Source organism: Atractosteus spatula, chromosome 2 (genome assembly GCF_055471065.1).
Source record: "Atractosteus spatula isolate fAtrSpa1 chromosome 2, fAtrSpa1.hap1, whole genome shotgun sequence".
In the NCBI taxonomy this organism is placed as follows: domain Eukaryota; kingdom Metazoa; phylum Chordata; class Actinopteri; order Semionotiformes; family Lepisosteidae; genus Atractosteus; species Atractosteus spatula.
Genome location: NC_142707.1, coordinates 44,774,761 through 44,918,939, shown reverse-complemented (window position 1 = coordinate 44,918,939; position 144,179 = coordinate 44,774,761). Strand labels below are relative to the sequence as shown.

At 38.2% G+C, this 144,179-nt stretch overlaps 3 protein-coding genes across 7 annotated transcripts; 1 reads left to right on the top strand and 2 right to left on the bottom strand.

Moving 5' to 3' along the window:
• Positions 1-25,230: 25,230 nt before the first annotated feature.
• Positions 25,231-34,933, bottom strand: qrsl1 (glutaminyl-tRNA amidotransferase subunit QRSL1). Its single transcript, XM_088928149.1, has 11 exons — positions 34,798-34,933; positions 33,630-33,789; positions 32,940-33,038; positions 31,475-31,571; positions 30,938-31,114; positions 30,474-30,649; positions 29,743-29,855; positions 28,341-28,533; positions 27,539-27,656; positions 26,698-26,903; positions 25,231-25,597 (listed from the first exon to the last, which is right to left on the bottom strand). The coding sequence occupies exons 1-11, from the start codon at positions 34,819-34,821 to the stop codon at positions 25,398-25,400; spliced, it is 1,563 nt and encodes a 520-aa protein (XP_088784275.1). The 5' UTR covers positions 34,822-34,933; the 3' UTR covers positions 25,231-25,397.
• A 4,859-nt stretch (positions 34,934-39,792) lies between these two features.
• rtn4ip1 (reticulon 4 interacting protein 1) lies at positions 39,793-58,993 on the top strand. 2 transcript variants are annotated; one of them, XR_016093778.1, is made up of 9 exons: positions 39,793-40,610; positions 41,414-41,565; positions 44,371-44,439; positions 45,388-45,512; positions 46,199-46,247; positions 46,833-46,969; positions 49,229-49,439; positions 55,524-55,616; positions 58,112-58,993. XR_016093778.1 is itself a non-coding variant. In XM_088928161.1 (9 exons), the coding sequence occupies exons 1-9, from the start codon at positions 40,307-40,309 to the stop codon at positions 58,229-58,231; spliced, it is 1,233 nt and encodes a 410-aa protein (XP_088784287.1). In that variant the 5' UTR covers positions 39,793-40,306; the 3' UTR covers positions 58,232-58,993. The 2 variants fall into 2 exon arrangements, 1 of the variants encoding a protein (XP_088784287.1); XM_088928161.1 differs by having other exon boundaries at positions 49,229-49,412.
• A 584-nt stretch (positions 58,994-59,577) lies between these two features.
• On the bottom strand, positions 59,578-110,258 carry crybg1a (crystallin beta-gamma domain containing 1a). 4 transcript variants are annotated; one of them, XR_016093777.1, is made up of 21 exons: positions 110,131-110,254; positions 96,799-98,474; positions 88,436-92,525; positions 86,856-86,900; positions 84,600-84,718; positions 82,005-82,179; positions 81,498-81,637; positions 79,059-79,185; positions 78,220-78,255; positions 77,590-77,744; positions 77,223-77,349; positions 76,410-76,551; positions 72,703-72,829; positions 72,151-72,183; positions 70,889-71,001; positions 69,588-69,720; positions 67,699-67,838; positions 66,646-66,769; positions 65,643-65,801; positions 63,920-64,082; positions 59,578-60,825 (listed from the first exon to the last, which is right to left on the bottom strand). XR_016093777.1 is itself a non-coding variant. In XM_088928139.1 (21 exons), the coding sequence occupies exons 1-21, from the start codon at positions 110,173-110,175 to the stop codon at positions 60,737-60,739; spliced, it is 7,962 nt and encodes a 2,653-aa protein (XP_088784265.1). In that variant the 5' UTR covers positions 110,176-110,258; the 3' UTR covers positions 59,578-60,736. The 4 variants fall into 4 exon arrangements, 3 of the variants coding, with proteins under 3 accessions (XP_088784265.1, XP_088784254.1, XP_088784260.1); XM_088928139.1 differs by having other exon boundaries at positions 76,406-76,551; positions 110,131-110,258; XM_088928128.1 differs by lacking the exon at positions 110,131-110,254 and adding an exon at positions 98,663-98,745 and having other exon boundaries at positions 76,406-76,551.
• Positions 110,259-144,179: the final 33,921 nt, after the last annotated feature.

Below are 144,179 nucleotides of genomic sequence, written 5' to 3'. Positions count from 1 at the left end.
GGCCAGCTTTTTCGCTTCCAGAATGAGAAGCCCTTCTTATATTTGAAAGGGAGTAAATGGGGGACAGTACAATATTACAGATTAGACCAATACCTCATGATGATAGGATTGGTGGGTATTTAGGCACAGCAGACAGTAACAGAAGTTCTAACGATTAAAAGAACTGGCTGCCTGACTCTGACTAATGCCTGACGTTATGAGTGGATGCCCTCAAAGTAGAATGGATTGAAGAAAGATTCCTATCCTTATCATCTTTCAGACATACTGTACAGTAGGTGTTCTTACATATCCAAGTATGAAGTGCAGTTGTATAACAATACTAAATTAAAGTCTAATTTACTTTAGTGATTATTTTTAGATGCATTAATTTACTTTTATATGAAGGGTAAGATATACTGTGGCTTTCATTAGGTTCTATGTATGACTTCTGTATATCTTATGCAGAAAAGTAAATTATTTTCTTTAACTCTATATTATTAAACATTTTCTTGCAAAAGAAGGTGCTCAATTTCAGGTATTTTTTATGCATAGATTTATACTTGTGCAAATCCTATGGGAGTATTGGTAACCAAATCGCCCTCTGACTACTGGTGCTCTGTTAAGCAGAAGGAAACTTAGAGAATCAAAGAATCAGAACTCTAAAAGATTAATGTTCGAGACAGACTTTCATCTCCTGTTTTATAATTGGATTTGCTAGATTTATAATACAACTAAGAAAGCTATACTTGAGCAATGTGTTTGATCCACTTCTTTTCTGTCAAGTCTAGGTCTGGAAGGAGTATAGTTTCCCATTCATATTAATTCCCTGAGGACACTATTCCTTTTCTTGGAGATGAAAAATGAGGTAATTAATCTTTTTAGATTCTGCTTTACAAAGTAATACATTACTCACATCAACATTCACAAAGTGTGCACTAAAACAATGTAGAAACCACTCATAACCTATCCTAAATAGTATTCTCCAGTTTTAACCAATTAACCATTTTGAATTTGACATTGAGAGGTTGTGATAAGCTTGCAAAAAAACATTGACCTCAAATTCCATTTTGAAATGTTCCTTATCTTCTATGTGTGGTACGAAAAGCATATTTGCCAGTTTTTAGGTGCAAAGACGACTTGAAAATGCAAGAAAAGGCCTCCCTGGTGTGCCACTTATGAACACCGTTCAACGAGGCCAGTAAAATGGAGAGAACGAGCTCTGGAAATGTTGGAACATTACATCACTGAGGCAATACATCACTCAGTAAATACAAGCAAGGCTACCAGTGTAGAAAACACACATCTGTCCGTGGTCTAGTCACCCCATAAATTAAACCCAAAACAGGATCATTAGAGTCAAGGGACCTTCTGCAAAATTCCTTACAGAGAAGAACATATTTAAATTCTATTACAATTGGAAGGACCACTATAATCCTAATGGTAAAATTAGAAACTCAATTACACATGGTGGTACAACATGTCTAGGAACTGAAACCAATGAAAGTTCAAATGAATCCTATTAATCTTCAGATAGTTCAATTCTATAACTGATTTCGAAGATGGAGCATGAGTCCACAAGACTAGGGTCCTATTACTTTTGGTGTGTTACCATAAACACCAAAGTATTCTTCAGGGGCATTTTCAAGCTCAGTATTTTCAATTTAACATTTGGGTTATGCCCTCTCAGATTTTACTACAATAATTCACAATGGTATTACATATGGAGTTAAAAAATAGTCTTTCATTTAAAAAAAAGAACACCTGTATTCAAATGTAATTCAGCTTTCACCGCTTCTTTCTTCTGCTAACAGTGACCAGGTCATTTTAGTTATTTTCAAATTCTTTCTGTCTCACTCAGACCACCAGGCCAAGATTTAGAGCCAAGACGATGACTCTCTCACACAGTCAACTCTTATTACCTCACAGTGTGCTAACACTAGTCATTGCTTATACCTGAATGGTTATAAACATATATGTGAAAGGTGTGGAATGTGTTTTCAAAATTACAGGCAGACAAAAAACATTCAAATTTGAGTCTTAACATTTATTGTCACGAGATAATAATAATACTTTTTTATGAGAGAAATTTCAAGAAATGTCAAAGCACTTCAAGGTAGCACAAGCAATAGAATACATAATAGAATCAAAAAGAAAAGAAAGTGATAGCAAGTTGAAAACAAGACTACACTTTAAAAGCTTAACTAAAAAAGATGGGTCTTTAAGTGAAGTTCTGAAAAATTTTACAGTTGCAAAGTCCTTCTTTAAAAGATTTAGTGATAAATACAAAAAAACGTTGTATGGAGTTTTGTCTTTTGAAGAACAAGAAGGCCAAGACCAGCAGTTCTACTGTAAAGAGCTGGACTGTACTCATACAGTATAATAAGTATGTTACGACCCCAAGTGTCTAGGGGTAAAGGGGTGTAACATTTAGGATAATTCTTTTGGAAGCAGGTGGGTTTTGGTGAGGAACTAGGAAGCGTGATAACAAGGGTAAGGAACTAGAGTGGTGCCAAAGAAAAGAAAATAACAAGCAAAATGGATCTGGCTAGGAAAGTGAGGGAAAGCTAACCTGACGACAAAAGAAAACCTGAAACACACGGTCTTCAGCGATGATTGACAGGATCAAAGTCTGCAGAGCTTTAACAAAGTAAGCAAGATCAAGTTTTTCTAAATTCATGTTCACTGATCCCTTGACTCTTGGTGCATTACAGATGCTTCTCTGTTTTGGTTTTATTTGTTTCCGAAATCTTGCAATAAAAGAATTTCTAATATTACTTTGTCAATATCAGTCCTTTTACAGATGGGTGCTATAGTTTTCCAGTCAATGGCTGTTGGAAACCAGTGTTGACTGATGGACGAGTTTTGTTACAAATCCATAACATTTTATACACTTTGTACAGTACCATTGGCCCCACAGATTTACATATCTGAAGAGTTAACAGTTTAAAGGGTAACACTTCTCTTTTTTCTATGCTGCTAAATATTAACTAGTACTGTTGAATACTGTTGAATATCAAACTTTCCTCAGCCTGTTTCTTCTTTGGCAAACACTTGAGAGATTTCATAAATCTAAATTAATTTTTCTGACACTACATCCTTTAGTGTTTTGTTGTAATATTAAAAATATTATTTTAGCCTGAATTGCAAATTCATTTATTTCTATCTCTTTCTTAGCCTTTCTAATAATCATTTGTACCGGTGCTTAAAATTTATTGTGCAGTACTCAGTTTCTTTATCCTTATCTTTTTCTTTATGCTGTTTCTAAAGTGATTTTGCTTCTTGTGTTTTTAATTGCTTTATTAAACCATTTGGGCACTCCTTTTTTGACTTTGACAGAATGTGACAGTATGGCAAGTTCAGACAAAATGACAGCCCATACCTGACATACATACAATCCCCAGAAAGCTGTGGGAGTTGACCTGCCCTCTTGGTCTCCTGACCAATTCATCAAAGTCAACCAGTGAAGTGGTATTTTAAAAGCGAGCTGCTTCCAGCCCGGGTGTGAAAGCTCTGGAATTTGATTACCACCCACATATTCCTGTTTTTCTCCACTTATCAGGTCACCCAAAGCTGAACATTCACCCCTGGCCCACACCTTTTTCTTTTCCATTCATCAGCTCTCAAACCAAAAACACATTACCTTGCCTACCACCAGCAGATTGAGAATTCTTAAATGATGAACTTCATCAAAATCCAAGTGTATATAGTATATTCTCTGTATAGTACAGATGCAGCCATCCAAAGTTAGCGGTACAAACCCGTACAGCACGCAACTACGCACGAGCCATCGCGCTGTACCGCGGTACGTGATTAGCTGGCCAAAATGACCGACAGGGGCACTCATGGTGCATTGGTCAGTAGTGAAAAGATTTAATCATTTAATCTTTTTACTGTGCACATTTTATTCCGTTTAGTATTGAATATTTATATGGAATTTTACAACTAAAGGGAAATTTTAGTAGCTGAGCATAAAAAGAATAGGAGCATAACGCATCTGAAGGTCAAAAACGATATTGATTTAGGAACATAAAAATATTATGTAAACTGTATATTGCTGGTATTGGTAGTTTAAAGAAAAAATACACACCAGTATTCCAATTCTCCCTAAACATTTTAAGCATCAAAGTCTTAAATGTGGTTATTTCGGAAACATTTTTATGTGCTCCTTCTGACCATATTACTGTACATTTATATACTTTGTGAAAATTGATCATTTTAACCTTTAATGCGAATACGCTTGTTATCGGAGTAAGCAAAAGCATACTTTTAGAATTTGATTAATAGGGAATATAATATGGAATTGCGTTATCTAAAGAGCATGTGTAGCGGAGCTAGTTCGGATACGGTGATGTCAGCGCCCTCACTGCACGTAGCGGGGACCTCAGCTGCCTGGGCTGAGGGAGGTCTCCTTTAGCTCACGCGGCTGGTTCACTGTTGCGTTACGCCTGAGACCTGGGTTCGCGCCCCAGTTGCTGAGGGATGGAATGGGTGGCAGAGGGCACGAGCCCGTGTGAAACTGCGACAATCATACATGCTTGTCAGCACGGCGACATCACCACCTTTCCCTCTGAATATCTACTAAATAGGCAGAGAAAACATTTGTCTGTCTGTCCGTGGGGGGAAGGTACGCCTATTCTACTCTGAGAATGTAATGGGGAGGAAATGTGCCCGTGGTCTTTTCACTGAAACTTGTGTTAACAGAAACTACTGTATGCTCAATAGTTGTTAAACCATTTTTTATTTATTTAGAGCTAGAGCACCACAATTCACACTCAACCACATCACAGATCACAGATCAGTCCCAGTGTGTGAGATATTGCTGTTTGATCTGTGCTTGATCTTTGATCTGAGCTTTAATAGAGAGCTAATCTGTATTAATATAACTATCGAGTGGTATTAAATGCAACTTTTTTGTATAGATGACACTTTTCTAAAATTTATTTAAAAATAAAAACAATTACAATTGGCATGCCTGTAGCTTTTTCACGAAACCTCCTAGAGTTACGAAAACACTTGCTATGTGTACAAAGTACATTGTGACTGTTTTCACAGCCTTCACTATGTTGTTTTTAAGCCATTTTTTTTTACCACACTCTAATATTCTTCTGTCCATATCTTTGGAAGGGGAACGCATAGTACAGAATCTTATCTTTCTAGTTCAGAGGTTTGCGTGCATAATTTAATTTTGAAAGCCACTGAGACATCTGGTACTACTGTTGTATTTATGAAAAAAACACAAAAAGCATACTAACAAATGTGCCATCCTATTCCTTAGTTAATACATTTTATTTTTTATAAATAGTTAACATTGTTAGCAAAATATTTTGAATGATATTGTAACGCCCTCGCCTGGTGGTGAGAAAGAAGCGCCCCTAGGCGCTCGTAGTACCGCTGGGCATGCTGGGAGTGGTAGCCGGGGAGAGTCTGAGGGTCAGCACGATGACCAGCGGCTGACCCTACCTGCGTAAATAATGTCCTAGTAATTCTAGTGCCCTGTGTAGTCCTGTAAAAGTGTAGTGTGTTGTTAGGTAATTACCACCCTAAATAAGTGTACGTGTTCCGTCAGTCTCCTCATGTGTGTGTAGATCGTGTGGTTAAAAACGAATAAAGCTAATGCTTGTTTGTTAATTGCGTCTCCACTCGTCCTTGTTCTGGAAAGAACCTGCAAACGCTACATTGGTGTCAGAAGCGGGCAGAATGGACAACTCGTGGCAGACAGTACCCGATTCTATTAAGCGCCGGCTGACGCTGGAAGAAACAGAACCCATCGGCAGCGCACATAGGGAGCCTGAGCAACTCCTGGGTGCGATAGGTGGCCACAGCCCTTACCAGGGCTATTCAATAGTGGTCCCGCCGGTAGAATTGGGGCGACCGGCCGCTACTCCTGGTCAGCGAGCACCCCAGCTAGAGGATACTCTCCCTGCCGGAGCCGATCAGCGATTCCCACACCCATCGGCGCGGGTGAGACCAGGTCGCTACAATGGGGAAGCGCCGTGGGAAATCTACGAGGCCGAGGATACCCAACTTTCCCCCGGGAGGCGCAGCAGGAGATGGCTCTCCAGGCTTTTCTCAAGGCCCTCTCACCCGAGGAGCTGCGGCGCCACGTGCAGCTGGCCGCGCCAACATCGCTGGAGCAGGCCTTGGCCCTTGCTACACGGGCTGAGGCCGTGTTCGGGGTGGCTGGAAGCGCCAGCAGACGCAGTGCGCCCTGCCGGCTGACTGAGACGGCGACGGAGGGATCCAGCGAGGGGGAAGAGGAGCCAGCCCGGGCAGCGACCCCCGCGGAACAGCCCCGCACGCTGATTTGCAACCGCTGCGGGAAGAGGGGACACCGAGCCCGGTTCTGCCGGGCGCCCGAACCTCGCCATTCTCGATCGGCGTCGGGAAACAGGAACGGGGCGGCTCAGCGTGGGGAAGGCCGCCCCTCGAACACCTCAACCCCCGCTCCGGAGAGTGCTGTTAAGACCGGCGCCCCTCACGTCACCGTGGGGCGAGTCGGCTGTAGCCGGGGCCTGTACCTCCACTGCAAAATCGAGGACCAACCCTGCCTGGCCCTACTCGACACCGGTTCATCGGTAACCCTACTCCAGCCGGGCGTCCTCCCCGACACCGAGGGCACCAACCCCCCAGGATGGGAGGCCTCCAGCCTGCGGCTAAGGACCGTGACGGGACAGCTCGCTGCAGTCCGGGGGAAACAGGTGCTTGCCTTCCGTCTAGGTGCAGCGACGGTGCGCCACCCCTGCTACCTCGCACCCATCCAGGAGGACTGCATTCTGGGGCTGGACGTACTGCAGTGAGTGGGGGCCAGTTTGGACTTGAGCCGGCAGGAGTTGGTGTGGCAGGGGGAGCGACTTCACCTGGTGGAGGGCAGGCCCGGCGAAGGCCGAGGGACGTGGGCTTGCTGGAGCCGGGAGAAAAAGAGGCAGTGGCGGCGGGGGCGGCGGCGGCAGTCGCCGGGGCAGACCAGGCCTGTGAGCCGGGGAGCGAGTGTGCCAGATCCTGCTCCCGAGTCAGCCGGGGGGCCAGATAAGGCGGCGGCGGCAGGGGCCGAGCATTGCGTGGAAGCGAGGCGCGCCGTTGAGGATCTCTACCAGCGGAGCTGCGAGGGCCTCGATCAGGACCAGCGGCAGCGGCTCCAGGAGCTACTCGCCCAGAACGAGGATCTCTTTGCGGCGAGAGATGAGGACTGCACCCGCACTGCCCTGGTCCAACACGAGATCAACACCGGCGACGCTCGGCCCATCCGCATCCCACCGGGACGCATGATTCACGCCAAGCGGACCGCCGCCGAGGAAAAGATCCGGGAGATGGCCGCAGCGGGGGTGATTGAGCCCTCCGCGAGCCCGTGGTCGGCGCCAGCTGTACTGGTCAAAAAAAAAGACGGCTCGTGGAGGTTCTGCGTCGACTACCGCAAGCTGAACGAGGTCACCCGGAAAGATTCCTACCCCCTGCCGAGGATAGATGACGCCCTAGACTACATCACCGGGTCGACCTGGTTCAGCTCCCTGGACCTCCGCTGCGGCTACTGGCAGGTACCGCTTGCTCCCGATGCTCGCCCAAAGACGGCCTTTTCTATCGGCCAGGGCCTCTGGCAGTTTACTGTCATGCCTTTTGGCCTGTGCAATGCCCCGGCGACGTTCGAGAGGCTGATGGAGAGGGTGCTGGCATCTGTCCCGCGGAACCAGTGTGTGCTGTACCTGGACGATCTGCTGGTTCATGCCCGGGGCTTCGACCAGGCCTTGACAAACCTCCAGGCGGTGCTGGCCTGCATCCGCCGTGCTGGCCTGAGGCTCAACCCCCACAAGTGCGAGCTCCTGCGGCGGGAGGTGACCTTCCTGGGACATGTTGTTGGACCGCGAGGGGTGGCTACGGACCCAGGTAAGGTCGCCGCAGTGAGGGGCTGGCCGACTCCACGCACCGTCGCGGAGCTGCGCAGCTTTCTGGGGTTGGCCTCGTACTACCGGAGGTTCGTCCGGGACTTTGCCAGCATCGCTGCCCCGCTGCACCGCCTCACCGACAAGGGCCGCCGTTTTGACTGGGACTCGGGCTGTGAGACTGCCTTCGGCCGGTTGCGTGAAGCTCTGGTGGGGGCCCCCGTGCTGGCCTACCCCGACCCGCGGTTGCCGTATGTTCTCGATACCGACGCGAGTGACTCGGGGGTGGGCGCGGTGTTGGCACAGGAGGGGCCGGATGGGGAGCGCGTAGTGGCATACTATAGTCGGGCTTTGACTAGGCCTGAGCGGAACTACTGCGTGACCCGTCGCGAGCTGCTGGCGGTGATGGCGGCGGTCCACCACTTCAGGCCGTACCTGTTCGGGACCCGGTTCCGGCTGAGGACCGACCATGCGTCCCTCACCTGGCTGCTCCACTTTAAGGAGCCGGAGGGGCAGATGGCGCGATGGATAGAGATTCTGCAGGAGTACGACTTCACTGTCGTGCACCGTGCGGGGTCTCGCCATCTCAATGCTGATGCTCTCTTGCGGCGCCCCTGCGAGGCCGCGGACTGCCACCACTGCGCCCGGCGGGAGCAGCGTGAGGAGGCTGTCCGCCCCGTGGCGGGGGTGAGCACCGCGGCCACGGCCCGGGAGGGGCCGCTGGGGGTGAGCCTGCCAGACCTGGCGCAGCGTCAGGCAGCTGATCCTGATGTGGGGCCGGTGCTCCGCTGGAGGGCAGCAGGAGTGTGGCCTACGCGAGAGGAGCTCGCCCCGCACCCAAAGTCTGTCAAGGCCCTCTGCGCCCTGTGGGAGGCCTTGGAGGTAAAGGACGGGGTGCTGCGCCGGGGGTGGCGGGTACCCTCCAGTGGCGAGGTACGGTGGCAGCTGGTGGTGCCTCGGTTGCTCCGCAGGGCGGTGCTCCGAGCGGTGCACGGCCAGCCGGGCGTGGGGCACTTCGGCGGTAAAAAAACCCTGCAGCGTCTCCGAGGCCATTTTTATTGGGGTCTTTGCCACCGGGACGTGGAGCGGTACTGCCGAACGTGTGCGGTGTGCGTGGCGCAGAAGGGTCCCCCCGAGCGCTCCCGGGCCCCCCTCCAACAACACCAGGTGGGGGCTCCTATGGAGCGGGTGGGGGTGGACGTTTTGGGCCCGTTTCCGCGCACCGAGGCCGGGAACCGCTACGTCTTGGTGGCCATGGATTATTTTACGAAGTGGCCGGAGGCCTACGTCCTCCCGGACCAGAGTGCCCCCACGGTGGCCGATGCACTGCTGGAGGGGATGTTTGCCAGGCTGGGGGTGCCGGAGGAGTTACACAGTGACCAGGGGCGTAACTTCGAGTCCCAGGTCTTCGCCAGAGTGTGCCAGCGCCTGGGGATCACTAAGACGCGGACCACACCACTGCATCCCCAGAGCGACAGGTTGGTGGAGCGGTTTAATCGGACGCTCGCCACCCAGCTGGCCACCCTGGTGTCCCGGCACCAACGGGACTGGGACCGCCACCTCCCCCTTGCGCTCTGGGCGTACAGGACCGCGGTCCAGGAATCCACCGGGTGCACCCCGGCCTCGCTCATGCTGGGCCGGGAAATGCGAACACCGGTGGACCTGGTCTTCGGCCCGCCGCCCGGAGACGGGTCGGCACCGCCGGCTGGACCGGACTACGAGTGGGACCTGCGGCAGCGGATGCAGCGGGTGCACAGCTTTGCACGGACCCACCTGACACAGGCGGGGGTCCGGCAGAAGCGGTACTACAACCTGCGCTGCAGGGGGCCTGCCTTCCAGCCCGGGGACTCGGTTTGGGTGTACAACCCGCGCCGCCGCAAAGGCCTCAGCCCTAAGCTGGCGCCGTCGTGGGAGGGGCCCGCTGAGGTACTCGGGGTGGTGGGCGAGGTCTGCTACCGTGTCCGGTTGCGAACACTGGGGAGAGTGGTGGTCCTGCACCGAGACCGCCTGGCCCCCTACCGGGCCCGGGAGGAGGAGCCGTGTGGGGAGGCTCTAGAGGAGCAGCCGGGGCTGGAGCCGGCCGATAGTGGGGCGTCCGTGGGTCGCCAGCCGTCACCGCGGCGCAGCGGCCGCTCACGCAGGGTTCCGCAGCAGTTGGCCGAATACGAGTACAGCCTGAGGGGGGTGTTCGACGTCGGCGAGACGCCAGACGCTTCAGGTGGGGGCAGTGTAACGCCCTCGCCTGGTGGTGAGGAGGAAGCGCCCCTAGGCGCTCGTAGTACCGCTGGGCATGCTGGGAGTGGTAGCCGGGGAGAGTCTGAGGGTCAGCACGATGACCAGCGGCTGACCCTACCTGTGTAAATAATGTCCTAGTAATTCTAGTGCCCTGTGTAGTCCTGTAAAAGTGTAGTGTGTTGTTAGGTAATTACCACCCTAAATAAGTGTACGTGTTCCGTCAGTCTCCTCATGTGTGTGTAGATCCTGTGTTTGGTTTTGTGTGGTTGAAAACGAATAAAGCTAATGCTTGTTTGTTAATTGTGTCTCCACTCGTCCTTGTTCTGGAAAGAACCTGCAAACGCTACAATATTTTTCCCTATTTTTTCTTTAGTTGTGTATTTAACTTAGTTTCTGATAGTCAGATTTAATGTATATTTGAACAATGAAAATATATTTTTACAAGATGTGGGGAAAAGTGTGACAATTTAATATAATTGATTACTAATAGTTTATGCTAACACTTAACTTTCTTAATTAGATGTATTTAAAACAATGAACTAAGTGTAACATAGCATTCAGAAAGACAATCGAGAATAGTTTTGAGGTGTATGTATAGATGAAACTTTTCTAAAATCTATAACAAAATTAAAGACGATTAAAATCTGTAATTTTTCCACCTGTAATGTAATTAGAAAGTACAATAAGTTCCTGCTTTGTCTAACTATGGTATCAAAAAGTAGTCTAAGTGGTGAGAAACCTGTGCTTAATGATAATCAAGGGACTTAGAAGTCAAAGAAAATGATTTACGTTATTTAATTTTAAACAGTTATGAATGCAGACGCAATTGGTGCTTTACGGCCATTGTGCAATACTGAGCTCCGCGCTTCCTCCCTCTCTCGGTGCTGCCTCCCCCTCTGACGCACGCAGTGGGCAGCATGCTGTTATCAGAGCTGTTTTTCTGATTGAGGAAAAAAGACCTGCTGATCTGTTCTACATACCAGGAAGACAACAAAAGATGATTTTTTTCTATCCGAAACGTGTGTTGTTTTTATGAAATTCGTGTATTTTAAACGTTTAATTAAGAAGTGAAAACTTTACAGCGTACACAGATTCCAAGCTGATCACGAGGAAGAAAAATCACCCGTTTGTCCTGCATAAAAAGTGGTTATTAACTATCGAAACCTGTTTTTATAGCTTTTAAAGTCGTGCAATGTCTAAGCAGGAACACATCATTATATCTCGTTTTTGATTTATTTTTTAAGAATTAAAAAAATCGTTTGCCCAGCCTAATTTTAAAGACCTCTACTTTTTACTTTGCTGAAAGCAAGAAAATTCCTATTCTTTACTCAGCAGCTTATTAAAAACAGCACCTATGGTGTTCAAACCAGTTTTTATTTACAAAGAAGAATGACACACCTTCGAATCGTTGTTCACGTTGTGAATCTGTTTTTCTAAGAAAATATTTGTCAATCTGTCTCTGAGGGGAAGGTGGACTGTCTTTCATTGTCTTTCCCTCACACCTGAAGAAGGCTCCACGGCCGAAACGTTGTGTTCTCTTTCTTCTTTTTTTCAGCATGGAATAAACCTATTACTTGTGTCTTTCATTGGAAGACTTGCCCTGTTCTACTTTGAAAATTAAAAAGCTGAGAAAATACCTGTGAAACTGGTTTGTTTACAAAGTAGACACAGAGTGAGAGAGGGACCGCTGTGTACATACAGTACGAACATGCTGTGATATTTTAGAAATCTAAAAAATGTCAATATAATGCCAATAATAGTTGCTATTTTAGTTTTTTAAAGAAATGTTTATTTGTTAAAAGAACACTGATGGTAACAGCTGGATTTGAACACCTGCCCTCAGCTTTATAAGTCAGTCACTTGAGCCATCACACCACAGAAACAGTCACATATCAAGCACTGAAACAGCAATACACATATCAGTGAAAAGTCTTATACTACTGTTTGTGCAATAGTACATGAATATAATTACATCATTATTAATTTATTTAGATACGCGATTCCATATTATAATCCCTATTAATCAAATTCTAAAAGTATGCTTTTGTTTACTCCAATAACGAGTGTATTCGCAGAAAAGGTTAAAACGATCAATTTTCACAAAGTATATAAACGTACAGTAATATGGTCAGAAGGAGCACATAAAAACATTTCCGAAATAACCACATGTAAGACTTTGATGCTTAAAATGTTTAGGGAGAAATGGAATACTGGTGTGTAGTTTTTCTTTAAACTACCAAGACCAGCCATATACAGTACAGTTTACATAATATGTTTATGTTCCTAAATTAATATAGTTTATGAGCATGTGAAAGGCATGGTGAATAGGAGATTCTCAAGACTTACTTTGTATGATTGGAAACGAATATGTGATCGGATCAACGAAATGCTGTGGTGTTACTTTTTGTCAATGAAAAAATAAAGTATTTTTGTCACGATCGTAAACCCCTCCTCTTAAGGAGACTCCAGCCCTTCCTTGTCTGTTCTAAACCTGCACCTGCCTCCGGTTCCTGCCCCCGTCCTATAAAAGCCAGACGTTCCTGCCTATCGGGGCTCAGCTTTGGAACATGGACGCCGGAAGCCCGCCTACCCGTGGGTCCAGGAGCGGCTAAACGGCATAGGCTTCACTACGGTGTCCTGACCATCTGGGTCCGGGATCAGGGAGCGTCTGGTCCCGTTACCCCCTTTAATTCCCCCGACCCTCCGCCGGATTCTGCTCCTGTTTTTAATTCTTCTGTGTCTGTCAGGATGGATTACCCGGCTTTGGACTTTCACTTCATTCTTGGATTTGCTTCGGACTCCCTCGGACTGTTCGCCTCAGCCACACCTCCCCTGAACACTAGCGCACCATGGACACGCCCCCCCCCATTTTCCTTCCAGCCCCTAGCATGCCTCTCTCCTCGTGTATTCCTCACTTCCCTTCGGATCGTGTTGTCTGCATAGGGCCCTGAAAGAACTGTTCGTGACACTTTTCGTTTACAAAGACGATTACAAAGAATGTGGACCAGGGTAATACTTTGAGTTTACAGCTTGTCCAAGGTCATTCACTATTAATACTATTAGTAATATCTTCGGTAAAGACTTTGATGCATAAAATATTTCTGCATAATTAAAATATTTATGATAAAGGTGATAGGTTGTGTACTTTTGTCCAACTGAGCAATCTTGCTTTCATAAAATATACCAACTTATAATGAATAATGATTAACATGCTCTAATTCACAGTTTAAATTTAAAAGTCTAAAGAGTATACAACTTAAATTCTTAATTGAATAAAGACTGTACCTCAGCATGATCGGGATTCGAAACCAGGTGTTTTCTGGTGACAGCTCAAATGCTATACATGAGATGGTAAGCTGTATTAGCTCCACCTGGCGGCTTTACAAGGTGATTCCGGATACTATTAGCATAATCTAATTTGCATACGGTAAAGCGTGGTATGACGCGAAATGACGTGTATGATGCGATGACCACCGCGTTGTACCGCAGCGTACCCCGCTTGTTTTGAATGGCTGCATCTGTATATAGTATCTCTTAGTATAGTATATGTATATAGTTTCTCTTCTTATTTGTTCTAGAATTCTAGACAGTAAGCAAAGATTTACATTTTCTAAAGCCATATTGATTATCCCCTAGAACCCTCTGGTCTACAAGGCCTCCTCTAGTGTGTGGACTTTCTTATATTCTAGATGATCCTCTTGTCTAGATCTGATTCTTTTCTGTTGTCTTACATGTAACAGAACTATGACTTACTGCTGTACAATAACATGGTTCATTTTTGTCAAGCTTTTTTTGTACGGGGGCCGTCCATTAGTAATTTTCAACAGACATTACCCCTGTCTTAAAAAAACACTGGAAAGTTTTATTTAAGGTTTATAATAAGTAATAATCTGATATGATTAATATATAATGACTCAGGCAATGCGGAACACTGCTGGCTGCTAGCTCCTTGGTCCTGGGGTTCAATTATGAACTGGAGTGTCTTCTATGTGAGTCTGCACATTCTCACCATACCATTTTTACCAAGTGCCGAAGTTTCCTCCCACTATCCTTAGGCGAGTTGGCTAGGTCTCTAAGTAGTCAATATGTTTGTGCCTTGCTATGGATTGCCGGACAAGGTATATCGACCTAATCTCGACCTGCAGTTCTAGGATAGAAGGTGGGTTGTAATGACCCAAGTCATGAATAAACATGTTTCTGATAATGGCTGGAATCCGATCATCTCTTTGTGCCTGTACAATTGTTACTATAGTCAACAGTATGAAGAGACAGGATGTCTGAGTTAATTCAAATTAGAATCACTTCCGTTTCCTTGTCTTGGCAGCACAAAGATGGATAATCGTTTTAACCTACTTCTTGAGTGAAATGTAATGTACAAAGCCAGGATTAGGAGAATGGTTTTCAATATGAAGCAGACTAAAGATTATGCATCAACACAATGTTTCCTCATCCACAGAGATGAGGAAGGAGGACATATTCAAATTAACTCTAATTCTCAGAATCACGCTCTGTCTGGATAAGCTTTCCTACTGGGAAGCTAACACTTTCTTCTCTGTACTGTTTTATATTGGCTTTACCAAAGGGTCAATAGGTTCCTTCCTCCTCATGCCATGATTTTACTGAGCTGGCATCTCCCCATTTTCTAACTGCTTCTTCCAATTTAGGGTTGGGATGCAGCCTATCTCAACAAGCAACAAGCACAAGGCAGAGTACACCCTGGACTGGAAGCAAAAAACACATTTTGTGGGTCATTCTTTTGTCTGTGTGCCTCTTTCAATCATCAGTGTAGTATGCTACTGAAAGAAACAAAAAACATCTCAACCACCAAGAACAAGTCCCTCCTTGTATTTGAATATTCATGTTCAACTCTGTAATCTTTCTTACTTTAACAGAAACTCAGATAATTAAAAATCGTTGAATGTAGAAGAACCCAATTCTTACTGAATACACTCCAAGGAAACTACAATTCTCTTCACGAATGCTAGAAGGATCTGCACGTTTGTAGCGCACAAAGAAATATTCAAGCATATTGTGTTGAATAATCTACTTTTATTCTTGCACTGCATGTAAAACTAGGTAAAGAACATTTTCGTGGTAGAATAAGGATGCTGGATAGCTGAATATCTCTTTTCTGTAATATATAGTTCTTAATGTTCACGCAAACAAGTTTAAAAAAAAACTTCAACAACTACTGTTTAAACACTCGTACTTTATGGCAAAGGAATGTCGCAGGATGTGGGCCATTGAGGCAGTAGCAGGCTGTGATTGATTAGGTTATGTTGATTTCCAGGATGTTTTTAATGTTGCCTCTCACTCAAGGGTGGCGACTGCAGTTGTTCTAATGAATACAGTTTAGCAGGAACAGTCAGTAACAACGGTCACACCCAAGTCATTCAGGAAGCAATTAGGTATCGATACTTGGAGCTGTGAGGAGTCGCTGAGCCAGTTTTAGCCAGACCAAGGGAGGAAGAGGGAGAGCTGGAAAGTGAACAAAGAAGTGATAAGGGCCCATAACACCTAGCTCGGCACTCCCACACCCCTCAAACAACACAAGCATCCTCCTGGAAAAATAGCAAACCCGATTCTGACAGGAACAGTGGAAACCCCCCTGAGAGGGACTGGCTATGGAGAGGGATAAAAACACCTGAGACAGAACAGAGGGAGCTCCCAATTTCCCACTGGACCCTGGAGACGACACAGGCAGCAGAGTGCTAGGCTACGGAGGTGCTGTGCAGAGACTTCTAATACCTGGAGGCAAGGAACTACTGGTTCAATAACTGACGACCACGGGATTGGAATAGGAATAGGAACAGAGGTACTATACAAAGACTTTTAACACCTGAAGGCAAGGAACAAAGAAACTGGCCCAGCTAGCCAATTCAAACTGAGGGGAATGTAATACAGCCCGCAGAGGATTTCTATTGTTACCTGAACAGAGACTGGGGAAATAGGACTGGGTAGTACCCCTCTCCTTCAAGTGGGCCATCAGAGACTACAGGTACTAAGAAGAAACGTTCGAGTGGCCTCTCTTCAGTACTTTACAGGAAAGACTGATGTCCTTCTGGATTCATTATGTCCCTGGGAAGGACCCTTTGTTGTTGCAAATGTTGTTTTTGTTGCATCTTTGGGTGATAGTGAATGTAGTTAGAAAATAAAAGGGCACTTATACAATACAAATGCTTGTCACTGGTCTGTGTGTGCATTGGTGATTCTGGGAAACAGAACCTGTGGCAATGTAGAGGGGCCCTAGCACCCTGTTTGTATTGCTAGGTGGCTTAGTCATACACGAGGCAGGAATATTCCTCGCCCAAAGGGTTGACCTTACTGTGACATGAAGATGTCACAAATATCTCATAAATGGGGTAAATGGGTTTTACCTGTATTCAGATGTGTGGTAGGAGGATGAAATAGTGTTTGTGTGCTGAGGAGTAGATAAATGTGGTGCTGAATATATTCCAGGCACAGTACCTTAAGATTTAGAGGTGCATGGGATTCTAAGTTGGTAGAAAGTCTTCTGCAGTGTTTATTTAATGCAGACTAAAAATCATTATAGAGAGGTGTAGATTTAATTTTTGCCATGATTCTGGTGATGGGTGCCTAATGAAGATAAACTGCATCCAACTGAAGAGGAGTTTCCAAACGTGGTCCTGTGGACCTACTGTACTCACCTGCTGATTCTCTTCTTAGCTGAGCTCCTCCTGCCATAATTATATCCTTAATTGACAAAATAAAAGGACTGATTAATTAAAATGATCAATTAATTGCTTTTAGTTCCTAAACATCTTGGCAGTTTGCCTTTTTATAATTGCTTTTTCAGAAATAATGCAAAACCTCCAAGTTTTGAGTTAAAGGATAACTTCCAAAAGCTCCAGGCAAGAAAAATATTAGGTCAGGTAATGATTCAATTTAGTAAAGCGCTCGGTGGAATGAAGACCAGCAGGTGTGTTGACCCCCCAGGAGCATCAATGGGAACATACTGTAACTGAAATTGGATAAGGTGTGATCTGTAAAAGCAGAATTGACTCGGGTTTTATAGTAATAACAGAGTAATGCCATCTTCCATAACAGAGGGATGGGCTCACTTTTATAAAACCATCAAAGAGGATTTGAGGAGTACTAGGAGTTTGCACAATCCTGTGGGACTGTTATGTCAACAGGAAGGTCACCTTCTATTTTTGCTTACTAGGTATCTTTGATCTCAATTTCATTTGCTGTGGAGCTCATTGTCAGATAAGTTCTTTATCCCCATTTACATGTGATATTTTACAGCCTGGTGCAGATAAAACACACTTTCCTCTCTGCCTGGTTCACTGGAGGACATTAGGTCCTTTTTCCTTAATAGAACAGTCTTAGAGGTGTATTATTATGCAAAGTATTCTGTCTCCAAAAGCATTAATTGATGTATATTTAGTTGTGTGGTTAACACCTAGATGCCACAGTATATTTCCTGAGTGATTATATCCAAAAGGCCACAGAAATACTGCCAAGCTAGTGTAAGATCCTTTTTACAAGCAAAATGGGAGTTCTCCCTTTTAGAAAATTACAACCCTGTATTCCAACAGCTTGATTTTTGTTTACAAGAAAGTCTGCAAATGAGTTAAGGCTATCTGGCCAATCTATTCTATTTGGTAGTAAGCTCATCAATCCAAAGATCACATTGTTTTTTACCCTTTAGGGTACTGGCAGAGCTCTGATTGAGCAATATTGCTGAAGGTGTTTTGTATCATGGTATTGTTGTATTTTATTATGGTCATAAGTGTTATATGTTTAAGAGATTTTTGATGTGCAGGGCAAATCCCCTTAGGGACAACAAAGGTTAATTCCATTCAATTAATTCAATAGCTGTTTCTTGAAAGAAGTCAACGTAATGGCTACAACATTGTAGGCCTACAGTTCTTTTAAAAGCTATTCTATGTAGTTTCCATGTGTCCCCCTGGTTCATGCTTCACTGTTTATTCAAATGAAATCTGCTGGACTGACATTGATAAATGCCCTGGAGCATCTTGAATACTTGAATCAAGTCCCCTCCTAGTCTGCTGTTTTAACTGGTTCAGTTCTTTTGCCCTGTCAGTGCAGTGCTGGTAGCTCTTTTCTGGACTGAGAAAATATTTTTCGTAAGGTGGAGACCAAAACTGTACAGGGTATTCGAAATGAGGCCTTACCAGTGCATTATACAATTTTAACAAAACATCCCTCTATTTAAATTCTACATTCCTAACTTTATATCGTATCATTTATTTCCTTTTTTAATTGCTTTCCTACATTCTAGAAAGTAAAAATAGTGTCATTCTAAACATTGTTTGGCCTTGTAGAATTGTAGAACTACATTATCTATTCTAGAAGTTGAAAATAATAAGCCGATATAAAAGTATTTCTCATAGAGTCTTAAAGTTCTCTGCGCTTTGATTTATTGAATTGTCTTCCAGATTCAGCATCTACGGTGTCTGCTACAAGAGTTTTTGTTTTCTATCATCCATTATGAATAGCAGGTGAAAACCTGTGACCATATGACCACTAAGCATGCAAGGAAAACAAGAACCATAAATATAGAGTAAATGGTTATCAAATATTATGATGACAAGCAGGGCCAGTGCTAGGATTTGTTGATTTTGGGTGATCAGCTGTCACAGCACCTGAACCACCAATACACACAGTATATAAGGAGTTGCGAATATTAGTGATACTATCCACATGGCCTTCTTTATTATCTTAAAAATATCTTTTGTTTTGTGATATAAATCCTGTATCATGTCAAATGAAAGGAATGGAGGAAGTATACCAAACTGTGATGCTTTTTAAAGTAAACTGATGCCAAACGGCTTAGAAGCCTGCAAGTCAAACTGGCACATGCATATCCAAAGTGAAAGCCTGAGAGCCCGGTTCAGCCCAGCTACAGCCATGTCTCGCGGCAACCCGACGATGTGCGCCTTGTCCTGACCGGCTCCAGGTGCGGACCGACCAGCCCTGCCTTGTCTCTGATACTCCTCTCCAAAGGGGCTGACTATCATGGAGGCATTCTTTCCGGACCCTATGCAGACGACACAATCTGGGGTAGAGTGAGGAAAACACGGGGAAAAAAGCATGCAGGGGTCAGGACTGAAGACAGGGGGCTTGTCCATGGTGCGCTGGTGTTCGGGAGAGGTGTGGCCGAGGCAAACTGTCCAAAACTGAGTCCAATGGGGAATCTGAGAGGAGGCAAAAGTCCAGAGCCAGGCGGTCCATCCAAGACAAACAGAATTAAAACTAGAACCGGGTCAGAACCAGCAGGAACAGGAACTTAAAACGTTGACGGGACCAGGCGCTCCAGGTCCTGGACTCGCCTGGTACAGGAACCAAAGCAGAGCCCGGAACAGAGTGAGCGCCTGGCTTTTATAGGACGGGGGCAGGAACCGGAGGCAGGTGCAGGGAATGAGTACTGAACTAGGAAGGGCTGGAGAGTCCTTAAGAAGAGGGGTTTACGATCGTGACACTGATTCCATCCTGGAGCTCACCAGCCACTACCCCTGGGCTGAGACGCCCTTGCTCTTGGGTCCGTATCTCTTCCTGGCCCGCCCTGGCTATCTTGCTGTGTGGCGCAGACCCTGTATTTTGGAGAATATGAGGGTTTCCCATTATTAGCTGTCATTTTTTAAAGTTGTCTCCAGCTGCTTACCATACTTTGTGCTGTTCTGCATCAAATCTAGATTCAGGACACTGTCCTATAGTCTGGTGATGATAGAAAAAAAACTTTTCTTTGAAAGTTAACTAAATATTCTCATGAATGAACTGGAGCTTTTACATATGCAAGGATGATGAGTTGATTGATGACTGAGGATGCTGCCTCGGGCACAGTGAGCTTCTATTTTGCAGTTGGCTAATTTACTTCCATTATTTACAGAACAAATTTTAAGTACAGAGCAGTGTCACACAGGGACAAATCAAATGAACTGATTGCTATAAATATCACTATTTCTCTTTGCTCTATTTAAAATACAAATTGATAAAGTTACAGTTACACACAGGTGTTTTTTTCTAAGAATTTTTTATACAGAGCTGAAATATGTACTGAGGAGTCTGCAGTTGCCTGTTATTTCATTAACACATTTTCTTCCCTGTCACTCGACAGAATAGAGATGTGACATTTCTATAATGAATTTGCTTTTTAAGAGTTCTGGGTCACAGCTTAATGAAGAGCCTAGGCTCCAAACGTAAGCTTACAGAGGAACAGAATTTCACACATCCACCTTAGAAAATGCCAAAGACTGCTGTAGCTGAGCAAGGCATTATAAAACTCCTCAGCTTGGAATAAGCAGCACTGCAGTAGGATTCAGTCATGGATGTGAAGCAGTATGTCCAGCATATACTTCTAACAGCAGACATAGAAGGCAATTTAATGGATTGAGAGTCTAACAAACAGCTTAAAAGACTATTTGTTGAAACCCTTGGAAAAGAGGAAGATATAGGAATGTTTGTGTATTTTCTGATCTTTATTCTATTGGCACTGGATAACTGTAATAGACCTTTAAGTGTTTTACAGGTTCCTTAAACTGAGAACTTTTCTCAGTTTAACTCATAAGGCACAATTTAAACATTCAATAGAATATTGAGACATTGCATTGCATTGCAATCTCAAGATTTTCCCCATTCCTGTGCACAACAAAATGCACAGATGAATAGTTGAGTGAAGAGTTAATTTAGGAAAGATTTTGAAATCTCGTGTCTCCAACTCAAAGTACAGTATGGCCACTCTGTGAAAGAGAGGGGTAGAAGTAAAAGTATTGGAATAAAAATAAACTCTGGTACACCAGGTTTGATGCTTTGAGGTAAGTATTAAGCTGTTTTTGGAAAAGAACAAGTTGAGATGAGGGTTGAAAATGTAACTTTTTTTCTTAACTGCTCTGTCTTGTTTTATCCCAAGTGTTTCCTTTCTTCATGTTGGCTACTTATGTGTAAATGTATGTGTATTTATGTTACATTTGAAAAGCAGCAGCTTTGTACAAAATAGTATTGTTTTAACTGAAAGATTACAAGATTTTACTTGTTTATAAATGTTTTTGTCAGACATTTTAATATTCGTTGTTTTTCAGTTACTGTACATACTGTATGCATACATGATTAGTTTCAGTGATTGTATTGATATTTTAATTGCTGTTGATGTAGTTGACTTTGCAATCAATACCTCCCCAACGGCAGATCCTTTTAGCTTTTTCCAGAGTAGAGCTGCTTGCCATGTCCAGGGTTATTCTGGGTCCTACTGTAATTGTTTAAACACATAAAAATAATAGGTTTACATAAGCTCTAGAAATGTATGGCCACAGTAAACCTCTTTGCAGAAGAGGAAAGAGCTACTCAGTAGGCTAGTGCTTTTACCCAGTACCTGCCTCGGTCAGCCAATCATTTCTGTATGACTAAACAAAGCCTTTGCGAGAGACATGACCAAGCACAGTCATCTTTCACTAAGAGAGGAAAGAAATGGCTGTTTCCTAGCAACCTTTTTAAGTTCCCTGAACTGTATGAAGATGTGAAATATGGTGACATATGAGTGTAATGGAGAAGTGAGCATTCTCTCAATTAATATCGGTTAACATTGGTTAACACTTAACTTCTTAACTTTGCCCGTCATCTCGGGAAATATCCTTGGTAAATGGTAACAACCTCTTCACTGTCATTATGTTCCAAAATGGTTTTTAAAAATTTAAATTTTCATTCTCACTTCTTCAGAAATCTTTCTATATTCACCTGCCAACAATACAGAAGTGAGGGGCGGGGGAAGAACTGAAAGCTAGGAAATGCACAGCGACATTAGTGCTGAAATCCTCAATCTCTCGACCCTTCTTTCACCCTTCAACAGTCTTGCCTCGTATAAGATATGGTCTCAATTGACATGACTTTAAAAGGCATGGATAACTTTCAATCCAAAATGATCAATATCTAAAAACAGAATGTTGCAGTCAGAAGCCTGAAGGACATATTACATATAGAGGACCTGAAGAATTAAAGGTCAGTATTATTCTGGAAGCTAACTGTAGTTGTTCTTACTTTTTGCTGAATTCACAAGGCAGCCTGAGGTCTTGATTCAACCATCAAAAATGACAAAATGAATAATCAGTCCAGTAAAGGCACTGTGGTTGCCGACGTTGTTATTCACGTTCACAAAGTTTCCAGTTGAGTCGTCCTGACCCAGTGCGAAGAGCTCCTGGTGGGTGTCCTCAGAGCTCCACCTGCAGGAGGAGGGCTGGGGGCTGCCATGGTACAGGCAGACTTTCCTCAGGGTCCCACACACGCTGTGTGAGTAATGTTGTGAAGATAAAAGTTCTTAAAAAGACCCTGAAATAAAGTTTCCATTTCAATCATTTAAATAAAGATGTAAAAATCTGTGAAAGTCAAAGCTACTTTGACCTGACGTGTAGTTTGCTGCCTCCACTATGATTCCATGAAAATATAAAAAAGTGCTTTGTTAACTTAAATGTTAAATACTATTAAAATACATCAGCACTGGATGTATTTTTCAGACTCACACACCAGGCATGGGTACAATACAGGTTATCGCTGAAGGCATCAAGATAGTATGACCTGCCCTTTGGGAAAAGGACAAAACAACTCCAATTTTTTTAAAGTGAAATATTTGAAAAGAAATATTATACTTCCAATAAATATTTGAAAATAAGCAGTCTTTAAAAGAAAATCATAAAAAGAACATGCATAAGAATACAAGAACAAGAGTACAAACCATTCAGTCCATCTTGCTTGTTTCATTGCCTGTAGCTTACTGACCCATTGTCTTCTATTATTGCTGAGGATTCCCAGGAATGCAGGAATTCAGGTATGGATGCTCATCCTTTTAAATTAACAAAAAGGTCCTATTTTGTCAAAATATTTAGGAATGTTGAAAATTCATTTTGGTGATCCATGATGTTTCCTTTGATCAAGACGAGTGTGTAGTACTTTTGTTTTGTTATTTTTTAAATTATAAAAAATGAATGAAGGCCAGGAATTAGTCAAGTTTCTGTTCTTGAATTGGTATCTGGACCAGCAATGTACTTTTTAACCATGGCAAGCAGAAATGAAGACAATATTCCAAATTTGGTATTTCTAATCTTAAAATGCCTTGTTTTAAATTGAGTTTTTAATGAAAGTTTGGGAGGAATGAAAGCAGCCAAGCTCATTCGATACAGCTGCTGCAATTCTCACTAATCCTGACGTAAGCAACCGGTCTCCATATATATCAAACGTCACCCTCTCCTCTTCCTCGTTCATTTTCTGCATCCCTCCTCCACCCCCTCTCCACCTTTGCAGCTACCCAATTGGTTGCATGGGGGTCCTCTCCTCCCCGTCCAACGACCGGGAGGTTGGCCCTCAGCCAAGCGGGTTACGCCAAATCTCCAAATCTCAATAAACGATTCTAATTTCTCCCAAGCTTTCGGCTGCCGTCATTCCTCGTGAAATTCTATAGTTGTCACCACATATTCTACCTTTTTATTTTTATTTTTTGTAATTGTGTACTTTGTGTGTAATTTCTTTTTTTTGTAATTGTCTTTTTTTATAAATTGTCAGGTGGTTTTTCAAGTATCTCCCCTTATTGTGTTTAAATATGCTTTTTTGGATTACTTTGTGTCTCTGCATCATCTCAGTTGGCGGTCCAGAATCTGTCCACTCTTCCGCACTCTTTTGGGGTTTAAAAATTTGGTCCTTTGGTATTGCAACCAAAAAATGTTCCATATGCAACATCAATTGGACTGGGAGACCTCTCTCCCTGCCCTCCACTAATGGCATCCTGCCGTTCAGGTCGGAGCTGTACAGATCCATATGTTTTCTAGCATTTTTAAAAGCAGCAACACCAGAAGAGCTGGTAGAAGTAGTTAAATTGGTCAGTTAACCCAATAATGAGCTGAGGCAGGTAATGAAGAACAGAGTAGGAATGAAACCTGCAGGCACAGCAGCCCTCCACAATTAGCTGTGTTCTAGGTCACATTTTTTAAAATTGTTTGCATTCCTTTATTACTGTGAAATAAATAGTAATATTACTTTATTACTGTGATGCATTGCCTTCCCTGTATTTTCTCAAGATACCATGTAGCTTGTGGGGTCCCATAGCCCCATTAGCAACCCCAATCCAGCTCTGGGAAGGACCCCTGTTACAGCAGCCATCAATTTGTGTCTTCCTGATTCAAGTTGCAGACTGATTCTCTTTTCTCAAGCTGCTCTTATAAATTCCTTCATTTCTTCATTCAAGACAATTGAAGCTTATCCCAATATCCTACGTGCCATAAATATAGAGCCATTGTCTTCCAGTGGATGTTCACATATTCGGGGCACAGCTATGTTCTGGCATCAGCCTGACATCTTGTCCTTTTTCATTGTAAGGAGAGTGGCACTCCTTCTTGTACAGTGCATAAGAAATAGAAATAGTGCAATTCCTTAATTTAGAAAAAAAAGTAAAAACTATGAGGCTTTACAAATCAATTTAATAGGACATGGACTTTGTTTAATACTTTGCCCAGTTGGAGCTGTCCTGTTAGGTGTCCAATGCTCACACTTCACCCTCATTGAAGAATTCGTTTCAATTCAAAATACCATGGGTGGGGGGCAATTTAAGGGACAGGAAGAGCAAGGGGCCAATGGGTTAATTGTCATAGCCCTAGTGTTGCAACAATAAAAACACTATTTGAAATGCAGATCTAATCTTGTGCCAGAGCTAAAATGCTGTCGTTAATAGGTGGGAAAAGGTGTCTGGCAAAACTGTGATAAGATCCTGAGGATTTGTCTGACAAAAAGCTTCTGTACTAAACCTTGTGGTGGATAACAGGAGGGAGTAGGATCAAAGAGCCAGAAGAGAGGAAGGTGGACAAGCTACTGCGACTCTTGTGGGTCTAGTGAGACTTCAACCTGTGCATGATATTGCTATTTTTCCAGATCTGTGGATGCACATTGTTACAAATAAAGAAAGTCATTTGACATGCATGCTTTCATTAAACACAATACATATGCACTTGTGCATTTTCAAAATACAATAAAAATGCACTTAATCTGATCCAGAAATACAAACTGACTTGGTACCGGCGGCTCGCAATGTAACCTAAAACTTTGTGCCACTAACAAACTGCAGATATCTTTAAACAAAAATAGAATACCTCCACAACAAAAAGATGAACAGAGAGCCAACTTTTATTCTTACTTCATAAGGAACTTTTAATTGTTCACATTTCATAAAAATATATATATATACATATTTAGGAATCTGACAAAGTCAGATACATCACTTTTTTCTTTGTCACATGGTTTAGCTGTGTTCAGCAGCAGCCCTTTGATTTCCAGTGAGAACTAAGGGCTTCAAACAACCAGGGAGGATGAGCTCTTTTCAGTGTTTTCATGCATGTCTGGCAATTCGATCAGCGGAAATTTCACTTGCTGCTCTAACCAGTTGGCAACAGTGAGAAGCTTCTGCTCTTGAAATGCCTGTCCAATGAGCTGGAGGCTGATGGGTAGCCTTGTGCTTGCCAGTGCAACAGGGACAGTCACAGCTGGAAGACCTGAAAGAACAGAAATCAGTGATGAACATGGGGCCTTTAAATGAAGAATATTTCATTCTTAAAACATTATAAAATACCAGCAAATAAGAGTTTCACCAATGCAAATCTAGTGTAGATTTCATCCTCTGTATGTTTCTACTGTCTTGGGTCTTTTTTACTACACCTGTTATAGGTGTTCAGATGTTATTTCTTTAATATTTTGTATTGGACATGTTAATTAAGCAAAATAAATGAGACACAGAAGTTTTCAGTTTATTATATATTATTTTACTGCTTCATCTTCATATAATAATCATGTAAAAATGCATTTTAGACACAAATAATTAGTGTTGTTTGAAACCTTTTGCTTATAAAGAACTATATGAAAATAGCAAACTCCTTAAAAATCCTATTCTTTTGTCATTTAAGATAAATGATTATTTACAGTAGCAGTAGAGATCAGGGAATTGACTAGTGACTTGACTTAAACTTGAACTACAGCCATATGGTTCATACAGCTTTTGTTTCACTCCATGAGATCACATCTACTATTTGAGCCACTTAGGAGCTCCCGAAGTAACTTAATAAACCATTTACAATCTGTGCTTGTGGCACAGCATTTAATCATAAAACACACCAAGTGGTGTGGACAGACCCAGGCATGGGTCTGTTAAAGTATGTGGATCCACATCTTCAAAAATTGTATTCAGATGTATTACACACCATTTTTGTAAACACTTACTGTATCCTGTGTTAACATTTCTATTACTTTAAAATTAAAAAGGTTGTGCATTGTAATCCACAGATTACAGTACTACCCATTTAACAAATGAGTCCACTGAAACAGCAAGTGTAGGATTTTAAAATTATGAATAATTCCCCACACTCCTTTCTGCTGCACTGAATAATGTATTTAAATCTGTACCATAAAAACAGCCATTATCATCTGTAATACTTCTGAGTTGAATGTAAAGATGGAAACACCTAGCACTGGAGTGCAGCAGGAGGGTGTGTCTTTGGGCTTTCCCTGTGCATCAGCAGAGTCAAGCACTGTACAGTACACGCAGACTGTTCGTATCGTATCCCATGCTGCACGCTTTGAGAAAGGCTCCGGTACCCACCTGCCATGTTAACAGGCTGAGTGAAGATGTCCTCCTGTGCACTGCGGGTCCTGTTGTCTTCTTTGGTAAAATCAGTGTAGCGTATAGCTTCTGTCAGAGTAGTGGGGGTCAGCAGCAGGTCCACCCCTGAGGAGAAGACCTTGGCAAAGTCATTTGCTATGAGGCGTCTCACCTTCTGTGCTTTCACAAAGTAGCGATCGAAGTTCCTGCAGAAAGATCATGCAAGACACCATGGGAGCAAGGAATAACACTAAACGAACTGAGAAATCATCTAGCAGATTGGATGAGACTAAACATCCTGAAACAGAAAAGCAACAAACATCTGCTTCTTATTTTCATCATCAGCAATCCCACCTGTGCATAAAGGAAGAGCACATCGGCATTTGGTAACATTAATGTTTTGTATATTGTTTAGAAAATATTTGTGATTGAATCATTGTCTTCATGGATAATATAGACAATGTTTAAGTTAGCAATATTTAATAATAAAGGGGCACTGCAAAACATGAAATACCTAAAGCAAACACAACAAACATAAACATTAAGACAAAATCTTATTCAAGGTGCCCGATTCTGAATTTTATTTAGAATTTATACTAAACAGAATTTTAAATTCCTGATTTGTTTTACTACAAAAAGTTTACAATGAGTACAAAAATGGAATGTACAGAACAAGACTTGCAGGTACTGTATAAGTTCTCTTAAATGGCAAAAACAGCTTCTCAAAAATCACCCGCTGGTTTGAAAGTTTAAGAGTGTATGCATCAAGGTTAACATGTCTGAGTTTATTTTGTGACTTGTCATTTTCCACAGTGACCACACAAAAAATCAACTCCCTTACTGCTTTAAAAGAAAGTAGTTTCCCGAGAGAACTCTTCTTCTCACAACATCATTGAAACCTTCATGTCTGGTTGCTGCGTACATGGCCTCTGTTGAGCTGTCAACGGCACTGCGGTAACCTGGACAACGTTAATACAATCTTGGTGAAGTGAAAGGATAATGGCACATTAAAGCTGACATTTATATTACATTTGTATATCAGAAGGTCGTTCTTTTACCTGCCTAATGGTAAAACAGTACTACTAGAAAAGCACAGTCATCTTACAAGTCTAACAATTTGTCTTATTGGAGATATTCTGTAAGAAAAGAGTAATTGTTTTTCTTAAGTATATTACGTACACACTTCAAACGCCACAACACTAGATTGGCCCTGAGCATCACTGAAAAGGAAAATGGCAAATTTTACATTAATTTGCCTCTAAAATTGAACATACCATTCTTACTGAAAAAACAAGTATTTGTATAAGAATATCATCTCAGCCAAGTGCCAAACAGTCAACAACACAGTACGCCTTGTGCTGCTGGCAACGTCATGACCTCGATCCATACCAGAACTCGAATGAACCGTATAAAGGACATGCCTAATGGGAAAAAAACAAGCCAACACTCTTGCAGAGCACAATAAGTGCTGCAAGTTGTTGCACTTTCTATCTGTTCTTGTTAGGAGTGTGTATTAAAGATGATAAAGTTCAGAATCACATCCTGAAGGTAGTTAATGAGGGTGTAACTGTGAACATGCAGTAGTATGATACCCGTGAGAGTGCTGAGCCTGGATATGAGAGTTAAATGAAGGAATCAGATACCGTACTCCAGTCCATCAAACCGGGCCATGTTGGATGCAACTTCCGCCATGCAAAGCACATGGTAGCACACAATGGAGTGCTGAGTGTGAGGGAGGGACACCTCAACTACTCGAGCACCCGCCTTCTCAAACAGCTCTGCCGTTCTGCTCCAGTGGGACAGCGTCTCACTGGACAAGCCAGGAGCATGGTATTCCTGAGGAAAACAACGCAGCACATTGCTATTCAATCTCAGCCTACAAAATCCAAGCAAGGCCCAGTCTCTAATTTAAATGTCTTTTTACACCAGGAGAAAAAATCACTTTGGGCCAAAGAAACATTTTTGATGTTTTCTGAATCCTTTTTCTGAATCCTTTTTTTTAATGAATTCTGAATCCTTTGTTTTCTCATGACGTGAGAGTAAAACAAATGAAATCTACATTATATTGATGCCATTCTACACAACCTCTTCTCTTTGAAAGCTTGTGTAGCAGAATGACATTTTTGAATGCTGCTCAAGGACAACAAAGGAAAAGAGGATATGGAACATAAAAAGGTACAAAAAGAAAACAAAAACAAAACCCCTCTAATTAAATACTGTTCGACAGTAGGTTTTTGCTTTGTACACAGCTTTACTAATATGCCTACTGCCAATTTATTTAATTACCCTTTATTCTAGACGCACTTATGAGACAGAGCAGCCATGAGAATACAGTTAATTAACCTAAAAGCTCTAAAACCATCCGGAAACAAGTGAAATGCAGCCATTGGGTCACTTGCATCATTACATCAGTTTGTATAAAATTCACTGTTTGTGATTTGAATTAACTAAATGTTTTTCCCTTTTGTACTTCATTCAACTCTCTGCTCATATGGATAGAGTCACACCAGGGTACAAGACAGAAACATTTCTAATAATAATGGGCAGTCTAGAGGAAACTGACCAGCAAAAGTTGCTTCGGGTGGACAATGATCTCCTGACTAGCTCCACCCAGCTCTTCTGGTATTTAAGTCAACCATGTGCCATGTCCTGGGATGTCCCAGTCATAGTGGGCTAGATCTGACAACCCCAATACAGAGAACATCCCACCCTCTAAGCAGAGACTTCTACTGAATGATCCTCTCCATAGGCCTGTTTCCTTTTCAATTCATTTTATATGATAACATGATTTCAGGAAATCTCTTCAAATCATTTATTCTAGGAAACATGCCATATTGTGGTTCTTTCAATGTGTTTTAGAGACCAGCCACTGTGACTTGAACAAGGTACAGTAGTTTTTTGTCCATTTTCTATTGCAATATTACAAAATAAAGTATAATACAAAGATACACTACATAGAATAAGAAAATGCACTATAATCAGTGCTCTTTTAAATAGAAACAAGTAAACACTGTATAGAGAAAGAACAACAGGAGAACGTCTTACCCTTGGAATACCAATACAGATACTGCTGACATCTATGTCATCAGGCAGGTTGATTGGTGTGACTGGGTAGTCTACTGTTGTGGAGTCTTTTGGATCATGACCTTGGAGAACACCTGCTAACACAAAGCACTATCAGCATAAGCTGAACCATGGAAAACCATACAAATCATGCCAAAATCTCTCTCTTATTTACATTAGTGATCATTCAACACGCACTAAAGCACTAAAGATTTAGGATCAGGTAGAAGTTTGAAATATCCTACAACACATTTGAAGCATTTAGCCAGGAATCAAGATTTCCCAATACAACAGTCATAATTGGAGCCTGAAGTTTTTCTTTCCCAATTTTAAAATCTGTTTTTTAGTTCTCCCTCAAGAAACGGTTGATATAGTCACTTCTAAAATCATGAAATAATCATCCCCTTGTGATACCTTAACCATCACAATTAGTCATTTAATTATCACAATTGATACGCATAAATTACATAAGCATGTAGATTAACAGTAATGCATACTTCTTCCTTAGTCATAAGGAACCAGGCACAGGGATGCCTGGAATATAATGACTGAACTATAGGTTAGCATCCCTGAAGATCACATGATCAAGGAAAACTCAAAGCCCTAGTCACAGTATAGAAAAATATATACATTTTTGCATTTTTATGCAGTTATGCATTTTTAGGATGGTATTTGTTCCTGGTTGTCAAATTATGTAAATGTGTATCTCATACCTAGAACAGTGGCAGCATCATGAACACTCCTAGTCATTATGCCTGGTACATCCAAGGAGTTCACCAGTGGGATCAGTCCATGGCGTGAAAGTAGACCATATGTAGGTTTCAAGCCAACTATCCCACAGTTTGCTGCAGGATTCCTTGTAGATCCTCCCGTATCTGAGCCTAGGGACCTGCAAATCCACTGGAGTTTTGTAGCAATTGTTCAGGCCTAAAACAGTACGTTCTTTTGATCACACTGTGAGGGCTAAACTGTATAAAATACGTCGAGCTGAAAACAATGGTCTTTAGTGGCCTTTAGTATAGGACAGAAATCTAGTTCAAAATACAGAAAGGCAGGGAATCTGTGATGCACAACTACTTGAGGAGCAAAGTGGTGAAGATTCAGAAGGTTAAGAATCCTACAACATACTAGTCTGAATATCTGCAGCTCATGAGGCAGAACAATGGCAAGTACTTACGCAAAGCATGTTAAAGAGGCCACAGCAGCCGCACTCCCCCCCGAGCTACCTCCGGTCACAGCCCAGTCAGAGTCTGAGGTCCCACCTCCTGGGGTCTGCCCACTCCTGTCTCTGCAATGTGTGGAGTAACTCCAGGGGTTCCTCACGGGCCCAAATACACTGTCTGTGCTCCCAGACCTGCAGAAACAAGCAAGCAATGACACCAGCAATGCTACCATGTCTTTACAACCATTTCTTCTCAGAATGTGAACAAAGAAGACTTAAGCTTTTTGAGACATCACTCACAGAGCATCTTTTTTTGGCTCTATTCTTCGAAAGGTTCCCTTAATATCATGGTAAAGAAAAAGGCTTTGTCAAAGTACATAAAAAATAAACCTAGAAAAGCTTATTAGAAGACCTAAATGTCTCCTTGTGAGAGTCACATAAAAAAGGTGTAAATATTTTTTTTCAACAATTACTCATCTCCTAAACTGTCATACAGTGATTGGAATGCAAATGAATACAGTATGTACGGTGAAACAGGATCCAAGTTCTTACCCCATTGCAAATTCATCTAAATTTGTTTTACCCATGAGAACAGCACCTTGGTCCAACAGCTTCTGAACTACTGTTGCATTAAAAGGAGGAATGTAACCTAAACAAAAGAAGGAGGTGATATAAAGATTACGCTTGTTTCTTAATAATGTGCATACTAAATGTTATTAAAGAGGCACTGAGAAGCATGTTTCTAAAGTATTTTCTTATTAATTTCCCAATAAAATAGTGTTGTAAAAAAAATTACTACTTTGTCTCAGTTCTAAAAACACATTACCCCTGGAAACTATTAATGGATCTTCAACACAGATAAAACAGAGGGACACACATATTACACTGTACTATGAGAAGACAGTAGGTTCAAGCAAAATGTCAGCTTTTCCCTAAATTGAGGGCAAAGTTCTGCGGCCCTTGGTCACCTGACCAGTGGAGAGCAACAAATTTGATTAGGTTACAATCTAAAAACCTGGATGCAAAGACATCGAAGTGTTAATCATTATCTGCTGTCTGGTGAAGGAGGGCAGAAAGTCTGCTATGTGCTGCACCAAGGAAGGAGACTACAATGGAACGATGCAACACACAGAGCCTTGGGAATGCAACCGTGGGGGACGAGACTTGGAACTGTGTGAACTTTTAACTGTGTAGTTTTGGAAGAGTTTGTTTTATGGAAAACTTTGTTGCTATGAGGGAAGAAGGAAAACATTCAATTCAAAGAAGAACTTAGACTTGATAGGTAAGAACAGTGAATTTGTGAATCCACCAAACACACTTCAAAGATGTGGAAGGCCTTCAATACAGTCCACTCCACAAGGTCATGCCTGCCTTCTTATTAAATTGATCTTGATTGGTGGCTGAACCATTCCTCCACTGCTGCTTGTTATCTGCACTTGGGATCTAAATTCAGAGAGCTTCCTTCATCAGCCCACAGAACTGAAAAAAACTGTTCACCCTCACTGAAAAATCCAACTGTCCTGAAAGACAACATTCTTAGGCCAGAAGTGTGTTCATGGTACCCATTTCAATGTAGATCCTAAAAAGTTAGATGTGTGACAGACTCTGCACTGGCACGAATAAATCTGGAGCCAGCAATACATAGTGTTGTAGGGCTTTCACCTCAAGCGTGATTCTGTAATCGGACAATACAGGCCCACAACACAGAGGATTTTGAAATCACTTTATACCACCTGTCGGGCCTGATGGGGGAATAGAAAAGGGAGGGGAAAACATCAAGACAAAATAAACGCCGAATTGTAAACAAGGTAAACAGTGTATTCTTTTGGCAGGTCAAATTATTTTATGTAAGAAATATAGCATACTTTAATCATCAAGTAATACAATACAATCCTTAAAGTACTGTACAGTATGTGCAAATCCAAAAGCTACAGGAATACAAACCATTTGGTGGTGTTACAGAAAAACTTTAAATTATCTGAATGCAATTTACAATATTTGCATCATAATGTCTTACCTTTTAACATCAAAGATGCACAAGTGGTTTCGATATTAGCAGTAGAGAAGTTGTCTTTCACTGCTATTGGAATCCCATCCAGAGGACCCAAGGGTTTACCTGCAGGAGAGATACGCAGCTTTAATAAACAGGGAGCTTATTCGCACCATTCAAATCCAGCAGGGAAGAAAGGAGATAATTTACGTAAACTAATAATACAAATTTTCAACATCGTTTTTAACATAGCAATTTCAGAATACACACACATCAGTTAAGAACAAGGATCTATTATATGATAAAGGTATACGGAAATATAAGAGATTAGGTCTGTTGGCAGGAGATCTGACTCTGTAGGCAAATGCCAGATAAAAAGATGACTGTCATGATTTTGGTGATAATTAAATGTTTCGACTTAAAGCCACTCAAGAACATGGTGTGAAGACCTAAAGCCTTTTTCAAAGGAAAGAGCAACAGACTTTCAATTATACTTTAGGGAGTTAGTGTCTTGTTCTTTTTAGAACACATCAAGAGCACTTTTTTTCACATTTCAGATATGAGAGTCTTTTGACAGTAGTGCTGTTACCTGGTGCGAACACTCAGAGAAGGGTGTAAATGTATCTTTTTTTTTATAATACTATATACAATACTATGTTGTACAGTACTGTATGTGTGGCTTATGCAGCAAAAGAAAAGCTCCCAACTGTACAGTACCTCTCTGAAATCTTATCTCTGCTTCCTCAGCTTGTTTCAGGGCCAGATCTTCAGTTACAGTGATGTAGCTGTTCAAGAACTTTGTTTTCTTTATATGCTTCAGGCATTTTTGGCAGAGCTCTTTGGGAGATATTCTACCTTCACGGAGAGCCAAGGACACCTGGAAAATACATATTAATTATGTTAAATTTTACTAGGCACTTATATAAAAATGTTAAGGCAGCTTGGAGGTTCAGTGGTTAGCATTGCTGCCTCACAGCGCTGGGGCCCTGGGTTCAATTTCTGGGGTGTTTTCTGTGTGGAGTTTGCATTTTCTCCCCAGGTTTGTGTCAGTTTCCTCTAAGTGCTCCTGTTTTCTCTCACAGTCCTAAGATATACTGGTAGGTTAACTGACTTCTGGGAACATTTGTGTATTCTTATTCAGAATGTGCAGCCTTTCTGTGTTTCTTTGTCAATTCAATTTACACTTAAGCACTGTTATAAAAAAGCACTATTTTTGACATAAATAAATATAATTAAATTGAAAATACATCACAGTATTGTAAACACAAAATCAATTATTAAGCCAATGTTATTTTATTAATTTAAAATATTAAATGTAGGAAAATAAAGACATGTAGGTCTACATTCAGTTACTCCCTACCTGGTCTTGCACAAACTATGGCTCTGCATTCTCTAATCAGCAGTACCAAATGGAGATATAATTAGAATAGAAGGTACAATTCCAGATATCAAAGATCCCACAGAAATTGGTTACTGTAATGGTTCTGACAGTAGTTAGTTAAAGACTAGACATAACATGCAGTTGGTCTATAATATTCATATAAAACATTTTATTTATAATAACAACATTGTTTAAAATTTGTCCGTTGATTCTTATGCACATTATTATTGACAGTGTATATCGACGGGAAGACTGCGTGACAGAAAACTATGCTGTTCTCGGTTTAAACGTTTGTGACTGTTGAATTCAAAGGTATTTAACTCCCAAAGTTAACGTTTACGTTAAACGTCAGAAACTTCCATAATATTTTAAAGAACATATAGTTTCAATTCTGCAGGAATGACATCTCAAACTACCACATTATTATCAGGTTTTCAGCTCACAGATTGTAAGATACATGTAGACACACAGAATATACATTAAGCTCAGTTGGTTGCCACTTACTTCTCTTATCGTTAAGCCCAACATGTTTTAAAGATCTCCTTTTATTATGCTTCTTATTAAATGCAGATAAAACTTTCTGCTTTAAATGGCAGCGTGAAGCAAGCGACGCTAACGTGGGTGTACCTTTCAAAATAAAAGTCCACTAAAGCCTGCCTCAAGAAAAAAAACCTGGACAAGGTAAAGTCACATTTATAGCACAACAACAATTTGTACATCCTCAAAACTGGGTGGGATGTGATAAAGAGACGCACAGCTAATAGGACATTGTCGTTCTTCATTTATTTTTTGCTTTCTTGTAATCTTTTTAGTGTTTTTATATCACTTCCTCTTTGCAAATTGACACAGTGCTGTGCACTTTTTTGGAAAAAAGTATCATTCCTGACCAAACAAAAATTTGTGCCTCTCCAAAAGTACCTCAAATCTATTCTACAGACCCTCAGCTAATAGAAAATCACCATAGTTTTGCCAGATAAGCATCTTTGCCAATGTTGCTGGGGTTTATAGACCACTTCCTTTTCCCAGCCTGGGACCGTGCAGTGATGGACAGGGAAAAGTGAAAACAACAACCGTGATCCCAACCAAACTAATGCTGACACTGAAGATCATAATATTGCAACCAAAACCATAGCTGTGACACGGAGTAACCGTACAATAAAAAAAGGTTCTTAGGCACATAGTGGATGACTGGCAATGTTCCGAAAAAGGAAGAAACTGTACTGGATCCGTAAAATCAATGGTTTTACTTTGGTTGTGTAGGTATTACACAGAGTGACATAAATATTGAATCCATAGGGTTTCTGTGTTGCTTAGAATAATGTGATGTTAAAGTACAGCATTAAAAACTGGGTTTCCGTTTCATGAACAAATGTGAGGCAATTAGCAGTGTAATACATAATAGGTTCAGTGGCTCCAGGTTTTCTTGTGTTTCATGAGTATTGGCATTTTCAACTGTGAGTACATGGTTTGAATAATATAAAAACACAACATTAGCTGCTTTAATTCTACATTTCTGTCTAACGTATGAAAGTATCTCCCAATAATGTCCACCTTTGCTTACAGACTTTCCTTCATGGCATCTAGTTGATTTGATGGTATATTGCACTTTACCAACACCTTCCAATTCCAATTGCATTTCACTGCTGGTGGAAATCGAGTGCGCATCATACCTGAGGAACCTGCTCTGGGAATATGAATCACAATATTTTCTGGACAAGAGCTAAATCATTGCTTCTGGACCACTTGTGTATGAGGGTCGATAAACTCATCGGAAAATCTCCTATTTTACTTGACTGCAAACAAGCCAGGACATAAGGGGAATTATTCAATCAGATGGGGTCATTCTCTTTCTTGAAATCAAATAAAGGTATCGCTTTGCATATCTCATCTAACACTGGCTCTACCTGGGACATTGAAAAGTAGCTGCCAGGATTATTTATGGCAGTTTTGACAAAATTTAGTAAACAGCCAGGCATAATCTTAAAACCTTCAGAATAGAATCCCAGATTAATTTTGGTCTGTATTGCATTCATATTAATAACACACTACATGAAAGAATTGAACCAGCACTTGTTGAGGGTGTTCTCAAATCTGCATGTTTTATTGGGCCAATCAAGATTGCCAGTTTGACATGTTTTTGATAATTTAATGATAAGTGGCTTATTATGATCATTTGGATAACCAGCAATTTTGCATTTATCATTTAAACTAAACATTTTTGATTGTCCTGATAAGGGTTTTTTGGAATGAATGCCTGAGCTGTTATGGAATTTTCTTTTTTTGTTCCATTCCTTCTCTTCCACGAGGGCAGGAGATTTACTTATTCTAGACAAATTCAGTCTTATTTCCAAAGTTCCCTTTCATGTGCTTTGTAAAGTTCCTAACCTTTCCACACATTCATCGATTCTGATTTTTTTCATTATTAAGAAAGGGTTTTTAGTATTTTTTAAATTTACCTCGGGAATTGATGTAGTCCTGTCAATATATTTATTGTCCGTTTTTTGGTTTTGCTGTAATCTGCCGATTAGTATGTCCAATCATATTGGGATTGACAACAAGAAATTAAAAAAAAAATCCAACAGATTTGAAATGAAATAGGCATTGGGTCCTTTGTTCTCCTGTCTGTTTATATCTGACATTGCCTTAATGTGTTTTTTTTTAAATAATCAAGAAAGGCGATTTCACATCCTCTGTGCTTTCAAAATCAACATCTAAGTCCTCAGGACCTGTAACAGTGGGGACACCACTAGTGTTCAGTTGTGACACTCGACTTTTGAGATTGGAAATAGACTGTGTGACAAGTGTGTTACTGTATCTACTACCCAAGATAATGGAAGTGTCATAAATATGAGCAGACATGCCTTCTAATCCTGTGGAATTAACTATGACACTGAAGATAATTTACTGATGGACAAAAAAAAAACACAGCACTCGGTGTTGGACTGAAATTTTAACCTTTATTGCTGAAATAACAATAAACAAATGAGAATAACAGGAAAACAAAACACTACAACAACAAAAACAACAAGAAAACAATAACAACTGTGAACTTTGAGGGCCTCTGACAGGTCACCTTGCTCTAAGGCCAGCAGCATGGAGCCTCACTGTCCTGTCACTGATGGGCATAGTGTCTGCTGGCAGTTTCAGCAGCAGTACGGAAGGCAGATCTGAAACGATCTCTCAGATGGACCAGTCTGATGTGTCGGTCCTGCTCTGGTGTGGTCACTCGAGGGCACCCAGATCTTGGACGGTCATCTGTCCTGCCGGTCTGCTGAAACCTTCTTTGCAGTCGGGACGCAGTGAAGCGGCACATGACATGCCTGCCTGCAGCATGCCAATGGCCCTCTCCCTTGCTTCTGGTGACATTCGAGGCATTATGGAACGCACAGAAAACTAACTAAGTGTGGCCTTTTTCTTGCAGTGACCTAAGCTTTGAATTAAGGCCTTTTTAAAGGTGACCTGATCAGGCATTGTTCCACCTAGACCTTGTTGGGTCAAAGTGCACCTAACAAGCTTTCGTGCGATTGGCAAGTTGCAGTGCCTCACTGAGCAAACTGTATTGCTGGTCAGAGGGCTTAAAACAAATTGACAACTTTTTGTGAAAGTACATAAGCTACAACTATAGTATTCTCGTTCCAGAAAATGTTGCGTTTCTTTTTTCCATCAGTATACATGCCGACATTGTATCTTTGACACTTTCCATTATACTGCTTTTTACAGAGTTTACTAGCTTGTCTTATAACATGGCTTTTACAGGCCCTAATTAAAGTTAACCTTAATTCATGGTCCTGTGCAATGCCACTGACAATTTTCCAACACCTTTTGAGCTTTCCATAGTGTCCCTGTTGTAAATAGTTAGTGAGCCTCTGAGCAACACTATGGAGCGATCACTATTTATTTGAGAAGGTAGTATGTTATGCCTGAAAATTCTCTTTTTTTGGTCTCTAATGGCTGCTAAAAGTTGCTCGACGGCACTTTGAGTGTGTTCCTCACTAATCATAAAAGCTATGGGCACAGCCGTATATGATGGGACAGGACTGCATACAATCACCTCTTAATACATTTAATCCAATTTAACAATTCCCTGTGTTGCATCCAAAAAACCTGGGCTGCTGTGCGTCAAGTCATGCCACAATCAGTGAAACATACCACCTTTAATGGTGCAGCTGGTATAATTTGAATTAATCCTTTCACATATTTGGTAGTTTTATCTTCACTTTCAAGTGTCTGTTTCAAAATTCGAAGTGCAGCTAGTTCATCACTATCAAGTAGCTTACTGGCTTGATGTTCAGATTTTATTTTTCTCAGAGTGGATGAGCTGTACCCAACCCCAGTTCGATTGAAAGCAGCTAAAGACGTTATTTCTGCCTTTCCTAACAGCTCATTATATAATTTATATGCCCTGACATTTGTCATTTCCTTTCCTAATTTCTGTCTTTGGGATTTTCTAAATGGTCTTGCTTTTAAAGTCTCACAAGGATGCTCTATCAGCCCTCTGTAAACTACAGTACCTAAAACATTAGAGTTTGCAGGGTTTCAGGGGTAATTACAAAATTCATCTTACAGGACTTATGACCACAGTACACATGTATTTTCAGATGGGGGTTCCTAGAACATCTTCTAGTTCAGTTGTTAAAACCATGGGACTTGAACAGTACGACACAATATGGGTTAATCTCATTGATTTCTTGCTGCAAACACATGTTCCCATGTACAGTATACTTCCTGAAGTACCTTCTCTTGCAATGCTGCAAGGCCAGCCACTGTTCCTGAGAAGGCAAAAAGTGTGATTTTGTTTGTATTGTACTTCCGAAAAACATCACTTTGGCTGTTTCTGATAAAATACTCTGCAAAGTTTGCTGGGTTATTATAGCTGGTTTTGGAAAATTACAACTGTGCTTGCAATCTAGCGTCAAGTCCTCAGTGCTATCTGGGTGCCTTATCTTTTGTGTTTTATTATATACATTATTATTTGATATTTGATACAAATATCAGATACAGATACTTTAAAAGCCTGCATCTCAAAACCTTTTTTCATTGAATAGAAAAAAAAAATTCTAAGAAAAAAATACAGGAATGACAATTTTTATAGGAGTATAAATGGAAGAAACATGCTGCAAAAATCTTCTAATAATCTTAGATTTGTCAAACTTGGGGAACAGTGGAGGCGGTTTAAATTTTAAAAAGTACAGTAATTAAATTACAAGTAACCACGAAGAAATAACAAAGCAGGTGTTTTAGCTGCTTGTCACTTCGCTTCATGTTGCTATACCGCTCATACGCTATTGTGGTAGCTGAAAGACTTTTATTTTGATTGAAATTCGATTATTTACATACACTTCCGGATCATTCGCGTCGCTGAATATCGATAGCTTCACGCTACTCAACCTTTAGGGCAAACTTCTCCAGGAGGCTGACATCTTGCTTTTCTTTTGCACCTCAAAACACCGCACAACCTGATTGGAGGTTTATGAGGCCTTTTACTTTGGTGAGATGTCTATTGGGCCGAGGAAGTTAGCAGGTTGTAGTGAGGTTGTTTCAGCACCGGGGTTCTTGAGTACCGGAGCAGTTACGGGTGGTATTTCGGACACGTTTGCAGATTTGTCACATAAATCAGATCTAGCTTTTGATTAGATAGATCTTGATTTAATGGTAAATTGACATACAAGTGAATACTTTTGCAACGTGAAATTCTGCACCTTGTTTACTATTGATTTTGTCCCGTGAGTTCCATCAAAACTCTGTACGTCTTTGCAGTGATAATACACAACATAAGATTTATTTTCGGCGCATTTAGCAAATCTGTAGAATATGTTGGTTCCAAAGTGTTTTTTCATTTAGTGTTGTGTTACAACAATTGGATATTAATTAACAAGTAAAACTGAGAAAAGGCAAAACGTTATTCATGAGTGTGCAACTACTTTTTTTTAGGCTCATATACTTGGAGCAGACTTGCATTTAAATAGCTTAATACTGAAATCCTTTACTTCTTCAGTGCTACTGTCGAATAAAGATGTTTTGCTCATTTAAAAAAGTGGCTCATGCGAGATGGGTTGCTCTTTATCGTCACGTCGAAACTGCTAGCCTTTGTAGGGAAGGCTGTGGAAATACGGGGCCAGGTAGCTCGTTCAGAAAGTTCAGTACCTCTGGCAAGCGGAGGAATGTTGCCATGTCTGCGTGGGTCATCGATACGTATGGCAAGAACGACATTCTGCGGTTCACCAAAGATGCCATGTTTCCTATGATCAACTATCCGAATGAAGTCATCGTTAAAGTTCACGCCGCAAGCTTGAACCCCATTGACATTAACATGAGATGTAAGTTAACTGTTATTAATGAAAAAAGTTAATATACAAGACCGAATTATACATTGTTTTTTTTCCCCCTCGCATGCTGTCTCCAGAGATAGATTCTTACAAAGGTCCTGACTCTGTAACGTAGCTTTTATTGGAAACTGCCAGTAAGATGAATTTATGTGGAGCACTAACTAACAATGTGAATAACTAATAATTTAGTCAACTTTCTATTTGTTAAATACATTTTCGTGTTTAAAAAAAGGTGAAATTGCCAAAACAAGTAGGTTTTGAGACAAGTAGAAAGTAGTGAAACTTCTGAAAATGGACTGTAAGTTAAGAGCAATGGTGTTCTTGCGAGCTGTGGTTTTGGAAGGACATCGAGATCATAAAGACCTGTTGATGTGTTCTGTTCCTGCTGTGCTGCTAAGCTTAAGTTCCCCTTGTTCTTGTCAAGAGATTCTTGTCAGTCTGTCACAATACAATGCAAATGTTAAACAGGTGAACATCTTTGAGATCTTTAAAGATGTGATTGGAAGTCAAGTGTTCTTTTGATGAGTTCATGTGCGAAAATCCTTAATGTTTATATGTGCTGTTACGATAGGGAAAAGGGTAGGTATGTTGAAATGCTGCTTCTATGTATTTGATAAACTTAAAATTATCAGGGACAGGGGCACTCGCATACTGCATTTCTTAGGTTTTTGTACTCGCATGCCAGATCTTTTTTTGCACGAAGTGATCAAGAATGTGGGTGCGGGTTTTCTTGTAATGGTGTTCTTCTCTGTCTTCCTCCAGTCAGCGATGAGATCTGATGTTTAATCTTTCAGGGGGCTATGGCTCAACTACGTTGAATGTGAAACGAGATCCGCTGAGGATCAAGGAAACGGACAGCGAATTCCCATTAATTTTAGGGCGAGATGTCTCTGGTGTCATCATGGAATGTGGATTAAACGTGTCATATTTCAAACCGGGAGATGAGGTAATGTGACATTGAGGCAAAAGACCCTAAGAGAAAGTGAATAAAATTATGCCACGCTCACCTTGAAGTTTCTTTCAGGTTTCCATTAATAACAACAGCATAAAAAGAATGAAATGTGGCTCATTCTTTTTTGTATTGTTTTTTAAATGTATATGTTACTTGCAAACTATAAAAACCAGGCAGTGAATAAATTTTTGGCAAAGATTGAAAGAAATGTATTTTCATATTATGTTCAGTATTTTACTAGGCATTAGATGATTAGATTCTGTTTGTTTGTCAACATACTAATGAACTAATATTTTAATCAAGTGTTAAATCAACTGTTTAAAAGAATTAAAACAATTACAAAAGGATTAAGAATTAGGATGATTACAAAATTAACAACTCGCAAGACGTTTACTTAATGCAACAAGCAGAACTAGGATGGCATTTGGAACATTTCATGGATTGGCACTTCCTCTTGCACAGTCACTGAAGATAGCTGAGTAGATGGGAATCTGAGAGAGATTTCTTTGTCCACTGGTACTTCTACTAATCCTACAAATCCTTTCTGACATTCTTGCGTACAGTTGTTTTAAAATTCCTCATCTTGTTCCCAGCTGAATCCATCACTTCTCTTCTGTCTTCTGTCACTTCTGTCAACGACTAAAATATTGCCATCATCTCCTCAGACTCGATCAACCTCATGAATTTGGGAATTTGTCAGATTGTCGTTTAACTTTTTTTGCTCGCTGCTGCAGATTAACCTTGGTACAGTATCTTAAGTTGACCACTAAAATTGTTTCGCTTATTAACACACAGTGGACACAAAACATGCGAGTCGGACCCATTCCTCTTAATCCTTGATGAAATTATAGCAATAGATAACATGAGTATGATGCCCACAGTCTTGACACTGTTAACCTTCTCTAGTGGGTTTGGAGCACACCTAGCATATGAAATCACATGAACTTCCCTCAGTTGATGTACACTGTTCTGAGGATGTGTTTCTGGTTGTTGTGCTGGGCTCAGAGTTTGATGTTGGGGAGCAGTTTCATCCACTCTCATCAATAATATTCTTCTCAATTTAGTCAACAACTCTTCTTTCTTCTCAGAATTAAAAAAAAAAATTATTGTGGGAGAGTCAATGTGTTTAAACAGACTTTCATTTTGCAGCCAAAAAGAGCTTCATAAGCTGTCCTCATCATGCAAATATATTAGGCACTATTTTTCATTAACTGGACCAATCCAATGTCCATTTGACATCCTGTGTCCATCTCGTGATCATATTTTCCATATCTTGATTCACCCTTACAGTGCTCTCCTGTCATGACTGTGATGAAGCTTCCTGTGCACCATTTTCAGTTCAGGCCAGTAATTTCTGAGGCTTGTAACAATGTTATCAACAAACTATCTTCCATTGTCAGACTGCAAGACAGGGGGAACCTCTATGAGAGTGAATATATACATCACATTGTAAGGTGCCTTCTCGGCTCTTTCAGTCTTAAGAACAACAATTTTTGTTAAGTGATCCTGATCAACTAGAATGAACTTGAATTCATCATGTGGATGACTTTGAAAATCAATTAGATCAACTTGACAATGAGAATTAAATTCAGAACAAATGACCAGTAGTGTTGAGGTTCCTTCTTCGATCCTTCTTTTATTTTTTGGCACTTCAGGAACTAATTGCTGCTAACGTTCATCCATAAGGCAAGCACTGTTCTTTGAGGCAACAATACATTTTTGCGATAATTCAGTATAAAACCGTTCATTCATTGCGACGATGCAATCACTTTTTCTTCTGTCATTCTATCTCCATTTTGAACGTCACTGACTGAAGGGTACTAAAAACTTTATCACTGCGCATTTGTTGGTAAGCGTCATATGCTCCTCGTTTTCTAGAAATAGGACAAGCTAGAGAATGGGGATGAAAAAACATTTCATAAACAGCCAAAAAAATCTTTGGCATTATATGAAATGTCTAGGCAATATGTGGAAGAAACTTTTTTTGATACTTTGTCTAGGATTTTTAGAAATTGTATAGAAACCTTGGAATTGTACACAATACATAATTTCATACTTTGCTGGTGACATATACATTGAATGCAGGTGTCTTGTGGCTCAGAGTGTAGTACAACCTGCACAAGATTAAACATAATCTTTGCCTCTGATTGTCTTGTGTTCACATATTCTAGCAATATCCATGTAGATTGCTATTGTATAGTGACACAAGGACGTTACATTTTTAAAGATATCTTAGTGCCACATGGAGAATCAAACTCAGATTTGATTCTCACCTTTGAAATTCACCTTTGAAACAGTTTCCATATGTGGTCATGGAAATATCAGAAAAATTAGTCGGCAGTTCTCATAGCCAAACAAATAAATGTGTCTTATCTTTTGGTTAGATAGGTCCTGATTTAATGGTAAATAGACATACAAGTACTGGAATTACTTTTGTAATGCAAAGCCTTTTTGACTGTTTTTTTTGTCTTATGTGTCCAATAACCCAAATGTGATCTTGACATTTAAACATGAAATTACATTCTTTGACATGGAAGTATTTTTTATGTTCTCACACAAAATTGACGCTTTCAAAGATGATGTTTCCTTCCTTCCTTATGGCAATATTTACTTGGAAAGAGGGGACAGGATATGTTTCTCTTCCTCTGCTTTTCCTCTGATTTCACAGTGTTTGTGGTGTCTGTTGACCAACCTCTCCAAAGGTGACCTTGAACCTCAGTTATATGCCTGTTGTTTTCCCATGTCAATGAAATTTGATTAAACTTGTTTGTCAGTTAATGGTATGTGATTGATTTACAGGTATGGGCAGCCATTCCACCCTGGAAACAAGGCAGTTTAGCAGAATTCGTACTACTGAGTGGCAATGAGGTATTGTCATAACAGACTCTTTGTTCTGCTTGCATATAAATGATGGGTATCAGTAAACGTTGTACTTCAAGCAATAATTATTCCTTACACACACATTATAGTTTATAGAGTGGGATTGTGTAATCCATTCATTCTAAAGAGGCTGAAGAGTTATCACTTCAGAGCTAAAAAGGGATTGTTTCTGGATTTGCAGTCCTCATAGTTATTTGTTTTGTTAGACATTTGAGTAAATCCACACAAATCCTGCACTGTTTGCATGTGAAAAATATGCCTCAGTGTAATGAAAAATCAAATGAAGTCATTATATACTGTAGGCATGGCACCTTTCCAGATGTGTGACTTACTGACGACTGAGCTTTTCTAGGAGAAAATTACAAACGGCAATCTAAAGCTTATTGTATTTGTACAAACAAACAAGAATTGTTCTGTTTTATCGATTTATCATTTACATTCTACTTGGACTGTAAAAATGCGTAATTGTTTTTCACTTAATGGGAGCTGGCTACGGAGGCGTGGTGCACAGTGCTTAGCATTGCTGGCTCACAGCACTGAGGCCCTGGCCTCAACTCCTGGGGTGCTGTCTGCACGCGGTTTTTGTGTTCTCCCTGTGTTTCTATGGGTTTCCTCCAGGTGCTTGTGTTTCCTTCCACTGTACAAAGACATACAGTACTGGTAGGTTAACTGGCCTCTTGGAAATCTGTCCCTGGTCTGAGTGTGTGTTATTGTCTGTCTCTGCCCTGCGATGGACTGGAGTTGTCCTGTCCAGGGCGTATCCCCTCCTGCCTGTTGCTTGGCTCTGGCTCCCCCGCGTCCCTATATGGGTTTAAGCAGTTAGAAAAATGGATGGAAGGATAGGAGCCTGTCATGAGTCAGGCGAGCTTGGAAAAAAACCAACAGGGGCGCTTCATTTGGAAATCTCATTGTTGGCAATGGTCCTTTGTGTTCCAGGTTTCACAAAAGCCTAAAACCCTCAGCCACACCCAGGCAGCAGCCATTCCCTATGTGGCAGCAACCACGTGGTCGGCCTTGGTGAACTCAGGGGGGCTGAACAAGGATAACTGCACTGGAAAGCGGCAAGTTGTGTGGAATCTATGGCTTTAATACTTGTGAATGGGATTTTTTATAGTCAAAATAAAACCTTTTTCATACTAGAGAACTTAATGGTCAGTAGTGTCAAGTTGTGCCAAAGGTGCTGCAGTTATTTCATTGCCGTTTTGACATTATCCACCAGCTATATAATGTGGACTTTTCATTCATAAAGGAGCTGAACTAGTTCAAAGTCAGTATTAATCATGCTCTAGGAAAGAAGGTGATTGCTTACCTGTTAATGTTATGAAATAGACATCTTGGTCTGATATCTTATAATGGTAAGTTAGTAATTCCCTGGATGTAACAGAACTTCTATTACCCCAGGTAATAGAATGGGTAATAAGGTGTCAGCAGAACAATAGCATCTATTATTTTTTTTAACATTTTTTTTTACATCAAACAGTTTTGTCTGTGAAACCATCTTTCTTCATGGGCGTCTTCAACACCCATGAAGAAAGCTTCACAGCTGGAACATCAAGCTGCTCTATAATTCACACAGATCCCCACTCTCACCAGAACACAGTTTTATTTTAAAATGGAAATCCACATCTGTTGGTTTCTAACCTCTTGACATTTCTTCTGCTGCCCTTTACTTTTGGGGGAAAAAAAATTCCAGAATAACCAGTTTTGGTTTTTGCAAGGATTAATTTCACTTTCTTCTCTTCAATAGTGTTTTAATAATAGGTGCTTCAGGGGGAGTCGGAACATTTGCAATTCAGGTAAAGGGCTAAGTTTTTATTAATTGATGGATCGGTCGTATTGGATTCTGGCAAGACATCTGACATTTTTATTGGCTTTAAACAGACAATGTGCATTTGGTTTCCTTTGTACTTTTATCTACAGTTTGTATAGCGCATAAGAATGGCTTATGTAATTTGTAGAAAATTAATTGGTTTCTTCCTGTATGGTTCACTCACCACATTTTTTTATTTTCAGATAAAATCTGAAAACAAAATATTAAATCTAGACATCTACTGTGTCTGTATCTGTTTGTAAAGTAATTTATTTCCTGTTTTAAATGCTTGATAATGTCACAAAGTGAACCATTCTGTTACTGTAAGCTGCTATCCACTACATCTAAGAAAAAGGCAAATTGTTTCACCCTAAGATCAATTGCAATTGATGTACTGGTTACCACTGTCAGCTTATCTTTGTCTGAGAGATGTTTTTCATTATACAGTATATTCTGTTTTGTCCCCACAGTTTTCTAGCAAAACACTAAGTAACCTTGTGGCAACATTAGGGATCTTTAGCTTTATCTGTTTTACAGTGTCAGTGTTCTCAGAAGAATACCTTAATTACAGCTCCTGAAAGCTTGGGGGGCCCATGTAACAGGAACATGTTCCCAGAATGCCGAGACGCTGGTACGAGATTTGGGAGCAGACCATGTGGTGGACTATACAGCAGGACCCGTAGACTCGCAGTTGAGAGCTCTTGAGCGGTAAGTGACCTTAAACATGCAGGCCTTCGGCTCATACTACCTTTGAATGTTCTTTTCTTGACAGCCTCCACCAGGGCCCCAGTTGAATTGTGAAACACATCACAAAGCACCTGTATAGTGTAGCGCAACACATAGCAATACGTCATGTGACCAGGAAGGAGGTAGTGAAAGGCATAGAAACTGAACTAATCCATCAGCGTTACATCGGTCATCCCTTCACAAATCTGACTGAAACAAGGAGATGGTCATGTTTGTAACGACTGAGATAGAGCTTAAGAGAGGTAGGATGAAACAGGATAGATATGGAATCAGTGGTTTTCATAAACATTTTAACTGCTTAAAGCACAAAACACTTTATACTAAGAGGGAGTAAATAGGAAGCTAAAAAGCTGTATCTCAAATGGTTCAACAAATTAACTCGAAAGTGCTTTCTAACACGATGAGAAAAAAAACAACTGGATCTGGTTAAAGAAAAGGAGTACAATGGGTTAGAAACATGGGTGAGACAGGATGTTAGAAAGGTCAAGAGAGAGATGGAAAGAAACATTGTAATGGAGGCTAAATGCATGAGAACTATTTCTTTCATTGCTAAAACAGCAAAGTCAAAAGTATCCAGGAATAACAGGAAGCTTCTAGATGATGAAAAGGAAACGGATGATGTCCTAAATGAGTATTTCACTCAGGTGTTCACAAAGGATGAAACCAGCAAGCAGCCTCGGGCAGCGGAAGGACAAAGTTCTCTATTAAATAGCATCAGTATAGAACAGGCAGTGTTTTGGATAGTAGAAGCACTCAAGATGAAGAAATCCCCTGGGACCATAAGGATATTATCAGTTGAACTGATGGAAACAAAGGTTGTTATTCAGAAGCCACTGGTGCAGTGACTCATATTGTGCTCATATACAAGAAGGGTGACAAAATTGAACCAAGTAATTCTAGACCAATGTAATTTTATGGAAACATACTAAGTTACTAAATTAGAGAATTACCTGCATGGACATAAAATCTAGGCAACATGGGCTCAGAAAAGGTACTTTAGGTCTAACCTAAGCAACTTGCTAAAGTTCTTTGAACAAGCAACAAGCAACGGGCAGTAGGGCAGAAACATTGCTTGCATGTGATGTGTGTATTTAGAATTTCAAAAGGCTTTTGATAACTTTTTTCATAAAATAATAATTCTTAGGTTACAAGAGGTAGATATTCAGGGAGATGTTTGGATTCAAAATGGGCTTATAGAAAAGTTTGGATAAGGGGTGAATGCTCAGCAAAGACTTCTACAGACACTGATAAACCTGCTCCTAGTCATGCTACTTTACTCCTTACTTCTGTTGTCTGCTGAGCCCCAACCCTACATAGCCTTATATATATATAGGTTTTAAAGATGAAATACCAATCATAAGTTTATTAGCAATATTAAGAAAATGAAAAAATTAAAGTGGTTTTCTTTTTTGCTTGGTTATGCATACTTTCACCAATTATTGCAAATCTAGGTTTGCCATATGTTCCTGAAGTTAAATTGGAATTTCCTTATTTTAAAAACCCTTAATCAGGATTTCTTTTTTTTTAATTGGCAATTTTTCTTTCTGCCCGATGTCAGCTGAGAAAACGTTCTGGGCTGCAACAAATATGTTCTGTCCCTACACTATTTACCCAGTGGTTTATAGACTCTCACCTCTCTGCTAGCTCAGTCGCTGGGTTCATGGTCTCTGGGGAGAATCACTTCAGAGAGCCCGTCACAGTCAGATTCGAGTCAGGCTTAGGACATTGGGGCTTCCCGGTTTGTTAAATAACACAAACGGAGAACAAATACACACTATATAGGTTTATTCCATGCTGAAGAAGAAGGCTCCATGGCCGAAATGTGTTTTCTTTCTTCTCTTATAAGCATGGAATAAACCTATTACTTGGTCCTTTGCAGCCTACACGTGCTGACGCAGCTACCAACCTAAATATACACTATGACTTGCCAAAAACAAAGATTTAATGACATCTCCTTTACTTACAGTGTGTCATGGGTTAAAATGTTTATTTCAAAGTGCTTTCATTTTATAAAGTATAAAAATTAATATGCCATAGAGCTAGATTTTTAAGGTGTCAAGATTAATGTTAGAGTTAATGACCATGATAACAGTTTAAAATGGAAGATTCCTAAATTCTATTCAAAATGTTGTTTTGTGCAGAGATTATTTTTCTTTTGGCATGTTACACGAGACACAGACTTGATTCATTCCGGCGATTTTTTTGTCAACTGGTGCTTAGGTTTGATGTGATTCTCGACAACGTGGGAGGAGACACGGAAAAGTGGGCCTTGTCTTTACTGAAGCCTTGGTCTGGAGCCAAATACGTCACATTGGTGACGCCCTTTCTGCTCAACACAGACAGGCTAGGGGTGCCTAATGGAATGCTGCAGAATGGGATCACCATTGGCAGGAAGGCGTTGAAGGTGCAGTATCTTGAAGTCTGATAAAAGGTATCTTGTACATTCATAAAGAGATGAGCATTTTTCTTCTTGCCAGCCTGAATGTCATCTGGAACATTCTGTTGATCGTAATTAGTGTTACAGTTCTTTTAGTTTTACAGAAACTTTCTCACCTGTTGATTTCTTTGTCATCCCTTTTAAAAAAGTCGGTTATTCTACTTATTATGCCTGTACCTTGATTTCAGTCTGCCCCAAATGCAAGCAACGCATTGGCATATTCAAAAATAAAAACCACCTGAACACAGAAGGGGAATACCTCTTTATTCTTGCCTTTATCCAAATGTGGCCACAGTTGCAGAATCTGCTGCTGAGAGATTTGGTAGCTCAGGCTGAGGTGTGGAATGTCTCTGAGGATAGGATTTCTTTGTTACTTCTGTGCATTGAATCAGTCTTGATCTCCGTGTCCCTGCAGTGAGCCAGTGTCTCATCAGTAACCAAACGAGCTGAGATTTTAGGTGACCTTTCTGTCTGAGTCTTCTGATATGCCAAGACCTCAAAGTCTTGAGGGTTCATTTTCATTGATCCTCTGCCATGTTTAAACTATTTTTGACACTGTGGGATAATAAGTTGCAGCCTTTCCCAGTTGAGCATCGGTATGTCCAATGATTTTCTTTAATTAGTTTTCTAACGTTTTATGACTACGCAATGTTCAAACTTTGAAAACTCCCATAATTAGAATTCGTCATTATGTATTATAAGTATGTGCAGCTTTAAGTAATGCAGATGAACCCCACAATAGTATTAATATTAATTATGATAATAGGTATATAGTCTAATTACTTGAGTTATGAAACTTTGAACATCCCCCTTGTGTAAAGGCATGAATTAATATATCTTGCGTAGCATATAATTAGAAACAGCATGGCAGAAAAATGTGATGTGTGTAAATTTGTAGTGTTGTCAGCATGAAAGCAATGCTCTGAAACAAAGAAAGTCTAAGTAGGTTGTGTGGATACATCGTAACGAGGTCTGATGCATCTTACATGCATATATACAAAATACATAGAAGGCTTAGGAGAAAATAGACAAGAAAAACAATACAAAACAGGACTCCTTACTGGGTTTAAATGTGTTGACTGAAAGGATTTAATCTTTTTGGTCTCAATAAAAGACTAGATAGGAGGGTTCATTAAGCGATTAAATATTTGTAAGTATTACTGTAAATAACAGGATTGTAAACTTAGTAAAGTTAAATTTGTACTACTACCGGAAAAACCAGAGACTAGAGAAAAAAAAAAGGTTTAGAATTATCAGTGCATAAAAACTAGGCAGTTTCTGGAGGTGGAGATTCTGAGGCTTATGAGGTACAGTGTACATAAGTACTCTTGCTCTTCCAGTGATGCCCCATAAGGTTGAATTACAAATTATGTAAACGCATTATTTAAAGTTAATAGTGAATCGAGACTTGAATGATCAAACTGATCATTTTTATGGGTGAAAGATAGGCAACTAAAATATATTAATTGCTTTAAATCAAACCTCAATTAGTTCAGGTGTATAACATTGACAAGTCACACACATACTTTAAAGGCCTGTGTGTGAAATAATAATGTTTCACGTGATAGTGGCTCATATTACTGACGTGTACCTTTGCCTCAAGCAAAGATTCAAATATGAAGACCATGGGGCTTTCAAAGAAACTCAGAGATGAGGTTGTAGAAAGACATAGATAAGAAATCAATTAAAAAAATAGATTTGAAACTGGTGAGGGATACCACTGTGAACCTACCGTTGACTTTACAAGAGCTACAGAGTTCAGTGTCGGAGATGGGAGAAATACAGAGCTGCGTGACACCTTCATGTTTCACATGTCTGAGACAAATTATCTAAAAAAATCTCTTATCTGAGCATCAATATTTAATGAAGATAACCTAAATAATGGACACGTACATACATATATATTGTTTCATTATTTATCAAATAAATTGCATTTATTTAACAGAAACGCAATTATCCCTGTGTGCAAAAGTGAGTGAATGTAAAAAAAGTTGTGGCACATCCTTTAGCCGCTACGACAGCAAACAAACATTTCCTATAGTTACTAATCAGTCTTTCACATTTGCTTTGGGGTATGTTTGTCCATTCTACCTTTTAAAACTGGTTCAACTGGTCCAGATTTTTTGACTGTTATAGAAAGCCTCCCAAAGTTTGTCCTGGGGATTGGCACTGTAATTGGTTTGCTTAGTGCCCAATTATTTTGGCACCTGGTTATACAGTACTTGAGTCATTGACTGAGCTAATGAATATTGTGGTTCACTTTTGAATGTACACTAATTCTTATTTATCTATTTCTTTTCCTGTTACTGTACATGCAGTACATCAGTTCCTCAAAGCATCCCTTAGAATTTGTGGATATCAACCCTTCCTTTTAGAAAAGTAAGGACCGGTTTTGGTTAAACAAAGGTTTCATCATAAAAATGTAACTATTAAAGAACTAGAGTAAGAATTCACAGACTTTTAAGCAGCACTGTATGGCAGAGTGGCAAACCCATCTGAAATCACTACGGGGGTTTGCAAAAAAGCATTAAAGTGATACTGCAAATATGCTGTAAAAGGTTTTGTGGTCAGAAAGACAAAATTTGAACTTTTTGATCTTGTAAAGCGTTACATCTGACTCAAACCCTACATGGAGTATCACTCAATCAACACCAACCCTACTGTCATGTATGGTGGCATCATGTAGTTCTGCGTCCCATCAGCAGGCAGTGGGAAGCTTGTCAAGGCTGAGCTAAAAAGGGATGGAGCAAAGCACACGTAAACCGTAAGAGAAAAACCTTCACTCTGCTGAAGACTGAAAATTGGGATGACCTTTGAGTAAGACCATGTGAATCTGTGGCAAGACTTGAAAATTGCTTTCCATCAAGCATCCCCCCCCAACTTGACAGCTTGAGCAGGTTTGAGAGGAAGACTGGACAGAAAATATCTTGTCCTAGTGTGCAAAGTTGTTAGAGACAGCCAAAGGTACTACCGAGCAGACTCCGAGGGGTGAATACTGCAATGTATTTGCTTTACTGTTTTTGCTGACATTGAACAAATTTTAACATTTGCAGTTGAACATTTAAATTGTGATGAAACAATATTCACTTTAAATGTATTAGCCATCAGAATGGGGTGAATATTTTTGAAAGGCAAAGTAAAATCGAAGTTCCAATTATTTTGGTGCCTTGTTTTGTGAATTTGTTCATTGTAAATAATACTTTTAATAATATGGCTGCGATACCTATCAGGCATGAAGGGAAGAGATACAGTAAGTGCTGATTTGCACTGTGAGGAAGGAAACCAGGAGAATAAGACCAATAAAACCGGTATAGGTGTATCTGAATGTATGTTAATTTGAGCTGAGAGGTGTTATCACTTCTGTCTAATCTTCTAATTTCATCATTAGCTATGAAGCACTGCTGCCCCCTAATGAATGAATCCATAGCCAGTCCATAAATCTGTGATTAAAAACAAGTGTCCTATGTAGAGTAAGTACTTTATAGCACATTTGAAGATTGAACATAGGAAAATAAAATTTAAATTAAAACGTGTGTGCAAATTAGTTATTTTAATATGATCAGTACATGATGAAGAACTTTTAAACTTTTTTAACTTTAGTCTATAAGGCACTTATAGGACACAAACATCTAGGGGGTTTATTTAAAAGATGTGTTCTGTGGTAGATGTGATTAAAACTAGTTTGCACTTGTAATTTCAGTTCTATTTGTATCTTACTTTAATCTATTGATTTACATAGCTACATATGAACATGCCTATCTTTTTATGACATTTCCTATAATATATCTGTCTTATTCATTTTATTAAAGACAATTAAAATTCTGTTTTGTATTCCCAGGAGTAATAATACGCGATCCTAGTTCAATTGATGCCATACACCAAGAAATAATGTGTTCAACCCTGAACACAATGGCTTTATTTTTTCAGGCTACTGTAGAGTCTGACACAGTCCAAAAAAGGTAACGGGAAAAGTATATTTTTCCTGTATTTTCAGCTGAATAGTAATTCTAACTGGCTTCTTCTTTAACCCTAGATGTGTTTTGTGAATAAATTATAGCAATAAAAGGTTTATGAAGTTACTAAAGATTGGCTGTGGTAGTACAGCATAACAGCTGGTAGCTAAAACGTAGCTCGAAACATACACAATGAATGTGACTGGATTGCCTAGGCGGCAGGATTTCTGCCTGATTAAGAGTCACATTGTCAATGTGACTGTGGATTTCCCTCCAACTAGACTGAGCCTTTGTTCCAAATCCAGGGAGGATAAGCCTGAATGTTTGTCCAATGAGACACTCACTGGGTTCACCTGCAGTCTCTGTCAGAGAGGGCCCACAGAGAAACCTTGTGGTAGCATGAATTTTTACACTTCTAGCTGCAGTCTTTTGTGAAACTGTAAATATCCAGCACAAGCTTATATCTTTCTTTCTGTTATAGCATCTTCTTAAGAAGTGCTATAAGACTTCTTCTTTGTTGCGCCTTAAGATGCTCTGTGTTATGCTTATTTTTTGTATTGTTTTTTGCCATCATTAACTCCGTTTATCCCCTAAAAAAGTAGGCACCCTTTGTTGCCATCCCCAGTTATTTGACTAATTTAAAATGTGTCCTGATATTTAGACTTATGTACAAATTCCTGTTGCGCTTGGTTGCATACTCGGTAACTGCCAAGGGTGTCCCTGTAGTCTCCTTTTCTTTTTACAAATTCTTCTGGTCTTGAGACCCACTTAAAATGCATAAACCTGTCGATGTTTAGCTAAACATAATTTTGCATGATTTAAACAATATTGATAGTTTGAAGCTAGCTCTTTTTATCTTTACATTGGTAAGGGATTTATTTCAGTAGTCTGTGAAACTGTCCTGGAATCTCACTTGAGAACCTGAACTAAGGAGTTTGTCTGAAAATTCACTTTACATTAAAAGGCGAGTCTTGGAGTGTCTGATGGAGTGTTCAAATGTACCTTTTGTAATGCAACACACTTAAAATGACCAAGAGAGCTTTGAGCTCTCATGACAATACTGCCTCCTTTGTTCTCAAGAACTGTGCACACTCAGCTAAACAGCCCCTTCTTGTTCATAGTCCTTTTTGTTTCCCGCAGCAGAGTTGGGGAATAAAGAGCTGTCTCCCCAGAGAGCAGGTAGATTACAGCATATACATTTCCAGCCTATGCATTATCCCTCAACTAGATTTCCTCTGTAAAACTCTCAGGTGAAGGGGTTACGCTAGGTCAGACCTAGATGTGTGTAGGTATTCACAGTAACACAGTAAGTTTTTTTGGCTAAAACAATCAGGATGTGAAATCCATTATGCCATAACCAGCCCCTAGTTGTCCTTTCCTCAAATTCTGAATTGAATGAAAAAGGGAGCATTGATTCTTTCTCGGAGATATCTGTGGCTGCTGATGGTTAACACTCAGAGTGCTTCTGAAAAATATACAATATTCATGCAGTGCTCTCTCATGAATGTCACACCCAATTGCCCATTGTACGCCCATTACTCAACACTGACCACTTCTATGGCTTTCTTGCTGGCAACTCCCAAATCCTGTGGGAGAACTCAGCAGTTTCTTCAGTGATGTCAAGGTTTTGGCTACAACAGCTTTACCTTCTACTGTATGTTTTCCTTATTGTTTTTGACAGAAAAGAAAAAAAGCCTTTCCCATCCCACCTTTTAAAACATGCATATGAATTATCTACCCTCAGTTTCAAGTCCGAACCAGATCTGAGTGGATAATTCTGGAATGTTATTTGTGCCATTTGCCAATTAAGCCGGGATCCTTTGATTCTGTTGTTTTGCGCTCTTGCAAACCTGAATGCGTTTTTGTCGTGCTCATCGGCTGACCTCATCATAATCAAACCACATCAAAGCACAGATGAAATAATGAAGTGACACTTCAGTTCATTCAGGAGAGGAATTCTGTTGCCATGGAAGTAATGTCACAAGGAAAAGGATTAGAACCAGTTATTAAATTCACAAAGATCTGACGCTTTGAATGGCGTGCCCCTGTGTTTTGAAGTAGGACCGGGAGACTTTCTGCATGAGGAGGGTTGCTTACACACGGGGTCTCCGTTTCTGTTTCGCAGAATCTGTGCAAAGGAGTGCACTACCGCTGGGGGTTCTTCGCTCCAAGCGGCCCCGTGCTTGACGAAGTCAGCGAGCTCGTCGATGCTGGAAAGGTATGTTGGTTATCTGGGCTCAGACCCACTGGGGTTATACAACTCCATAGCGCTCTGTTACAGTCTTTCAGCATGGCACACCCCTCTTCCCTGAGACAGGCCACTGGAATGTGAGGAGAGGAGAATGAACAGACACCACTCCTTTGAAGCACCTGTGACAGAGCACTCTTTCCGCCATTGCGTTGTCCTTTTTCTCTATGCGTATACGCCCTGACACGTACTAGCGCAGAATTTGTCCCATTGGTTACTTGATAAAAACATGCAGCTAATGTTCTGAAACTCATCTTGTAAAGTTAAACAGAATTTTAGGCTGCATTGAGCAGATAGGATGAAACATAAACAAGCATAATATGATGTAAGTCAGAGGTATATAGAACTAAACATTTTTCTAAATGAAACAGAAAAATCGTGCATGCTGAAAATGGACAGCAACAGCAACAGATGTCCTCTTAGGTTACAACTTTTAGGCCTCAGCTAGACATACGCTTCCAGATTTCCATTAGTTGAAGACTGGAGATAAAATTGGATGTTGATTCTCCTTAACAGTGTTTTAGAAAAATAGAAATTGCCTCTTAAGGTAACAAAAACAGTAAATGATTTTTCATTTTAATAACATTATTCTGAAAATCTACAGAATATATGTACAGTAAATACATAAAAGTGTTTATGATAAAGAATATGTAATGTCATTTAATGAGCCTGTGATGGTTATGACATACATAATTATAAAATGTAATGTTCACTACTAAATTACTCAGAAAAAGTTTTCAAACTGAGTTTTCTGGTGCATATGGATATGAAGAATGTTAGAAGTGATTTAGAGAGAGCCCACTGGCCTGCGACCCCTGTTCTGTCTGTAATACTGGTTTTCCAGTAACAAAGCTGTGGTTCTACAGGACTGCCTATACTACTACTGTATGCCTTATCATATTCTACACTCAGTGTTTCCACTGCAGCTCACTATGCCTTTACTTATAGGTAAATGCTGAATAACTATTTAAGTTAGGGTGAAACATTTACAGTATATACTCTTATTTTATTTTTTCAATTAAAAAAAGTGACAAACATTCACATTAAAGTCACTGAAACATTTAACAACAGTAAATGTTGACAACTCCAGTGAATGGAGAAATAACTTTATCCTACAGTATTTTATGTAAAGGAGACGAAAAGGCAGTAAGAAAGAAAATTCAGAAAATGTGAACATCGCAGTTGTGTATCTTGTTTCACAATAGGGAAATCTGATCTGCATCACAACCAATATATTGATTAACCTCAAGAAAACAGAACAATGCTAAAGCAGTGTTTTAAAGAAAAAAGATATAAAATTGATCAATATTAATCTCATAATCTAATCTCAATGTTAATCATGGCATAACACTATTAGTTCAAATATTTCGTTGCCCTTTTGGATTATCTTTCAGTGGTTCCTTACTTTGTTTGAAAATAGTTTGAAAAGGTGATTAAAATGATCACTGTTGCAGTGAGAGTTGAACAGGATGCCAACAGTGAGTGGTTAGTAGCCCTTCTCCATCTGAAAGCTCCACATATCGTGTTGGTTATATATGTAGTATTCTCTTACAGGCAGGCTGGGCAGCGCAGCTTCGGGCGGTGATGACTAATTTCAGACAGATTTAAACGGTGTTCCCATAATCCATTATCAGTGTTTTTATTTTCAGACTAATCTCCAGCCATTATCACCCTCTCGATTGAAAAGGCAGGTTATTCACGCTCGCGTGTCTGTGAACAGGAAGAATTTCTGTCCCTGTCAGTTGATTACAGGGAAAGTTCAATGGCTTTCTCTGCAATGACGAGATCAGCCCATTCATTGCTAATTAAACAACTTGTTGATCGGTGGCCGAGATAATAGCTCCGACTGAGAGAATTGTTCAGCCTCATCATTTTTATTTTTTCTTTTGTTGACGGCAGTGCATATTTGGAGACGAGCTGGCATTGGTGTGGTAGTGTGATGGAGCTGCACATTTGGAAAGCAGGACAATGCATCACTCCTGTTTGCTCCCTTATTCAAAGAAAGCCATAGGGGAACAGATTTAGTCTTTTTCTTCTTGTTTCAATTTTAATGTTTTTTGTTATTAGTTGTTAGTTCAAAGTGTTAAAAAATCTGTCAGTGAATGACAAAAAAACAGGCATTCTTATGATGGGATTTATATCTTTCATAGCTTTCATTTCATTTGAGGTTCTACATCATTCAGACGATCACGTCAATGACAGTGTGTGTTTGGTGCTCTTCTGGTGATTCCCAAAAAGGGTTTCTGTGAGACTACAGTAACTTGTTCAGTGAAAGCACTTTTCCCATGGTTCCCTCCTGTCCAGCTCCGAGAGTATTTAGACATTCCTCTTTGGTGTGACCTGGAATACGAGAATCCAAGAAGAAAAGACAGCCGGGATAAGCAGAACTTCAGGGATAGGAAAATGTAGCAGGTACTGACACGGACACCGGCCTCTCTTTGTAACTCCTGCATGATGTCTTGCAGATCCGCCCGGTCATTGAGCAGCAGTTCACCTTCTCGCAGGTCCCGGACGCCTTGGAGAAAGTGGAGTGGGGCCACGCGAGAGGGAAGACCGTGGTCAACATCGCTGGGGTCCACCAGTAACCCCACGGCTCCGAACAAATCGGAGTCAATGCCACACCAAGCTGCTGGCCTACATGCTCGTCTTTCCAGCTTGCATCGACCACGAAAGTTTAGGTTCATACAAACATGTTGTTTATTTTCTTTGTATTGTTAACGATTACTGTAAAATGGTCTTTATGCAGAGGTGTATCACAGTTTCCTTAATTAAAACCACAAAGGAGTGCTGTAGTTTGTGCTCCATTTTTTATTAGTGTTACCTTCAGTAGAACAAAAGGCCTCTACAAGATCATTACAAGATGTCTTGGAACAGTAGATTGCACTCCTGCTGCTTCCCTACATTGCCTTGATGAGGAATAGAAGAATCTGCATACATACCTTCCCTTTCATATGCAACTCTCTACAGCTCTGAAGCACCCCTGCAGTATATACAGTAAAATATGTTGCTTTCTCCTACTACCAGTGTGGATCACTTTGCACTCTTTAATGGCGATTTTCATGTGTCATATGTCAGTCCAATCCATGATTTTTTCTTTCTGTAATTCCCTTGCTGCGGTTTCTGTGTTTGCCACTTCCCTTATGCAAGTATCACCAGTACATTTGACTCATCTAGCAGTACCAGATATATAGCAACAGGCCTAAACAGATCCCTGAGGCACACAGAACAGGAATGCCGTTAACTACAGTAAATCTGTCTATGTACATACAGTATATGTTACCTTGGATTGCTATGGATTTTGAGAATCCTTATATGATGGACCTTATTAAATGCTTTCTGGAAATCTACATTTATGATGTCATGAGATTTAATGTTATCGAATGTTTGCGTTGCTTGTTTGAAGAACTCTTATTAGACGAGACCTTCCCTTTCTAAACTCATATTGGCTCTTTAAATATCCATGTTTTCTAAGACTTCTTCTAGTTCAGCTCTAAATATAATTTCTATACCTTTACCAGTAAGAGAAGTAAGACTGGTGGGTAGTTTTGTGGTTCAGCTGTGGCCCTGATTTTGTGGACTGATGTTACATTTGTGATTTGCTAAGCTTTAGTTACTGCACCCATTCTAAGTGAGAGAGAGAACTAGAAATATTTCAGCTAGGGGTGTATAATTAAGATCCCTCTTTTCCTTAAATATAATTGGGAAAATGCAATGAGGCTCTGGAGATTTTTTTAAGTGCCTTAGATCTCCTTTATCAGCATTCTATTCTTTAACTGAAATACCCTTAGCCACCGAAAGGGAGAAACAAGAAAAAGGTGTGTAATTTCACCTGACAATGAGCTAGACCACAGTACCAATTTGTACTGTGCATTTACTAGAGGTTTAACAAAGTCTTGTTTTTTACTATTTGTGCAGACTTTCACTTACATGCTTTAGCTTAAAAAAACATTTATTAGATAAATGCAATGGTTTTACATTAACGTCCTTAAAACATCTAAAAGTTCTAGAACCCTTTTCAGTAAACAAGAACTTAAAAAAATGAAAGCAGAAACACACTTTTTACACTTGCATGTCAACAACGTACATTAGAATACAACAAACTCAATATTACACCTTGCAATATCAGTAGTGCGGTTCCAATAAAAAAGCAAAACAAATGTGTAACAAAAGATGAGATTAACTGAAGGTAGAATATTACCTGTACTAAATGCTGGGAAATGCCAGTTTACAAAATGTACACCCTGTGTTAAGAGTTTTATTAGACAACTTATTGAGATGGTTCTAAATTTTTCTGTCCGCCTAAATTGTCTTCCGAAGTTAAGCAATCTGAATGACAACACTATTCATCTTTTTAATGAAAACCTGAAGACCTTATCAAGTCATGAACTGAAAGCAGTGCTAAGACTTTGTGACATTCTTTCCTTTACACCAAAACAATAGATAAGGTTTTGTTTTGAACCATACGTTGCTTCACAACAGCATCTGTGGCACTTCCCAATGGCAATTATTTAATCTAGCCATCTAAAGCATTTTAACAATGTTCCAAAATTAACATGAGAAACCTTCCAATCCCATATATATGTTTTTGATGAACAAAGAGTAAAATAGATTTTCCAGTTCAAGTCCTTATGCTTATAGAACTTAGTATGCGCCAAATAAGGATTAATCAAATAAATAATATTTCTAAAAAGGTTCATGCACACACCTCTAAACTTACAGGTTTTTTCTTAGATATGGTAAAGTCTGGTCTGTTGTTCCATTTATATTGAACTCATAACCCTGAGAATTTCTAAATGCTTTAGAATACGGACATCTGTTTTTTTCCTTTTGTCTTTTAGATATTACATATGAAGGTTCTAATTACAAACATTTGCATCCTACACTGTTATTTACCTAACATGGGTAATTGTGTCATAAAAAAATATTTCAGACCGTTTAGCTAAGGAGCAGTTCTTCATAATTGAACATTTACAGCTAAGAACACACTCCATTAGGAGACTCAAAAATTAATGTCTGCTGGTTGGAGACACTTCTCTTTTATAAGCTCCTGTAGGAAGGCATGGCAGAGCTCCTCTGTGACAGTCACTGCTTCACAGGATCTCCACAGACCACTTTTGACTCAGCTTCTTTTCATCAATAGTATTGATGATCACTTGGTTTTTGTCAAACTGTTGACCTCCTGTGAAAGAAGAAGAAGGATCCACAGCTGTTGAAGGTACTATATCGACCGATATTAATTACAATCAAAACTTGTTCAAAGACATTAAGAATTACTTTAGAATATATAAAATAAAAAGACGGATATTCTTGTTTGTTCAGGTTTTAATGTAAAACCCAAATCGTTAGTTACTCCTTGCTTGTAACCACAAGGTGGCGCTGTCTACTAAGGCCCTACATTGGAATCATTCAGTAAAAATTCATTTTAAGAGCAGTTAATAAAGATATCTCTGTGCATTATGTTTAGAACATACCTGTACAAATATATGGATTTTATAGAGTCACCCCATTAAAAATTAACTTGAATTTACAATAAACTGCAAGATGTGCTGAATCGTTCTATTTTTGTATCTTTGATGACTGAATATTTTCCTTTCTTCAGTTTTAACTGAAGTAAAACCTTTCTGCTAAGCATTGGCCACCTTCAGCCTAAAAACTACTCAATTATTCTGTAACACCTAAAAAGGATCCACATGCAAACACCTTAAGATATGTTTATCTAGAAGGGTATTATGTTCTTTGTCACAGCTCTGAGCCTTGTCTGATTAAATTAATCACATAGATTTACCTCTGTTAGCTCTGGTAAATAGTAATGGAGGTGGCTCTTCTTTATTCATCACCAAAATACCTGTTAGTTTTGGCAAGTCCTAACTCTAAACATGCATTCTGGAACATAAATATTAAAAATACATGTACATGCAAAATATTTTTTTTTTTTATCAGTATCTGGTGCAAATGCAGGACAGGTGTCTTCCTCAGGGACAGATCTGATCCACAAAAACCTTAACAGAGAAGGCTATCTAACGTATTGTTCTCAACAATGAATGCACTGTGTTTCAGTGTCAGCTCTATGTAACTCCACATTCCCAATCGCAACAGGAGTGGTTTAGGTTTCATGTTACAGGAAACAAAACAGCACATTTTACTGTGCGTGTTTTAAAACCGACCTGAACTCACATGTGACTTTTGGGCCTGGATTCAACTACTAGATAGGTCTGATTTTTGTTGGCACATAAATAAGAACACACAGCAGAGGTTTAGCTGCCCACACAAATATCCCTTAGAAACAGCTGTGAATTATTTACAGTGGAACAAATAATAGGTTTATTCCATGCTGAAAAAAAAGGAGAAAGAAAACACGTTTCAGCCGTGAAGCCTTTCAGGTACTCTTTTTCAGAAAACGTTCTCCTTTTTTTCAGCATGGAATAAACCTATTACTTGTTCCTTTGCAGCCTACACATGCTGACGCAGCTACCCACCTGAATTATTTACAGTGGTTTGCCTTGTCACTCTCTTGTCAGGGATGGGCACTTACAGTATGCGCAGTCTGTACTCAAGTGATCAGACAGAGTGGGTGTGGTGCTCTTTTCACTCAGCACATAATCGCTCATATACCTTTTTAATGTAATTTAACCCTTTAAAGATCATGCTCGTGAATAGATAGTAATACTGAAAATCCTTAATATTATGTGTTTAGATAAGCACCATGAACAACTTACTTCACTTTACTATACTACTAATACTTATTTTATTTTTAAATAGGAAGGTGTAATAAAATGAACCTGATTTTGAGAGAGTTCCCCACTAGAAATCTTCCACAAAGCATTAGGCTCACAACTGATGTCAATTGTCTCTAAAAGGTTCTACGTTTTTTGCAGTTCTGTGCCATTGCTTTCAGAGAGCGTATCGGTTTGCTGCTCTCATACTGTATATTTTCAAGATCACTAGAAAAAACATATAAATTAAATATATACAGATAGTGCTTACAAACCTCTGGTTATATACTGACAATATAGATTATTTTGTTCATGTAAACAATCTTAAACTTTTATCCTTATATCCACGCACAGCAACAACTTAATTAGGAGAATTTAGGACTGCATTTAAGCACTGTTGTTATGATACTCTTTTGTCAGTACATTAATAGATAAATCAACTCAATTCTCTAATGAATGAATGAATGGCCTGGTTAATCATTCACTGATTGTGTGTACTGACTGATGGAGTCAGTCATTACACATGAAATGAACCTCACACAGAAATGTTTCAAGGTGCTAAATAAAAACAGTTTGTTATCTGGTTGTAAGAAACAGCAGTTTCAGCATTTTAGTTAAATGTTCTGAGTCACTGGGCTTCCAGCACTGCTGTACACATTGGAATATTACTAAGGCAGTTTAGTGACATAAGGTATAAATGTATTAAAATGCTTTAATAATAATAATTGCTTACACTTATATAGCGCTTTTCTGGACACTCCACTCAAAGCGCTTTACAGGTAATGGGGACTCCCCTCCACCACCACCAATGTGCAGCATCCACCTGGATGATGCGACGGCAGCCATAGTGCACCAGAACACTCACAACACATCAGCTATCAGTGGGGAGGAGAGCAGAATTATGTAGCCAATTCATAGAGGGGGATTATTAGGAGGCCATGATTGGTAAAGGCCAATGGGAAATTTGGCCAGGACGTCGGGGTTACAACTTCTTTTCGAGAAACGCCCTGGGATTTTTAATGACCACAGAGAGTCAAGACCTCGGTTTTACGTCTCATCCGAAGGATGGCGCCTGTTTACAGTATAGTGTCCCCGTCACTATACTGGGGCATTAGGACCCACATGGACCGCAGGGTGAGCGCCCCCTGCTGGCCCCACTAACACCTCTTCCAGCAGCAACCTTAGTTTTTCCCTGGAGGTCTCCCATCCAGGTACTGACCAGGCTCACACCTGCTTAGCTTCAGTGGGTTGCCAGTTGTGAGTTGCAGGGTGATATGGCTGCTGGCCAAGTAATGTTTAGTAATGTTATATACTGTACAGTAACTTTATATAAAGTTTTAGTTTTTATAAGTTCATGTGTGGCTATCTGTGGCTATTTCCTATCTAAAACAAAGCAAAAGAAAACCATTTATTTAGGCATAAGTGTGGTAACAACAGACTGAATACAAAAGCAATCCCACTGTGAGTTACTTTATGTAGATCCACAGCACCACACAAAGCACTAGAAGAGTATTAGTATATTTGAAGATTATAGCTACAGAACAATGACAGCAAACTTACCTTTTACTTCTAAAACAAGTTCTGGTTTCGCGTTACATCTGATGAGGCCATCAGGAGTGATACTCCAGAAATGGGTCTCTTTCCCTGGCTCGGGTGAAAGGGTTAGCCTGCAACCAGCCATAATAATACTGCCTACAGTTTCCAAGCAGCAGTCTTCCAACATCTACAAAAGAGAAGAGGCTGGCATAAGCAATAACCCCACCTGTCATAAAAACAAGAATCTGAAATCTGTACAGTAAGCATGTGTTTTGAAACAAGGTTTACAAAGACATACTAACTATTTTAATTTCTTTATACTTTGTAGTTCTTTATTTCAAAGGGTATATTCCTAGAGAGACAGATGTGATGCAGGTTTTGGGTTTATATACTGTCTTTTTATTACTTGTGTTGGCTGATGCTTTTATCCAAAGTGACTTACATCTGATATCTGTGCCCATTAATACCGCAGGCAGTTTTATTAGGGAATCTAATTGCTCCAGAGCAATAGCAGTGCACAATAGAATTTACTGGTACTGCACAGAAAAAATCAAAGTGCCGGAATAAATTAGGGACACCACGCAAATTGAAAGGAAGGGCTTCCGTGTTGGTTTGTCTCCTGTGTTAATTAAGCAGATAGCATTCCAGCTTGCTTAGGGTCATGTACTGTGTAAAAAAGCTGAACGGCCCTGGATTTCAATAACTGTGGTTAGCATGACTGCAAGATGAAACCTCTGTGACTCTGACAGGGGAACAAGTAAAAGTGTATTCCATGCTGAAAAGAGAAGAAAAGGAACACAACATTTCGGCTGACCCCACAGTTTGTTTTCTTCTCTTTTCAGCATGGAATACACCTTTACTTGTTTCTTTGCAGCCTACGCATACTAATACAGCTACCTTCTTGAACAACTCTGAAAGAGGGGTGACTCCTGGGGTACAATTGGCATGAGATTCAGTAACCAAGATAGCTCAACTTAAATATAGTTAGGGAGCAGTGCTATCTAAGGCGATCTCAGCGTGGAGATCTCAGAGAAAGACATCATCAGCAAAGAGCAACAGTGGGTGAGTTGCAGAGCACAAACCACTCGTCCCACCTGGCAATGGACATTTGTGAGTCCAGTGTGTTACAGAGAACCCAGGCAATAGACTATAGAGTGCTGAAGAAATGTGATTTGGTCAGATGAATCACCCTCCACCATGTTCTCGAAGAATGGACATGAGAACTCTATGTTCCAATAGTGAAGGGCCTGGTAGCTCTGTAATATTGTGGGGTGCAATTTCCTGGCTTGGTTTGGGTGCTCTTAATTCCCTTAGAAAGCAAGGTCTATGATCATTTTTAATTAATGGCACTGAGTGATCATCTTCAGTGTTTCATTCCTGCTGGGAGGGGTGTGCCAATCTCCAAACTGATCAGTCATCAATCAAACCAGGAACATTATGAGCTAGGAAAAATAAATAGAAACGGGAATCTCATGCACTAAGTAGAACGCCTTTATGTAGCCTGGTCTGTTTCTGACCCTAAAATATCAATCTGTATCCCAAAATCTAGATATTCTTCTCAAGGTCTTTGAAAAGCAACTGCAAGCTGAGTTCTGTGGAAGTACAATATGCAAATGTTCAAATCCAATGACGTCTGCTTCAAGATGGGACTTGTTAATGAAGGAATATGTTATTGCATATAGTTTAACAGCAAAGACAAGTAAACAATTGGTTCATGCACTGCTTAGACAATACACATTATTATTACCTTGCATCTTAAGAGACCATCTTGATAAAACCAGATCTGTTCAAAAGCTCCAGTATCCTCCAGAGCCTGAATTCTCATCAGTTTTATGTCGTCAAGAGTGCCAGTGATTGACATCAGTGTCCCAGTTTCCTTGTTCCGAATTCTAAAGAAAACTTGTTTCTGTGGAAATAATATTTAATCACATGGTCTCTTCTTCAGGTGTTATTCCTGCTCTATAATCTGTATGCATTTTTCACTAAAGCACTATCAAGTGACCAAAAACAATGTCACTGAATTAACTATATTGATTAACTATATTGTCATATGATTTAATCCACATTAAATGTCATATCAGAATTTCCTTAATAGTATCAGTACACAATATTACAGATATGTTTTTGTGCTGGAAAAAAGCCACTGGAAAACAGAAAGCTGCGATCAAGAGATTTCCTCAGAGGATGGGTCACTAAAATTAAACATGAATTGAAAGACTACATTTAAAAAAAAATGTAAACAGAGTTTAGATCAGCTGGCACACATTTCATTCCAGATAATCTCGAGCAAAACCTAAACATTAACAACCAGTATTCTTGGCCCAAGGTCCTCCGTATGTTTTTCCTTTAATGTGTGTCATGTGTCGAGGTGACTGGAAATATCGTCTGAGGAATGCTGCACCCCCAAGAGTGAAAAATGAAAATGTCTTATTATGCTAAACACCCCCGGTGAAATGGGATTGACCCAACATACCCATTTTACGTTGGGCTGTGTTGGGAATTTACCCAACATACCTCTGTAAGTAAGCAAATATACTGTACATACATCTATGCAATTAATCAGTGGAAAAAAGAAACACATAACATCTTCAATGTCAAACACTAGACCTCCATTTTGTAATGAAAAGAAAGAGTCTAGTTATGGACGAGACATGAATTGTGAGTACATTCTGATAATTCTGTGTACAACAGACTGAAATTTGTTTCTTCTTAAGTTTCAACTAATTGTAATTTCTGTATAAAAATATTACCTGGAATAAAGGACGCAAGGAGCCAATTTTGTGCCATTTGCTGTATCTGTGCCAGTCAGGTATAACACTTGGTAGAAGCAGAATCTGACGACCTCTGTAATTGCTTTGTTCATAAACTACCCACCTGTTGGAACATTGTTTAAAGACAATCACACACCACCTCTTTACTGATCAACATTTTCTTTACTATTTATTTTTTTAACGCAAATGAGCTCAACTTCTAACTTAATCATTCTGAAAATAGCACACTACTGCAGAAGAATTTGGTTTATACGCACATGGTGAATTCCTCATGCAACTGTCATACTTTCTTCAATTCTGTAACCTCTTTAAAAACATGTATTACTTTACAATAAGAGACAATTCACATTTATTTTACCAGGAATAGATGCACAGACCTTGAAATCATTGCAATTCACTGTAAAGTGCATGTCATATTATCGCCATGGGAGATAATGTATTACTTTATATGCACTTTAAAAGAACAGTCACTAATAATACAGTTAAGTGTTACCAAATATGACATTTACAGATATGTCAAACTTCTTTAAACACCAGGGTATGCGACCTCAATATTATATTCCCCATCTATTCACAAACCTATGGATCTCTGCATTGATATTTTATTCATCCATCTGTTTTCCAACAGCATTATCCAATACAGGGTCACAGGGGGGCAAAGCCTATCCTAGTCCCTCGCAGGGCAGACAGACACAAACACAGACAAACTCACACCAGGGCCAATTTTCCCAGACGCCAACTAACCTACTACTATGTGTTTGGAGTGTGGAAGGAAACCGGAACACCCGGAGGAATCCCACATGAACACGGGGAGAACACACAAACTAAACTCAGGAATTGAACCCAGGACCCCAGGCAGCAATGCTAACCTCTGTGCCACCGTGCTACCCTTAATATTTTATTTTAAATGAAAATGATGCTGAATGCACTATGCACTGTACAGTATAACTATTCTCAATCCCCCAACAAAGGCACTGTTCGCTTGTATAGCAGAGCAAAGTCCTTCAGGTTTAATAAAAAAACGTCACTCACATTCCTCCTTCCACATTGACAGAGAAGACATGGGGACTGCATCCCGCTAACTGCAGGTTCACTTCACCTTCTTTCAGAACAATTCTCTTCCCTCTGAAGTCTGCTTTAGCATACAGTGTAATGTAAGGCTGAGAGAATTCCTGCAACAAATCCGACACAATACGAAGGTTGCAAACAAATGGCTATTTTCACAACATGCTTTTTTCTTCCTATGAGTTATAAAATGAACTCTGTGACGTACTTCCGCCCTGTTTCTATGCACTACCCTGAGCTCTTCAGGAAATTTACTATACCAGTTTACTGTATTCTCATGTTAAAGCTGTATAGAAAAGCAGTAAACAGTCCCCAGTTCAGTCAGTCCATCTTCCTTTACAGACATGTTAATACTGAACCTCAGAATCAACATCTCCAATGATAAAAGGCCATAGTAAAGCAGAGCTGTAGAACAACAACTACAGGTGATCAAATGTAGATCTAAGCAGCTTTAAATTAAGCATTATGTAAAATTAATGAAGTGTCCCCATTAATAAACACAACCTTTCAGCCATTTTTTTCTAACAAAGAAATTAATTACACAACAAGCAGAATGAAAGGAAAGTGCAATGTCAGTTACATGATTTTAGCTCTAGGGATAGGTCTCTAGGTCTAGGGGTAGTGCAGAGTAGGGGACAAGGCTAACTGTATACAGCAGGTTACCAGTATGCGTAAATGCTATGGACACTGCTATTTGTACCTCTTTATAAGGTACTTTACACCAACAGATACAGTATGCTGGAGGCAAACTAGCAAACTGCCCAGAGGAGATTCCAATGCATGGATGGGGTCAAAATATGTAAGCAAAATAGGTTGTGAATTTTTGTAACAATTTTTGTAACATGGTGGATATCGGTATGTAGCGGGATTGTTACATACTGTACACTGGTGCAGAGGGGTTGTCCTCTGGGAAGACTCTGGGCCTGCTAGTGACCAAGATCGAGCCACACTTGTCACTGGTGACAACTAGGAGTCTCTTATGGTGGAGGACCTGGCCTCATGGTGTGGCAGAGTTATCCGCTGTCTGGGGAGTGCTAATGAGCTTGGAGCCCCCATGTGAACAGGATCCGATCCTGGCAGGGCAGGAGGAGCTGCACTTATCACACTCTCCTACTCTGAGGCAGAACATCTGCTGCATGCGTTTTGTCTTTTCCAGGCTTGATTAGTGTATGTCAGGTCTTCCTGGTGTATACAAACATGTTCTTAAATTCTGAGTTGTAACTCAGCTACTTGGATTTTAGCCCAAACTAATATCACTTGTTTAGCTTCCTTGCAGTAGCTGCCTATGGATTTTAGAATAAGATTCAGAATACTGCTTCTCACCTTTAAAGGGCTGAGAGTTTTGGATCAGAAAACAAAACAGTAAACTGGTACTGTAACTCTCTATACCCCTTTGTCATTTGAACACAAGGCTCAGACTCGGCTCAAAACACCCAGAAACCATGCTTTGTGTTCTGGGGCTCAAAGAATGTGCAGTGATCTGCCAGCCTTATCAGACCTTAAAGGTCAGGCAGCACTTTCATATCCAATCTTAAAATTCATACTTATACTCTAATTCTGTTTCATCTACTGTATTATTTTTTACCTTGGGTAGTTTTATTGTGCAGTGCTTTGAGATATAAAATAATATAAATGATATATTTAAATTATAGAAAATAAATGATGATATTATTATGAATAATAATTGCACTTATAGCATACTGTATACGTACTGTGTATAATAGATTGTCGTGTTTTTAAAACCTGCTTGCAAGGAAAGGGCTAAACAGCATGTTTTCTTAATTATTCATAATTAGATATTTTGTGAAACCATATAGACAAAATAAGAAATTTTAGAAAATATACGTTGTACTTACAAAACCTGATATCTGCATGGATTGGATAGATGAGTTGAGATTGGGGCAGCCTAATGCAATCAGGTCAGGATAGTCTCCCTCTTCCAGCACATACATGTGTCCCTCGAACCCTTGTCCTTCATAGGCTATCCAACTGGCAAAAGCAGATTTCAGTCAGGGTTTATTCTCACTCGTGTGTATTCAGTATTCTCAGCACAAACAATATGTTTAAATTATAAATGATAACAGCGCAGGGTTGATTGACTTTTTTACGATAACAGTTGGTATTTTCCACAGTAAATACTCTTGCTACTTTCTTTGACAAGGAAAAGGAACAATATTCTCAATTTTAAAAACAGCGCAAGTCAGAACTTTGTTAGTGATGCACAGGTGCTTATATTGTTTTCACTTCCACTCTTTATAAGTAAATTTAGAGTAAACTTAATCATTCTGAAAATATTGGAGGTGGAATGTCATGAAACAGAAATGTAAAGACCAACATTAAATAAGTTGTATAATAACACATAAACATAAATGGTGTGCAGTCTAATTAACCCTGCTTCACAGTTTGTTTCCTTCTTAATTTCACTCCAGAATGCCTCCCATTTCATTGGAATGATTGGTTATGTGTGTCTTTTGCAAGGAAAGGCACAAATCAAGTTAAAACACACTGACATGCTCTACAATGAATAAGAACCCTAATTCAGAACTAATTATGGATTGGAAAAAATTAAGTCCTTTGTTTTCATCTTCTGCATTGACTATCAAGAGCTCTTTTTCAGTGATTGCAATTATTCAATTCATACAGTGAATGCAACACTACTTGAATAATTGACTGAATTAGAAAAAACACAACCTGTTCAAACTTACAATGCTGATAAGACTGTAGAAATATTATTTAATTCAAGGCTTAAGAACGTTGTAGTTTAAATGGACCTACTGAATGTTAAAGTAATAGCATTCATGAACTGAAAAATATTATCCAAATTTATTCAATTACCATGTATTACACAGAGGGTGTGAATAATTTTTACTACTTCTATAAGAGAATCAGAGATCTTTTATATGCAAATAGTAGTACATGTTTCTGAATTTCAGACTGAAAGGGATGAATGTCTTGTATAAACATTCGTAGAAGTCTTTAATTCTAGAGTGACATTTTATTTTTCAAATTATACATTTTTCTCAAAAAGCTAGGACATATTATAAGCCATGCAACTGTCTAAAAAATAAGACTGAAGTGGGAACAGAACAAATCTACGTAACACAATACACTGTTAGTAAAATTCCTGAAGACAAATGTTCTGATTTTGAAAACCCACCTTCCAGACAAAATCTTACAGGACCCCAGTGTGAATGATTGGGGAAGGGCTGGTGAACTGTCCTCCAGGGTGTGACAGCTGCCCTGAAAGTCAGGCTCCGAAAATAACTGAGCCTGTGAAAAACCGAATGAAAAAGTGAGCTGCTACAACATCAATATAATTTCTAACATAACATTTTCATTATCAGCTTCACAAAATGTGCAAAATTTTCATTTTTAAGCTGTTATGTTATACTTTATAATGAATAGAGCTCATTACAATAAACATAAGATGTAGGTTTAATGTAGGTTAAACCTTTGTAGGTTTGATGTAGGTTTAAAAATTGAAATATTTATTTTTGGTATGTTGTTTTTTTACATCATAATTTTTATTGCCTGCAAGGAAATGAACAAGAATTCTAAACATGCAGAAGTTTTGTACATACAGACAAAACTATCGTTATTTTTCACAGACAACAGTATTGTCATTTTTCAAAGGGTGTGACAAATGTCTGTCATCCAAAAATACAAAATCACAGATATGACAATGACTGCGCTAACAATTTTAAATCATACTGTAGAACAAACGATAGAAATCAGGTGTTCATTTAGACATCTAGTTCATTCATTCTGAGTTTACAAAAATGCCAAAGTTACAGAAATTATATAAAATAGAAACTTTGAACTGTCAGACACAATAACTTTTTAATGAAATTGATTATCTTGTTGACACATCTTAGCAACAGGACATAGACAGACAAGGCCAACTCAAAATGAAGTTCTCATATTAATTCTTGCACATGACAAATATTTCTTTGCATTGCTATGCTAAGCCATTAGTGTCTCCACTGTACAGCATGTGTATTAAAACTTGATATTGGGCACGCATATGCTTAGATAAAAGAAATTAAACCTCTTTCATGAATGATCATGTTCCACAAACTTGGAAGGCTTTGTATTTTTTATAGTGGAATAATGACTTCTGTTCTTTGTTGTAACAAAAGATTGTGCTGGTTTCCCATTTTAAGAAATCAAATCTTTTTTAAATGCTATTTTGAAATGCACCGTGTTCAAATATGTAATGTGTACAAAGAACAGATGTACTGACATTGAAAGATATTTGAAAGGAATCTTCTTACAGACAAAAAAACGTGTTTGTATGAAAACCACATTTCACAAAACAAAATAGAATTGTGCAAAAAGAGGGAGATGCTAAATTAGTGACATTTACTTCTTCCATTAAAGAAAAATTAAAAATGATGTAAAAATGGTATTTTTGCTTACCTTAAATTTTGGTTCTGAACCACAAAGCGTTTCCTAAAATGCAAATTATAAAGAGAACTGTAAACAACTAGGAAATAGGAGAAAACCCCTAAATGTACAAAAAACTGTGAAAAGGGAATGAAAGAAAGGATAACATGCTTCCCCCATATTCCGACCATCAGACAAATCACATCCCTGTCTGTGTTCTCTGGTCTTTTTTTACAATGGCCTCTTGTTCATCCCTTCAACAAGACTAGGAATGCAAGTCACAGAGCATTCTCCTGCTGTAATCCTGGACAGGTTAGGAATTCAGGAGAAAATCAGGGTTTCCAAGCCCAGCTGTTTTCAAATCTCACCTTAAAACGTACATATTTAAACTGGCATTACTCCAGATTTTATGACCTGCACAGGCCATTGGAAAGGTGTTTAAAACAAAAAAATAATAAACATGTAAACCACCCAAAAAAATAAATCTCGTGGTTTATTTAAAACAAATCCATATATAACAATTCGAGCCAAAATACTTCCCCGTCTTTTATGAGAAAAGGCTTAAAACCAACAGATTTATCTTACCAGAAACACAGGCAGAACGGATGAGATTTTAAAATTATTTGCTCCCCAGTCTTCAAAGTTATTGTATAGTCCTTTTTCTAAGACATATTTTTCTCCAGTAAAGTCAGGACTCTCAAAGGCCACCCACCTGCAAAAAAGAGGTATACAGAAACTAGTTATATAGGATTACACTAAAAATAACTAAGTATAAAAAGCTACCAGACAACATAGCTTTTTTGTGAACATTTTCAGCCTCTGAGCTTTTGCATGGCTGCCTTGAAAAAAAAACTGTGTATTGTCTAGAGAATTTCAAAGTGTTGGGATTGATCCTTTATACTTTCAGACAAAGCTTTTGTTTTTTCATTTCTCTTCTCAGTATTTCACTTTGCTTAAACCCACCCTCACCTCAGGGACATTTGGATTCCTCAGTGATTTATGGTTAACGTTGGCCCTCAGACTGAGCCATCATTACACAAGAGACATGCCCCTATCTGTACATATTCAGCAGTTGAAATGATAAAGCTTAACAAGCTTTTCAACTCAGGGAATAAACTAGAGTATGAGAAAGGACTCTCAATACAGTGAGAAGCTATCAATTAGATATTTCCTCTACAACATTTAATGCATTTAAAAGAGAACGTAATACAGTACATGGGTACAAAAGCAGAATTAGGTCAGGAATGATCATTGCAACTGTTTGCTTTTGTAACCTTAGTCAGTTAACACACGTTTTAGTCCTTACAAGAAAGCAACACAAAAAAGCTGTCAAAATCCTAACCACATCTAAACAACTTTTGCTTGTATTTTATAACATGAGTTTGTATTATTTAAAAAAAAAACATGGTAAAAAATGGATTTAATGTTAAAGCACTTCTGTGCTTGAACCACAGACCATTCAAAGATAAAATGAGGAAAACCAAGTGATGAAAAATTCATATGCATATAGAAAGGGAGTGTTTTCAGGCACAAATATTTTAAGGTAATGAAACCACTAACTTTCCAAGACAAAACTATAGAAGCGTTCTGAAAAGAAAGAAAAATCTTTCTCAGCTATATTGGTAACCATTCGTGTTCACATACAGTGATGAATGTCTACATACTTGGAGAGAGCTGTTTACCATTTTTATGTTTAAAGTAAGAACAATGTTCAGTTTGGATACTTAACAACAAACACTTAACCTGGTTTAGATGACAGAAAAAGCCATCATTAAATGGGACATTAACTGGCGACATATCTCCACTTGGGTTTCTCATGCTGGCCATACAAGATGCTTTACATTTCTGACATGCCTGTCTTTGTCCAGGTATTTCAGACATCAGGAAATGTAAAACCCCAGGAAGAAACATGCATCCCTCTCAATGCATTCACAATCTGACAGCCAAAGCATTTTACAGTATGTCTACAGTATATCCTCTCCGTAAGTATAAAACACATAAGACGGTGTAAATGTCTTTGCTCTATTTAGTAGAAATAGAAATGATAAAGGAAGAGGAAAAATGTACTTTTCTGACTTTTTCACTGGTTTATGTCAGGGTTCAAATATATTGTTCAATCATATGTATTCTCTTTCATATAAACTTGGTCAATTCTGTATAAAAAGGTAAAATTTGGAACCAAATTCTCTGATCTTCATTTGATGTTTCTTATACAAACAAAGCTGCAAAAAGTACACTGGCTGAAGAACTGTAAATAAACTCATCATGGAGCCTAGTACTGAATTAAATGTCTCATGGGTTTTATTCCTTGGTTACATTTCTCACAGTTCTAGCTTTTTTTTTAATTCTGTTCTGTTTTTTTATGGTTTTGAAAGTGAATAGGTCACAGCACAGTTCCTGCAAGGCGCAGTGCTGTGAAACCATTCTCATCATTAAATAACAGGCTCGACTGAAAGGGCAGCAATGGTGAGATATAAAAGACAATGAAGAATTACAGTGGTGTCTGGAAGTATAAGCAGGGGAAGGCCATGCCAGACACTCCTGCCCCTAATATTTTGTGCCGCGGGTGCTGGGTATTTAGCCAGTAAGAAGTGAGCTGGAAAGCCTGCGGGTGAGTCTGCAGATGACTAACTGACAGAGGAAATGATGAGGCAGGCACATCCTGGATGGAAAGTGGAACTGCCCAAACCTGCTCCAGGGGTGGAGCACTGCATTGCAGAACACAAAACACCTTCAGAGGTAAGATAACTAATGCTAACTGACACCTCAAGCAACCATGAAAGGAGAAGCATTTATTTCATCTTAAGGAATGAAGGAGACAATTTTCATTCTCACGTCTTCTTAAATTTCATCCCACTTGTGCAAGATAAAGTCTCACAAAATCAGTGAAAGGTTCACCATACTGAATCAGATTTTTTAGAAAAATTTACTAGAAGAGCAGTTTATATATATATATTCTATGAAGGAAAATGACTCAATTAAACTGTTTTGGAAGCCAAAAATAAAGCAAATAAGTTTTTCTCATTCAAACATCTTAAGTGACAATGGAGTTAAATCTTCCATTTCAGTACTTCACTATAACTTTCACCCGTTTCGAATCAAACACAGTGCTATTGCACCGAATGTGAAGTGTGTTTGTCATTTACTGAGCATCACAGCAGCATAGTGCTCAGAATTGTTGACTCACAGCTCCAGGCTGCTGTGTTTAATTCCAGCTTGAGGCACCAGCTCTTACACTCTCCTCTGCATGCTTGCATAGGGTTTAGCCTCCAATTACCTCTCACCACTGAAAGATACGCAGGCTTGGTTTGATTGCTTACTCTGAAGTGTCCCTCCTCTCACACGTGACTATTCTAATGTTCTTGTGCTCTGACAACCTGTTTTCTGAAAGTGTCAGTTTCTTTTAACATGTCCAACAGGGATTCCAATTTGGCCTGAAAACTGAAATACTGCCCATTTTCCAACACAAAGAAAGGTTACATATCTACTGTATGGTGCACATTACATTTATAATATGTTTTGTACTGAAGTATACAAGCTATTGAACAACAATAACAATAGTCTTTAAATATCCGTTTAACAGTTAGAAACCTCAGAATAACCCCTCAGGGAAAACAAACCAAAATGACAATGCCAGATTTTGGACAGCGTGCATTGTAACCTACAGGATCAAAACCTCAGAGTCCAGAAAAACAAAAAAGTAAACCACAAGGTTCAGATTCAACAGGAAATTCTTGTTCTACTTTCTGCACTGGCTGAAATTTAAAGGAACGATGCTGCCACTGCAAAGACTGGGCCGAGGAAACCAAAGAAAATGCAAGATCGGGCTACATACCACAGTAACAGCTGAATATGAATACATATTGCAGCTTCAGATTAAATCATGCAACAGTGACATTCAATAAAAAATATGATTTTTTTATGTGATCATAATGCCACTGATATAAATTATTTGGGGGTTTTGTGGTGTCACTGGGAATTGGGAGAAGGAAACATTTATCACGTATAGTACACAATATTCAATCATGCCCAAATGATGAACAGATATTATATACTGAGAAGCTTTAATAATGCAACAAATGCTACTGGTTCCAATAGAATTTGCTTACTAATACCTTTCTTTTTAGAAATATAAACAATATAAATATAAAATAAAAAACTGTAGCTACAGTACAAATACTCTTGGTTACCTAACGTACATAACTAAAACTGAGCGGCCAGTGGATCTTAAGACGTCTTAGTTCAAACATTTGTCACTAAACTCTTATTAACAAAATGCGTCACTTACACACCACTAATGACCTCAATTGACTGTGTCTTTATTCCATAACCTGTGTCCTCCATGTTTGCAATCATTCCCAAAACAGCAATGCTGCTTCCTTTATCTCCAAAGTCTTTGTCGCTGTACATTTTCATACTTGGTGACAAAAAGTCCTATGAAATGAAAAGAACACTGTGGTTAGCTTTTCTATCATAAAAACTCTTAATGATATTTAAAGCTCAGGAGACATTCTGAGTAGATAAGGATAGAACAATCATTAAAAATTAAGATTTTTCTATGTGCATATAAAATGTCAGAGGTACACTAGCTTTCTAATCCTAAACTGTACTGGCAAACAAAAGGATCTAACAAGTTCCACACATCCTAGAAATCTCTTTTATCTAAGTGCCAGAGCAATGCCACTAAAAATGATAACCTGTTCCCATAATAACAGCCTGCCTCTGTCATATTGGTTAATAAACTGGCATATAAGCTAAGGTCCCAGCAACTGCATCAGAACTTGGTTTTAATGGTGGCAAAGATTCACAGTGGGAGCTACTTACTGCACATGTGTGTAGGCTAGTAATGACTGGTTCAGCCCACTTGAACCTAACAATCACCTACCTTAGCAGGTTTCTCTTTAACAGAATAATAGGTCTTAACAATGTATTATTATTACAGACTGTTATAAGGTCAGGAAACTTTTAATTGCAATAAAGTTTTCTGTTTATTTTGACGGTTATAATAAATTATAATAAAAAATTCTATTTTGTACTTTACGCCTATTTTTGTACTTTGGCCATAAAGGCCATCCTTGACAATGGACTCATTCGTCAGGACTTACTGCCACTACAGGTCTCAAAGACAGGAGTTGCCCATCACATCCTCCCCAGTCCCTCCAGTGTGGATACTCTCCTTCTTCGAGAACATACTGTCGTCCTTCAAACCCCACCTTTTCATAACCCACCCAGCTGTAAAAGAGTAGGAAGAAGCACAGAATATCAACAGTATATCACAGGCAAAGGAGTAAATGAAAGCCAGTAATTTTACAATATACAGTACTGAGTGTTAATTTGCAATATTCAGCCAAAACTGAAAACACATGCTTGTACTCACATGTTATTCATTGCAATGTAAACATAACACAATTTGGTTGTTCTAAGAGCATATGATATGTTCAGCTAGAAAATGGAGAGAATTTCAGTACTCACAGTCCACCAAGGATTTTGATGGAGCCAACAGAACTCAATTCCTTTACCCAACAAGTTGAGATCTCTGAATTCTCATCTTCCCGAGCAAAGCTGAAAACATCTTTATCAACCTCTACAAATTCTCCTTCGAATGACGGCTTTTCATACACAATAGCCTGTAACAACAAAGATGAAAGGTTAGCTTGCTGCTAGGATATGATTCTGAATGGCTCAGGGAATTCCACTGGAACGGGCCGCTGCTTGTCAGCTGCAGGAATATTCACATTCTTAGTGCAGGATAAAAGTCATATCATAAATACTTTTTGCAAGTCTTTTCATCCCCAGTTCCACATTCGAACAAGACTTGTCACTAAACTTTCAACTAGAAACATGGTTTCTTTTGAGCCATTGTCAAGGACATGTGAATAAGTCCTGTTTCTTAGTGAATCTGAATTTGCTAGTTTCTTTGTGAACACATCTTAACGATAATTGTAAAAATCATATTATTAGATCAAGATAGATCATGCTAAATATATAACTGAGAGCTATTTTTTATTGAGATAGTTCCAAAAAATGTTATTTAAAATGTTTTCATAAGAATAAGCCTTTCATACAAATGAGTACCACTTAAAGAATTATTTTTTCATATACCTTTGGTTCAGTAGGCTTCTCTACCTTCAGTCCACCCTACAAAACACGAAACACATAAAATGCTAATGAGATAAACGACTGGAAACGACAGTATAATTACCAAATCAGCTAAGTCCTTAATATTACAGCCAGACAAAACCTGTAACCACAGTGTATAATTTTAAGTAATTTATAAAACTACACTTATAAACATCTATATAGAAGGAATACAAGTACTGAACATACATAACATGTTAAGAGGATGATGAACAAAGTCAAAATAAGTACATAGTATGCTTAGGGAATCGATTAAAATCTCTGTCATTTTTATGTATAATTTAAAAATAATTTCCTTTAAAATGTGAAAAAAAATATTTGAATGGACACCCATGTTGCTTTGTCACTGAATTGCATTTGAATCACTGAATTGAATTTCACTCCAAAAACCAAATTCACTTTATTATGCAAATGTGCATCAGTGGGGAAAAGTACACAACAAACCGAACAGTGGAATGAGTTACTGGAATCACTGAAAGTACTAATGAGAGGTAATAAATGGGTTTATAAGCAGAAGCTATTCACAATTACTAAACAATTTATACAAGAGAATAATTTAAGTTGTGTTAATCAACATTATTAACAGTTGTATCTGTTACTTCTAGTTTGCCTAAAACTCTTACTAATGTGCTGTTAACTTAATACATGACAAAAAGAATGTATAGATGAAGTTTGTAACAATCTAAATAATAAAACTGAATATAAGATCGAAGTAAATTATATACTACCGGATCTCAATAATATAGAACCTTTAAAAAGATACTGAAATCAGTTAAAGGTACTCAGAACTTATGGCAAGTCACCATTTTGAGAGGCCTTAGAGATCTGACAAATGGCTCCTGAAATCCCCATGACTCAGGGCAAGGATACTCTCCTGGCTCCAGCACAGACAGAGCTCCCTGGAAGCCAGGTTGATCAAACACCAGCCAGCTGCAATGAGAGATGGAGAGACACAGAATCACAACTGTCCACTCTACTATGTGTTTCAATTGTTACATTTCAAATTCACCCCTAACTGAAGAATGGGGTGGATTTCCAAACACCATTAAAGAACTATATGGCTTCCATTCTCTTGTGGACACAGGCAACTGGCAATGTTTAAGAACCTTCTGACTATGTTCTGATAATAATAGGTTTCACACGTCGTCCTTTACCTCTTTATAGTCTAGAGTAGGTATAAAGGCCTACAGTTTCACACAGTACTAACACCTGTCACGTTTATTCTTATTTGATGGGTTTGAACCCAAGGTCATCCTCATCATGAATAAACCCATCATGTCCCATATGACAATTGAAAGACTATCCTTCTGTGGTCTCTCTAGGTGACTAAGATCTACAGTGGGGGCCCAGGGCTCTCTTAGCGTTGGTGCTGAAGCTTTATCTTCATCTCTAGGATTTGGCTTTATAGATACTGCTAAGTGAATTAAATGTGCTTGCTAACAATGAACTGGAACGTTACTGGCTTGGGAAAAACTGAAACTTCCAATAACTGTTTTTTATATTTAGTGCAAGGTGTACATACTGTAGGTATTTCAATGAAAGGAGACTCTTCATTGCGCATTTCAACAAGGCCCTTGGCAGAACTTGTCTAGTTGTTCCATATAGACATTTTTAATCCTTTGGCTCAAATTACACAACGGTTATGTCCTTCGCAAGTTTGACTTGCATTCAGCATTGGACATACTGTCTATAACCCGCACAATATCTGGAGAACATATATTCTGAACAAACTTTATTATAGGAACATGTAATGGGTTTATTCCATGCTGAAAAGAGAAGAAAGAAAACACAACGTTTCGGCTGTGGATCCTTCTTCAGGTATGAGGACAAAAACCTAATACCTGAAGGAGGCTCCACTGCCGAAACATTGTGATTTCTTTCTTCTCTTTTCAGCTTGGAATAAACCTATTACTTGTTCCTTTGCAGCCTATGCATGCTGACGCAGCTACCCACCTAAACTTTATTATAGGGTCGGCCTTGTCTTCTGGAATCTTCATTGCTTTGTCTAGGAGACTGACGAGAGTAGCAATGGCTTTCTGCACTCCACCTGCATTCACTCAGTTTTCCTATCACACTGTCCTAACTATGATCATTTTGAAACCAAATGACTCAGCAAAAATGGCACCCAAAATGAGAATTTGGACTGATCATCTCCTGGCAGGCACCTTAACCCAGCCGTCATGTGATGTAAACTCTACTTTTCCAACAACCATATCTTTAGCCATTTCTTTTAGTTCCATTAAATAATATCTCACTTCCTGGTTTGCAGGACCCATCCAACCTGAATAATTAGTAAGAATATCCAAAATACCTACTGTACTTGCACCCCTGTAACAGATAAACCACTGGTAGCACAGCCATTCACGAAGTGCCTGAATTGATAAGTTTCCCACTCACACTTTGGGCTGTGCCTTTAGAAAATGTTTTCTTCTAATATTGCGGCAAGGATGTCTGACACCGCCATTTCTGTTTTCCAAAGCTATATAGACTCATTCATGTATAACAGCATAAGCAAGTCTGCACTGAAGGGAGCGGCAGAGAAAGTTAACTTCTTGGACATACTATTTTCCTTGGTTCCAACAGGCAGAATACCAGAAGCTGAAACCTTTCAGTTGTCCCAATCACTGTTAATCCCTGCCTAGTGAATGTCTCCCATTTCCTTTTCTTTCAGGTGATCTATAGGACTGAACAGCTGTGTCATTTTTCCACAAATGAGACAGTGCTAACAGATTTTACTTCCTCAACTTATTCGGCTTCTACAAACTTTTCAACTTTCCCGCCTAGGCATCTAAAGAGTTCTTGACACTTGAGAACACGGACATTCTACTTGTTGTGTATTTCTGAAGGTTCCCTCAATCTTTGGCAAGACTGCAACTTGAATGCTTTGGTCTTCAATTGTTTATAGCATGGCTTCATGGCTTCTGTACATTTCTAAGGAGCTTTGTCATTCGCATGCATTTACTACACACACACGCTATTGTGATTTTATCACTTGTTTTAAATATAGTACTCACGGTGTCCAAAGACTCCAAAAATGTGGTGCACACCTAATTTTATGATTACTGGAAAAACTGTTCATTACTACTGACATACACCATAATGAATGTATGCCAAAGTAAACTTGCATAGTCAGCTTGCTTATACATACAGCTCAGAAAATGAAGTTGCTTACTATCAGAATGACAATTTTTACCTGTTCAGGAAAAAAAAGAGAGAAATAAAGCAGTAATCATTACACTTACACGCCAGAATGAACCTTGACAGACTCTGTGCAAAGTGGTAATCCATATGTACATGTTTCCAAAGTGTCATCACAGTACATCGTCACAGTTCCCAAACCCTGAGGCTCTGTGTACAGGTCGATTTGAGGGATACTGTAGTCCTGAACAAAGAAGAAACAAAAGTAACCAAGGTAATTTACAAAGTCTTAGGAGATATTTAGCTCACATGCTTTTTGTGATGACATAGCTTTGAATAAAATTGACCTGAGTGTAGTACAGTAGCTGCCATTTATTTCAAATAATAATTCCAAGAGATTTATGGAAGCCTGAAGGAATACTGGATTCATTCTTTTATCTATTTTCTTCTAGAAAATGTGTAGCCAGTAATACATTACATTCTATTTGTGATAACTGTGTAATGCTTAAAGAGATGTATTCGATGTTGGAGACAATATGTTTCATCACAATAATAACAGAATACTACCAATGATGAAAATGAGAGGATGCTAGGAAGATTAGGTTACTTACATTTACCACAAGTCTAATGGAGCCGATTACCATGGGAGAAGTGGGGTCCTGCTGTGTCTCAGCATCTACCTTATCTTCACAGACAGGCTCACTCCAGACATTCTCAAGCTCTGTTGGCCCTTCTTCCAAGGCTATTGTACGGCCTTCAAAATTGGGCTTTTCATACAAAATCCAGCTGAAAACATTTAATGAAATGTTAAGACTGCCATAGTACCAATGTTCACCTCACACACAGGCTACACCATAGAAAAAAAAGGCATAAGAAAGCATCTTCATAATATAAGCAATTCCTAATGAATACTGTCAACAAATACAAATTATATCAGTGAGCTGTATTTCATAATGTGGCTTCATGTATCTTGAATTTGTCACAACACACTTAATTTACTCAAGTCTTTAAAAATCTTTTACCTGGTAAGGAAAATGTATAGGAAATACCAAAGTATTTGGTAAAATACCAGTATAACTACTGACATCACCTATGGTGACAGACTCTCAATTGTTTCAATATTATTTTGAGGGAGCTTGAAGATTGCGGGAGTTCATATGTTGTGCTGATTTCCCATAACCCCCCAAAAAATCTAAACATGCTTACAGACAGGCTTCAAGGTTAAATTAAGTCCAATACAAAAATCACATGGAAAGCATACCAAACTAGTGATCAAAATTAGTACACTCAGATTCCAGAAGATGATGTGCTGCTACTGCATGAATTAGCTGTTTTTTATGTTTTATTTTATATTATAGATGCTTGGAAAATATGATGTTGTAATTTTAGACAGACACTTTACTTTTTGTGGCTTGACTTACTAAATAGATACTAAATACCATATCTGGAGTATGAAAGTGTCAGATTCATAAATAGTAAAGCATGCCAGTAACCCCATATAATTTGTATAAATTGACATATTTGTATCTTCTGGACAAAACAAGGCAAAAAGAATGTTAGGATATATAGATAAAATCATAGAATTTAAATGAGGAAATGTTGTCTAAATTGTATAATTGTATAACACACTGTGTACACTTTTGGTCACCAAGTTAAAAAAAAAAGATTTTGCAGTGCTGCAATAAGTCCAGAAAAGATACACAGGACAAAGGGAATATCTTATATCTTTATACTAATAGACCTGAAACGTTTCTGAACAGAGAAGTTTATAAAGAGATCTGATCCAAATAATTAAAATCCTCAAATGCACTGACAAAGGTAACCCAGTCAACATCTCCTAAGGCAATAAAGAAACATGAAAGAGTGACACAAGAAGTCATTACATAGAATTGCATTTAACACTGAGAAGTGGAATAACTTTACTTAAATGGTGTGAGTATGGACCAAGCACATTAGTCATGTTTAGAAGGATCTTTTTTATCTAAAGAGGTTGTACTTATTAACGTATTGCCTTTAATTTCAGTACATTCCAGTTCACTTTATAGCAAAGATAGCAATTCAATAGTAGAAAAGTAAAAATAACATTTTAAGACAGAAAAAAACTGCCTGTATTGAATGTTAGGAAATGCCTGCTTAAAGGGGAACCAATTTCTCAGACTGATTATTAAATCTTGGTAATAAATTAATTGATAGTATAGCAAAATTTCAAAATTTACAAATTAAGTACAAAATCATGAACTTTGTGAAAATACTGTATGGTCGCTATGTTGTCGAAAACCGCTGGTCTCACTAGAGAGCAAGGGCTTGTGAGAACTGTGTCTTAAACTGGCCCTTCCTGCTCACTAGTCTCTGTAATGAATAATGTAAAGCAATGTACAAACTAATAAGTACAGATTGTGCAGCAGACATTTCACTGCAGAAATGCTTCAATATGATCTGCAAACAGAGTTAACAAGTAAGTACTATTTATCGGCAAAATCATCTTGAAGTTAAGAGAACTATTTCTATTGGATTAAAAGAGATGTATTCACAGCCTGCTTGTTTACAAGGTAACAGAGTCTGTTCAAGTCACCACAGGTTTTGAAGTCGTGTTCTAAATCGCAGACAATGACAGCAATAAGGCGCTGCACAAACCAGGAAATTTAGTCAATTTTGTGATTTAAGAGAGATAAGAGAGATCACTTTATTACCTATATACAATTTCTTGCATTAGGAATGTGTGTTTTTGCATACCCCAGCTTGCTCTCCATGAGACACACAGACAGGGAGAGAAGCTTGGGGTCAGAACACAGGGACAGCCATTGTACAGCACCCCTGGAGCAGCTGGGGTTAAGGGCCTTGCTCAGGGGCCCAACGGAGTATTATTCCTCTGCTGGCCACGGGATTTGAACCACAGGTGCAGATCCTTAGCAACAGAGCCACCACTCCACCCCAATGGGACATTACTGTGTTCATTTTACTTTATTTGTGGTTTGAAATGCACTCATCAATGATTCTTTCTAACCATGAAATATAAAAATGGTGTTCCAGTTCTCCTTTACGATAGGGATGCTCATACAGTCTCAGGTTGAGAGTTCCACAATTTAGGACTTAGAGGACCAGTTTTGGAGATTGCTAGTGTGTCATCACTGAGCTGTTGTATCACGGAGCATAAAGGTTTTATAAAATGGACTAATAGATTTGCATAACTGTATAAAATAACTTACCATCCTCTTAACACCTTGACTGAAATCACAGGTGACAATTTCATATAACTGGCATCCTCTACATCTTTGCAAATTTCAAATGCTTCCCCGCCAAACTGTGGCTGCTCATGAATGACAATCTGTTAAAGGACAGAAGATTGGGTAGGTGCGCTCTCATATAAAAAAGTCCCACAATAATCACATATCACTTCGATTTTGACCTAAACTGCATTTAGGCCTGAAACCTCAAGATGTGTAGAACTATACTAAATAAAATCTTTGTCCGGCTATAGATACAGTAACTGCATAATAATTATACAGTAACTCCAAGAGGAACAATTACTGAGATTCTACAAAGGCAACATTTTAAACTAATATACTATTTAAACTATTTTAAACTAAATACAATTATGACAAAACAAAAGTACTTGGTCACATACACTGCCCTTTATAAGTATTGAGACACTGAAGTCAAAATTGCTGTTTTTGCTTTATAATCAAGCAATTCACATTTGAGATGTACTGTGAAAATGAACATGAGGCAAAAGTATAGAATGTCACTTTTATTTCTGGGTATTTCTGTGCTTATATGTTGTACCGTTTTAGAGTAATAGCTCTTTTTGTGTTCAATCCCCCCATTTCATGTGAGCGTAAGTTTTGGGACAGGTTTGCTGCCAGGTGTTTCTTATCGGTAAGGTGTTTCCTGTTGCATCGATTGTGCACACATTAAAGAGCTATGAATGTATCATGCTGGATTTAGCCATTTCTCTCCCTCTGTGTCTATCTTGGGAGTCAGTAGGTCTAAACCAACATGAAGACTAGAGAACTGTCTACGAATGAGAAGCAAGCAATTTGGATGCTGAAAGAAAAGAATAATTCAATCAGAACCATAGCATAGAAACTTGGCATACAAAAATCAACAATTTGGAATATCTTGAAAAAGAAGGAAAATCACCAGTGTACTTGGCAATCAGCAACAACCAGGTTGGCCGAGGAAAACAACCGATGATGGAAAAATTATCAGAGCTGTGGAGCAAAACTATAAAACAACTGTCCCTGAGATCACCAACACCTCCCACAGTACAGGGGTGAAGACACCACAATATACTGTTTGCAGAAAACTTCGACAGCAGAATTACAAAGGCTACACCGCAAGATGCAAACCTCTCATCACAACCGAAAATAGAAAAGCCAGATTACTATTTGCTAAAAAGAGTTCTGGAACTAAACCTCAACCAAAGTCATACCTTACCAAAGTAAGAGAAAGGAATAAGCTGCTGATGATCCAGAGCACACCAACTCATCTGTGAAAAATGGTGGAGGTACCACCTCTGGAACTGACTCATTCATCACTAATGCTGATGATGTAACTAATGACTGTGGTAGCAGAAAGACTTCACAAATACCTTTACAAATGTCTGCCTTTACAAATACCTCCAGACTCATTTGTTGGATCTTCATAATGCAGCAAGACAATGACCCAAAACAGAATTCTAATGCAACCAAAGAGTTCCAAGAAAAATAAGTGACACGTTTTAGACTGGACAAATCAATCTCCCGATTTAAATCCAATCGTGCATGTATTTCACTTGCTAAAAACAAGACTAAAGTCACGAACAACCCCCCCCCCCCCCAAAAAAAAAGAACAACTTAAAATGGCTATACCAACGGCTTGGAAAAACATCTCCAGAGAACAACTAAGAGTTTGGTGATGTCAGTGGGTCGCAGGCGGCTTGATGCAGTTATTGAGTGCAAAGGATGAGCAATTTCCAAAGTTTTATACTACTTTAATTTTAAGTTAATTTGTCCCAATACATATGCTGACTTAAAAGATGTATTATTCTTAAATGTTAAAGCATACAGTATATGCACAGAAATACCCAGAAATAAAAGATGACATACTGTACTTTTGCCTCATATTCATCTTTTCATCTTAAATTCTCAATTCAATCTCAATTCTCTCCAAATTTATTCTACAGAAAAATAGACTGCAATGTCCCAATACCTATGGAAGGCAATGTATGTGCTGTCATGTTTGATTAGGGCTCTCTAGAACCAGAGAAAGAGATCACTAGCATAAGTTTTAGTCTGGCTATAAATGTCCCTCACAAATGGAACAAGAATGACTAATTCATCAATACATTGGCTACTGGCTAACAGATCAGTTTCATCAATATCACGATTAACATTGTGGTTCCAACTGAAAACCAGGTTGTGTTGTCATTTGAATTCCTCACTGGATGTGCAATGGTCAAAAAATATCAAAGCTGTGCTTACCTTCCCCGGTCGCTTATGGATTCTTCTTTGATCTATGAGTGGTATCTGTGATTAAAAAGAGAAAAACATGACTGACTCTCCGATACCTATTCCAACATCCTACAGTATATCCCAATAGGAATATTGCCTTTTTTGACAACCCATCTTTGAGGAATGGAAATATGTGAGATGGTTTAAAACAAAAACTTTGTACTTTGCTTGTATAACCTCTCTGTAAAATACTATGTAAAGCTTTTGAACTTTCAACTAGCATATTACAGACACATTTAAAAAAGGGAAGAAGAAACTTAACCCTCCCTGCAGACAATCTTTGAAAAATCCATAATCAAACAGACAGAAAAAACTATATCAGATCCTTCCCACATCCTCAATTCTTAATATCAACTTCTTCCTTCTGGCAAACGTTTTAGGGTTCCCAAATACAAGTCAAACAGATACAAACATTCCTTTGTTCCACTATCCATTAAAGCTGTCAACACAAATGTCAAGGATAAACACAATTTTGACTCTTACAATCCACTTGAATGCAATATGTTTTGTAATGTGTTATAAATGTTACATGTTGTTATGTGCCATATATGTGCAATAGAGTGATGTGCAATGTTTTTCTTATTTTTTGTAATAGAATAATGTGCAATGTTTTTCTTTTCATCTTCTTTTTTTTTGTTTGCATTCTATTTAAATGTACAGGAGTGCTGTGTGTCCATAAACATTTCCCTCAGGGGACAATAAAAATCTTATCTTATCCTAGTGAGACAGTTTTCTAAAATAAGCTGATCATGAGTTTTGCATTGTTTCTTGCAGACTCAGTGTTATGTGTTGCTTTGCAGTTTTATAATGTGATTTACTAAGAATACCCCAGAACACATGTATGTATGTTTAATAAAAGTCCAAGGAAAAAAAAACAAATTTGAGCTTTTCAATTCAAGCCTTCCACCACTTCCTCCTTAAGAAAATAATAAGTACTATATGTAGCAGACAGTAATATTACAAGAATGTTTAAAACCATGTATAAAACATCTCCTTCTCAAAGATATTTTGAGGAAATAAAAGTGTAACAGTCTTGGACAGATCGTAAGTCTTAAAACAATTTTACAAGCATTTTACTACTGTAGTTACATGCCAAGCATTTCAAATAATACCCCGTGGATACAAATCCTTTATCATGCAAAAGAATCACCTGCAGCCTCTTTTCTGTTAGAAAGCAGTTAAATGTTAAATAAAGAATTACAAAACTACTGAAACATGCCATCTGTACTGCCCTAACTTGAATTTTTCCATCTCACAGCAAGACACAACAAAAAAGATTCCAAGCGAATCTGACTCATTTCAGCAGATTAGATATATTTTAAGTAAAGAACAACACTCCATTTGTTTCAAAAGCTGGTAGTTAAGTTGCAGCAAAAATCTGGCAGTTTTATACAGATATTTATATTTAAATAATAACTGGGAAATTAGCAAATCGTAAATGTATTAGTATCCACCAATAAAACTTGCTAAGCATCATAGACATACAGTAGATATCTGCACATATAGATGAATTTGGAGTTGATGTAAAATGATTCATATCAAAATCTCACCCCAGTGTTTGCTGGAATGCAAGGCAGTGGAGTTTGAGCTGCTTCGAAGAGGCTTGGTTTGATTGATCCTGGAAGGTCCAGAGGTCCATTATCAAGCCTACTGTGACTTGTGCTGTAACCAAACTCCATTCCAAATTTAGGCACATTCATTTCTGTTATTTGGAGGTTAGTTTCCGAGCTGAGTTCAGCTTTTGCACTGTCTGGCTGGAGGTACTTCTCCAAATAACTTGGCAACTTGACATCAGAAAACGACAGGGTTGGGAAATCAGAGGGGAGGGAGAGTGAGTCACTTGCTGCAGATAGTGGTTTCTCAAACTCTGGAGCCCTCCCACCCACGTCTGTTCTAGGCAAAGGTGAGGATGTGCTGGACTGTGTTGCCAGCAGTGATTTTGCTTGGGCAGTAGAAGGAGAAACCACACTGCCAGGTCCTGTACTAGTGTCTGGCAGATTTGTTTTTGACGTACTTGAGGAATTCAGCAGGCTTGCAAGTACAGAACTTCTCTCGAGACGAGATTTTGCTTTCCCTAGATCTTCCTGAGTCTCCTTCTCTTTGCTCTCAGCCATTTTAGTTTCCTGACCTGTGGTTTTGCTCAACGGCAGAAGGGATTTAAAAAGCATGCTCTGCTCTGCAGTTACACGCTTGGGCGCAAATTTGCTTTTTGCTTCACTGCTTTGCAGCTTGACTGACATTGCTGGAGTCGGGTCTTTCAGTCCGTCTTTTTTTCCCAGACCAAATTTGAAGAAATCTGGATCTAAGGTTTTCTCGAATCTGTCTTCTTTTATGGGTGGCATGGCAAATGGGGGTGACAGTGATTTGAGACCTTTGTGTTTTTTTGGTGGCAAAGAAAAGGGGCTGCCAAGGTTCTTGATGTTCTCTATAAAGTCCTGAAAATCACCTGACGTATCCAGACTCCTGTCTTCACTTTTAGATGTGTTCAGCTTCCCTTCCTTTTTTGTCTGTTTTTTTCCAAAACTATTGTCCACATCTAACCAACTCGATGGGGTTTCCTTTTTAACTGATGCATTACCCTTTACGGTCTCAGGAGGAAAAGGGCGTTTTGCTCCAATAGTAAACTGTGGTGTGGCTGTATTCTGTTTGCCTTCTGTAATGTCCTTTGTGCTTTTAAGCACAGTCTTTGAATCGGTCTCTTTGAGTAATAAAGGTTTCTCATCCCAATAACTAGATTTAGCACTACCCTTTACTGGAACCCCTGATTCTGCAAGTGAGTCCAAAGGACTGCAGTGTACAGCCTTTGTGTTAGCTACAGCGGGCTGGGTGGCTTTATTTTCAACTACAACTACACTATGTGAATCATCATCTAAAGTCTTCACTGTCTCTTTAGATACATTGTCCTTCACAATTTTTTCTGATGCATTAATGGGTACAACCCTATGATCTTCATTAAGCTCAGAGTTACCTCTCTTTTTAACTGTAGTTCCATCATTCAAAGATGTGTCTGTCTTTTCATCTTTACATTTCTTCACTAACAAAGAAATCTCAGTACTAGAGTGAATCATGAGACGGTCAGATGGCTTCTCTGAAACCACACTATCTCTTAAGGGAACATGAGAATTGATCATTGACGTTTCTGTATTATGTTGCATAGCTACATCAGAGTCCGCAGGCTGTGCGTTAGTCAGTCTGTTCTGAACTGAACTATTTGCATCTATAATAGAGGGCTTCTGCTTTGTAAGCTGGGATCCTTCACGTGCTTGTGTTGCTGATTCACATATAGGTACCACATTTTGGTTTTGGACAGGTGCAACAGCTTCCAAGGCATTCACAACATTTTCTTCCTTATGTTTTTCTTCGACAGTAGCCAAATTTCCCCGAGACTGTGATCCTACAATAGCAGCTTTAGCTTGCTCAGGTTTTGTAAATTCAGTTTTAGCACCTTTGCTTCCATCAGTCTTCTTATCAGTCCTAATCGTGCTGGTATTCCTGTCAGGTTCAGGAAAACCTTTTTCCTCTTTGAGAGTAGCACGCTCAGACTGCATCTCAGTATTATTTGCTTGACCAGACTCAGACACTTTACTTTCAGCACTTACAGTAATACTGCCGAACTGTTCTACTCTTTGCTGTTCAGTCTTTGTCAGTTCTTTAACCTCCAATTCCAAACTACTGGGAGTTTGTTTGTTAGTACTATTTTTATTCACAGGTTCAATCAGCTCCCTTTTAGCATCACTACTGTCGAGTACATTGTTGGTATTGTCTCCTATAGAAGTATTTTGTTCATTTGCCTCTTGTGGAATGATATTAGACTGCTGGGCAGAAGAATGTTGAACACTGGGTGCGTGCAGCATGCTTTCTAACTGTACGTCAGTTTTCTGTCTCATAGGAGGTGGTATAAGAAGTTCAGGAGCTTCAACAATTTCTTCAACACCAGTAGGCTCACCATTAGACTTCTGTTTAGGCAGAAGTTTGTGAATAGGCCTTGGGAGTCTGCTTCCAATATGTAATGCATCAGCCGTGTCTTTGATGGGACTCTTCTGTCCAGTACTGACAAAATCGGTCTCAGGCATGTCTCTAACACTTGGGCTGAAAGTATTGTCATTGTGTGCTTTGTCATTTTGCAGCTCATCATTTTGATTTTGTAAATCTTTGCTGTCAAATTTCTGTTCAATGCGAGTCTTCAGAGGCGATGTAGGGGAATCACTTCCTCCACCAGCAGTTTCACTTTGACTCTGCTGTTTTGAGACACTCTTCTGAACAGGCCTAGGCAGCTTGCTCCCAGCCTGTGATATATCAGTGGGTTCTTTAACAGGGCTTCTCTGTCCCGGTTCTAGCACTCCAACACAAGTCTTTTCATCAGTGCTAGGAAATTTGCTTTCTTTTATAATCAAGTCTGGCAGTGTGATGTTTAGATCAGCTGTCTGGCTGCCATCCCATTTAACTTGGCTTGATTTATGGTGTTCTAACATTTCAGATGAAATGGAGGGACGTTGTTCTGATGTTTCTGGTAAATTATCTTTTAGAGACAAACGTTCTACATCAGGAGCTAAGTCTGTAGTATCTTCATGCTGCACAGACCTAGGTAACTCAGGCACAGTGCCTATCCTTGCTTCTTGCTCAATAGGTTTCAGCAAGGATTTTCCAGTTCTGGAGCTTTTTTCCAGCTTGTTATCACAAGGAGAGGATTCCATGCTTTGGTTTACAGAAGTAGTAGATTCTTTAGTTTTCTGGCTTTTGACCTCTGAGCCCAACTCCTGTTCTCTCTGCAGGGTAGTTGCTGGACTCTGGGAGGTTAATATTGTCTCCTGGGTACTAGTTGATCTGTTAGAACCTATCACCTTGACTTCCTTAGCCTGTATTTGTCTTTCACTTTCATCAACTGGCACAGCAGGGTGCTGCTTCCCAGTCATGTTGCTAGGTTTGGAAAGGTTTTCTTCTTCAGTTTGAGCATTTGGCTCACTCTGCTCTACAGAAGGCAAAGAAAGTGGTATTTTTGAAGTCCCCTCTGACAATGTTTTTTTGGGAATCTTTGACTTCACGGCTTCCATTTTACCTGCAGTAGGTTGTTCTTTCACAACAGAATCTGTGGGATCTTCCCTCTGCACCTTGTCTGGCTTTTGTGGTAAGATGCTAACTGGATGCTCCCCCTTTTCAGAGGAGTCGAGACTGTACTTCTCTGTAGGAGTCTGCACACGACTCTTCATCCGTGTACCACCCGCCTTAATATTTGAAACCGATTCAGTGGGGGAGGATGGCTGCTTTAACCTGGGTGAACTAGCGCTCCCTGTTTTATCTTTGCGACCCGACAGTTTGGTGGGTGATAAAGGAGACCTTTGGTTTTCAGTTCGTAAGCTTCCTTCATCAATTTTATTTTGACCGTCAACTTGGACGACTTCAGTTTTTTTTCCCTCCATCGCAGTGCTCTGAGAAGACTTCTGTAGTTTCAGTTTCACCTGACCAGTATATTTTGTAGGGATTTTTGGAGAGCAAGCTATGTTCTTTACGACATGAAAATCTTTCTTGGCATAGCTTGTTGTGTTTTTCTCAAACAAGCTTATTTTTTCTCCAACCTTGCCTATCTTCTCAGTCGGGTTAGTTTCCTTGCATTCAATTTCAACCTTTTTGGAACTGGGTGGTCTGCAGATTAAAGAAAACAACATTAGTGTTTCATATCCACCTTGAAAAAAGTTAACAGAGCAGAAATTAAGTATCAAAAATACAGTATATGTACATGTAACAAATATCTACAACATACAACTGGAAGTTTAGAACCTTCAGCAAAAAAAAAGCTTTTATAAAGTATTTCTGATAGATGAGTTCTCACTCATTATACAGTATGTCTGTTTTAAAAAAAATAATCTTCTAAGAGTCAGGAATCTTCTACTTTGAGAGAACCTGGAGTTGGTTTACATTGTGCTTACTGTATCCCAGTCTTCGTTATGAAATGTTTCTCTCACGAATGGGCTTTACTTGCCAGTTAGTAACCAAGCAATCTCACATATGTCCAAGATCCAGAAAAACATACAAAAAAGAAATAAGCTTAAAAAAAGTTTATTGGCTGCAAACAAGTCCTCATCTGTTTAGTGAATACCACTGTAAGGGTGTTTTTTACAAAACACCAAGCTATATGAATAAAACATAGCATATCTGAGCATTGTCTCTAATGTTAATCATTACAGGTTCATTAGAATAATTGCTTTATGTTTAACCCCCTTCTGACCACTCCTTAAAATAATTGATAAATTATTCTCTTCAAAATAAAAACCTTATTTATAGTTGTTCTATTTTTGTTTAATGACTGAAAACTGCCTTTCAAACATACTTAAAATGATGACAAGGCATATTTTAATATGTTTAAATGGTGCTGTCTGCTTAATAAAGAGCTTTCTTCTGTTGAGAGGGCAGTAAAGCTAAGGCTTTGATTGTCCTCTAGGCATGGGTGTGACAGCAAAAGGAGAAATAGGGGCGTGATGGGAAAGAGAGAACGCTAAGCTGTGGAATGGAGCAGAGAAGTGTGTGGAATATGTCAGCTAAAACACAAGTGCAGCTCCAGCAGACATGTTTAGCTTAGCTTGATACACAGGTTCCACATGCTTTTGTAGGCCTAAACTATCTTGTGTCTATAGCACAGTGACTGCAGATTCTACTGCAGGACATTTATAGCCAAAATGTATGCAAAATGCTACAAGGAATGTTGAGAAAGGAAGAATTATCACAAAGGAAGCCCATTTATTCCCTTTTCTACAGATATAATTTAACTTCTATATTTTAGTCATTTCTTATGAGTCTTACCTTCTAAATACTATATTATTACCTATATTATATTACTGTAGGTAATGTTATACCTTATTATTTTCAACCACTTTAATGTTTAATTGGAAGGCACATACTTTAAAAGAATGCACATTGCTTTAAAAACACATGATATAAATTACTTACAGTATGTACAAACTTATATTTATGTTACAGGTAGAAACATTAAAAGAATACTATCAAACATTAACCACTAGGCCACCAGTAAGTGGTGTTTTTCAACATCCAAACTCTTTATTTTACACAGGGCTTCTGGCTGAGTCAACCCCAGCCAACAACAGGTGCAAGGCAGGACACACCCTGGATGGGACACCAATCCACTGCAGTGCTCGCACACATAAATACAGAGACACTCATATCAGGGCCAGTTTTCCCAGGAGCCAATTATCCTACCAATATGTTCTTTCACTGTGGGAGGAAACCCACACAAACGTGGGAGGAACATGCAAACACCACGCAGAGGCCACCCCAGAAATTGAACCCGGGGCCCCAGAGCTGCGAGGCAGCGGGTGCTAACCACTGTGTCAGCGTGCCACCCAGTTTTTCAACATGAGCTACAGAAAATAAAAAAATGTAACAGCAAAAATAATTCATTTGCAAAACATGTAGGCCATGCAATTTAAAAACAAATTGTAAGCAAATGAAATCCTACATATCTTTGCATTTGTTACACTGAGGGAAGCATCTGCTCCTTCTTCTAGCCCAGGAAAAATGCAGACAACTTCCTTCTACTGCCCACTGTAGGTGCCAGTGCTGCTTTATTCAAGCTCAAAACACTGCCATGAAGAAGTTATTACTAATGAAGGAATTGTGGGAGGACGGAATTTTATTACATCTGATCTGGAATTACTCACACAGCCCATCTTAAGCGCCATTCAATTTGTCACTCAGACATCAAAACTTTATCCTTCTAACAACAAAACACGTGTTGAAAAAAGGCCCCAAACCCTTTGAACAAGAATCAGCACTCCAGGACATGGCTGCTTTTTGTGGACACTGAAGATGTGAATCAACTACAGTGTAACAAAATGATGTTTCTGTCAACACAAAATACTTCAAAATCAGTCAAGAGATTAATGATTAAGCATTCTACATTTAATCCCACATCCTCTCTGTTTGTTTTGTGTATAGAGATTATTAAAGAATAATTACTTTGTCACCTGCATTTAATGATACATCTTTGTGCCGAGCACAACAGAAAATGATCAATTATAAGTCTGACTGTTGCTTGGCGTCCTTTAAGTTATTAAAGGTCGTTCAATAGTGTGCAATTAAAAGTCATTTGAGCATTTATTTTCCCTTAACACTAGATGGATAACACAATGCAGTAAACGTATTTATTATTGTATATAACTATAAATAGTCCAACAGATAAATAATTATCATATAGGATGACCGATTTTTCAGATTTTCTGAAATTCATCTTTAATTCTTCATTTAGCACATAGGGACCCATGTTAAAGTTTTAGAGTACAGCCTTGAAATGAAACAACTTATTTCATATACTGTTTTTATATATTATGTAGCCTTACTATGTCAAAGGCAGTTGTACCGAATTCATTTTTAAAAAGACTTTAAGACTTTCTATTGACCTAAACTGACAACATGCATACCCATTTGTCTTTTTTATTCTGCAGTACATTCCTTTCACTTTAATGGCAGACAAAAGAAATGTCTGAATACTTCATTAAAACAAGCATGTGCTAACTTGTGAGTATACACATTTCTACTTAACACCAAATCAACGAGAGGTTCAAAATATATCTTTGCACAGATTTGAAAATGTATTTTTTTTCAATTACAGCTTAGCCAAATTGAACTCCTTTACCTACATTCTTACTGCTAATTAATTTCCTACCTTATAAAATAAGCATCTACCACATTCTACAGTTCTGTTTACCAAGTAAAATATATGTCCTGCATTGTATTGGGATATTTAGTTATTGCTAAGTGTTACTTTGGCTTTATCAGAACCAATATTAACTTACAATCAAAGACTTTTAGTCTACATTGAAGATGGGATAAAATCAACATAATGAAAATTTCATGAAGGTCTCATGCCATCATCCAAAAAAATACAGGTTTTCAAATACAGATGCATTATAAACCTCTGGAATTTTAATTCAAAATGGTCTCTAACTTGTATTAGGTTAAAACAGTAAGTGGTGTGCAATTTAGGCATGCAATTTTCATATTTCATATATTTACTGTATATGTGAACTACAATACAACCACACTTCAAAATACCTACATCAAAATACTGCCACCAATGACTAGAATAATACTGTTACAATAAAATTCTAAGAAATATAATGTAGCTCATCAGGTTGTATTCTACTACTCTGTTTAGGTATAGTCACTTATTTAATGTTAACCACTGAAAAACAAAAAATGATATTCAACCCTCTATTCAGACTCACAGGTGCATGTTATTCAGCACTGTAACAGACAATAGTCAGAGATAAAACAATCAGTGACTTTGTTTTCTTATTTGCTTGACATTTCAATGTAGTGGCTACACAAACTATCATTAACATACTGTGACTAGTAGTAGAAAGGGAAAATCTGGTTACCAATAACAAACTTCAAAAACACAAGATTGAGAACTGGGGAATCTTAAGCTGTAGAATATAATTAACTACAACTTTCTGCTATTTAGATTCATTCTTATTTGGAAAAATGTTTTCAAAAGCAATTCAAAAAATCAAATGAGTGCATTCATTTTGCTGGTATGCTAATGCTTGATGACCTTTAATGTCATAAAAAAGAACAAGCCTATACATATACTGATTTACTTATATTCTTACACTTGCATTGAAATTTTGCTTGAATAAAGATTAAACGAAATCCCAAGAGAGCTACCCTTGTACAATGGAAAAGGGGAAAAGGCAAACGTTGCTATATTGATGGGAGATATCTTTATTAAAAAACTGCTACTTTTTAAAATATGAACAACACTGAACTGTTCTTTCAATGATGACTCACTGAATAAATATATTTTATATTTCATCTTCAATAGACAATAAAACTGAAGCCCACTTTTAAAGTTTAGAAGCTTTTTGCACATTCATCACAACACACACAGGTGCATACTTACAGTTTCACTTCAGATTTTAGGGGGGTCTTGGCTGCTACCTCTGGTTTGCTTTTCTTCAAAGCCTTCCCAGTGCTTTCAGCTCCATCCTGGCCCAATTCAGGTTTCAGCTCTACTTTTTTGGAAGCAACTGTTTCACCATGTGGTGCTCTCAAAGACTTGCTTCCGGACTCGGAAGGAGGGGTTGTGGTCCTCCCCTCCGAGGAGAGACCTTCTGCACACGCAACACCAGTAGAATTCTGACCACCTTCCCAGCATTCTGCAGTGTTTGTCTTTCCCACCCACGAGGTTTCTGGTGCAGGTACAGCAGCAGTTGGCTTGCTGCCACAAGATCCTGTCTCAGTCTGATTTGAGAGTCTGCCTGATACAACATCCATTCCCTCTTCGTGGACAGTAATAGGTAACACATGCTCAGACGGCACTGAGCTTTGATTCTCCGAATTTTGAACTGATGCCTCAAGGCTTGGGTGTCGTTGCTTAATTGTTTTTGATGTTACACTCAAATTAGTTTCCACCCTAGCCTCTTGACACTTTAACGTGCGCTTCTCTGCTTCAGCTTCTTTCTGAGGAAGCTCTTCAGTGGCTCCCAGGCTTCTGTCTTCGTGGGCATCTTTCTTGCTTGAGCCACCGTCTGCTTTTTCTTCAGGCGACTGCGGGCTCTCATGGGATTTCTGGGACCTTCTTCTCCCCAAATTGCGCCTGCTTTTGTCATTGACTGTTTTCTTCCCCATGGCTTCAGTTTCCACCACCGTTAGCCCTTCCGCGGAAAGATCAGGTACACTTTCTTTCTCAGACTGCAGGTACACCTCTACAGTAAAAACTTTAGCTTCTTTTGGGGATTTGACTTCAAGGTCCTTTCCTAGAGCCTCTTGTTCAGGATGTTGAGCCGCGAGGGGAGAAAATGATTCATTAAGGGAGCCTTCCTGAGCTGCCGAGTGCTGTATGTTTGTTAGAGATTCTAATTTGCTCTCGGATGTCTGAGCGGCGGAAGGTTCTTCTAATCCGGAATCCTTTGTCTCCGTGTTTTCCTTGGATTTCGTACCCGGTCTGGACACAATCTCAAAGTTTCTTTTCAGTGTTTTTTGAAAGACCTGCCTGTTCGAGCTCTCGGGACTACTGCTTACACTTGTCTCTTCTATGTAAACTTTAAGCTTCTTGGATGTGTCTCCTGTCTTTTCCGATTCAGAATCTGATTCCTTCCTGGAAGGATGTTTGGCGTTCTTTACCTCTGTAGACTCTTCAGTTGCAGCCAACGCTGTGGTCTGTGAGTTTACCTTAACAACCGGTACACTGCTTAAGGTTGTTTTTCCACAGCTATCATTTTCTGAAGGAGGTGGAATGTCAGATGCCTCTTTACTGTTGTAATGTGAGCCGGCCTGCTTTGTAGTGGTGCTTTTTAAAGATCCCCGTATTCCCACGTCGGACAGAGATATTCTTATGCTTTCTACTTCTTCCCCGGACACATTTGACATATATTGAGCCTCCGACTGGGAATCATCTACAGCTGGTTTGAGCCCTTCTTTCTCGCTACTCTTCGTGATGTTTTCCACCCCAGGAGTCCTGTCTTCTGTTGGGGCATCAGACACCTCAGAGGAGCCTCTGCTCTTTCTTCTCTTGGAAGTAAAAAAACCTCCCAGGCGCTCAAAGACTCCAGACTTCTCTTCTGAAGAATTCCGTGACTGTAAAGATAAATAAACAGAAGTCTAAGTACTGTGAAAAAACAGTGTATGCAATATATTGTCACTATTGAAATCATTTTCACGGTTGCAGCTAGTACACCTTTAACAAAAGTCTTCAATAATTTTCTGACACACAAAGGACCAATAAAAAGCTATCTGTGATAGTGTCTCCCCTTCCCTTCACTTACATAGGGTTGGTAAAGAGGACTCTTTAGAAGCCAGTCCATTCAAATATTCTGAATTACAAATGCAAAGCATTTCTGTTTCACTGTGTAACAAATGGCATGTTAGTTTTATTCATCTGAAGAGCCATGACTTATCTAGAAAACACAAATACAGTATGCATACTTTACATTAAGAAATAGATCAGTCATAAACTTACTCAAGTTCCACAAAAGAGTAACCAAATAAAACTAAACATTCCAAATTATATAGAAACACACCACACAGTGCAAGCACATACATTGCAATACCCATATAAGCAATGAAACTGAACAATTACTGGACGATGAGATATAAAACATGCTTGCAGTCCGATTAACAGTTTAAGAACACAGAAAAAAAGAGCCAGCAAAATGCCTTACATTTTCAGACATTCCTTAAAAGTGGCTTTATAAATAGTTTATTGGTGAACGTTTTTGCTAAAATTTCCAATCCAAAATACGTAGTTTACAAGAACTGAAAACAGCAACAGCGTTGATAGTACTTACTTTTATAATAACTATTGTTTTCGCTTTTATGTGATTCCTTCTCTGCGACTTCCTTCACAACTGAAGTACAGATTGTCTCATTGTTCTACACACGTACTGCAGCAAAGTCACACAAGTCAGACGAATACAGTATGTAACCGCCTGCTCCTTTTTGTACTGGCACTTAGCAACGTGTTTCTACCTATTGCAATAGTAAAAAGTTGAGATCCTACAGTTTTGTTCACAGCACAGGTGACTCACACTAATTAAGTTCTGTATTCCTGTTCACTGAACACATTCCAAATGGAACACCTTTGCCGAAGGAAACGGTGAACGAATAACCTCCGAAGACGCATTATTCATCCCAGACATGTCTTATCACAACATGCGAATTCGGATAACCATTTTACCTTTACAACATGCTTGCGAGAGTTATCTGCGGAGTGCGACTGGCGGAAGTGAGAGATTCGCTTGAATTGAAAGCAGACACGAGCAGTGAAACCTGAGGTGGGTGCAGGAAAGTTAATAATTAGTGCAGGATGGCGCAGACTCCATTCAAAATGTCAAGGGAAACAGCACACGAGGCGCAAGATTGTCGTTCCTGAGTTCTTGCAAATCGAGAAGTTACCTGCACTTGGCGACCGCATCTGTTCAGATATCAGGACGCAATAGCTCAATACCAATATCGATTCTATACCTTGGCAATAAATAAAAATAATGTTATGTGCTTTCATAAAGATATTACGTTTTTCAGCGGTGTTAAGTGAAAATACAATGTGACCTCTATGAAGGCATGGTAAAAAAGGTAAAAGCGAACTATTTTATTGATTCATTGTACGTACATGATCACTACTATGCACTTTTTGGCGCAAGTACTTTTTGATAGGCTGCACTGTGAAGTTTAACTTTTAAACCATTTGAAATAAGTTGAAAGTTGCACATTTGAAACAAGACATGAATTGGACACCTCCGTGTGTACATCTCTTTTGGCGCCTCTTACCGTGAAAAGCGATATGCGGATACAAAAATTAATATATTTAAACTTGTCATGAATCAAGTCTTGAGCTGTCAGTAGGTTAAAGAAATTCAGATGCATAGTTCAGAATTTAATGTTGAAACCTATCAGTAAAAAGTTAAATCATGCTGTATAAAAGCGTATAGCCTTAAATGTTAAAACCCATTTTCATTTATTGAAATGAAACCGACGCAGCTTTAATGTTGTTTGATATTTAAATTAATACCAGTGTGTTGTATTAAAACTGTATCATTTTAAAAAACACACGTTTTTAAAATATATATATATTACGCTACAAATGAAAATTAGAAAACTAAGAAATATCTATTACAATGGTAAATTAGAACTTCTCATTACGGTAACTTCTACAGAACAAGTGTTTATATTGTTCATCAGCCATGGTATGTAATATTAAACAGTCAAAAAATGAAATGAATCTTTTTTTAAGATGGTAAGGGAATAATAAAACAGAATCTAAAAATGCCCTGGAAAAAAAAATCATTACCGCTCCCAAAACTTTTCACACCCCACATTTAGTCTTTGATTGCGCTGCCACAAGTCCGGACACGATTTCTTTTGAAAAGTCCCAATTTAAACTATACACTAGTAACTATTAACGTCAACAATAAACAAACTCTTACCATATTACGCAGCTCCTCGGGTTTCCCTCTTCTGCAGTAAAAAATCAGTTAAATGAACGAACCTTCAGTGGCGTCAGTACACATTCTGTACGTTTCTAAATAATTGAAGACGAGAACATTCAAATTCATCAGCTCCACCCCTTAACTTGATTCGACAGATACAGTAAAGTTGTCTTTAGGGTGTCTGACAAACCATAAACAACAACAACAACAAAATGGGCAATTCAAAATCAAAATAGCCCTTCAAGAAATGATTATGCATACTTCGTGTCAATGAGGACTGGACGCTCAGGTAACTCGCTCGAGGGTTCAGTAGTAGAGGGACGATAGGAACAGCTCAGACAACTAACCAACAGCCTGTTTCAACTATGTACTGTAAGCACTGCATAAAGATGAACTCTTTACGAGTACAAATTTCCACAGCCTGCTACATAAGTAAACTGCCGGTTTATTTACCATCAGAATGAAGAACAAAAGCCAGTTTCTGCAATTTAACTTTCCAAATTGAAATGCATCATAGGTTATCTAAGCAGTTCTTAACTGGAGGAAATACAGACTTCAAATAATATGCTTTAACAGAAGGCTGATGGTCATTGGTTGTATTAAATCCTTTGAAAATAACCAGTATCCCTTTTGTAAGGCAGAGATGGATATCTTAAGTTTTCATGGCCTGGACTCCTGCAGGTTTTAAGTATGTTTCAATTACAGTAGCTACAGGATAAAGACTGAAGAAAGCAAGTGTTGTGACTATATAAATAATTCAATGAGGAAAAATCTGAGGTGGAATGAAATACAGCCTTTGAGGACAAAAGTTGCTCATTCTCAAGCGACTGAATGTTTCACAAAGAATATGTAGTTTACTCTCTGACAGAATAAAATAATGATCCTGGAATACAGTAGCTGTGAGTGCACTGGGGCTAAGTTTGCACACCTCACATGCTACAATACAGTACATCAGCACAGACAGTGGATGGAGAGAGGACCAGGTGATATGGTGGGGTCTGATTGGATAGCTTTGGTACACTGGTACTGATATGGCACCTTCCCCCACACAAACACCGTTTTGTAATGTCTACCTTTCTCTTGCAGGAAAACAAAGGGAAATCAACAATATATAACACGTACTGTACATAGCTCAATGACTCGCATGTCAGATCTGACTAGGTGTGGTGTTTTTGTTTGTGGGTTACACACAGGTGTTATTACTGTCAGTGTACTTCTGCAGGTCTTTAGCATTTCCATTTTCACATTGTATTAAGTATCAAAGTTGTTATGCAAATAGTGATTACACAGCAGGATTCAAGACTGCAAAGTAAAGTTTTTAATTAATATTGTGGATGGCACATCTCTGAAAGTTCTTAATTTCAGCACATGTACCAAACAGAAGACATCCACTTTGGAAACAATTTAATTAGACAACATTTTTATATAAAAATATATTTCAGTCAAAAACAAAGTGAATTCACAGTTAAATTACAGGAATTTAAAACTTTTTACATACTTTCATATAGGATATAAAGACCTTAACATTCCTTCTTGCAATGTGTGATTTTTGATAAAGTTATCTTAGGAATGAAGAGGGATCTAGCTTGTTTTCTGAGATACAGTCTTAAGTATGGAATTACATATCAGAAAACAAGCTTTGGTCTTCAGGGATACAAAGATAAATTTAAGCCTTCATGAAAGGGAGAAACAAATTCTTAAAAATAATTCCAAAATCCACCAAATTTTCAAGACATTGTTGAAAGTACACAAACAGACAAAGAAAGGAAATATAATCACTTTCCTTTCTTGATATTGCATGTTATTGTGTCAGTTCTAAATAATAAATACTGTACTTACAGTATCAGTACTTCAAGAGCTTATTTGCTCAAATTTTGATTCTGGTACAACTTCCATAAACATGACAATATGTATGAATCTTTTAGCCTGTTGCCATAATTTATGTTTTTTTTAAACTACTGATACCAAAAGAAACATTTATACCAAGAGAATACATTGTATAATACATACAGTATGTTAAATGAGAATCAGTGATTGCTGTGAGGTTAACAATTTAGCACTATTTATTAAAAGAATGGATCATGGCGTTTTTGCAAAGTAAACATGACATTTTCAGCATTGATACTTGCTTTCTGGTATCTACAAGTACAGTAAGTACACCACTTCCTGATTACCGACAGAGACAATCAGGTTTGACTAGTTTATATATATATATGCTTTAACTGTTACTTTGGTTTTACTTATTCAAAAATATTAAGTCAGTTTGCTCAGTTAATTCTTTCAAATAACTACTAATCTGAAATTATACTGTTAGTGTTTTCTTTGTAAATTAGCCTTATAAACATAAAGACAACAGACAAGGTACCTCCAAAAAGGGTATTATCAGTTCTATAATAACAATGAAATGTAAAACTTAAACAAATGAAAAAAGTAATTAGGAGTTAGGTACATGAGCAGTTTAAAGGTAAGGGGACACCTGTATCAGTACAATATCTTAATGCCAAATATTACATATATTACATATTTTGTTACATATAAATATTACAATATTTACTATATTTTAATATATGTGGGTTTTCATAATTGTGGCATGCTGTTTGCCTTTGAAAGACCAATAATTATTAAACTGCAAAGGCCTGATCTTTAGAATTGGCAATCAGCAAAACCAAATTTATTAACAGTAAGTTACACACAAGTTTACTCAACACACACCAGTTACACTATAAAGTTACACTCAGCACAGACATTTATAATTCAGTGAGTTCAGGGCTCTTATCATAAAACACAAAACACCTCAATAGGCCATAAAAAGAGAACCCGCATCCTAATAAAATGGATCCTAAACATTAGCCTATGGATCTTACATTAAAGGAAATCCTGAAAGAAATTAGACTTTCTTCTACAGTAAAGATCAGAGTCCAGGATGTTTCAGCATTCCAGTTATCTAGACAGAATCTAGTTCTGTTTGATTTGAAAGAGGAGTTCTCTTACAGCACAGCTTCTGATGATAAAAATTATCAGTGATGATGTCTGTCCATGTTCTCTCCCTGTTCCTAATATTCTTCCCCTCTGTACTACAGTGTATGTGTCTGTTCCTGTATTTATACTGTCCATAAACCTATTTTTTTAGCTTGGTCCAGCCTTACGGAGACTAGATTAATGACCCACTAAGAATGTTGCAGTCACTTCTGAATATTGATGTTTTAATATAGCTGTTTTATTGATCTAACAGTGACTGTGTTTATCCTGATTAAATTATGAGGCCTCCTTCTGATCATCCACACTTTTTTCTCAGATTACAGTAGATGTCGCAAGGCCCATTTGACTGCACTTCAAGTGCAATAAAACAGGCTTTTCAGCTGCCCCCATTTACTGCAATGATATGATATAGGAATATACTGTAGGAGGTAATAGTGGGATACAATAAAGTTGTAGTAGTATTATTACTGGAAAGCATTCATCAGCTTAAAAACTTTTCTACCTTCTCAACATACTGTATGGTATGTTCTTTAATTATTTTGCATTATTCATGTATATCATTTTAATAAGCCATTTAAATGTTTAAATTGATACAAATAAATAATACAATTATTTTGGACATGAAAATGCAATTTCTTCTAGTAAACCAATATATCAGTTTTCTAATTATCATTTTCCTTCAACATACTGTATTGTGGCCTTTTTAAATTTCTTTCCATAATGTACTTTTACACACTACACTGTTTCATAACTAAAATCCAATACATTTATTTTAAACACATTATAAAGTATTAGTGCATTAATTACAAATAAACTTTTCATTTTATCAGTTCAAACCTTAATCATTAACTAATAGTAATCCTAACGGATGATGTTCTCTTAATAAGTCTCAATGTTTGAAAAAAAAACAGCAGGCATTTAAAAGTATTTCCCTTCACTTTGATATATGGGATTCCCACCTACTGTATCATTAACTGGGTTTTTTGTCTCTCTCCTTTATTGTAGCTCATTTAGAAGAAAATTGAAAGAGAGACAGGTGTCTATACAAAGACTTATTATCATAAGAACAGGTGTGAACAGTAAACCCAGGTGTGTCACTTATACTAAGGTGGAAAGAAGTTTGGGTGTGGCATCACATCTGATGCAGGCGATGCAGGCAGGTGAAGCTTGCACTGAGCACAGGAAATCAGTCCTAATATGTCTGAGGTACTTGACTGCTTTTTTACTGGATATATACAGTACCTTTCAAAAGAATTCACCCACTACCAATGATGACTTTGTTGGATTACAAGTGATGCTGTATTTTTTTAAAGTAATGTTTTTAATCAAAACTGGAATGTTCAAACTGAACATTTTTATGGATGAAAACAGTTAAATGCCTTCAAAAACTACAAAGAAAAACTAAAATATTGTATGTTAATTGCTTTAGTATTCAACTTCTTTGCAGTGGCTAAATTGGTATTTGGTGGTTTCAGTATTGTGTGTACCAAGATAAATAGCTTTGATTGCAAAATTATTCAGCCCCCCTGAGTCAATATGCAGTGGAAGCATGGTTGAATAGAGTCTTTATTCTTTGGCCAGGCAGTCTATGAATACGCTCATCACAACAGGGTTTCATTAAACAGGAATGAAGTATAGAAAAGCACTAGAAAGTACTACATACAGTATACTGTACCAACTACATGTCACTGCTCCTGCTGGGATTCTATCCTGTTCACTAGCAAGTCTAAAGCCACACAACACCTCTCTCTACCAGGAAGAGAATTCCACTACACCACAAGACCAGGTCTTCCACCACATGACACCAGTGACTAGTGTGGCTCTAATCTGCCATTGCCAGCATTTAATCACTGTTCCTAACAGGCATAGAAATATATTAAATTAAAGGTATGAAATTCAAATCTGAAAGAAATACTCTTTACAGACAAGTCTAAATTAGAACCATATGGCAAGAATCAACATTCATTTGTTCAAAAGTGGAATAGCAGAATAATAGTCGGTGGACAAGCCCCACACTAAAGCACTGATATGGATCAGTACAGGTCTCGAGCTGTACCTCAGCCCAGAGTGTACAGGACTTCATAAAATCAAATGTAAATGTAAGACACGGGCAGATTCTGATCCAAAATACCATTTTCTTTGGAAAGTGTCAAAGACATATGGGTTTACATGAATGATTAAAATGTTACATGACAACCAAACATCTTGGATGAACAGTGGAAAGTGTTGCAGGATGTTTGGAATGACATTCCACAATCCTTTACGTATGGAAGCAACGAAAGCCAATGTCCATATAAAACAAAGAGCTAATATACCAATATTACTGTTCTGATCAATGGTTTATTTGTCTTTACATATTTTCTGGAATAATGAGTTGTACTTATGCTCGTGCATGTTTGCTAAATATCATTTGCATTATACACCCACTTTGTCTATGGTTTCTGAGATCGTTAGAATTGCAGAAAAATGTAGAAACAAACCTTGAATGTCAAAAATAAAACAAAACTTGTTAGAGGTGCAGCAGAAGATACAAGGTCATTAGAAAATAGAGAAGACACAGACACTAAATAAAAGCTTTTTTCTGAAAAGAAAGATTTTGAGTCTCACTTTAAATGCACTCAGGATAGGTGACTAGCCTTTTATCCACGACACCACCCCGAATAATACACAATGCACTGCATGCAATTGGTTGACACCTTTAAAAAACAGACCCTCTGGTATTATACAGTCCCTTGTCATATTTTATAACTGTACAAATGCTGCAAGCTATGTAGTCAATGACAATATTGTGATGAGGTCACTGTTACACTCTGTGGAAATATCTGGTTGTTCTTGGGAACTGAGCTGGATAGCCTTCTTGAACTGTTTAATACTTAACTGTTTTTATACATTGCAAATCTTTAACATGTATTGGGATGAGCACATCTGAGTAATTTGAATTCCCATATCCAATCGATCTGGATGATCCGTGAAAAAGTCACTGTCATTTTCACTGCTGGAGTGAAACTCAGATTGAGTCATTTAATTTTCCACGGTGGAAAAATATTGAAAATAATTTAGAATGATTAGTTTTCTTAACCTAACCTTTATTGTGTTCAAAAACCTAATGCCAGTAGCAGAACCACTGTCCCGAATAATAAGTCAAATCTGTTGTCGTGGAATGCTAACAGTAACCCTGAGCTGCAACCCTCCCTACCTCTGGTAACACAGCACTGTAGGAATGCTGTCCTTTAGAAGAAATGTTAAACTAAAGCCCTAAGAAAAATAAGGAATTATTATTATTAATGCTAATGTTAACCTCCATACCTCAATATAGACAAATAGAATTTCCTACTTCTTTTAACCATGTGGTAAACATTAAACTATAACTCTAATTCAGACAAAAGTGCTAATGTTTCCCTTATTATCATTATTCCCTATTAACATTTTTAGTCCAGTTATAACCCTATACGTTGTCCTTACTTTAAAGATAAAACAAAACTAGTCCAACACTACCCCTAAATACATAGACCAATATTTTTAACCCCAAAACTTTTTCTGCAGCAAGTCTATAAAACCCTAGTTTAAAATGATAAAGTATTATAGCATTCCGCCCCCCCACCCCAACATTGAACAGCCCCTTGATTTTTCTCCCTCACCTTAGCCAAACTTGCCCCTACCTCTTCACACCCTATTTAATGCCAGCGTCACGCTACATGACTTTTCCTAGGATTTTCAGTCGTAGCCTTTATTTACATAATCATAAGAAAATCACAGCGAGTTGTAGAGTCGCAGCGCGCACCCGTTACCGTCAGTTGTGTAGTGCGACACCCCCAGCGACTCAGTCATAGCGCTCTTAACAGCCCCTACAACTCTCTGTGACTCGTTACAGTAAAATAAAACTGGTTTGATTTTCTTGTAGCGAGTCGCAAGTCATAGGGGTGGGCAGTGAGCCAGATGTGTACTTGTGAGATAACATGCCCATTGTATTACACGTTATAGCGCAATACTAATTTGTTTACAATATTTGTTTTAAAGGTGTTTTATATTTTTAACTGTTTTATTTTTGTAAATTTGTTCTATATTTTTAAAGAAGAATTATATTTTTGAAGATGTTTATTTGTGGAAAACAATGCCTGTGTTACATTTTTCAAGATGTTTACGTGCTTGTTCTCCTTGTTGTTTGTGCGGTGCTCCTCCTATTCCGGTGTGCTCCTCCTGTGTATTACACAGTGCTTTTGCGGTGTAATACAAGATTTGCAGCCGCGACGAAGAGTTGTGAGGGAATCGTGTAATTTGTCACCCCCCCACGATTTGATACCCTCTAGGACAGAAAAGGCAGCGAGACTCAGCAACTGCAGTCGTTAAATTTGACATGCTCTTCGACTAGAAGTTGTGTCAAGTCATGTAGTGTGACTCCGGCTTAAGGGAGGGGAGGTGTCCTCTCTGTTTTTTTTTTATCTTCCTGTGATTCTAATGAAAGCCACTTGGTCTCCTTATCTCTGTGCCTCATCTCTCTCTCTGACCAGCACATCCACTTCTGCTCTTCAAGAGCAGAAAACCTGAGAGAGCCTGAAGCTGCTCTGCTGCCTGTCAGTCTCCATTTACTGACACAGCGTGGAAAAAAGAGAGAATTACTGCAGCATTGTGATTCCCCAAAGTAAATTCAACATCTTTTAATTAAAAGGTTATTGGTGGCAGGATTATCGCCCTGTAGCCTGGTCTTGTCTTATGTCAGACGTTATGTAGTACTGTGATGGGAGACCTCCAAGGAAAACAAGGTGGCTGCTGTCAGTGGTGGACCAGTAGGTGGTACTCTTGAACTAATTTGAATTTTCAAATAAATGCCAGAGAGACCAGAGCTGTATGCTGCAGGTGGTGTCGTTCTTCATATGAAACATAAAACTAAGTCCATAACACTATTTTATGTTTTTAAACATCCCAGGAAACATTTCTTTACTAAGAAATGGATAGGGGGAGTCTAGGAGTGTTAGCCCAAGTGTCCGACTAAATTCCACCTTGTACAAGCTATCATTCTCAAAGTTCTCCCTTAACCCAATTGGTGAAGCAATTTTTTACTTAATCTGCATGAAATGCTACAGGCACATAGGTGCTGCAGTTTAGTCGTGGTTGTGTGGGGAGTAATGCTAGCTGGGCAAGTGTAGGAAGCATTTCAATTATTATTGAAGTTATATTCACCCCAGTCAACTGCTGCAAGCCGGTTCAAGTGTGAGCTGCTTCCTGAACCATGTATCTGAGCCACACACACTGGAAAATCACTTTCATTACCATGAAGATAATGCACAAGGTCTAGTGCATTTAAAAACAGAAAGAATAAACATAAATGTGGAATGTGGTAGACAGCTTAAGCATAAATAATCAGATGTCCTGCTGTAACATGTCATTAATTTGTTTGAAATACTGGTTTAACTAATTTAAGTGGCTTAAGAAAACAAACCCAAGACATTTGAAGAAAAATTGAAAATATTTTTAAAATAAATTAGGTAAAAAGTTTTTAAACAAATGAATACGTTGAAATTTAAAGAGTTTAAAATATGCAGAGAACACGCCAAGAAAGAAAAAAAACTGTAAAATGTGTAACAGACAATATGCTGCTGTGTGTCCATAAGGAAAAATCTGAAGAAGCTGAACATCAAATTGCAATTGTTCTTGATGTGTTAGAATATGGTGTCATACTTCATGTTTTAAAGCACTTTTGGACATCAAGAGTTCCGCCTTCATATAGTTCAGATTTCAATTATCATACAGCAACTGAAGTTCACAACAGTTATTAAAATTTCAACACATCTACAAGAAAACATGAAGCCATATGCAATATCTGTGCTAACACACAGGTAATAAAATTAGGCTGCCAAGGAAAATGAATTAAAATGCGTATTCACCAATTAAGATTTGTAGTCACTGTGTATAATCTCTAGATACTGCTATAATCAAATTATACATGATAATTTGATATGGAGGACATTAACACGCATACAATGTTGTAGTAGTTTAGTATAGAATACTTTTTTTCTAGCTGTGCATTAATGATGTAACAATTTTATCAGATTTTAAAAATTCTGTTACATCAACAATTACAATTATAATTAGTAACAATTTCTATACTATACTTTTCTTCCCTCTGCTGGCGAGATACTGGTTGTACCAGCAATATGGAAATGAGTTGGAAATATGTATATATATTTATAAAAATGTCAGTTTCCTGAAATAATGTGTATAAAACATCAGATGAAAAACAGTATATGTAGAGCGAATGAAAAGTAAAAATACCAACACAAAATTGCTTTCTACTGCAAAACCATTAAAAAAGAATCCTGACTCCCGCCTACCTTCTGTGATTTACTTATGGGTGAAGCTGGACTGGAGTGAGACATCTCTGGGCTGAAGAAAGACTCTGCATCTCTAGGCAGTGTCAGCGGTGCATTGCTCTCTGTCTTCACACTCACTGTATCAGAGGATCTGTGGAGATAGAAATCACACAATTCCCAGTCAGAAAAAAAAAATGAACCGTGCTGAGGGATCTTATGTAAGACCAGGAACAAGTAATAGGTTTATTCCAATGCTGAAAAGAAAAGAAAGAAATCTCAACGTTTCGGCTGTGGAGCCTTCTTCAGGTGTGAGCAAGTGTGGAGCCCTCACACCTGAAGAAGGCTCCGAGGCCGAAACGTTGTGTTTTCTTTCTTCTCTTTTCAGCATGGAATTAACCTATTTTTGTTCCCTTGCAGCCTACGCATGCTGACACAGCTACCCACCTGAACGACTTACGTAAGAACAATTATTTTACACAAAAGCCAACAGGTTGCTTTGATTTAATCAAAATTTCATCAAAACAGGGCACTTTAGTTTTCTATAGTGAAAGTGCAAATCGCTACCTGAGCATATTACATCCATATTTTACCTTTTGTATTTTATTTCCAATGTGCTCATAAACATGGCAGTCAAAGGCTTTCAAGTTTTTATCTCACTCCTGGGTCTGTGTATCTTTGCTATTACGATCATTGGTGTTTCTTTGTTTAAAGTTACAAATAATTCATTCAAAACTGTAGTAGTACGGAATTTCCTCACGACCAGTATCAGATACTTGGTGATGAACCAAATTTATTATTTCTCAAAGGACAACCAAAAATAATTATCCAGATATTTGCTTATAAGTGTCAAAATAAGGTCTTTGCAAAAAAAAAAGCCACAAGCTATGCAAAATATCCCCAGTATAAAATACATTCAATCTAATGCTGAAACACTGACAAACATGTCCTGGGATGAACCATCATATCATAGGAAAAAGAGAAAAAGGGAAGTCAAAAGGGGAGGAAGTTGAGCTTTGTATTATGTCATCTGGTACAATGAAGTTCTTATTTTGTTATGCTACTGTGTATTTTGAAAAGGTCTTTTGTATTCATGTGAAACTAGTGCACTTTAACTCTATACATGGTGAGTTCTGGTGCTTGCACAGAGATGAAAGACTGTGAAAAGGGCAGACTTTTCTTTGAAAGTGTGCTCTGCTGTATACAGTACATAAGCAATGCCAAAGGCACGTACAGTAATACATCTACCCAGTTAGAAATACTTAAGCTGTCCAACCACCCCATCTAGTGTCAGACTCCACTGTATGACCTTATATACCTGTATTTGCAATGTGAAAAGAAAGCTTTACCCTCATGGAAAATAATAATAACAAATCCCTCAGCCAGAAGTTTGACATAAATTACAATTCCACGAGTTCTGTACTGACTAGATTGCATGTCACAAGAACAAGTACTGAAGGTATCGGTGATAAATTGATCTGTTCTCGCAGTGCCAACCAGTGCTGAATTTGAGGGGCTGCAGATCCCAAACCCACCAATCACTGTGCTCTGGGCTCCCAATGGTGGGACAATAACCACTGTGTCACTCACCATCTTCGGGAAGAAACTGAAATCCCTTCTCTTCAGGATATTACTCCAGAGGGCCCAGACTAATCCTCTTCTTTTAGAAGTTCTTCTGTCAAGCAGTCCTGGAACTCTTTTGCCCTGTGCAACAACCTAGTCCCTAGTTAACACCTGCATTTACTGTGTTTTGTGGTTTGTTTTTTTATGCTACTGTTCTTTTGATAAGATAAGATCACTTTATTGGCCATATACAATTTCTTGCATTAGGAATTTTTTTCCCTGCATACCCCAGCTTGCTCTCCAACCCCTGGAGCGGCTGAGGTGAAGGGTCTTGCACAGGGGCCCAACTGAGGTGGATTTCTCTGCCAGCCACAGGATTTGAACTGGCAACCTTCCAGACACTTCCAGACACAGGCACAGATCCTTAGCCACAGAGCCACCACACCACCCCCTTTTCACCCTTTGCATCTTTACCAGTTGTGATTGTAAGTCACTTTGGACAAAAAAATAGAAATAGAAGTACAGTAAGTGGAAATATTTGTCATTCAGGTGACACCCATACCGATATTAGTATCCTCCTGCAAGGACCATCCAAACCATCCATCCAAATCCGGAACCTTCACATTAGGCTCATTTGGTTCTACTTACTATACAGTACACCTCTAAAATGTTTTCACATTGAGTCCCCGTTGCTCTCAATTGCACATTTACATACTGTACTGGCTGTTTTTTGTGATGGTACGTACCTATATTCTTTTTACTTTCGGCAAGGCCTCACTAGTGGTACAGCTCCCAGCAATCCAATGCAATGCCTGATGCATGCATTAACAAGTCTATTGTATTTCTGCAAGTGATCTTACAGATTCCTCTTAGCCAGCTGTTTGTGAACATGTTTTCCATGACTTATTTCTGTAGCTTAGTCTGTGGCGGGCATGAAGTATCACACTTCCTTGAGGCCTCGAGCCCTTTTCGTGCAGCTCTGAGTGGATAACAAAAAGAGAATAGCAATGATTGTGGCGACAAATACTGGACACGTCAGAGTTTTACTGAACTTCAATCTGTGCTTCTGTGACCGTCGCGGTTCCACAGAGGCTCATGCCCTCCGCCACCCGTTCCATCCCGCAGCACCTGGGGCGTGAACCCAGGTCTTCGGCGTAACGCAACAGGGAACCAGCCGCGTGAGCTAAAGGAGACCTCCCTCAGCCCAGGCGGCTGAGGTCCCTTCTACGCGCAGTGAGGGCGCTGACGTCACTGTATCCGAACTCTGCTACACTTCCAGAAGTGTGAATTTCAGTATTTCTCTACACAATAGTCTAAAAGGTCTGGCTGAAAAAAAAACATGTACGAATACATATTCCTCAATCCCATCTTTACAAAGTGATTTGAAGTATTATACTTCTAAAGTTGCTTTTTTCTTTTTTAGTGTTTAGAATGTACATTCACACAGTATAAGTGTAATTATAATGTACAGTATATTTTCAGGCTGTGTTTTCATGTGCTGTATACTGTATGTTAATCTTTTATGAGTCTTTTTATTGCTAAACCAATAAATGAAAATGAAAAAAAGTCCATCTTTAAGTTGCAAAATAAGCAGATAGTGGAGGAGGAAAATGATTACTGTGTGCTGCCAAATTCTGTTTATTGAAGTGAAACCCAAACTAAAAATTATGTTAAAAAAATATTTTGAGGAAGTTTCCATGTTCACTACCTGTTTGTGGACAAGTGGACCAGTACTGTTTTAAATGACTTACTGCAGCAATGGGATGGCTAGGTGGAGATTAATTTATGGTGCAGACAGAGAATAGTAAAACTGAAAGTCAGAATAAAAACAAATAACATTATTGAAGGTTGCTGTGCAATTGATTTTTGACACAAGTGCTTTAAGGACACAATGATCTTGCTGTGATTTTGATTTTTTGTAGCTGACAGTTCAACAATCTTTATGGCTAATAATTACAGTAAGAAACTAATTTAATAATTTCAGGAAGGATTTTGATGCTTCTGTGACAACTTGGTCCTTCAATGTTGAAACTATTTTAATAGATTTTGTCTTATGTTACAGTATATTACATACACAGTGTAATGCATTATTACAAATTGCACTGAATTCAGTTTAATTGACATATCAGTAAAGGTTAACTGAGTTTGACTTACTGTAGACTGTAAAGCGTTTTTGGCAACATGACAGTATTCTGTCACAAACGAATTGTTTCCTTAAGGAAACAGCAGGTTAATTCATTTTTAATCTTTGGCAGTACCTTCCCTTCTGATTTCACTGTGGCATCAAAAGTACAGTTACTAATTTTGACTTCATGCTTATTAAACAGTCAAGATTATGTACTGTACAGACTGTAAGAGTGGAAGGATACAATACAGTCAGTATACAATGCAGTCACCTGGTCATGGGAAATAAATCAAAGGAATGCAGAGTGTAAATCTGCAACAATTGATTAAGATCACTTCAGATCTGGAGACCCTACCCTGCCTTTAGCAAACCTCTTATCCTAATGTTAGCATTTAGTTCCATTTAGTTTCATGCAAAATGAAAGCAGTAGATATGTTTAACTTCTACAAAACTCTGTTTCATGAGCAATAACAATACCAAAGTTATTATACTTTGTGAGGAATCTCTTACGAAGTTCTGGCTTAATCTGCTTGGCTAAGTACCAGCCCCCTGGCCATTTGACAAGGAGACTTGAACCCTATTCAGGGGCAGCTGAGATGGGGTGGGGGAGGGATGCATGATTAGACAAAATGGTAAAAGAAGAGTTTGAGTGAAATAGATATATTGTATAAACATAGTGTATTGCTGATGTTGGGAATTGTTATGGCTTGAACAGCTGGCTGAAATTGTCTTATTGTTATCTCTCCCAAACTTCAGTTTAAAACTTCCATCTGATGCCCTGTCTTTTATTTAATTTACAGTGTAATAGATGTGATTGACTTGTAGTATATGTCACAGGAACATATTGCAGCTTACCATAGATAAAATCTGTTTATCGGAAACACATTTGCACATACAGATTCCTTAAATACATAGCAAGGACAAACTAATTTCTAAAACAGATTCTGGTGTGAATAAAGAAACTTATTTCATATCATAGCACCCTGTGACTTGGATCTCTTTCAGACATCACACTATATATAGCCTGCAACCTTTGAGCTGCATGCTTCACACTGTTTTAAATGTGGCTCACATTACAGCCATCCTAGGACAGGCTACCATTCGACTGGTTGTTTGGTTTAGTAATCTTCCAGAAATATTACAATACAGTCAAATTTAAGTAATTTCTCTAAGTTTCCAAGCTAATGGGAATAATATTAAAAATAACATTTATTTGTATGTGATTTTTATGAAAGTAAACAGTCCTGAATGGAAATGACTAATTCTGGTGCTGAAATGAACATCTTTTGGGAAGGGTATAGTTTTGTGGTTTTAAAGAAAGCAAACTGCCCAGCTGTTCAAGTGATCCTTGCCTATTTCCAACACAAGGAGGTGCTGTTACTATCTCTTCAGCAATTCTTAGCAAATCAACAGTCTCTCTTTGTGGGCTGACTCTTAAATCAGGTGATCTGAAAGTTAAATCAATTTGTCCTACATCTGGCAATAAGAAGTATTCTGCACACTGTTACAGCAACACATGTAATATGCCAGCTGGTATAAGGATCATTAGGCTATTTTCCATATGTGATTAGTTAAAGATTAATTCTTTGATGAAGACATACAGTGCTTAAACTCTTCATACACAAAGCTTTTCTTTGACAACTCAGCAGTATCATCAATGACAAACGCTTCACATGTTATTTTATTTAGTAATGTATCACAGTCTGTTTATTGTTTATGAGTACAGTATGTAATGTTCTGTATTTTATTACATTTTCTCTGCTGTTATCCACTCCTCTGCACAGTATTTTAGGAAGCAGAAGATTAAAACATTGTCTGTTTGATACGTACAGTATCAATAAAAGCATCTCTAAGGTTTCTTCATAATGTCCATAATATAGTGAAAAATCACTTTAACTTGTTAATTAAAAAAACAACAACATTTGCATGATAAAAGTTTTTAATTTGTAATAAAACTCACTACCTTCTTAGTTTAAAACAGAAGTATGTTAAAAATGCTTCAAGGATAATACCAGTCTTACAACTGTACACAGCACTGTCATTGTGACAGTTTGCCCCCCAGCTACAAACTGCCTAGGGATGCAATGTCAGTGGTTATACTGTACTTGTATTTCCTTCAAATTCTCAGTACTGAAGCCCAGTGCACGCAAGCTGTCTATTGTGCACTAAAAAGAGTTCAGGTTGAAATCTGATGTCCACTGGAAGGACACTGGGTTTGAATGTGGAAAACCTACAGTAGGTGATATGATTCAAAGCAAATACAAAAATGAAAACTCTTAACATATAACAAAATTCCATGGGTTGATTAATTTGTCTGATGTATGAATAATTTGAACAATGAAGTCTAATAAACAATGAATCGTCTAATTTTTTTATTAATGTTGCTAAAAACACGAGGTGAACAGATATACTGTAGGACCGGCGGACATACTGTATACAGTAGGTTACTATTGCCACTGTAATTTTGTCTGTTTTTAAAATATTACACACAGATTTGTTTATTAAATGGATTACTATCAAGAAAAATTTCAGAATACATTCCTGTTGTGGATTTAAAGATAGCAGGCATACTTACTGCTTACAATGTTCTCACATTTTTATACAGGGCCTTGCAAAAGTATTCACAGCCTTCCAAAGATCTCCCCATTTTACTGAATTACAAAAGATGTATATGTTTTCTTAGAAGTAAATAGTTTTTCTCTTAAAAATGTGAATATTAAAACTGAAAGCTGCTATGGTTAAATTAAGTTAAAACTAAGCAAAAACAGCAAAGAAAATTACCTTTAAATCTGTTGATTATCTATGTATTCACTCACTTTGTTAAAGCAACCTTAGACTAGATTGGGTTCACAAAATTACATTGACACGTAACACTATTAGTTGAGAGAACTCTGTCTGTGCCCAATAATTGTGGTTCAGCATATACAGTATACTGTACATCTGTCTCTGTAAGGTCCCTCAGTAAGATGGTAACTTTCAAGCAAAGATTCAATCATTTGGACCCAGGAGCTTTCAAAACAGCTCAGGGATAAAGTTATAGAAAGGCACAGATCAGGAGAAGAGTAAAACATATATAAAGACACTAACAAACTGACTAACAAACCTGTTTATTATTGCTTATTTATAAAAGTATCACTGCATTCTTACTTGGTACATTTTTAAAACTACAAAAAAAAGAAGATGTGCATTAACATAGATTCAGTTTATTCGAAATTGTGCAACGATTGCCCCTTCAGATGGATATGTCTTGATCAGGTGTTTTTAAAAAATCCGATTCCCAGTACTGTTCATTGTTTCACACTTAGCTCAGAATTTTGACATGTGTATACATGCTTACCTGTTCAAGGGGCCTGTTTTCTCCACTGTTGCAGATACCACGGCAACCAGAAACGGCTCCAAAACATAACCATCATCCCAAATTAATTGCAAAATAAAAAACAGACTTCTACAATTAAAGCAATTCTACAATTAAAACTGAAAAACTGTTTCCAAGACTTGTATGAATTGAGGCAGAGAAGTAGTAATATTAATCAGGACAATACCGGACAATGTACCAAGGGAATGTTAGCCTTACACACTAAAATTACATTTTCTCATCACTAACACAATAAATTTGATTTTATTTGGGGTCAAGGTCAAGCTCTCTCATCATCTTTTGATTTTTTTCTCCTATTAAAGGTATTGATCTGACATGAAGAAAATCTAAGTCTTGCAGTCATCTTCAAGAATAATATCTCTTCAAGTGTTCACATATAGTAGATTATTTACATTTCCCTCCATATAAAGATTCGAAATATGGCCATATTGAACAGTGGGGGAAATTTTGCTGAAATATAGTTCGTTTTACAGAAAGATTATTCTTGGACATGAATGGAAGACTTTGTAACTGTACATTACTATTTCATCATACAGTTTATTGGTACTTACAAGTGGCTAAATAAGGCTCTTGTCTCTTTGACGTCCTAAGTAATACTTTTTATGTATTCACATTGGACTGTGAAACAACGATACAGTCTGTTGGTTCAAGGTATGTTCTGTAATCTCTGCAAGTCTATAGTTGTCAGGTTCAGTGTATTGGCTCTTTGTCTTTCAGCACTAAAAAATTAAACTAGTAGATTTATAGGCTGCAATCATGCCAAGCCAAGTACCTGGAGCAGACAGAATTTTTAAAGATACAGCACATATTCATGGTCTGTTCCCAAGGTACTGACTATTGAATTTTGGCTTACTCAAGTAGCTGTATTATTACCAATAGAAAAACTGATATACAGTACAATCTCCACTCAAGATGTGAGCATTTTTTGAAGATCTGGTCACCTCTCTAGATGGTCCCACATGCTAATCTTTTTAATTGCTTAATTTTTTATTATTATCTTGTTACTTGAGTGCTGTACAGTCCACTCCTCGTATGTCATAACATATTATTGTGTAGTTCATTTTATTTCCTTTTAGTGTAGTTGGACCATGATGTTTCTTTATTTTGAAAGATGGTTATACTATAAACTTGTTATTTACTGTTATTATTAAAAGCAAATAAAAACAACATACAATACATACTGCAATACTCTTCTACAAAGTCTTAAAAATGCACATTATTTTAAGGAGATTAAATATATTTACCTCACTCTCTGTTAAGGTCAAAATAACAGCTCAGAAATGTATTCTTGAAGGGAACCTTTAGTGTTTCTGGTAGAGGTCAGAGAGAGTACTAAAAGGCAATGCTAAAACACTTGATAAAAATCATAAAAACATTTATTAAGGGAATGAGAACAGCTGTTGAATATATATTTTGAAATACTCCTTCACCTTAATGATCACAGTTAATTTCTATTATTTATTATTGGTTTTTATTATGTGCACCTTTGGGTGGAATTAGTTTATACTTCATCACCAATAAATGTCAATGTTTTGTAATATATTATGTTTTAGTTTGGGAATATAGTTTGTATAAAACATCATTATAGAAGTTTGAATGGGAGCTGTGTCACTGTGCCTTGGCTGCAAAAGAAAAAGTACAAGTTAATTCCACTCTGAAAAGCAGAAGGAAGAAACAACATTTTTACATTGCTACACTTAAAAAAAGCTCCATGGCTGAAATATTGTTTCTTGTTTCTACTTTTCAGTGTGAAATTAACTGTTACTCCTTGTATTATAATTATATGTACATAATTCAAACCACATTCTTCACACAATTATATGTTAAGAGTTGTTATAACCAAAAATGCAAAAGCATGGGCCATTTATTGAACTCTGTGCATATATTATCTCAAATCCTCATACTACTTGGATTTAATTACTCTATGGATAATAGCCCAGGGAATTCAAGAGCAAGCGCGCTTATATCATGGTAAGACAATCCGTAACAAAGCAAGCATTGTACCATGTCACTGAAAAATTAATCAGCAAAAGCGGTGTTATAAAATAAGGCTCCTCGGGCCACCTGTTCAAAGACACCTGCCAACACAGTGTCATCAGAGTTTAATAACGGTGGCAAACATAAGGAGAAAACACGCATGATGGCCTGCTGATGGCAGTAGCTTAAAAGCTTTGTCATAAGCTGTACAGCAGCTGATAATTTCCTTCCTCACTAGACACAATGAATCAATGTAGGATCAGGTGCTATTTTTAGTTACATAAAAAACAATAGAACATAAGGATGGTGGGCATCCAAGTGACCAAACATTCTGTTCCTGGTTTCAAGCATCCCTATCAATACATCAAGGAAATGAACATAACTGTGCCAGTCAGCTGTTTTGAGAATCTGTTGATCCATACAACTTCATTTATTGAAGCACAAAGCCAATTTACACGTTTTATTATGCAATGGACTAATAATTAGGCATTTTAAATGATTAGTGACATCTAGTATTTTACTTTCCAAGACAAGAGTTCCTCATTTATTTTTATAAAAGGCATAGACTGACAGACCAAATTAAGAGGTTTTACTTTTAATTGTTTCATAGACTAACACATAAATAGTCTTTACAGGCTCTCTCCCACACTCAGACAATTTGGTTTTTATTTGGTTGGCTGATGTTCAGTAACACCCTTGGTGGGCCTCAGCACCTTTATATTACAGTACCCTCTGTCTCCTCAGAGACAGGAGAGGTGGAGTGAGGGGCAGTCATTGGCTACAACATTACCGACTCGGCTTGTTTACATGTGACATAGTGTGCACACAGCATGCTTGTTACAGTTCCAGCACCCCACCACCAGAGGATGCCCCAACTTCTAGTGCCTACTTCATCTGTGCAGCTTAGGCGCAGATAAAGCAGACGGCAATAGCCAACTGCTGTTTGCCCAGTGTCCCTACATCACCACGCCTCTCCTCCCCAAACCTATTTAAACCCTGCTCTTTGTTCAAGCTGTGCTCAGTATTGTTCTCAACTCTGTGAGCTCTTGATCAAGTTCAAGTCTGAATTCTTCCTGGACACCTTGCCTGTTGTTTGAATTTTGGCCTGTTTCCTGACCCTGGCTTTCGGATTGTGTTTCTGGCGCTTGATACTAAATTTGTCTTCTGGCTTTGGACTTTCGCTCACCTCTTGACCCTGATCTTGGAACCTGCATAGGGTTCATTCCTTGTTTTTTGAGCTTTGGACCTGTTTAACAATGTACAAAGCACACTTCTAGGAACGATGTGAGTTGACATTAGAGTCAAAATGTCACGCTCTCTTGTTTACATGATTAATAAAATGCATGGAAACACTGACTAGAGATACAGTATGCTATAGAGGACTGTGCTACTTCTCAAAAATTAAAGTTATACCTGGCAATGTGCACTTCATCTGGTATAACACTGCTGCAAGAAGAAAGAGCACAATTGCTCTCAAATCATTTGTTGTTCTTTGGTTTCAAGCTGAATATAGTTGGAAATATTCCAGAGAACAAGAGAAGGATTTGCACAAGAAGCGATTTAAGTCAGACTTGCAGACCATAACATTTTAGTATCATAAGGCAATATTTATTTAAACACAGACATTACTTTGTTTTCTGGATTCAATTTTTGGAAATTTGATGTGTGTCTAAACAGTGTCTTGTGTGACATCATTCATAATTTTATTTAATTCCTCGTAGAATAAGCATTGATGTCATATTTTGAAGCACATGCTCAATCATCATAGCTCACCGTTTGTCAAAAGCACCATTTTCTAAACCTTAGTTTTGGAGATGCATTCTTGTACACTGCCGTATTATAATGATTATTTGCTCTGCTTCTCCAAGCTAGTAAGGAAGTCCTCATATCAAAGCAGTACCATCCCTTCATGATATCAATTGTCATATATACTTGACCAAGAGTGGCATCTCCAACATTTTATTATTGTTGTAATTTGCATTTCAAACAAACCATCTCTATCTTTGGAAATGAACAGCATGTAAATGTTAGATGCTAACAGGTCTGGCAAAAACATACTGTAGCAACCCCTCCTTAGTATTGCATATAAACATGGACATTTTGTGAGAACTGTAGTGAGAATGTATAAACAATATTAACACCTAAGAGTATGCTTCACTGAAAGTTAAAATTTGAAGCACTCAGTATTCAATAGAGTCACTATTACTTTATATTAGCCAGCAAACATCAGCTAAACAGGAACATCGAGCACAGGAACAATAGCCCGTTATGCTGGAAACTTTAGTACACATTGGGGAATAGACATGCTGGAGTCCAACAGATGTTCAGTTCCCATGCTTAGATTCATTTTCGGGTAATACAGGATTTGCACTGATTTGGGGTGGGATCAGATGATGAGACTAGAGGTATCTTAGAAAATATACCTTGATGTATTTTAGAAAACCAAAATAAGGGACACTGAATCCTTTCTGTGAATTGCAGTAGAATTGATTTTAAACAAAAGAACCCTGCCAATAAACCACTTAGCAGAAATGCTAACAACACTCCCAACAAAGTAAGCAATCATTATATGTGGAGGTGATGACTCACAGGGCTAGAAACTGCTACTATGTCCTAAACTGAGGCAGTGCTTTGTTGGCCATAAAATAATTCAAGAACTAAACTTACAATCAAACGTTCAAAAGTTAAATATATATTGTATACAATAAAACAATTCACTACTAGACACAAAAGCATCACAAAAATGGTATAAGGTACTGTTTGGCCAAGATACTAATACTACACTGGCAAATGAAAATATACTCAAGCACAAATGATATGCACTCATTCAGATCGATAATGATTTTTGTATGTAAAACTGAAAATAAGAATGTCATTGAAAATAGAAAAGCATGAGAAGTCTTTCTTTACTTGAATTTAATAACCTTTAACAATTTTCCAGTTAGTCTGAGGCAAAGTTGTTATGAGTGGGTGTCTAACTTGGCAGAAAATGGGAACAAGGCAGGACTTTTAGGAAAATGAATCTGGAGAAAAGTTCAGCTTTCTGAAACATGTCAACCTAACCCACCAGGTATAAACAGAAGGGAAGGGCTGGCAAAAGAAAAGAAGCCCTCACCATGCAATGTGTACAGTAAGTAAACAGTGTTCACTGTTTTGGAGTGAAAGTTTTACACCTACAGGTTAAAATATTTGCATAACTGTGGTTTTTCTGGTGGTTTCTGTAACATCGCTGCTCATGATCACAGCAACATTCTTTAAAAGATGCATGTCTACACAGATTTATTTTATAAAAGATCTCAAGTGGTAATTGCTAGCATAGATGTTCTAGCTTTTCAATGACTGACAAAACCAACTTGCTTTACAATCTGGATTCTGTAATTTATTTAAAGAGTAAACGTATGACAAATGTAACTAGCACGATGAGAATAATACAACAAACAATGGTTTTCAACTAACTGTGAAGTGTTTCTGAATCACCAAGGACAGCAAAGATCACCATGAAGTGTAAAATTCAATCCCTGGTCAAATCTAGAATAGTGCCAATTAGTTCAAATGGAATAGAATTAATCCCTTACGTAATGTAGGGTAGCATAGTAGTAGTTCTTGTAATTGTAGAATACATTACATTACTGTACATTGTTCTTGTACATTAGTAGCAAAAAAATAATGGTAAAACATTTGTCTAATATGAAAACCATGATGCTCCCATCAAAAGTCCATTCAATAATTTTCATTCCATCTGCCCTGGCCCAACAAACACCACTGCTATAAAACTGAGTTTGGCAGTAAAGGTTCTCTAGTGACATGTGATTCATTCCTAATCAAACTGACTTCAACTTCAAAATTGACATTGAAATGAAGAGTTAATATCAATACAAAGAGTTAATATAAATACAGAGAAATGTTTCTGCTTCATACCAAGGACACTACCTGAGCTCTTCCAAAAATAAACTAGTGCTAACTGCTAGGCTACTGTTGGATAAATTTTCCTGCTTCCCCTTAAAAGACAGTCAGGAGTCCGTCTCAGAAGTTAAAAAGTTTTTATTTCATGTGCATGGGAGCGAAACACACAGAGATGTTCAATGTATTTTTCTCAAAATGATTAAATAAGAAACAGTCCTTTAATATTTTTCTGTTATCTATCATGCTTCCCTGTGTTGATCAGATTGGCAGCATTCCAAAATCATGTCCTGTACATCTCCCTCTTCCCTATTTGTCAAAGATAACTTCTTTTAACACAATTAGTTACAGGTTCGTAGCACGCGTTCCTGTATAACACAATATAAAATTATATGGTAGCCTTTGTGTCCAGCATTCTTCCATTCCAGTTCAAACCAGTTCTGTATGTCCACCTTATCTTACAAAAATAATTGGCTACAATTGAAGTAAGGAAGAGAAACAATCAAACACAATGAAACCTGCCAACGTTGGAGTTAATTAGCTAAAGAGTTTCTGAGCAGGAACTGTTTGCATTAAGAGATGTTGTTCAGCAAAACTGATGATCTGGCATGGGTTGTTGCAGTTGATTCCAAACAGTTTTGGACTCAATAGGCAAAACAGGTTTTGCACTGTAGCCGTAAGCGGTACTCAACATCATCAGCTAAACGAGAACAGAATGATAATCAGTCAGCAGTTCTGGTTTATACACGATCCCTATTTTACCATATTGTAATTTCTACTGACACTATTATGATACGTGCCATGTTTGGAGGTAATTGTTCAAACATTTCGTGAAGAACAGCAGTTAGCACGGGTGATGTTTTACCCACAGGTCATGGCATGTTGTGGCCATACAGTATACAATTTCTCTGCAACCTCTAAGGTGCAGACCTGAGGCAGATTTCTTTTTAGTAACACTCTCCATGTCTCAATGTAACCTGACAGCAGTATTTTAAATTATGAAAACAAAATGGTGGTCAGATGGTCATCTTGGTTTATGCAATATATGGAGAAATTGGATCATATTTCACCACATATTAATTGTATTGGCACTGGAATGATCAGGGGGTAACTAACCAAACAGTTACTTGCAAGAATACTTCAAAAAAGTCATCAAATACATGGGCTGCCATCGTGATTGACAAAGGAATCCAGTTTTGTCACAATATAAATTATTTATCTTTCCCACAAAATCCCACAAAATCTGCCTATCAAGTATGAAGTTGCTAAGTCTTCAACAATAGCACATCAAAATCTAGGAGGAAAAAAATAAACATAATAATCCTTACATTCACTACAGGCCTCCAAGAATGTATTACATCTGGGAAACCAACCCCAAGCTTTGTATAACAATCAAAAATATTTCTTCTTTTGAAACATTAATCCCAAATTATTTTATGCATCACACCAGTCTGGATTTGCTAATACTGTGTTTTTTTAAGTCTCCATGACAAAATATTTTCCATGGAGACTTTTTCTTAGGCAATATGGCATCAGAACACTGTTGGTAAATCAAGCTAGGCATCTGTTTGTACACACACCAGAAATCAAATACTGCCTGAGCTGGCACTGGGTACTGTTTTTGAGCATCGCCCTCTTGATTTGGCTGCCAGCCGACAGACATATTTCCAATGAGTTCTCTTGCCTTTCCTATGAACTACTTTGAGAGAAGAATGCTTTTACCCTGCATTGATTCTGTACAGTATTTTAATATTATAGTATCTGTGGGGCACAGTTATAGTTAAGCTAAGCTTTGCCATGCCAGTTACTGGGAACAAATTTGCTTTTCTAATACAAACGAACTGAAAACAAAATTCAAACAGATCATAATGCAAGAAAAAACATAATTCATTAACCATATTTGTTGTTTTTATCTGCAGCCATGTCACCCTGCAACTTACAACTGGCAACCCACTGAAGCTAAGCAGGTGTGAGCTGGTCAGTACCTGGATGGGAGACCTCCTGGGAAAAACCAAGGTTGCTGCTGGAAGAGGTGTTAGTGAGGCCAGCAGGGGGCGCTCACCCTGCGGTCCATGTTGGTCCTAATGCCCCAGTATAGTGATGGGGACACTACACTGTAAAACAAGCGCCATCTTTCGGATGAGATGTAAAACCGAGGTTCTGACTCTCTGTGGTCATTAAAAATCCCAGGGTGTTTCTTGAAAAGAGTAGGGGTGTAACCCCAGTGTCCTGGCCAAATTTCCCATGCCTCCTAATAATCCCCCTCTATGAATTGGCTACATTACTTTGTTCTCCTCCCCCACTCCAACGGCAGGCAGAGCGATGCGCCGGTTGGAAGTATTCTCAGTTGCATTTAATGGCAACGTCAGCTCAAAGATTTGGTTCAAACCACCAAATGGAGACGGGTGTGCCGACAAGTGGACCCTGCTGATGTGGGATTAACGCTAGGAAAGAGAGAGAGATTTGTTGTTTTTATCTCATCAATTACTGATTAATTGATGAGATACCATTTAAACCACTGGCAGGCACTCCCGGACCTAGAGAGTCACAATTTTCTGGTTTTCATTTCACCATGGACACTTAACGACTTAATTGAATCATTCACTTAATTGGTCGGTGTTACTGGTTTTTTACTCATTGAGGATGATAAGGCCCTATTAAATCTGGTGGACTGTGGCCCTCAAGCACCATGAATGAAAATCACAGATTGCAACCTTCTTTGAGCTTGATTGTAGTACAAATTAATATAACTGACTTTCATTCTTTAACCTGAACATTATTTACCTCTCTAAAGTCTGTGAAAACCATGTGAAGTATTACATAACGACTTTTTCATTTTAACCTTAGAAGTTACTAAACTATCCATGTTTGCAGATAATACCAGAATGATAGTGTTCACAAAGACTGCAGGAGCTACAAATGAAATTTGAAGGGGTGAATACTTGAACTGGGGTGATATCCTTAATGGAGTACCACAAGGATCTGTCCTAGGACCATTGGTCTTCTTAATTTATATCATGGTCAAGATTCTAGTATAGTTAATAAACTAGTCAAGATTGCCGAAAATTCCAAGACACTGTAGCAGTTTAGCTGCCCAGGTATTTATCAAGATGGTACAGAAAAGTTTAGCTATGTATCAAAAAGGAACTTGGGTTTGCTTTTGTTTGAGGTTTATCTGCAGATTATACACAAAAGAGCACTTTTACAGCTATGTTTGTGTATCTGTTTTCTCCAACACCCAAGTATTAAGAGATCACTGCAGTAGTAGCACACCCCCAGTGTTGTCACAAGTAGTAAGACCTCATCTCAAATACCATGTACAGTTTAAGTCAGTTTAATAAAAAAAAAAAAGATCTTGCAGCTCTGGATTCAGCCCAGAGAAGAGGAACCAGATACATTCTGGTCTTATGGGAATGTCCATGTGAACTGATATTCAAAATCCTTAAAGAGATTTACAGGATCAACTCGGTGGACTTCTTCACGATAAGAAGTAAAACACATACCAAAGGACACAAGTGGAAACTATGTGGAGGTGCATTTTAACCTGGAAACAGATGGCACACGATGCAAAATGTTGTGGGAGTATGGAGCAAGCTACGTAGCCATGTTGTTGAAGCCGATACCTTGACTTGTTTCCATAAATGCCTGAATAAGATCAATTTCTTACTACTACCAAACAGTCTAGATGGACTGACTCTCCTTCTCTCATTTGTACCATTTCTTATGTTGTTAATTTAGTGTGTACATACAGATTTAGGGTCAGATATAGGGTTATAAGTATAAGTATTGATATATGTATGGTAAATTTTTATATTTACAGTAGCTACTGTACGGTATACTATAGCTATAGATGTATAGCTATAGATGTTAATAGAGGTACATAGATACATAAATAATGTGAACATATATTTCATGGTTTAAATCTAAAAAGATCAAACAGTAGCTTATTTTTGTAAACTTTTCATGTCTGATATCAAAGTTTTTAAATGAAGCCATTCGGCCAATCTAGCCAATGAAATTCACTTCTGTCTTGTAAGCATTTAGTTTGGGACAATTGTGTTCAATCCTAAATTTTATTTTTTCTATATAACACCATGAAAAAGACACAGCCATTTAGGTCTCAAATTTTGTAGTAAGATAGATGTTAACAAATAGACCCAATACCGAATTAAACACATGGCCTCATACAGAATCCTGTGCCATGTCTGTAAATATTGTTGAGGTGGAAATAAAAAGAAGAAGATACAGACCTGTGTCCTGTTGCAGGGATGTGACTTCAACCAATGGAATGTTGTAAAACACCCAAAAATCCTCAAGCCATTCAGAAGCATGCTGAGTCAAATGCAACATTCATCAAGCAATAAAACATCATTTAAAAAGCCGGAAACAACAGCCATTAACATATCATTTACAGCCCTCACTAAGGCAGGGCAGTGTCTGCATCACATTTTGGGTAAATGCAGAAAACCAAATGAATGACCACAATGCTCTCCAGAACATACAGTATCTTACAAAGCAGAACAGGAGATTGTTCTGTAATCACTAAGAGCATCTTAATCTTTAAAAATTCTTCAGAAATTAACCAATGCCATTTTGTTTTAATGTCGATAATATAAAACAAGAACTTTCACATATGATCTTTATCAATTCAGATAAAAAAAGAGCTGTCAGCAGCAGAACATGAATAGTAATAACGACATAGGTAATGGATCAAAAAGAAAATATTTTGTTCATTTTAAGTGCTGTAAGAAAGTGGTAGTTTGAGACAAGATGGTGATCTTTGTTTGAGCCACATTCTCCAGAATGCTGTGGGAAAATTTGCAGCCATCCTTAGATCTCCTAACCAGCTGGGACAAGACAGTTGCTCAGGTGATGATATAAAAAAATAGAAGCTTGGGTTTCAGGTCGTTTGGAGAAAGAGGGCACATCCACTGTTGTGTAATTTTACCAGAGGGAAGAAGAGAGAAGGAAGTGAGTGTGTGAATGAGTGTGAGAGAGCTGGCTTCTTCTGGAAGAGTTGTGCTTTTTGAGAAAAGGCTTTTATAAATTGGTAAGCAGCTTAGCTCCACAGTGTTTATAGTGAGAGAACTGGAGAAGTCTAGCTAGTAGTTCAAAGCAGAGCTTAGACCTTTGTTTGTATTGTTTAGATTATTTTTGTTTGCACTGTAAATAAAAAAGTACTTTTTTGGGTATTTTGTGACAGCATGTGTGTCTGTTTTCCTGAAACCGGTTATAAAAAGATGGACTGCGAAGGCACTTCAGTCCCCAGGCGTGTTGTGGTACAGTATCTTGGCAGCCAGACAGAGTGGCCTATTGAAAGTTAACAGGCTTACTGAGAAACTTACGACAGCAAGGGAAAACGGCACCAGGGAAGAGGAACAGTGGTTGCAAGCTGAAGATCACTGAGGGGGTCGACGGACACTTGACAAGAATGGTGCTAAAAACCACAAACCAAAGGCCTCAAAACTTCCCACAGAACTGAATCTGTACCCACATGGCCCAGTCTAAAAAAAACTGAACATTGTGAGCTTCACAAAGCTGATATTTATGGTAGGGCTGCCATTTGGAAACTGCATGTAACCAAGGCCAACACGCAACAATGCACAACCTGGTGTAATCAGCACACAACGTGGAATTCTGAGCAGTAGCAGAAAGTACATGTAATATGGCCTGATACATCATCTTTTACTCTTTTTACTACATCTGGATGGGTTTATGTTTGAAGAAAGCCAAAGGAAGCCTTCAACTCACATTACCAGTTCCCAACAGTTAATCATGGTAGTGTATCTGCTATGGTATGGACAGACATCTCGTGGGAATCACTGGTCTGGTTATTACTCTGCATGGTAGAATTATGGCCAATGAATATGGTGCTATTTTAGGCGCCCAGGTGCATCCTATGGTGCAAACATTGTTTCTTCAAGATGTTCTCATATTGCAAGACGATAACCCCCTCATACACACTGCTAAATGGATTCAAGGCACCAGAGTTCGTTAACACCAGGATGAAGTCAAACACCATCCATGGCCTCCCCTATCACCAGCTCTAAACATCACTGAACCTGAATGAGAAGTTCTAGAGACTAGAGCAGATTTCCACCTCCTTCATCTCACGAACAAGTCGAAGCTTTCCTTCCTGAAGAATAGTTCAACATCTCACTAGAAACAGTTCAAAACTGCTGTATTAGTATTCCAAGAAGGACTGAGGATGTTCTGAAGGCAAAGGGCAGTCCAACTCCTTATTAGTTAATATGCAAACATGTATATTGCTTTGTGTTTATCTATTTTGGTTCCCCTCTGCATAATCCTGTATAATCGATTTGACTAAAGATGGATCGCCTTGTGCTGTAAATAATATGCTTTTCCTGCATGGAGTATTTTTAATAAATTATCTGACCAAATTACTGAACTATTATGTTCTGCTTTTGAAGTCGAACACAGGCTTATCCTAGATAACCGTGTTTCATCCATCGAACAAACCTGAGATTCATGCCCTTCAATCAAAACCAAGAATTACATGTTGAGGAACTTTGTTGTGCTTAACCTTAGTACACCACAAAATATTTCCACTTGCCTGTTACACTCATTACACAGATGCTCACACTGTCAACTCTGATGACATACAATATGTCCAAAAGTTGTATTTCAGTGCCACAGGTAAAGTGACAATTAAATCGTCCCTTTTCTGCAGTCAGGTTTCAGTATTAAGGTTACATGATTTAGTGTATCTGAACTTATAGATTTCATTATTACCTAGGCCTTATGCATTTTTAATTGAGAGGTTTAGAATGTGAGAATCAACAATATTATTAATATTGAAAACACAACATTTGTCTTACCTCAAAAAAGCCTCTCCTTAAAATTGTTGTTACAATATTTATGTGAATTACACTGCTTTAGAAAGTTAGATATATTTGATTTTTCTTTCAGGATGCTATACTAAAACTATAGGTTTTTCATTACCTTTGTAACCATGATAGTGATTTTTATCACTAAATTTTTATCACTAAAGTTTTTCCTTTACTTCTTAAAGAACCACACACATATACACTTCAATTACATAAATCTTTTTGCTGAACATATTTTACATTTCAGAAAATTAAGTGTAGTTATTTCATTGGCTTTTTAAATTAGATAAACCAAAGAAACTATTATAATGGAATTTGTATTTTCTTTGTGTTACAGATTTGCAAACAGTTTTCAGAATGTGAGTTATTTGAATCCTTCTAGTTCTTTAAAAATGACAATATAAAAATGCTGACAAAAGACTGAGTAAATAAAAAAGAGAATGAAAAAAAGAACAGGAAGTTTGCTCAATTTCCCTTGGGGATCAATCAAGTCTTATCTATTTGTCTTATCTATCTAAAAGCCAAAGATAATCATTGCGTTTGAAGTGCAAATCTTGCTCTATTTCTCAATTCAACATCAAATGTCCCTACATTTAAGGCAACATAAAAAATACCTTGAAGAATCTGATATAATATATATAGACCAGCTCCCTTAAACTTCACTTCTACGCAGTGGTATGCTGGGGCCCTGGGATTAGAGCAGTGGATTCAAAAAGGCTGAACAAGCTCATCAGGACAGCAAGCTCTATCATTGGGTCTGACCTGGACCCCTTGGAGGTAGTGGCTGAGAGGAGAATGGTGTCCAAACTAGAGGCCATCATGGACAACATCTCCCATCCCCTCTATGACAGGCTTGTAGAAATGAAGAGCATGTTCAGCAATAGGCTGATCCATCCACGGTGCGACAGGGAGCGCTACAGGAGGTCATTCTTGCCTTCTGCCTGTACTGTACAACGCATCCACCTTGCGTCTGAGCAGAGGCAACATTGACAGTGACCTGTTTCTGGACTAAACACATCTACACATCTACTGCTACATCTGCTCTCTTTCTTTTCACGTTTACAACCGTTTTTTGTGCAATATATGCCAGGGACCCGTGCAATACATTTATATTTATATCTATATTACATCTATATTTATATTCATATGTGTTATACGATTTTCCTGCATACTGTTCTGTTCTAGATTGTTCTTTGTATGTCCGGACTGTGAGTAACTCTTTTAGTGCACCCCTCACTGTACTGATTGTATTGTATGTATTGTACTATTATTATTATTGTATCATTCGTTACACTGTGGCTGTGTTTTCTGTGTAAAGCTGCTGTTGCACTACAATTTCCCTCACGGGATCAATAAAGTATCTATCTATCTAAACTCCTTGTTCAGACAAGGAAATAATTATTAATACCAAGAATTGATATTAAATCACAAAGACTTGCCTAACACGCAGCGGGGAAGAATATTCCAAACTAATTAAACAAGTTATTAATTTAACAAAGAGCATATGAGCTGAAAAATAAATGGCAGATTGTCAGAATGTGATGTAGCACTTACAGCAAAATTACAGAGAGGCTTTGTGGTTTTGTGTTGTTGTTGTTGTTTTGTGGGTGTAAAAACAACATACTGTGTATAAATGAAAGCACAATTATTCCATTCTTGAATGCCATACAACAAAACACCTTCACAATGGTGACTTTTTTGTGAATTCTTAAACCTGAATTTTGGTGAATTTTTTCACAATAATAACAAAATTCACCAGATTAAACCTCAGTTGCTTGAATCAGGAAGAATAAAATGTTTTTGAAATTAATGATAGCCTCCACAGTTGCCTCATCAGAACAAGACTGTGAAGTGCTAAGAGAAGAGCTGGATAAGAAAGTGATCAATAAAATACAATGAAGCCCAGGGAGACAGATTTGCAAAATAGACTGATTAATTGCCAAGGCTTAGGGAAAGAATGCCTAGTCTATGTGAAGATGGATTTGCAAGTAAAGGGTGAGGATCATTTCTGGAAGGTACTGTATGTACTGCATAGACATGTACATCAACAATGCCTGCAGTCAGTGTTCTCTGAAGCAGAAGTGAGCATTCTGAGAGAGGCTCTGCTGCTTGGATCATTGATAAGCCCTTTCCCAAGTATGGAATTTTTCGTGGATTAAGGCAGCTTTTTGTTTTACTCACTAGCTTTTAACAATACATTTGGGATGACCTATTATTTTATATGCCAAATTTAGAACTGCTGATTTTCTGGGGACTTGGCTATCCAGTAATAAAACCCACAACACACAGCAATTGAGACATGCACACTTGGTTCTTCAACATGAACACATGACAGGTAGCGCCAAATGAAAGAGTGGCATGTCTCTAACTGCAAACCAGCAGATGCCCAGCAAGTCACAGGAGTCACTGTTTTGCCAGAATGCCAAGACAGCCCTCAGTAGCACCTATTCACCACCTTTTTTATCCAAACGCTTAAGCATTTCTTCTCTGTATAGTATCAGGGTGAGGACTCTGTGGAAAAACAGCCTGGCATTCCCAGTTAATACTTATCAAGAATTAAATAGAAGAAGAGTTACTTTCATACGGACGGTCCTCTTATATTTCCATGTTTTCAAAAGAAATACAGTACATTCACCAATTATTTTACTTTCACCCACCATCTTTCAATATGAAATGTGTTTTGGGTTGAGATGACAATAAATGATTTGCAAAATTATTAAGCAATCTAGAAAAAAATATTTTGCAAGCCAAAGAGGTAATATCTATTTAACACTGTATGTCCAAATATAAAAGGAAGCCTCACACACATTTTAAAAACCTAGATACTTTGAACAGAAGCAATGTTGTTTGCTTCCTTCTAAAGCCCTTTTTACTTCAAAAGTTGATAGCTGAACTACTTTCTTTATAATGTTCAAACAAAAAGGAAAACACACTGAGATTTTCAAATAATTTTAACGTTATTTAAATATTTGATTAATTTTGACAGTATTTTTAATGTAAAAGAAGTGGTTCTTATTTTACATTACAAAGTGTGCTGTTTAAGTTCTGCATAACTTCCTCAGGCATACAAATGATATGGAATATCAGCAAAAGAGTGAGTAAACAGTGCTTCATGAAATTATTATTTAGTTTGTATTTAGAAGTTTAGAAGGATTGACAGAAACCTGAAGTCTATAGAACATCGTATTATCTAACCATCGCATTCTGTAAAGAAATCAAAGAAACTGATGCCTGACACCTAGTGAGAGAGGAAACTTTCACTTAACTGTGTTTTAAGGTTTGATGTGTATTGATTGCAATCAAATGCAAAGGTACTGTATTTAACATTTTTAATACTAGCCAGTACAGCTTCCTTCAGATCTGGGGATTATTATAACCAGGCAGTCAATTTTATACTCCAGAATCCTGCCACACACTGCTTGCTGATTGAGAGAGTTTGTTTTTTGACTGGGAGTTACTATCAGTTTGCAAGTACAAAAGAATGATACATTTGAGCATGACCTTAACTAAAGGCCCTCAAAATGCTTGTAAATCTCTAGTCACATTACTACAAGCTGAGTGAACCCAGTGCTCTGAGTGTACACTCTGTCTTTCGTAACACTTCATAATTACTACTTTAGAAACATGTTATTGATAACTTTTTATTCATTATTGCTGCTTATAGACTTTGCTAAAAATATATATATTTCTGTTTTATACTTCCAGACAAATGATCCTTACGTTCCACTGCATGCAAACTGTGACATTCATCTACAGTTTGCCCACAGGCAAAATTCAGCTATTATCACATCAAGGAAACATGCTCAATGCTCCAAGAATGAATGAAGGTGTGGATTAGGTATCTGTGTAACAGGGGTTTAGGACTGAAATACAAGAGGAGATAGGTCTTTTGCATGTCACTAGGGGGCGACATTATTTCATGGGGATAAGAAAGTAAACTGCTAGGTCATATTATTTGTTACCCATAAAAACCATGCACATGATTAATTAAATATCAGTACCTGAACCACACTAAAAAAATGTCAGAAATAACATATTTGAGCTATACTTCGAAAGAATTTCTACATATCACTGGTATTGACTGGGTTGCATGATTTTTAAATGATTAAATGCATGAAAAATAAATGTTTCTTGTACTGTACGTATTCATTACAGTATAAGATATGTTATACTATAATCTCATGATGACAAATACAAATTCCTTAACTGTAAATCAACTGTAAATAAAAAATAAGTTTTCACTTTGATGTCCCAACACTTTTCTTGCCACTATTCTTTTTTAATTTGACCTAAACTAAAAGAGTTTTTCAACATATTGTCTACCCCAGTCCTGTTTTAAAGCAGACCTTTTAATTTATATTTCAAGATATGTTATAATCTTTGTGGGCTTACAAAGTCATAAAAAGGAGATCCTTGCTTTATGAAACCAGCAGAAAATTGTGTCTTTTAGTGGAAAAAGGTTTAAAAATTCCTTTTAAACTAAGAGGACCACTTGCAGTATTTTATCTAAAGCGGTTTCTACAAACAACACACAACAAATTACAATTTGATTTTTATTACAACTTGCAGTGTAATATACATTGTTATAAAAATAAAGCTTAATGGTGTAATTATTATCTGCACTTATGTGTATTATGTGTATACTTAATAACGTAATGGAAGTGGTTAACTGATGATGGTGACTCATATTTTTAAGCAACGCATTTTATTTTTCTATGACAATGCTGCCTTTATGCAATTTGTCTTCAACAGCTCTTCTCACACCGAATTGGCAAATGTATCTTTTGTTTTCCACTGCTCTTACGAAAGTTTGGATTTTGGAAGGGTTTAAGTTCTGGCAGCAGCAGGCACTCAAACTCCTGGAAGCTGAGTGAATATTTGAAAGATGAAAGAGCAGGTTTCATGAATCTACTGTATGTACTTTCCAATGTAAATTCTTAAGAACCTCAATTGCTGCAGTAGCTCAGTTATTGTGCTAATTAAACAGTGGCCACAAACAATCCTGGAAGATATGCCACAAATGTGATTTACTAACATACTGTACTATGAGATATGAAACACAGAAAGGAGGTTTTAGAAGTTAAATGTTTCACAAATCTTCACAAAGCAGATGGAGTGTTAATTCAAACCGTTTAGAGAAGAGAGATGTACAGGTACAGTATGCTGCAAAGGATCAAGGAGAGGTTAATATCAGAGTGAAAAGTAAAAAGACAAAAAAAGGAGCCTGGAGCCTTCCTCTGGTGTGTTAAGAAAGAGAGCACTGTATAACAAGACTGTGATGAGCAGACAGAGCAGCACTTATACCAGATACAGAGCCGAGAGACTCCAAAGGCGTAATCTAATGACAGGGAGTGTACACCCCACTGAAGAAGCTTGCTATTTGAGTTTCAGACAAACTGACTCCTTCATATAACCAGCTTTGTATTCAGTTTAAACATCAACTGTCCCAACATTTTCTGGTGCCAAGTCCTTTTTCTAGTCCTTAGGTTAAAAAATTGGTCTTGTGAAGCTGTCTTTGGTGCTTTGGTAAGAACCGATAACGTACTGTATAATGTGCCAATGCAATTTTTCGTGGGAATTCTGAATGTACTTCTAGACCACTCTGGTTGATACGGTCCAACAATACTGTAGAAGCAGCTGCTGTATTAAATACTTATGTTTGTTCAGTGAAAAAATAGGTCATTTATCTCTTAAAGGGAAAAGAAAGGGAAAATCAGTTTTATATTTAACATGAATGTTAAATTCAAAAGTCCGCTTTCATATGTTATAAATTTAAATTGACCTGCAGTTTACATGCTGTTGCTAATCATAGTGAGAAACAGCAACCTACTGCTCAAGTTATGAAACATGGCATTTCTTGGCCTGATTTCAGTCTTGTAACCAATCCAAACTTAAAATTAAACATAATTCACTGTGCAAAACCACATTGCATGGGAATGGGTCTAGATGAAATTTTTCCTTCCAGCTTATCAAAGACCAGAAAAACTTCCTTTTCATACCAACTGATAATGTATTTCAAAATTCAAACTGTCCAATTGGGTGCATGGCAAAAAAAGCCCTCTGGGCATGTACTATTCAAGTTAGAAGTATTCCATCTGGTGTGGTAAAACCAGAAACCCGCCACGCTTTTCTTAACAAACATCTTTAGCATGAGTGAATCCGTTTATTGTGATGAGAAATGTTAAGCTCAGCAGTAGGTCTTCATAAGGACTTTAATTTATGGCCTGTAAAAACAAAGCTTGTATTTCAGGTCTAAGATGTCCACAACAGTCAAAAGTTCGGTAGTTCTGCTTTTAAATTTTGTTAAATCAGGAAAAAATAGTACTATAATGTTAGGGTTACACCACTTTCCCCTTAAGACAATAGATTCTTCTTATGCCATGTTGTAATAACACTGTGTCAGAGGTACAAGTTTAAACTGGCTAATACTTTGAAGAAAAAGAATACCCCACTGGCTCTCTTCATTTTAACTGACTTAGGGCAAGACACCAGTGCACTTTAGTGCTCAAAATAAAAGCACGTAGACAAGTTCATGCTCGGGACATGCAATATATCATGTCAGAATTGTTTTGAAACCACTCTAAAAAACATTCAATCTTAGAATGGAATTGGCTTGACATATAACAAATCCGATCATTTTGACATATCATAATTTAATGCTATTTATTGAAAAATAAACTATATAATTATGACAATAATTTATTTGAAGATGGTAGCTCTTAAGTAAAATAAACACTTTTTTCCTTACCTTTACAATCAACAAAGTCTTAAACAATAAATCCATCAACCTATCAATCAATTTTATCTATAAAGCACCCTTCATAATGGATATACAGTACCGTATCAAAGCACTGTATAATTCACAAATCAAATGACAAAAATAAAAAAGACAAAACACATAGCAAAACACAATGAACACAGTAACCATGCATAGAATAATATTGCAATAAAACCATGTAAAACTAAACTGTGAGCAGCACAAACAATCTAAAGTATCGCATATAACTCTAATTAAAAGACAAAAATTAAGGTCACATTTGAAAATAGCTTCTGACGAGCTGTGATAAAGCAATCCCCAGCTTTGGTGTGGTGTCTGAAAAAGCTCTCCCCCTTAACAGAGTCTGGATTGAGGAATGGCTAGAAGCACACTGTCTAATACACAGTTTGAACAGAAGGAGTATAGAGTGACAATAAGCCTCAGGTAATTAACCATTTAATGCTTTTTACAGTAACTGTAAAGCTACTGAAAACTGACTAGTAATCAGGGCAAAGACATACGTGGGTTCACATAACTGTGATTCTGATCTAGTAAGCACCTGATCAGCACTATTTTGCACAAACTGAAGTTAAATTAATTGATCTATACAGTATGTTATGCCACCATACAGAGCTCTAGTATGCCTGTCAGGGGTTGGTGTATCTTCAATCAGTGAATCTTTGGAATTCTGCCTTTAGCACTTTAAATCTCTGCAGTCCAGACCAGTGCTGAAAAATCTTCTTCAGTTTTAAGCTTCTCACAAATTGAGAAATATTAGCCTAATTTAAAGTTGTTATCTATAACTAAAATTCTCAAACATGTGGCTGAAGAAGAAAGCAATCATCTGCTGTCAGATAAACTCTGTGAACCCTTTTCAGAAAGGTTTTAAGCTCCCACACAGCACTGAAACTGCCCTTGTCAAGACAGTTAATGATTGTAATAGCTTCAGACTCAGGGGCTCTTCAGTCTTAGGTTAGGTGACCTTAGGTCTCCTTTTGACACTGAGAATTACAATGTTCTCCTTTCCTGGTGTAGCTAGAATCTTGACCAGATATTGTTCTAGCATTTATATAACTCCTGTGTCTAAATCTCTGACTTCCCGTTAAATTTAATAGACATTAAAATTCTTTTTTTAGTATCCACAAGGCCTTACAAGGCTTCCTCATTATATTTCCGAAATGTTATCTAATTATACTGTAACGCTTACGGCCGACAGGTACTGTGTAAGAGCCGGCGTACCAGAGCAGGTGACGTCACCGCCCTTCCCTGTGATAGCAGGACTACAGCTACTGGGCTGAAGAGAGATCTCTCTTTAGCTCACGGGGCTAGGTCGCTGCAGAGAGACGCGGAAGTCCCGGGTTCGAGCCCCGGACGGTGTGGGGCCGACCTGATGCGGCAAGGGCGCCCGCCTGAGCCCCCGTTGCGTTACAATACCATCTTGCACTCTCTGGTGCTCTGAAACTGGTCTCTTAGTAATTTTAACTATCAGATTATGAACTATGGATGTCAGGGCCTTTTCTAATTATACACCTAAAATGTGGACTTCTCTTCCATTAACCCAAGTAACCTCAACTCCATAATAAAAAAAAACTTGCTTACAAAACATTGGTTTTAAAATGTGACCCACCTACTGTTCAGTTATGTGAGCGGTTACCAAAATATGTAGGCAACTGTTTAGCCAAAATATATATCACTTTCTGACACTGATAGTTCTCAGATGGACAATTTGATTTTCTTTTCAAAACCAGTTTCTTTGTCACATTAGATTATTTCCTGTACATACAAAATAGTCATGATACATCTGTGCTTGCATACTCAAAGCACAAACATTTTTGTCTTGAATATTTATTAAAGGCATTCTATATTGCATCCTGTGAGTAGAGAATACATACTTTGCATCTATTAACTTTAAAAGAGATTCAACAGGGCCTCGTCATCTGGTAATTTGTTTGCGAATCCGCTTATTCGTGATTAGGTCTGGAGCGGAAGACGAGCAGAGCAGGATGAAATGGAGATGGAAGTTTTTAACCGCAACTTTTAAATGAGTGGTGCAACAGACTTGGGATCATCTGATGAATCTTGCTGGTGAGCGATCTTCTCCCTGTCCCCTGCCCAGGTACCCACTACCCAGCATCTGCTTCTCAATGTGGTCCTGTTTTCGTATCGAAACAAACACTCCAGGTTCTGTGTTGGCTTTGTGGGGAATGACTGGCTGGAGACCACTTTACTGGCTTTTACTGAAAGCTTTACTGCTCTTTTCATCATGGTGATTGGCCCAGTATGTGATCTCCTGTCACAGCCTGAGGAACAGTGAGTCTGTCTCCCAATAATGCTCAATATGTTTACGGTATATGTAAATATTTTATGATATGTCTCTATTGTAAATGTCTGTAATATGTCTGTAGATTTTATTTTACTTTTATTTTATGTTTTGTTCCACGTTCATTTTATTATTTTTATTTGCTTTGGCAATACTGATTGTACCCATCAGTCATGCTAATAAAGCACCTTGAATTGAACTGATTAGACGGTGTGCTGATCACAGAGGCAGAGAGAGAAAGGGCAAGCTGGAGGCATAGGAGGGATTTGTGTTGTTTATTTTAGCTGATTACTGTAAGTTTGTGATTACTGTTGTTTGTTATACTTGATCAATGTTGTATTGATTACCTTAAAGCCAATGCATTAAAACTTTAATGATCATATAAGGGAGGGTTACTTATAGTATGACTTTTAAGCATACTGTACATTACATACTGTACTCTATACTGTAATACATTAGGCTATGGGTTAGGGATGGACTTTGTTATATGTGAATTTGGCTATTCACAACATTTCTCTGCATCGAACAATTGCGAAAGTCTAACAAAAATCTGAAAATTTAAAATACGTAAAGCTATAATCTGCATATTTTAACTTAAAAGGAACACTACTGTAGTACTTTCATAAACACTAACCAAACTGACAGGGAAAAGGGGGCTTTTAAATTGTTCAATTTTAGGAAGGTTTGAGGAAAGTGTAAAGGTTAATTCAGAGTTTAAAATTTCTGAGATTCCAAAATGTCATTAATGTTTGTTATTTTTATGGGTTATGCTTTTATCTGCTGCTTTTTAACTGGTGACTAGCAGAGTTCCTTACCGAATTAATGTAAAGCTGTTATGAATTAATGGAAGCTAGCATTAACAAGTAATATGTATTTTTCCAGACAAAAACAAAAAAAAACTAAAGTAGGCTAGGAAAAACTACCTCAAAAACAAAAACATACCAACGGACTGAAGTTAAAAAATAGAGCTGAAACCAGAATAACAGAATAAGATTTAACTTTCACTAATTTTGTAATTGTAAATATAATTTCACTTCATAGTGAGGCAGTAGCTTCTGAAGTGTTTGTTTACAAATGGGTGGCTGAAATGTATACAGTAACAGTATATTTAGTTGCTGAAAGTTCCAAAGAAAATAAACATGGATTTACTTACCTTACCATTTACTAGCATTGCGATTAAAAAATTAAGCAGCTAGTTATGAGACACAGCCTGTGTTTTATTTCCTTTTTACCTTTATTTCATACACTTCGACGTATTCATTTTGCTCTAATAGCCTTGTTTCTTAAAGTCATTATATTATTCAGATTAATCTGAACTGAACTGGCATTAAAAATTCCCAGGAAAAGGCTCCTAAACAGGCATACATCAGTCTGCAGTGGTCTACTGAATGGTCTTCAACCGACTGCACAGCACCAACTGACTTCCCTTCTGCTACACATGTCCTCTACCTTGATGTGTTCTTGGAACACAAAGCCAAAGCAGTGCTACATAACTTATACTGGAACATTGTAATCAAAAATAAAAAAGATGCCCTCGAAAAGCATCTTTGCCTTCAATGCCCACCATTGACATGCTCCAGGTTTTACAGTAACAATGTTTCAGTACAACATGGATCCCCATTAAACTCCACATTATAAACCTTGAACACTCCTTGAAGAGGCAGGTAAATTTCCACATCACAAATTAAAACTTAAGAAAACAAAAATATTTTCCTAATTCTAAACTAATTGTAAATAACTCATCATTTCAGCTCACTGATTCAGCACTCATACCATGATGGGAGTGATGAAGATAAAATGCAAGCCTTCCTTCAGACATTTCACAATGTGAGATTCAATGTTTCTAGACAACAATATAAGCATTGCACGGAGCACTGACGCAGCCCTCACGTCACAACTCTCAGTAAGTCATAGTAAGTGAAGATCTCAAAGTGAAATATATCCTGGTCTGTTTACCCCTTTGTAAATAGGGATGATTAATCCTTGGTTAGGGACCTCATTGTAAAACCTGGTTCTTAGGATGAGGTTGTAGAGTTTGAGCAGTTCAGAGATGCTAAAGTATTTCTCAGCTTTGTCATGGTTAACTCTATCTTGATTATAGGGTCTTTCATACTCTGAGGACCTGGAGTTTGTCTACTAGGTGCTGTTCTGTAATCAGGGAGTCTAAGAGGTTTAGATTTGACTTTAATAGTCATTTCCAGGACTATTAAAAGAGACTGCATAATGAGAATTAGTGGCAGCATGCACTTAACCTACAGTATGTGCACAATTGCTCCAATCACTTTAAAACTCTTTAATTGTACCCCTTTAACCTTAATACTGTTCTCTGAATGCCCCAGCCAACAAAAACTCTCCACAACAACAGCTGTGGCTGTCTATTGCCAGGTTACTTGGGCATAGATTTTGGTATGTTCTATTGTGATGGTTAAAGGCCTACGGTAGACAGAGACTCTTCATCCTACTGGGACATCTAAAACAGCAATTCTCACTTCAGGTCCTGGAGAGCCACAGGCTTACATGTTTTATACAGGACCCAAACTCCTAAATGACTAAAAACAGAGAAACAGTTTTAATGAAATGAGTTAAGTATAATATTGATTCAGCTAGCTCATTAAGATGGACAGCATGATAACTGGAGGACTATGGTTCTTCATAACATTGATTGAGGTTTACTTATCTAAAAAGATTTACATAAAATTCAAAACTGGGCAAACACCAAGCTGATAATGTAGAAAGTACAGAATATTGTAATTTAAGTGGGTATAAAATAAAATAAGTGGGTAGAAAAAACATAAAATATAGGCTAAATACAAAATGGAAAACAGTGAGCTTGAAGATGGTTATGTTAATGCATCATTTACATCTTCAAGACAACATTGGGAAGCAATAAGAAAGACAAAATGTAACTTAGGATATAGAATTAAAAGCACAGAATTTAAAACAAGGGATATTATGTAAAAATTGTAAAATGTTCTTCTAAGACCTCATTTAGAATATTGTGTACAACATTAGTCATCACCTTATAAAAAAAGATATTGCAGCTCTGGAATCTGTCCAGAGAAGGGAAACCTGATATATTACAGGCTTAAGGGAATGTCCTGCACTAACAGGATGAAGGAACTGAACCTTTCTATTCCTGAAAGAAGAAGTCAATAACAGTATTTGATTAAAATATCCCAAATTCACAAAGAACCTCATGTGCTTCTTCAGAATAAACAGTGATATATAAACGAGAGGCACAGGTGGAATTCAGGTGGAAGTGTATTAAAAGCCAAGACCAGCAGTAACTTTGTCTGCAAAAAGTTGAGGGAGTATAGAATATGCTACCCAGCTATGTTGTTACCTGATACCCTGGCACCTTTCAAGAAACAACTGGATGAAATCCTTGCATCATTTAGGGATATATTACCAGAGGGACTAGATGGGTGGAACGTCCTTCTCGCCTTTTTAACCCATTTTATGTTTTTGCTGGCTGAGTTTGAGTAGCCACTTGCAGTGTGGTGGCTCTGTGGCTAAGGATCTGCGCCTGTGGCTGGAAGGTTGCTGCTTCATATCCTGTGGCCGGCAGAGGAATCCTACTCTGTTGGGCCCCTGAGCAAGGCCCTTAACCCCAACTACTCCAGGGGCGCTGTATAAATGGCTGACCCTGCGCTCTGACCCCAAGCTTCTCTCCCTGTCTGCGTGCCTCATTGAGAGCAAGTTGGGGTATACGAAAAGACAAATACCTAATACAAGAGATTGTATATGGCCAATAAAGTGATCTTATCTTGTCAAATTAAATTGTGCATTAAATTTTGTTGAAAATGTTAAAAAAGATTGGATTTGTGTCAATTCTGCAATTGAACTTATGTAATACTCCTATATCTAATCTGGATGAAAAAAGTAAATGTTACCAGGCTTAGAAATTTGAAATTTAATTACATTTTTCTGAAAAATATGATTAATGAGAATAACTTTGTATTAAAATGTTTCTGTATAGATAGTGGAGCTACTGTATATAATTCGCAGCTAAGATGGTAAACAAAGATTTCCCTTATTCTTTGCATAAGCAATGCATGAAATTTAACTGAGCTGTACTTTTTAAACTGCTCCACAGATATTCTGTATTAAGTAAGAATAGTATCTATCTTAAAAAAATAATCTAATAGCATTTTGTAATATACAGTACATTGTGAACTATTAATTTATTTTTTGCAACTTCTACAGGTTTTCTAAATCCAGAATTAATAATGTTGACAAGGCTTATACAAAATAATAAATACACAAAACATAATAAAAAAGCTGAAATAGATAAGGATTAAATAAAACATAGGCAATACACATTCTTCATGAGCTAAGTAAATAAGCATACTGTATGTACAGTATACTTAAACAGGAGGCACTCACCTGTAACACTGGCAGAGTTCATAAGCAGTTTATAAAGTACAAATTAATTAGCTTGTGTCATAAAAGTGTGATATAGCACACATGATTCCCATAATTTTCAAAGGAAGTAAAAGATTGTTCTAAAGCCCCTTTTCAGATTTTAAAAATATGTGCAGCGTAAGTAAAAAGCGACAGGTTTTGAGTACAGACTCAACTTGCAAGATTGCAAGACTGCAGGTCAATACTCAAGCAGAAAATATATCTCCACCATCAGGTCAAGCAACATGCTCTCTGCTTTGAAACACATGAGTAGGTCCACCTTTGTACCAGGACACAGACTTTAACCCTCAAGCCTTTGTTGTTTTTGTTCCTATGTAAGTAAAACACATATTAAAAGGCTCCAGACAAAAAGAGAACGCAGAACTGTACACTGGTTTATAAAGGGGGTTGACTATGAAAATGTCAAAACTCTTCAGCAGCAGTACAGACAGAAATGCTAGTCTTAGTACTTTTGGTAGCTTCTCAGCTGCTCCAACAAGTTCTGCCAGAATCATAGCTGGTGCTCTAGAGACTTCAAATGTTTTGACCTACAGTTAGTTTTGTGCTTTTCACAGCAAAGTATTTGTAAGAATACAATAGTTTTTTTTTAATTGCATTATATTATTGTAAGCATGTTTTAGTTTTACCAAAATATGCTGTATTCTCTATTTGTACATTATGTTGTTGTACTACACACTATTACTCAGGTTTGTGTTAAAAGATTTTACAGTGATTGACCACCTTGAGGAATGTTCTTGGTGGAGCATCACGACTTGCATGTTGGTTACCACCACCATTCTTCA

Excerpts from the sequence above, each read along its gene's own strand:
- rtn4ip1 (XM_088928161.1), top strand. The coding sequence starts at position 40,307 with ATGTTTTGCTCATTTAAAAAAGTGGCTCATGCGAGATGGGTTGCTCTT. Across the intron at positions 40,611-41,413 it reads CATTGACATTAACATGAGAT|GGGGCTATGGCTCAACTACG; the intron begins GTAAGTTAACTG and ends TTAATCTTTCAG. Across the intron at positions 44,440-45,387 it reads TACTACTGAGTGGCAATGAG|GTTTCACAAAAGCCTAAAAC; the intron begins GTATTGTCATAA and ends TTTGTGTTCCAG.
- qrsl1 (XM_088928149.1), bottom strand. The coding sequence starts at position 34,821 with ATGTTGGGCTTAACGATAAGAGAA. Across the intron at positions 30,650-30,937 it reads GCCTCTTTAACATGCTTTGC|GTCCCTAGGCTCAGATACGG; the intron begins GTAAGTACTTGC and ends GTGGATTTGCAG. Across the intron at positions 27,657-28,340 it reads GTTTGATGGACTGGAGTACG|GTTACCGCAGTGCCGTTGAC; the intron begins GTATCTGATTCC and ends AACGTTGTCCAG.
- crybg1a (XM_088928139.1), bottom strand. The coding sequence starts at position 110,175 with ATGTCTCACTCCAGTCCAGCTTCACCCATAAGTAAATCACAGAAG. Across the intron at positions 82,180-84,599 it reads GTCAAGGTGTTAAGAGGATG|CTGGATTTTGTATGAAAAGC; the intron begins GTAAGTTATTTT and ends AAATGTTTTCAG. Across the intron at positions 72,830-76,405 it reads ATTGAGGTCATTAGTGGTGT|GTGGGTGGCCTTTGAGAGTC; the intron begins GTAAGTGACGCA and ends TCTTTTTTGCAG.